This window comes from Panthera onca, chromosome B2 (assembly GCF_046562875.1).
Source record: "Panthera onca isolate mPanOnc1 chromosome B2, mPanOnc1 haplotype 2, whole genome shotgun sequence".
Taxonomy (NCBI): Eukaryota; Metazoa; Chordata; class Mammalia; order Carnivora; family Felidae; genus Panthera; species Panthera onca.
The window spans coordinates 41,051,393-41,192,708 of record NC_138343.1 but is presented as its reverse complement, the minus strand read 5'-3'; the positions used below and the strand labels follow the sequence as shown (position 1 = coordinate 41,192,708).

At 47.0% G+C, this 141,316-nt stretch overlaps 4 protein-coding genes and 1 non-coding gene across 15 annotated transcripts; 3 read left to right on the top strand and 2 right to left on the bottom strand.

Moving 5' to 3' along the window:
- The first annotated feature begins 1,016 nt into the window (after positions 1-1,016).
- On the top strand, positions 1,017-1,200 carry LOC132668143 (U11 spliceosomal RNA). Its single transcript, XR_009605502.3, has one exon. It is a non-coding gene; the product is annotated as a U11 spliceosomal RNA (small nuclear RNA).
- A 14,776-nt stretch (positions 1,201-15,976) lies between these two features.
- Positions 15,977-59,837, top strand: ZNF318 (zinc finger protein 318). Of its 4 annotated transcripts, XM_060615573.3 has the most exons (10): positions 15,989-16,763; positions 19,291-19,442; positions 25,726-26,365; positions 27,332-28,774; positions 30,437-30,536; positions 32,653-32,957; positions 37,838-38,041; positions 38,501-38,600; positions 39,555-39,673; positions 39,964-44,389. In XM_060615573.3, the coding sequence occupies exons 1-10, from the start codon at positions 16,308-16,310 to the stop codon at positions 43,270-43,272; spliced, it is 6,828 nt and encodes a 2,275-aa protein (XP_060471556.3). In that variant the 5' UTR covers positions 15,989-16,307; the 3' UTR covers positions 43,273-44,389. The 4 variants fall into 4 exon arrangements, with proteins under 4 accessions (XP_060471558.1, XP_081651868.1, XP_078303035.1 ...); XM_060615575.3 differs by lacking the exons at positions 39,555-39,673; positions 39,964-44,389 and adding an exon at positions 38,151-38,248 and having other exon boundaries at positions 15,977-16,763; XM_078446909.2 differs by lacking the exons at positions 38,501-38,600; positions 39,555-39,673; positions 39,964-44,389 and adding exons at positions 48,981-49,134; positions 59,725-59,837 and having other exon boundaries at positions 15,978-16,763.
- Positions 59,838-66,344: 6,507 nt separating this feature from the next.
- On the top strand, positions 66,345-70,687 carry CRIP3 (cysteine rich protein 3). 2 transcript variants are annotated; one of them, XM_060615582.3, is made up of 8 exons: positions 66,345-67,815; positions 68,067-68,161; positions 68,595-68,652; positions 68,749-68,880; positions 69,667-69,738; positions 69,863-69,966; positions 70,056-70,113; positions 70,288-70,687. In XM_060615582.3, the coding sequence occupies exons 1-8, from the start codon at positions 67,773-67,775 to the stop codon at positions 70,347-70,349; spliced, it is 624 nt and encodes a 207-aa protein (XP_060471565.1). In that variant the 5' UTR covers positions 66,345-67,772; the 3' UTR covers positions 70,350-70,687. The 2 variants fall into 2 exon arrangements, with proteins under 2 accessions (XP_060471565.1, XP_060471566.1); XM_060615583.3 differs by having other exon boundaries at positions 66,349-67,815; positions 69,863-69,957.
- Positions 70,688-70,713: 26 nt separating this feature from the next.
- SLC22A7 (solute carrier family 22 member 7) lies at positions 70,714-77,033 on the bottom strand. The gene is made up of 10 exons (XM_060615580.3): positions 76,492-77,033; positions 75,744-75,847; positions 75,456-75,610; positions 75,163-75,331; positions 74,237-74,360; positions 73,773-73,882; positions 73,093-73,307; positions 72,810-72,918; positions 71,900-72,103; positions 70,714-71,471 (listed from the first exon to the last, which is right to left on the bottom strand). Exons 1-10 carry the CDS (start codon positions 76,882-76,884, stop codon positions 71,417-71,419), a joined length of 1,638 nt encoding a protein of 545 aa, XP_060471563.3. The 5' UTR covers positions 76,885-77,033; the 3' UTR covers positions 70,714-71,416.
- Positions 77,034-84,965: 7,932 nt separating this feature from the next.
- On the bottom strand, positions 84,966-125,865 carry TTBK1 (tau tubulin kinase 1). 7 transcript variants are annotated; one of them, XR_013555632.2, is made up of 18 exons: positions 125,626-125,864; positions 122,359-122,520; positions 117,622-117,769; positions 117,310-117,383; positions 117,001-117,141; positions 115,680-115,784; positions 115,193-115,258; positions 114,683-114,775; positions 114,472-114,597; positions 112,715-112,869; positions 111,539-111,794; positions 111,132-111,310; positions 110,075-110,188; positions 107,862-108,423; positions 102,938-103,207; positions 88,958-90,549; positions 85,932-88,292; positions 84,966-85,570 (listed from the first exon to the last, which is right to left on the bottom strand). XR_013555632.2 is itself a non-coding variant. In XM_078446905.2 (17 exons), the coding sequence occupies exons 2-17, from the start codon at positions 122,464-122,466 to the stop codon at positions 87,902-87,904; spliced, it is 4,380 nt and encodes a 1,459-aa protein (XP_078303031.1). In that variant the 5' UTR covers positions 122,467-122,516; positions 125,626-125,865; the 3' UTR covers positions 84,966-87,901. The 7 variants fall into 7 exon arrangements, 6 of the variants coding, with proteins under 6 accessions (XP_078303031.1, XP_078303030.1, XP_078303032.1 ...); XM_078446905.2 differs by having other exon boundaries at positions 84,966-88,292; positions 122,359-122,516; positions 125,626-125,865; XM_078446904.2 differs by having other exon boundaries at positions 84,966-88,292.
- Positions 125,866-141,316: the final 15,451 nt, after the last annotated feature.

Below are 141,316 nucleotides of genomic sequence, written 5' to 3'. Positions count from 1 at the left end.
AGTTATGTAAGATAATGTCCTTACTTTAGGAAACACCTATTGAAGTACTCAGAAACAGTGGGGCAATAGGTAGCAATTTATTCTCAAACCATTCAAGAATAAAAAAAGCTCTGTAATTTGTGTAACTTGCAAGTTGTTTCCAAACCTCATGCCAGGAATGGGTTACAAGTGTGTCAAGAAATTATTCCTCTCAGTCCTGGGGCACCTGGGTGGCTCAGTCGGTTAAGCGTTCGACTCCAGCTCAGGTAATGATCTCACAGTTTGTGAGTTCCAGCCCTTCATCGGGCTCTGCACTGACAGCTCAGAGCCTGGAGTCTGCTTTGGATTCTGTGTCTCCCTCTATCTCTCTATCCCTCCCCTGCTTGCACTCTCTGTCTCTCAAAAGTAAATAAATAAACATTAAAAAAGAAAAGAAAAGAAATTATTCCCCTCAGTCCTGAGCAGGAATAGGTACAGACTGACTAGGTGAGTAGAGTGGACAGAGCCAAGGACAATGAAAAATGAAAATATCGGGAAGTCCCAGATAAAGGGTTCCCTCTGCCTAGAAGGCTTTACCCTCCACTTCTGCCTCCTTCTCATCTTCAGAACTCAACACCAACATCACTTATTTGGGAAGCCCTCTTTAACTTCTCTGGCCATGTCAGATCTCCTTACTATATGTTCTCAGACCATCCCATGCCTTTTATTTCATCATACTTATCATGGTTGTAATTTTATGTTTGTTTGTTTATTAATAAACATACGACTCTCATACAATTCATCTTGACCTTAAGTTATATGAAAGCAGGGACTGTGTCTTCATCTCCTCTTTGTAAACTTTTTGTTTATTTATTTGTTGGTTGGTTGATTTGTTTATTTAAAATTTATTTATTTTGTGAGAGATAGAGAGAGGGGGAGGGGCAGAGAGAGAGGGAGAGAGAGAATCCTCGCAGTCTCCTTGCTCAGTGTGTGAGAAGGGGCTCGATCCCATGACAGTGAGATCATGACCTCAGCTGATATTAAGAGTCAGATGCTTAAAAAAGGGCTTCTATTGTGAGTGGCACACATAGGGCAGCTCCATTGCTCTTTGTGCAGAATTGACATCAAGAGATTTCAGAAGCATAATTTTTTGTTACCCAGGCAGCTTGTGATCATTGGTCCTGAAAGAAAAAAAAAAAAAAAGAGTCAGATGCTTAACCGACTAGGCAACCAGGTGCCCCTTTTTACAAACTTTTAAAATCGAAACCTATACACAGAAAAGTGCACAAATCCTAACTGTTTAGCTTGATGAATTATCACAAAGTGAACACATCTTGGTCAAGAAATAGAACATTCTCAGGATTCCAGAAGCCCCCCTCATGTAACCATTGAACTTCAAACCTCATAATTTTGCCTGCTTTCTGAACCCAGTATAAATAAAATCATACAGTTTGTATTTTTTGTGTGTCTGGCTTCTTTGATGCAACATTGAATCTGTGAAATTCATATAGTTATTGCATATAACTACAGTCTATTTTTTGCTTTGCTATATGGTATTCCATTGTATGAATATACTACAATGTGTTCATTATACAGTTGAAATCTCGACTATTATAAATAATGCCATAAGAACGTTTTTGTATGTCATTTTTATTGTGGGAAAACATACATAATATTTAACTTTTAAACTATTTTTAAGTGTACAATTCAAAGGCATTAAGTATACTCACAATGTTGTGCAACTATCAACACTATCCATTTCCAGAATTTTTCTGTATGTGTCTTTTTTTTAAATGTTCATATATTTATTTTTGAGAGAGAGAGAGCATGTGTGTGAGCTGGGGAAGGGCAGAGAGAGAAAGAGAGAGAGAATCTTAAGCAGGTTCTGCACCGTCAGCACAGAGCCCAATGTGGGTCATGAACCCACAAACCATGAGATCGTGACATGAACTGAAATCAAGAGTTGGATGCTTAACCAACTGAGCCACCCAGGCACCCCTGTACATATATCTTTTTTGATGCATATATGTGCATATTTCTGGTGGGCATATGTTTAGGAAATGCTGGGTCATAGAGAATGTTCAATTTTAGTAAATACTGCCAAACAGTTTTCCCAGGTGGTTGTACCAATTTACATGCCCACCAGCCCTGTATGAGAGGGCTGTATTAATCCTTTAATTAACCTAATAAGTGTTTAGTACAGTGTATCTTTTCCCATTTCTCTGATAACTAAGACAGTTTAGCACCTTTTCGCATGCTTAATGGCCATCAGAGAGCTTCTTTTCTTAAATGACTATTTAAGTCCTTTGCCCATTTTTTATTGGATTGCCTATATATTTCTTATTGATGTGCAAGTTTTTTATACTAGTACAAGCTCTTTCTTGGATGTTTTGCAAATATTGTCCTTCATTCCATGACTTATGTTTTCACTCTCTTAATGGTGTCTTTTGAGCAACCAATGTTTCCACTTTTAATATAGTCTTATATACCAGTTGTTTCATTTACAGTTAGTGCTTTTTGTGTCCTATTTAAGAAATCTTTCTTTGCCTATTGAGAGTCATGAAGATATTCTCCTATGTCATTTTCTAGAAACTTAATTGTTTTACCTTTTACAATCTGAAATTTACATGTAGATAATATCAATCTGGAATTAACTTTTGTGTATGGTATTAGATAAAGGTCAAGATTCATTTTTTTCTCCTGTAGTTATATGCCCAGCAGACCCAGCCCACTAACTGAAAATATCTTCTGTTTCCCAGTGCACTGCAGTGACAAATTTGTCCTAAAACAAGCATGGATTTGTTTCTGGACTCTGAATTGTAGTCATTGATCTATTTGTCTCATTGTGCAAATATCATGCAATCTTAATTTGTAGCTTTCTGATAAATCTTTTTTTTTTTTAAGTAACCTTTACATCAAATATGGGGCTCTTACTCATGACCCCATATGCTCTACTAACTGAGCCAGCAAAGTGCCCCTGTAGATTTCTGATAAGTCTTAATATCTGGTAGTGTTCTTCTTGCAAAGTGCTTTTGCCATTCTTCAACTTTTGTGTTTCCATACATATTTTCAAATCAAGTTGTTGATTCCTACCAAAAAATATGTTAGGATTACATCGACTCTATCTATAGATCAATTTGGGAAGAGTTAATTAACATTTTTACAATATTGAGTCTTTCAGTCCACGAATATGGTATATCCCTCCAGTTATTTAGATCTTCTTTACTTACTTTTATTAATGTTGTATAGTTTTCTCTGAAGAGATTTTATACTTCACTTATTAGAAGTACTTGGAATTTTTTGAAGTTATTGAAAATAGGCCTGTTTTTCAAATTTTAGTTTCTTTCCATAGGTATATAGAAATACAATTGATTTTGGTGGCCCCTGGGTGGCTCAGTCGGTTAAGCTCCAGGTCTTGGTTTAGGATCAGGCCATGATCTTGTGATTCATGAGATTGAGCCCCATGTCTCACTCTGCATTGTCAGCTTGGAGCCTGCTTGGGATTCTCTCTCTCTCTCTCTCTCTCTCTCTCTCTCTCTCTCTCCCTCCCTCCCCCCCCAAAATGAATAAAATAAACTTTAACCAAAAAAAAAAAAAAAAAGAAGAATACCTTAGTATTACAGTTTCCTTAACATTAAAAGTCAACCTTAGGGGTGCCCAGCTGGCTCACTTGAAGAACATGCAACTCTTTTTTTTGTTTTTTTTTTTTGGTAGTAGGTTTTAAAAAAATGTTTACTCATTTTTTAAATGTTAATTTACTTATTTTGAGAGAGAGACAGAAAGCGCAAGAGGGAAAGGGGCAGAGAGAGAGGGAGAGAGAATCCCAAGCAGTCTCCACCAGAGAAGAGCCTGATGCAGGGCTCTATCCCGTGAACCATGAGATCTGCCGAAACCAAGAGTTGGAAACTCAACTGACTGAGCTACCCAGGTTCCCCAGTGTTTATTCATTTATTTATTTATTTAGAGAGCACACATGTGAGTGGGGGAGGGGCAGAGAGTGAGGGAGAAAGAGAATCTCAAGCAGGCTCCAAGCTGACAGCATGGAACCCAACATGGGGCTGGAGCCCACAAACCATGAGATCATGACTTGAGCCAAAAATCAAGAGTCTGATGCTTAACCAACTGAGTCACACAGGGGTCCCCCGCATGCAATTCTTGATCTTGGGGTTATGAGTTTGAGTCCCAGATTGAGAATAGAGATTATGTAAATAAATTAAATAAATAAATAAATAAATAAATAAATAAATAAATAAACTTTTAAAAAATCACCTTAACTTCTTTTTACTTTGCCTCCAATTTAGCAATATCTATGAAGATATAAATTTTATATGCAAGCCATTTTAAATTTATTATTTATTTATTTGAAAGAGAAAGTGCACAAGCAGGGCAGAGGGGCAGAGGGAGAGAGAGAGAGAGAGAGAGGGAGAATTTTAAGCAGGCTCCACTCTCAGTGCATAGCCCAATGTGGGGCTCAATCCCACAACCCTGGGATCATGACCTGAGCTGAAATCAAGAGTCTGACACTCACCTGACTGAGCCACTCAGATGCTTCAGCAAGCCATTAAAAAAAATTTTTTTAATGTTCTATTATTTATTTTTTTTGGGGGGGGGGGAAGGGCAGAGAAAGAGGGAGACACAGAATCCAAAGTGCAAACTCACAAGCTGTGAGATCGTGACATGAGCCAAAGTTGGATGCCCAACTGACTCAGTCACCCAGGCACCCCAGAAAGCCATTTTGCAATCAATTAAGCAAACACTTGTCTGTTAACATATAAAAGTTTGTTTTACATAAATCTCTAGAATTACTTCAGGTGTACATATTACACTTTGGGATACATTGCTGTAAATGTTAGCTGTTTCATAAACATTTGTGTTAGCTGTTCATATTGTTGCTAGTGTTTATTTTTTAAAAAGATTTTATTTATATATAATGTCTACACCCAATGTGGGACTCAGACTCACAACCCTGAGATCAAGAGTCATATGCTCCACAGACTGAGCCAGCCAGGTGCCCCTATTAATGTTAGTTTTTAAATTATTTTATAAGTTGTCATATTCTATTGGTCACACAGACCAAACCTACTGCCATATAGGAGGGGACTATACAAAGATGTGAATACCAGGAGACAGAGATCATGGGAGGCCATCTTGGAGGCTGGATACCACATCTGAGGAACATAAATTGCTTGCTAGCACAAAAATAATACCATCTGGACTTCAAATTTCATAGGCTACAGTTTTGTCTTCTCTCTTTAACCCTTTTATATTGTAAAAATTTTCATACTGTGCATAAAAGGTACGTAAAACATAAATGTGCAGTTTACTAAGTTATGAAAAAAACTGATATCTGTGGAAAAACAATCACCCAAGTAAAGATCTGGAACAATGCCAACACCCCAAAAGACCCCTCTCCATTCTCCTGAATCACAGTGCCTTCCACACTTTTGATGATCACCATGCTGATTCTTAGGGTTTTCAGTTTACTTTTCTTTATAATGTACCACCTAAGAATGCACTCCTATTCACTATAGTTTAATTTGCCAGTTTAGAAAATTTTTTACAAATGGAATCATGCAGTATGTAGTACTTTTGTATCTATTTTCTTTGGCTCAATATTGTTCTTAAGATTTATTTCTGAAAAAAAAAAGATTTATTTCTGTTATTGAATTAAGCAGTTCGTTCATTTTCGACTCAGTATAGTATGCCATTCTATAAACATACAAAGTGAATCCATTTTGCTGTTTAAGAATATGTGGACTGTTTGTCTATTACAAATAAAGCTTCTGTGAGGATTCTTTTTTTAAAAAAAATGTTTACTTACTTATTTTGAGAGAGAGGGAGGGAGAGAGAGAGCGAATGAATGTGAGTGGGGCAGGGGCAGAGAGAGGGGGAGAGAGAGAATCCCAAGCAGGCTCTGCACTGTTAGGAGACAGCTCACAACCAGAAGTTTACGACCTGAGCCTAAATCAAGAGTTGGACCCTTAACCAACTGAGTCACCCAGGCGCCCCTCTGTGAGCATTCTTACATCTTCCAGTATACCTGCACATGATTTTCTTAGGATATATACTTAGGAATAGAATTAAATAGTCATTTTCAACTTTAGCAGATAATGCCAAACTGTTCTTAAAGGGGCTGTGCCAACTTACACTCCCATCTGAAGTGTATGTGCATGTCCTTTGTTCTACCTCCTCACCAACATCTGGAATTTTAGCCCTGTTAGTAAGTGTAAAGTGTTATTTCATTATGGTTTTACTTTTCATTTTCATGATTATTTGTGAGGTTTTACATGTTTACTAGCCATTTGGATTTCCACTTTTGAGCACTTAAATATTTTGTCCATGTTTTGATCGAGGTGTCTGTCTTTTTCTTGTATTTTAACTGTTGTTTATATATTGTATATACGAGTCCTTTTTACGTGTACCATATCTTTTCCAACTCCATTCTCTTTTTTTAATTTATTTTTATTTTTTGTTTTTAATTGAAGTATAGTTGACATACAATATTAAATTAGTTTCAGGTGTACAACACAATGATTTAGCAGCTCACACATTTCCAAATTCTCACCACAGTAAATATATTACAAAATTATTGAATATAAATATGTATTTTTTACTATAAACCAGGTATTGTGCTACATGTAGATTTTACAAGTTTGAACAAAATGGACATGGCCATTACTCTCACAGAGCTGACAGAAATTAAACAAGCAATTATAATTATACTGGAGATATTATAAGGATGTCAGCAAGGGGACTCTATTACAGATGGTCAGTGAGGGCATCTCAGCAGAAGTAATATTAAATGCTTCTTTCCTTGTATTAAGTTTCTGTATATATCAGTGTATGATTTAGAGCCATACTGACTTTTTATTTATTTTTGTTTATTTATTTTTCACATTAGCAATGATTTTAATGAAAATGATCTAAATACACAAGTTAAAAGCCTGAGATTTTCAGGGTGGATTAAGAAAATTGTATTCAACCATGTTATGTGAATATGATTAATATTTTAGGAAGGAAAATTATATTAAGTAAAAAAAGTAAAAGTGATATACTATTCAAACAGCCAAAAAAAAAACTATAATGGGTATAAGGACAATATAGTCATTAGAACAAGGAAAATTATCATGAATAAAAAGGATATTAAAAAATGACAGAAAGGGTCAATTTTCCAAGATGATATAACAATTTTAAACATGTACACACCTATTTTTTGAAAGTATATATGTTTTCTAAATTTGATATATCATTTTATATTCCCACCAGTAATGTATGAGTGCCCCTGTTACTCTGTGTTCTCACCAGTAATTGAAATTTCATTTTTTTCTCCTTTCTAATAGTTTTCTAGTGCTATCTCATTGTACTATTACTTTACCTTTCCTGATGTTTGCACATTGTTTTATGCACATACTTGCAATCTGTACGTCTTCTTTTTTTTTTTTTAAACTTGTTTTATTTATTTTTTTAAATTCACATCCAAATTAGTTAGCATCTAGTGCAACAATGATTTCAGGAGTAGATTCCTTAGTGCCTCTTACCCATTTAGCCCATCCCCCCTCCCACAACCCCTCCCGTAACCCTCAGTTTGTTCTCTATATTTATGAGTCTCTTCTGTTTTGTCCTCCTCCCTGTTTTTATATTATTTTTGTTTCCCTTCCCTTATGTTCCTCTGTTTTGTCCCTTAAAGTCCTCATATGAGTGAAGTCATATAATTTTTGTCTTTCTCTAATTTCACTTAGCATTATACCCTCCAGTTCCATCCACGTAGTTGCAAATGGCAAGATTTCATTCTTTTTGATTGCCAAGTAATACTCCATTGTGTGTGTATATATATATATATATATATATATATATATATATATATATACCACATTTTCTTTATCCATTCATCCATCAATGGGCATTTGGCTCTTTCCATACTTTGACTATTGTTGATAGTGCTACTATAAACATGGGGGTACATGTGTCCCTTCGAAACAGCACACCTGTATCCTGTGGATAAATGCCTAGTAGTGCAATTGCTGGGTCATAGGGTAGTTCTATTTTTAGTTTTTTGAGGAACCTCCATACTGTTTTCCGGAGTGGCTGCACCAGCTTGCATTCCCTTCCAACTCCATTCTCTTAATGGTGCCATTTGATGAGCAGGAATTCTTCGTTGTGGTGAAGTCAAGTATATCATTCTTTTTGTTGTCATTTGTGTTAGCCTGGTTCCCCCTAAACCAGAGCCTCATTGTATTATTAGGGAGTCCAGGGTGCAGGTGTGAGGGACAAGGAGAGTGATGCAGGAAAGAAAGGAGAAACAACAGGAGGATGTTTCATCAGATACCTGGCGACCACTAAATGAAAGTGATTGCTGGATCTGGACACCGTGTCCTCAATAAACAAACTGCTTCTCAAAACCATCCTGGGAGAGGTGAGATAATGGAAGAAATGGAGATAAATTATTCACAGGCTCTTGTCTCCCACTGGTCAAAATTCCACACCATGGAGCATTATCTCCCTCACATTTACAGGTTGCATGTAAGAGTATGCACCTTAAAAAACAGACAAATGAAACATTTACTGTCATTTTAGAGGGGTTTAGGGACTTAATAGTGATAATGCATGGATTGAATCCACCATGTTTAACATAAAATCATATTTTCTAATTGGTTATTGCTAGCATATAGGAGCTGGTGATATAAAGGTACGGCCATTCCACTCACTGAACAGGCAGTGCCTAAGCTCAGTTCTCATCTAAAGACTCAAAACTTTGTTCTCCCGCTTACTTGGCACACAGCTTCCCATAAAGCTATAGCCCCAAGCAGAGGTTTGGCAATAGTTATGTTCAGGTTGCACATAGGGTTGGAGTGTCCTTGGCTTCAAGCTGAAAACCTGGCCCAGGTCCTCCACTTCCTGGGAGGCACTTACTTCTCCACACACAGGAGTGAAATCTCTGACGGCTACCCTTACTTCTATCTAAACTTATTTCAAAGCCTCGGAAGTTTGTGGATTTGCACATATTCACAGGGAAGGTGTATTGTGTCTTAAAGTCTAGGTCTCTTTTCCCTTTTCAGGTTTTATCTGTCATTGCTATACGTCTGCTGCAGTGTGTGTGTGTGTGTGTGTGTGTGTGTGTGTGTGTGTGTACCCATTTCACCATTTTCATTGGGGGTCTAGTAAGAGTTTCTTGAACTGGTGACAGACAGCAGTTGTGACAGGATGTTAATTAGATTCTCCCTGTTGTCTTTGGAGTTTCAGCAAAGGCCTCAAAAGCAGAAAGGAACACAATAGATGCCAGGCACCCCTTCCCCCACCATCCACCTCAAAGGGAGATGGGAAGAGATTGTGATCCAGTCGGCCAGCTTTACTAATGTTCTACAGTTTGTATATGAGAATGAGGATTGTGTTGGGAGTTACCTGTGGGCTCTGAATTTCCTCTTTGCCACTCTGGCGAGGGAGAAGGGTTGTTCCCTTCGCCTAAGGCCAAGTGACTTAGAGGCTTCCACTAGCACCTCTCAGAATGTTTGGCATATATCTCCTGGGGTCGGGAAGTCCATAGGGAATGATATCCTAACTCCCACCTGAGGAAGTTCAAAAGCAAGATGCCAGCTGACTGACATGGCAAGTAAGGTGTGTGGGATAGAGAGTGAACTGCACTGCCCTTGTTAGCAGGGCAAAGATGCATAAGTGGTCTGGTGGGCCAAGTGTCCCCACAAAGAAACCAACATGGAATCATTTTAAAAGGATCCTTCCCAATCCAATTAAAAAATGGGCAGAAGGAATGAACAGGCATTTCTCCAAAGAAGACATCCAGATGTCCAACAGACTCATTACCAGGGAAATACAAATCAAAACTACAATAAGATGTCACCTCACACTAGTCAGAATAGCTACAATCAACTATACAAGAAAAAACAGGTGTTGGTGAGGATGTGGAGAAAGGGGAACCCTTTTGCACTGTTGGTGGGAATGCAAACTGATGCAGCCACTCTGGAAAACAGTATGGAAGTTCCTCAAAAAGTTAAAAATAGAACTACCCTATGATCTAGCAATTGCACTGCTTGGTATTTGCCCAAGGAATACAAAAATACTAATTCAAAGGGACACATGCACCCCAATGTTTATAGCAATATTATCTATCACATCCAAATTTTGGAAACAGCCCAAATGTCCATCAACTGATAAATGGATAAAGAAGATATGGTGTATATATACAATGGAATATTAGTTATAAAAAAAGAATGAAATCATGCCATTTGCAATAACATGGATGGAGCTAGAGTATTATGCTAACCAAAATAAATCAGAGAAAGACAAATGCCACATGATTTCACTCATGTGGAATTTAAGAAATAAAACAAAGGAGGATAGGGAAAAAAGAGAGAGAAAGAGGCAAACCAAGAAACAGACACTTAACTATAGAGAGCAGACTGATGGTTATCAGAAAGGAGGCAGATGGGGTGACAGGGTAAATAGGTGATGGGGATTAAAGAGTGTACTTGTTGTGATGAGCACTGGGTATTGTATGTAAGTGTTGAATCTCTAGATTGTACACCTGTAATTAATATTACACTGTATGACAACTAACTGGAATTTAAATAAAAACTTAAAACAAACAAGCAAATAAATGAAAGGATCTTTCCCATGATGTGTGCCCAAAGAGGAAAGGGACCCCAGGAGAGTGAGTTTTATGTGGGATGAATCTCTATAAGGCCAGGGACTGTGGGGAGAAAAGTAACAGGCAGTCAACCAGAGAAGAGGCATCACTGAGGTCCCAACAGGAGAGCCATAAAAAAGCCCACAGACGTGACATACAAGAGAAAGAGCCAACATTTGTGAATCCTCCACGTGCATGGGAAACCAACTTTCAAAGATAACAGTACTCTGCACCACCCAGGAAAGACGGCCCTTTCCCCCTAATCCATTCTTTTCCTGCACCAAATGCTGGAGGAGGGCAGTTCAGAAACAGCAGCTGGCCAGTGGGAGAGGAGCAATAGACACTGAGGAGTAAAGGCAGGGATGTGGAGAAGCCTGGCATTCCTCCCTTCATCACAGCAAATTTCCCATCTGTAGCAGGCAAGAGCTGGGGAATGGGAGAACCTCATAAACTGAGGTGTAGAGTGGTACTTGTTACCCTGGACAAAACATTTTCACTACTGCAATGAGACTATTCTTGTGACTGAAAAATACTTAAAAAGTGAAGGAATCTGCAAGAGGTTTCATGCGGGACATGGAAAGAACTATGTGTAAGGCAGATGTGAAGGAGAAGCAGAAGAGTTTTGCAATTTTACACCATGGAGGCCAAATCCCTTGGTAAAAATAGCTATTCAGTATGGGAGAAGGATTGAAGAGGAGAATTTGATATAGAGTATAACTAACCCTGATTTATTTTGTTTTAATTTATCAATTTTTTAAAGTTTATTGATTTATTTTGAGAAAGAGAGTGTGTGGGCGTGAGTGGGGAAGCAGGAGGGGCAGAGAGAGAATCCCAAACTGTCAGCACAGAGCCTGACTTCGCCCACTGGATCCCATGAACCAAGAAGTCATGACCTGAGCTGAAATCAAGTGTCTGATGCCCAACCAACTGAGCCACGCAAGGTGCCCCTAACTAATCCTGATTTAAAAGGTATTGACTCCAGGGGCGTCTGGCTGGCTCAGTTGGTGGGGTGTGTGACTCTTAATCTTGGGATGTGAGTTTGAACCCCACGCTAAGTGTAGAGATCGCTTAAAAATAAAATCTTTAGGGGCGTCTGGGGGGCTCAGTCGGTTAAGCGACTGAGTTCAGCTCATGTCATGATCTCACAGTTAGTGAGTTTGGGCCCCTGTCGGGCTCTGTGCTGACTGCTCAGAGCTTAGAGCCTGCTTTGGATTCTGTGTCTCCCTCTCTGTCTGCCCTTCCCCCGCTCACACTCTGTTTCTCTCAAAAATAAACATTAAAAAAATAAGTAAATAAAATAAAATCTTTAGGGGCACCTGGGTGGCTCAGTCGGTTAAGCGTTGACTCTTGATTACGACTAAGGTCATGTTCTCCATATTTGTGAGTTTGAGCCCTGTCTTGGCCTCCACAATGACAGGGTGGAACCTGTTCAGGATTCTTTCTCTCCCTGTCTTCCTGCCCCTCATCTGCTCGCTCTCTCTCTCTCTCTCACTCAAAAATAAATAAATAAAAATAAAATAAAATCTTTATTATTTTTTTAAGTTTATTTATTTTGAGAAAGACCACATGCATGAAAGGGGGAGGGTCACAGAGATAGAGGGAGAGAGAGAGAGAGAGAGAGAATCCCAAGCAGGCTCAGCACCATCAGGGCAGAGCCTGATGCAGGGCTTGAACTCACAAACCACAAGATCATGACCTGAGCCGAAATTGGACACTTCACTGACTGAGCCACCTAAGCGTCCCTAAAATAAAATCTTAAAAAATATATAATAATAATTGTTTCTCAGCCTTTTGGCTAAGATCAAGTGTAAAAAAATAAATAAAATGTATTGACTCCAAGTGTCTGTGAACATCTTTTAACTTTTCTTCATGTTTATTTAGATCCCACCAAAAACATGAGTAACTGAAATTCATGTTTAGGCTAATAAAAAGACAGGGCACACCCCTCTGGCAGATTTTTAATTATTTTTTAAAACAATTTTATAGATTTTTAATTTTTATAAATTTTTAATTTTTAATTTATAGATTTTTAATTTTTAGAGTCAGACAATACAGATGCAAAACAAAACAACCAAAAAACCATTTTCATAATGGTCACATTTGTCAAGGTTGTACTGTGGTAGCAAATTATCCTTCAAAATCTCAGTGTTTTACATAACAAAGCTTCATTTCATGCTCATAGTGTATGTTCAACTCAGGGTTGGGGGTGGTACTCTGTTTTACACAGTCACTCAGGGACCTAGGCTGACAGGTTGTACCATCTGTAACATGTGGCTTCCTCATTTGCCACAGCAAAGGAGGAAAGAGCATGGAAATCTTATAACCATTCCTTCCTGATAGAGCCTGGAAGTGCTTCCATTCAGTCTATAGTGGATAGAAATAGTCACGTGACCCCCTTTCTGAAAGAAGGAAGGAAATGTCCTTTTCTTTGTGCCCTAAATGAGAGGAAACACAGATTATCAATAAGCCCTGCTAAAGTCTCCCAGATCTCTGAATCTCACCAACCCAGGGATGACTAAAATCATCTTCCCTGGACTATTTTATTTTTTTAAAGTAGGCTCCATGCCCAATATGGGGGCTTGAACTCACAAGTCTGAGATTGAGAGTCACGTGCTCTACTGACTGAGCCAGCAAGGCACCCCTTCTCTGGACTATTTTATATGGCAACTTAACTTATATAGACTGTCACCCTTCAGTTGTTACCTAACCAGTTCAGTTTGCCCTATGCACAGAAAGCCAATCACTGAGACCTGCAGATATGTGGCAGAGAAAGGAATTTATTCACAAGGCAGCCAAGCGTGGAGATGGAGAACAGGTCTCGTATCACCTTTCCTGAAAAAAAGGTCTCTTGAGTATTTATGGGATTTTAGGGACAGTGTGGGGGGATATGACTGGAAGCTAGAGAGGGTGAGATAAAGGTCAGGGAATTGTTGATCTATGCAGGCACAGTCCATCATCTTGCTTCTTCATATATCATATGCTCAAAGATGGGGTATTGACAAGATTAGGGGGTGGAGATTTCAGGCTCCTTGACATCAAAATGTCACCTATGGAGATTTGTGCGGGCCCAGTAGGAAGGTCTTGACCTGTCTGAACTGGATGAAAGTGGGCCTCTTAGTTCCTGGAAGACAACTTAAGCTTAAGTGTCTTGTGACTTGTACCTCAGAGACATTTCATACATAGAAGCAGTTATACATTCTTATGATATTTTACCTGGGCTGTCTGCTGTTCAGAGGCAGTTTTAAAGTTTATTGTTTTAAAAAACGGGCCTTAGCAATGAGAAAGAATGAAATATGGGCCTTTGTAGCAACGTGGATGGAACTGGAGAGTGTGATGCTAAGTGAAATAAGCCATACAGAGAAAGACAGATACCATATGTTTTCACTCTTATGTGGATCCTGAGAAACTTAACAGAAACCCATGGGGGAGGGGAAGGGAAAAAAAAAAAAGAGGTTAGAGTGGGATAGAGCCAAAGCATAAGAGACTCTTAAAAACTGAGAACAAACTGAGGGTTGATGGGGGGTGGGAGGGAGAGGAAGGTGGGTGATGGGTATTGAGGAGGGCACCTTTTGGGATGAGCACTGGGTGTTGTATGGAAACCAATTTGACAATAAATTTCATATATTGAAAAAAAAACGGGCCTTAGGTTATAGTTTGAGTAGGAATTTTCCCCATTTTCAACCTGACAAGTCTTTTATGCTACTTAGCTGGTATAATCAAATCTCTGAGTAGAGGTCTCTACTGCACAGCACACATTATGAAATATGTTCTAAACTGTACAAAAACCTTACATTCATGTATTATGGTTATAATATAATATAAGAATAATGAATAATATGAATTCATGAATAATAATGAATAATATGTGAAATATGAATAACGAATAATATATGAATAACTCATATATTCTGGTTAAGAGCCATTGCTTTCTCAGACTGCTTTACTTTCTTTTACTTCCATCATCAATACTGATATTTTGTTTTCTTTTCACAAGGAAATCCCATTAACAAAATCTCTTTACTGTTAAATTACACAACTAAAAGAAAACAAAATGGGCGGAGTCGTGGATGGTGAACACTTGGCAAGGTTCATTCATTAGCTGGGTAACTCACTCCCTCACTCTGACTTCCCACTATACAGGTAATCCCAACTCATGTTTTGAACAAAATTGGTTATCTGTGAAAAGTAATTTTAAATTTTAACTTAATGAATTGATTATGGGGGAATTCACACGTAAAATCCCAGATAAACTAAATATGGAAAACAAAATCGTTCAAGTGTTAAAAAATATGCGGAATACATTAATAACCTTGACATGATGAAGACCTTAAGCCATGAAACCCAAAAGTCAGGAATCAAAAATTCAAATGCCTATTGGGAGCAAGCTTGTAATGTTAAGGAGGGAACTAAGCTGAGTGCAAGAGAAATTAACTAGTAAAAAAGTTATTCTTACAGAGCTATGATATAAGCAAATGTCATGAAATTGGATATATTTTAAATTTAATGTTGTAATATATAAATTAGAAGATAGAAATCTTTTATGTTTAAAATTTTTGTTCTGCCTTTGCTTGGGAGTCAGAAGTCTAATTCTCATACCAATTTCACATTTTGTGTTTCTAGCTGATAGATGAAAACTGTCAAAGCGTTGTTTTGTTTGGAAGAGTTTGGTTAAGGTCAACTTTTTTTTCTGTTTTGACCATGGTTTTTCTTCTTTCATGTGTTGACTTCTTGACTTTTGTATCAAGTATGCAGGCCCTGAGCCTGGGGACTACTACAGTCAGGTGTCCAGGAAAATTCTGGTCATAGATTGGAGGATCTGAATCGCTCAAAAAACTCTCTAGTCTTCCTCTCATGATATGGACCCCTTGGCAATGAGACCTTCCCCATGACCGTAAGTATTTTGGTTGATAGAACAATTTAGTCTGATGTCTGCTTTGGGTTTGACTCTCGCCCCCCAAACCCGTCCCCATTCCGCATTTCTCCGTCCCCAACTTCAATCGACAGAGATCAGATAAAATGGAAGGTAAAATGATGCGTCTTCTGTGGGGTCCGGGGCGTTGGTGGTCACTACGTGCCATAACCTTCTCCATACCTAACGTTTTGGGTTTATTTACATTCCCATCACTTATAACCACTTATCGTCCCCACATAAAGTAACAGGGTTGGGGGACAGGAGAAGAGCGAAGATGCTACCAGATGTCACCCTACGCCTCGAGCAACCCCAGAAAAGCCAGTTCAGCTCCCTCTAATCCCCTCTTCCGCCCGGGCCTAACTGCGCGGAGGCTCCCGAAGTCACGTGGTCGCCGGGGGACGGGGAAGTGGGAGGCTCAGCCGCCGCCATCTTGCAGGTTCGGAGGCGGAGCGTGCGGGGCGCAGGTCGCGCGTCCGCTTCCCCTCCCCTCGCCCTGCCTCGCTCGGGCTTCTGCGCTCCTCCCCACTTCAGGCTCTTGTGGCCGCTCCCTGAGTGGAGGAGCGGGGAGCCCCGGAGGGCGGGGGGGGTGTGTCGGACGCGTGCTCGCGCTTCCAACCGCCAGCAGCGGCCGCGCGCTCGGCCGGCCCCAGCGGCGGCGCGGGGCCGAGGGGAGGGGGCGGCTCCGGCTGCGGGGGCGGCGCGTGGCGGCCGTGGCTGCAGCTGCGGCGGCGCGCTGGGGCCCCGCGTCCAGGGCGCCCCCCGGTCGGAGCTGCCGCCGTGGCTGCTGCTGCCGGAGCCATGTACCGCAGCGGCGCCCGCTCCTCCGTCTCTTCGCACCGGCCTAAAGAGAGCGGCGGGGGCGGCCCGCGCACCGGCCGCAGCTCCGGCTCCTCCTCAGGCCCGGCTCGCCGCACCTCGCCGCTGCCCTCCAGCTCCTCCTCGTCTCGGAACCCAGCTCGCCGTCCCCGCTCGCCCTCAGGGCACCGCGGCCGCCGGGCCTCGCCGTCCCCGCCGCGGGGTCGCCGTGGCTCCCCGTCCCCGCCCCGCGGCCGCCGGGCCTCGCCGTCCCCGCCGCGGGGTCGTCGCGTTTCCCCCTCCCCGCCGCGGGCGCGTCGCGGCTCCCCGTCGCCGCCGCGGGGCCGACGACTCTTCCCGCCGGGCCCGGCCGGTTTCCGAGGCAGCAGCCGCGGGGAGTCCCGCGCGGACTTCGCCCGGGACGGCCGTGGAGACCATCCAGGCGACAGCGGCAGCCGGGTAATCCCACCCCTCGACCGGGACTCCCTCTATACCCTAGCCCCCTCGCCCGGGCTTCCCGCTTTCAGAAACGCCCGCAGCACAGGCGCCCCAAGGCCTCCAGGCCAGAGTCCCAGGATCGAAGGCCCTCCACCCCCCCTCGGGCTCCCTCGGCGACGTCCGAACCTGGAGGTTCCCCCTCAGCCCTGGGAGCCGCTTTACACAATAACGGACTCGGGACCCAGACGGGCGCCTGGTTCGGGAGGCAGTGCATCATTTCAGGAATAGGCTGTTTGTCTCACTCTGGGGTGAGATGCGGAAAAGTTTGCCAGGGCGAGGGGAATGTCCTCCAAACTGTGTGCCTGGTACTTGTTCAGTAGTCGATGTTTCCCTCAGAGTTGCGTGGTTTGGTATCCCCTTAGACCTGAGCTGCCCCGTGGCATCTTTTCTTAGAAAAGAAGCTGAAATGTCTTTGTGGCCAGTTAGGGTTGCCTAAACCTCATCAGCGAAGACACCTAGAGTGTAAACTGTTAGCAAATTGGCGCTACTCCGAAATGAACTGTGCATACCCACAGTCATTAATAAGTACCACCACTTACTGAGTTATGTGGCAGGATTATGCTTCGACCTTCATTTACACATTCCCTTTGAACACTCACAACCCTTTGAGGCGAGGAAGTTAAAATTTTGCCTTATTGAATAGCTGAGGTATCCAGAGAGGTTTGAGCAACTTTAAAAAATGTCATACAACTAAGAAGGGTGTAGCTGTGATTCAGTCCATGCGTACCCGGTTCCCACCATCCATAATTTTAACAGTTACGTTTCCCTGCTAAAGGAATGGGACATGAGGTTAAGAAGTTCAGTTTAGGAGCACCTGGCTGGCTGGGTTTGTAGAGTAGGGCTCTTGATCTCAGGGTCATGAGTTCAAGTCCCACATTGGGTGGAGAGACTACTTTAAAAATAAAATCTTTTTTAAAAAAGATAGAAGGTTAGACATAATATTGACCTCTCACCGTAACTGCCTCTGGCCTGGGACTGGTGTTTTGGAATTTGTTTTTATTTTCAGTTCATCAATTTTTTTTTTAAAAACCTCATGACAAAGTTTCTGTTTTCTCTGCTTGCTCTCTAAGAGTATTGACGTGCTCTAGGTACTCTGGTCTTAGGTGAATTGACTTGTCACTATGTTAAGATTTTCACAGCTGAGCAGCTATAGTCTGAGGAAGCAAGAAGTTCTACAGAGGAAGCAAAGAAAATTGAATACTAGTTCCCACAGCCTCCCTTTTCTTCAATGCTCCAAGCTTTTCTTCTCAAGTCAGTGACATCACCCATTGCTCAGCCAGAAATAGTGATGGTTTCCCTTCTCCCAAGTCTAAGCTGTCAGATTCACTCCATGTGTCAACATGTCAGCTCTGCCTCCAAGATACATCCCCCAAACTGTCCACCTGCCATTAGTCTAAGCCCTATTGCCTTTTGAGTGGATTATTGCCTTAGTTTCCTTTACATTCCATTCTTGTTACCACCTAGTTTATTCTGTACCTAGCAATCAAGATAATTTTTGTTAATCTTCATTTTATACAATTGAGAAGTATTTATTCAACATCTACCATATTAGACACTGTTCTGGGCACTGGGGATACAACAGTGAACGGTCAAAAACCCCTGCCCTTACAGAGCTTATATTCTACCAGGGGGAGTCAGGCAATAAGAGAAGTAAAATATTTTGGCATATTAAATGGGATTAAGTACTAAGTAAAAACAAAAACAGAAAGGAATTCATCATTTTTAATAGGGTAGCCAAGGAAGGCTTGGGAAGGTGACTTCAATAAAGACTTGAATGAGATGAGAGTAGGAGCAATGCAAGCATCTGGAGGAAGAATGCAGTCAGATCATATCACTCTAATGCTTGAACTCCTTCTGTGGTTTATTACTACACTAAGAACAAAATCCAAATTTCCTGTCTTCTGTCACTTTGCTACAGTCACACTGGCTGTCTTTCTGTTACTCAGAACATGCTAAGCTCATTCCACAGCTTGTTCTTTTTGCCAGAAACATACTTCCATCTGTTTGCAAGGCTGACATCTCATCAGTCAAGGGTCAGGTTAAATAATATCACCTCAGAAAAAGCCATCTTTAACCATCCTATCTGAAGTAGTTCCTTTTCTCTAACCTCTTTCATATTATCACTTTTTAATGACTTTATAGCACTTACTGCTATCAGAAGTACTTTAAAAAACACACAAAACCTGTTATTTGCTTACTTCACCAGAAATGTATAGATTCTGAGAACAGACTCGATTTACTCTTTTAGTCCCATGCCCAGTACTAGTAAATGAAAGAATGAGAGGTCTCTGATTGGGAGGCTTGGAAGTGTGGTCTTTCATCTAAGAAAATGATAATTTTTAAAAATATGCTTTATTTTTGGATACTATCTTACCATAGTCATTTCTCTCCTTTTTGGGTGACAATTTTATGACCTCCGAGTAGTACATTTTTGGGTATAGGGATGTCTTGATCCTATAGAATATTACATTATCTTTTACTTTTGTAGAGACGCTCTCCTGGTCTGCGTTCTGACTCTTCTTTGGAACAGAGCTTAAGAATCACTGTTGGCAATGACCATTTCTGTGTTGGCATACCAGAACGGCGGCGGCTTAGTGATCGACTGGGGTCACCAGTGGATAATCTGGAGGACGTGGACAGGTAGGCTTCATTTGGGGTAGGGCACACTATAATAGTGCTTGAAGCTAGAAAAGTTGCTTTTTTCTGAATAATGTATTTGAAAGAGTGGTGCCAGCACTGAAGTTACACCCTGTGTCCAGTACAAAGTATAGCATTGGAAAAGGCTTTCTAAGTGGGAAGAGTGTATTGACGTAGACTCTGTTGCTGAAAGAATTACATAGAAGAAAAGACTTTAATTTAGAATGTCATCCTGGTCCATCTAGAAAGGGGAAGGTTGAGGGGACATAGACAGGACATAAACGTAAACAATTGAGATGGTAAGGATTCTAAAATACTGGAACTAGGATCCTTTCTACAAAAGAAAGTTCTGGACAAAATAGGAAATCTTTTTTAAATGGCGTTTTCAGCTTGGTCAGGCTGAAATATAGATTCAGAAAGGTTTTAGATAAATTCATATCTAACATGTATCTAAATTCAGTATAAAGTATATTAAGCGTTAGTAGAAAAGTTAAAGCTCTTTAAAAATGTTTAATTTCAGTTTTTACAACTATTGAATGCTGAGGGCAGACACATACACTCCACAGAGTATTAAATGTAGATCTTAGGTATTAGGAACCTCACCACGTGGGAAGTTAACTAATCACCTTAGGTGTTTTTCACCTCACAAAAGTAAATAAATAAGAATGGGAGTACAGGGAAAGTGCTTTCTGAGAGCTGGGAACCATGTCTGTTGTGGTATCTTCCCAGCATATTGGGAGTTTTCACAAATGATTAGCAGTAGCAACAAGTCAATGTAATATTCTTTCAAACTGAGACTGTCCATGTAGTGGTACACTGAGCATAGGCAGACAGGTGGGGGACAGCTGGGCAGGAAGTCTGAAGACCAGTGTTACTCTTTGGTGATATTTACTTCAAAGCTCCAGTGGCAATTTGATGTGGCAGACCAAGGCAGGAGAGTTGTGTGTCATATGACAGCAATTTCTGGGGCACCTGGGTGGCTCAGTAGGTTAAGCATCCGACTTGGGCTCAGGTCGTGATTTTGTGATTCACGAGTTTGAGTCCCCCGTCTGGCTCTGTGCTGACAGCTCAGAGCCTGGAGCCTGCTTCAGATTCTGTCTCCTCTCTCTATGCCCCTCCCCCACTCATGCTCTATCTCTCTCTCAAAAAAAACTAAAAACATTAAAAAATATATTAAAAAAAAGAAACTTCTGAACATCGGGCTTTAAGTTATGTGACTATATCCCTTAATTGAGGCAAAAGCCCTTGCCCTTCTGGCTACTTCTATTTTGGGAAATGATTGAGTAGGTGGTGCCAGGTGTGACTCTCTTTCTTCCTTGTTAAGGTTTTGAGATAACTATAGCATTTCCTCTTGTCACCTCCCCTTTCTATAAGCTTCGTTATGCACTTGTGCTTCAGATAGTGAATTGTCCGTTTTTAAGTTGTAAAAATTAAAAATTGCCTTTTAGGGAGTTTGGGATAGTAATTGTCTTCCCAGAATCATGTGTTTCAGAGAGACAAGTCTGTTTTAGAGAAAATGAGACTAAGGTTCTTTTTTTTTTTTTAAATTTTTTTTTTTTTCAACGTTTTTTATTTATTTTTGGGACAGAGAGAGACAGAGCATGAACGGGGGAGGGGCAGAGAGAGAGGGAGACACAGAATCGGAAACAGGCTCCAGGCTCCGAGCCATCAGCCCAGAGCCTGACGCGGGGCTCGAACTCACGGACCGTGAGATCGTGACCTGGCTGAAGTCGGACGCTTAACCGACTGCGCCACCCAGGCGCCCCGAGACTAAGGTTCTAAAAGGAGCTATCGGGGACGCCTCAGTTGGTAGAGCATGCAACTCTTGATCTTGGGGTCGTGAGTTCAAGCCCCACATTGGGCATAGAGATTACTTAAGGAAAAAAATAATAATAAAAGGAGGTAGCAATCCATTATTTATATTGTTTTGTCCCCTGTATTTTTTCTCTATATGGTTTGTGTGGATAATTACTGTCCAGTAATACCAGGCCATAGGACCACTGGCGTTCTCATGATGTCTCCTGACAGTGTATCCAGTTCAGCTAATGAAACAGGCCATTTCCATCCTTTGTATGTAGGTGCTTTACATTTTTTTCCTGGCGATACGTGGTTAGCTAAGTCACTAGGGCATGCCACTTTTATTCCCAGGGACTCTCGTTCCTGGGGGTGTTAAGTTCGAACCCCAGGTTGTGGGTGTAGAGATTACTTAAAATTTTTAAAAATAAACTTTTCCTGGGACCCTGATAATCTTTCTCTTCCCTTATTTTTTTTTTTTTTTTTTCTTGTAAAGTTTATTTATTTTGAGAGAGAGAGAGCACGTGCTCTAATTTAAGCTTCTAAAGACTTGTGGCTGTGAGTTCAGTTTACCCTGTTAACAAAGTAGTCTGCACGTTCCATTCACAAAATTCTTATCTTAACTCTTCCTTGCCCTGACTTAGGTTGAAGGAGCAGAATTTTTTCTTTCTGATTTGCCTTAGGGAAAAGACAGAAGCAAAGAGCTTTCTTCAGGCATTTTAGGGAATCAGCAGAAGAATGGGAAGTTTGGACTCTACAGGGTCTTTTTTCTTCTTCTTTTTCTTAATCATATACATTTTTTAACAGCTTTATTGAGCCATAATTCACATACCGTAAAATTCACCCATTTAAAGTGTATGGTTCAGGGGTGCCTGGATGGCTCAGTCTGTTAAGCACCCAACTGTTGATCTCAGCTCAGGTCTTGAGCTCAGGGTTGTGAGTTTAGGCCCTGCACTGGGCTCCATGCTGGGCATGGAACCTATTTAAAGAAAAAAAAAATGTGTGCAGTTCAGTGACTTTTAGTCACTGAGTTCACAGAGTTGTGTATCCACTACTATGATTAATTTTAGAAAAGTTTTATTACCTGCACTCTTAGCTATTAGTTACCCCCCCCCCCCCCCATGCGATAGTTACCGCTAATCTGTTTTCTGTCTAGATTTGCCTGTTCTGGACATTTCATATAAATAGAATCATACAATATATGGTCCTTTGTGACTAGCCTCTTTCACTTAGCATAATGTTTTCAAGATTCATTCATGTTGTAGCATATAATAGTACTTCATTTCTTTTTGTTACCAATAATATGTCATTGTATGTGTTTTGTTTATCCATTCATCAGAGATGATTGGATGGATAAATTTGGGTTGTTTCCACTATTTGGCTATTGTGAATAATGCTGCTGTGAACATTGGTGTACAAAGTTTTATGTGGGTATATGTTATATGTTCTTTTACTTGTTTAATGCATTCATAAATACAGAAGTACAGAGAGGGAGCTCCCATCTACTTGCTAGATGAGATGCTGACCAATGCATGAGTAGCTTAAAAAAAAAAAAAGTAGAATAATATAGTGAACCCCCATGTACCCATCCAGCAATCAAACAATCAATTACTTATTTATTTTTAAAGTTTATTTATTCATTTTTGAGTGAGAGAGAAAGTGAGAATCCCAGGCAGGCTATGCACTGTCAGTAGAGAGCCTGATGAGGGGCTCGAACTCACAAACCATGAGATCATGACCTGAGCCAAAGTCGGATGCTTAACTGGCTGAGCCACCTAGGCACCCTGTCAGTTTTTAAAATAGATAGACCTTATACACTATTTAAAACCTTAGAAAAGAGTGGGACTTAACTAAAACTTTCAGAGAGAGTCTGTCCCTGGACTATTCTAAGCTACAGAGGATGGGACCCTTTTTAGGGCTCACTTTTACCGTAGCCAGTTCTTTCTCTTATCCTTTGGGAGACCTGGGGAAGGAAGACATGAGCTTCTAATAAGCATCTTGATTTCTGCCTGTATAGAAATCAATGATTTCTGTATTGCATGATATGTATGCATGATATACATATGATAGTTTATTCTTTTAACTGTTAACATACCTTTTTTCATTGTGTTGTTTTTGCCTTCTTTTGCTGAAGGTTACAAGTCTGGATTGATACTGTCTGGGAGTCATCTCGTTATTTCTAGCTTCTTTATATTTAGTGCTAGATTAGATCTTGAGCTAGTATGCCATTTGGTGGTGATATGTAATAGTTCTAGTGGGGAGCTGAACATGGAAGTATGGATGAATTTGCCACTCCCCATGGAGCCTGTGTTTTTTCCTCTACACTAATACAGTCAGAGACTTTTTTATGGTAGATGGTGTTGTAGTAATAGAGTGGCTCATGGACATTTCCTCCCTGGAAATAGGCGTGTTCATGGCTGACAAACCTATAGAGTAAAATATATTACTCTAGTTATGTTTGACTTCAGAGATCATCCTTGGTTCATTCCAATTTTTTCCTATTTTATTTATTTCCTACTATATCGAGACCTCAAAATTCCCCAGATTCTTGGGGAGGAGGTGGGTAACAGGAACCTGGATTCTCATGGGTGGCATTCTTTTAGAGGAAGTGATAAAGTTTATCTATGATAGTCTTTCGTAAAATTATTTATAGCTGTTACCCAGGTCTACAACTTTGAACAAAGTTCTAGAAAAGGCAACTCTTTGATGTTCTGCTCAGTCCCAGAGAAAGCAACTAAAAAAAAAACAAAATCAAAGAAAAGTTATTTCTCAGAAACTCTACAAAACACAAAAGTACATACTAGAAACTAGAAAACACCAATGTGAGTGGAGTGTGAATGACACATAAATTTTTTAAAAATGTTTATTTTTGAGAGCACACGTGCAAGCAGGAGTTGGCGGGGGGTGGATGGTGAGAGAAAGCAAGACAGAGAATCCCAAGCAGGCTCTGCACTGTCAGCACAGTGCCCAATGCAGGGCTTGAGCTCATGAACTGTGAGACCATGACCTGAGCCGAAATCAAGAGTTGGATGCTTAACCAACTGAGCCACCCAGGTGCCATGACATGTAAATGTTTCATTCAGATTACTTAAAAGTTAGAGTGCTGGAGGATCTTTATTTCTATCTATGATTGAATCAGAAATTTTCTTTTTTGGACAGTAGAAACTCTGTGACCATAGTACCCAAAAAGATTAGGACTATTTTGTGTGATAAAGAGCTCTGAGCTGAAAGGACAGGTGTCCCATCCTATATTTTTATCTTTGTGCCACAAAGGTCCAAGACCATTTTATTTCTTTTTTTTTAAAGACCATTTTATTTCTATGAAAATAAAAATATATAGTGAGCCAAATCATTCCATACTCTTTCATAGACCCAGGATGAGCAGAGTGCTTGTGGATATCCAAGCAAAGTAGAAAAGAGAGAACAAAACAGGCTGTAAATGGATTTTATGGTTTTTAATATGTGACCTAGCAAAACAGAGCATTGGAGAATCTTCTAAAACTTGTGAGAAAATCGTGCCAATTAGGTAGCTCAGTAGTTTAAAAAAAAAATCTTCCCCACAGTGAAATACTTCTTTTCCAAATGGTATATTATACAGAACTTTACATTACAAACAGTAAAAGTTGGGGCCAGTATGATTTCAGTGAGGTGGAAGGCCCAGAGCCATGCAGGCTCTGCTTTCTTAGCATGTCCTTCCTTTAGGCATCTCCTAAGCACTCTTAAGAGTCTCTGTAGAACACAGCTTGAAAATTATTGACCTGGCCTGATATTTCTCACATTTCATTTATGGATTAATTTTTTTGAGAGGGGGTTGCAGAGGGAGAGGAAGAGAGAGAATCTTAAGCAGGCACCCCACCCAGCACCAGAGCCAGTGCAGGGCTTGATCTCACGAACCATGAGATCATGACCTGAGCCAAAATCAAGAGTTGGATGCTTAACTGACCTAGCCACCCAGCCAGGTGCTCCCATCTCTCACATTTAAAAGTGCATACAAATCATCTGAAGCTCTTGTTAAAATAATGCAGTTTCTGAATCAGTAGGCCTGGATGGAGCTTGAGATCCACATTTCTAAAAAGTTCCTAGGTAATACTCATGCTGCTAATTGAGACCACACTTTTGATAGCAAAGAGCTAGAATTTAAACTAGCGTGGAATTGTGTAACCCACACTTTTTGTAGTCTGGTAGCGATGTTTTCACATCTCCCAGACCCTCTCGTGATATTCTGCATCCCCAAAGTCTAGTCAAAGAGATTAGCCTAAAAGTTCTGTCTAGATAGATAGTAATAGTTCCCTTTGGTTAGAGATTGAAGCTGCTTGTGCCCAGGGGAAAGGGAGAAGAAATGTTCCATAGATTTGTTCTTGGATTTCATGATTTTTGTCTTTTGTCCTAAGCAATCTGTAGCCCCCTTGCTGAATGTCAGCCTCTTAGAGGCTTATTTGCTCTTGCTCTTTCCAAGTCCATTGTATTCACTGATGCTTGTCTCTTTCCTCAGGGATGACCTGACTGATGATTCAGTCTTCACTCGAAGTTCCCAGTGCTCTCGAGGTCTCGAACGATATATTTCTCGGGAGGAGGGACCTCTCAGTCCCTTCTTGGGACAACTTGATGAGGACTACCGGACAAGAGAAACTTTCTTGCATCGTTCTGATTATAGTCCCCATATCAGTTGTCATGATGAGCTGTTGCGGGGAACAGAGCGGAATAGAGATAAACTCAAAGGCTCCTACTCTGTACGACCTGAGGAAAGGAGCCGGGAGGCCAAACGGCCCCGTTATGATGACACAGAGAAGATACATGGCATGGGCGGTGATCACTCAGGTTTTTCATCAGGGACCCGCAACTATCGACAGCGTAGACGAAGCCCAAGCCCTAGGTTTCTAGATCCTGAGTTTCGAGAGCTGGACCTTGCCAGGCGAAAACGAGAAGAAGAGGAAGAACGAAGTAGGAGCTTGAGTCAGGAGCTAGTGGGAGTTGATGGTGGTGACACTAGCTGTTCTATTCCTGGACTATCAGGTGTCCTAACAACATCAGAGCCAGGGTATTCTTTACATCGCCCTGAGGAAGTATCCGCTATGCCCAAGAAGTCAATTCTGAAGAAACGGATTGAGGTGGACATGGAGCCTTCCATTCAGGTCTCTGCTGCATTTCTTCTAGAATCTCTTGCTAGTCCCTCTAATATCTTAAAACTCGGTTACTTTCCTGAGGGTTGTGTCCCTAATGGTATCTTTGTAATATAGTATCTTCCAAGATTCTCCAGAGTAAACTGTAGGCCTCATAATGCATCAGTAGAGGGCTTCTATTGTCATATATTAGGCTAAGTAAACATTTTGGAGAGTATTTATTGAAAGTTTTTTTCTCTAAATTGGATAGCCCTCAAGGAATCTTTGAATATGGGTTTCTTGGAAGTGAAGCTTGAAGGGCAAAGAGAGTAGACGATCTGAATTTTCCTCATTTCTCTTTAGAGAAAAGATTTATGAGTAGACACTAGGCACTAGACCAGAAACCAGGTGATTCTGATTCTGATTCCACTGCCACTACTTGCTGTGTGATTTTTAGACAAGTTACTGGGCCCTGATGTTTTTTCCTCATCTTTGAAAAGGTGGTCAAGCATGAACGCTAGTTTTTAGCTATTCTCCTAGGAGCTAAAAGTTTCTGAAGAAGTACCTAAGGGCATGTAAGGAAGCAAGGGGAGGTTGATCAGTTAGGTTTCAGAGTTTCCTAATCTCACTTCAAAGTGGCTCCACTTTTATATGTTTCCCCCCCTCCCCTTTGAGGGACCCATAGAAAAGAAACAAGCTAGAGTATATCTCTAAAATCCTTTTGAATTCGTATTGCTTGGTAAGGAGTACAAGAAATGGGCAAAAGTAAAGATTCATGCCAATCTACTTTATTTCCTGTTCCCCCTTGCTACAGCAGAAGCATCTGGACAGACGGAGACCCAAATCTTGAACCTGCCTAAGGATACTGTACCTCCCTTTCATTCATACTTAGCATCCCCCTATTTATTCAAGAAGAACCAACTATTTAAGTATTTGTCTCAATTACTAGTTTTCTGAGATTCTACATAGAGGCTAAATCAGTTGTGTCTGTCTTTACAGCTTGAGAGTTTTTCCAGCAATACCAGCCCCAGCCAGGATCACCCTGTCTACTCTGGTCACCCATCTCTTCCACTAAGTGGTGCTATTGCTGCTTTTGCCTCAGAGATTGAAAACAAGGGGACTATGGTAGAGACTACCTTGAAAGAACCTCAGGGCAACCTCTATCAGTGGGGTCCCCTCCCTGGGATGCCCAAAGACAACAGTCCTCTCACAGAGAAGTTTGGAAGTTTTCTGTGCCACAAGGAAAAATTGAATATGAAGCCTGAGGGGTCTGAACGACACACAGACTTCTTGCTGCCCCATGAGAGAGCTAGCCAGGATGGCAGTGGTTTTTCCCGCATTTTGAGCATGTTGGCAGATTCTACCAGTACACAGGAAAAAAGGCGCCGTAGTTTCCCTGACATTGAGGATGAGGAGAAATTTCTCTATGGGGACGAAGAAGAGGATTTAAAGGCAGAATCTCCACCAAAGCCCCTTGGGAGCTCTGAGAATGAAGTCATGAGACAGAAGGCAAGCTCCCTGCCCTCTTCAGCTCCAGCTGTAAAACTAGAATCAATAGAAGACACCAATCCAGAATATGCCAAGATTCATGACTTGCTCAAGACCATAGGGCTGGATATTGGGGTAGCCGAGATTAGTAAACTGGCCGCACGCACTCAGGAACGACTTCATGGCAAGAAACCATCACGTTCCTCTGCTGACCGCCGTCCATCAGTTGACCGGCACTTTTCAGCAGAACGCTGTTCCTCAGTTGACCACCATTTCTCAGCTGATCGGCATTCCGCAGAGCCTCACAGACTGGAGAGCAGAGAGGCACACCATAGCAATACCCACTCCCCAGAGGTGTCCCATCCACATCCAGTCTCCCCTGTAGACCCTTACCTGCTCACAAAAAACAGCCCCCCATTCCTAAAGTCTGACCATTCAGTGGGTCATATTGCAGGACCAGAGGTGGTTGGCAGTGGATTTCAGTCATCTGTGGCAGTCAGATGCATGTTACCATCAGCCCCATCTGCCCCAATTAGACTTCCACATCCTGCTTCTTTATCACAGTTTCATATGCCAAGGGCCTCTCAGTTTGCTGCAGCTCGGATACCTCCTAACTATCAGGGACCTGCCATTCCCCCTGCTTCCTTTGATGCCTATAGGCACTACATGGCATATGCAGCCTCCAGGTGGCCCATGTACCCTGCCTCTCAACCATCAAACCACTCTCTACCTGAACCACACAGGGTAATGCCAGTTACCAAACAGCCTACTCGTAGCCGTCCCAATCTCCGTGTGATCCCCACTGTGACTCCTGATGAGCCCAAGCAGGAGGAGTCAGTGCTAGGCTCAATTCCTACTGCTCAAGTGCCTGTCCAGGTGTCCATCCCATCACTCATAAGATATAATCCGGAGAAGATCTCTGATGAGAAGAACCGTGCTTCCCAGAAGCAGAAGGTGAATATTAGCTTTGGGCATCCTGTGCCTGAGTCTTCTATTTTAACATAAATTGGTATTTGCCTTTCAGAGGATGTAAGGCCCTTTTAAGTTTTTGGAGGCTGCTGTCCTCACTCTAAGTAATGTATATACTCCCTCTGTTTTTCTCACATTTTCTTATTAGGACTAAACTAAATTCTAGCCCTAGGTCCCACTGTGATTTCTTGACTTTTTTAAGTTTATTTCTCTATCAGAATTATTGGCCTTAGAATACTATGGGTAGGAGTTGAGAGCCTTGAAGTTTTCAATATGACCTCGTCAGGGTGTGAGGAACCAAAATTGGATTGGGTGAAGGACGATCGGTAAATGTGTTTTCATCTTAGTGAATTTTGGATCCATTTCCTGTAGTGATTATGTGGGTTAAAAGCTAATACCTGGTTGTTGCTTGGTAATTAAAAAATCAGCTTTGCTTTTTCTGGTTTGTTTTAGAGTCCAAGAATACAACATATTTTTTGACACTTAAAAAAAACAGTAGTTTTTATACTACAAAGTTCATTGGGTTTTCAGGTATAGGAAGGGAACTGGTTGGGGTAATGATGTAATAATTCTACATATTTTAAAACAGCAGGTAAAAATTAGGGATGAGGAATACAGAATAGCAGAATTTCAAGTGGAAAAATTAATGTGTGTTCTTAACGTAAAGGTCCTTAGTAACTAATGACTCACTTTGTTTAGGAGCGTAAAAATGTAATATATTAAATTTGGTTTGCTAATAAAGTAATTAAAACCTAAAGAAAAAGAAGGAAAGGAAAAATTAGAGGGTCAATTTTTTTCCAGTTTAAAAGAAATTTAGCTGATTCTTGAGAAAACAAAAATCACCTCTTAATTTTTTATTGCATTTAGATACTCTGAGCTTCAGTCTTTTGTTCTGTTGAAGTCTTTTGGAAAAGAGGAGGGAAAGGTTCAATATAGACAAAACCTGAGACTGTACAGACACTGTTTGGAGATTGAGTGCTTTCCTTTTACTTCCCCTTCAAGAACCTAGCACTTAAGTCAGGGCTGATAATATACAGGTTTTCCACACTAGTCCATTATATACAAACTATATTTGTTTTTTCCATCAACTAGTAGTAATACAGTTGAAATGTGTGCTTTAGGCTATATATACATGGATTTTATCTATCTATCTATCTATCTATCTAATATACCTGGATTTTAAATCTTCTTACTGTATGACCTTGGATATGTTACTTTATCTTTCACAACCTCAGTTTTCTTACTGTAAAACAAGGATAATGTCATGAGGATTAAATAAATTGATGTATGTAATGCAACTAACACAATGTGTCACCTGTAACACTCATTAGTTCACTTCTTGATGGTTCCCTTTGAGCTCAGAACCACTGTCTAATAGTTGCTGTCAGTGCCTTTAGGTTAACATTAATAGTACAGTGCTTCCTGCATAAAAATAATGCTTTCTGGGCAATGTAGTTCTGAAAAGGATAATTCTACTCTGGAATTTGGATCAGAATGAAATACCAACTTTGCTATAAAGTCAGAACTTCTCTGTGTAGACATTTGGGTCCTTGGATTCAGGTATCATCTGGCAGGAGGACTTACAGAAGAGAGTAGTAGAAAAAGGAGAATGATGGAGGCTGAAGGACACTATTATGTACTTTGCAGGTTATTGAAGAGAGGGAAAAGCTAAAGAGTGACCGGGAAGCTCGCCAAAAAAAGATGTACTACCTCAGGACTGAATTGGAGCGGCTTCATAAACAACAAGGTATCAGACATTCCTGTGCATAAGTGCCTTTTTGCAGTAACTTGAGTAGGAGACCCAAATGGAGAACTGTGGGGACTCTCAGATAAGTTCAGTGATCTGAAGCCTCACTTTTTAAAAAATTTGGCTTAGGGGCGCCTGGGTGGCTCAGTCGGTTGAGCGGCCGACTTCGGCTCGGGTCATGATCTCGCCGTCCGTGGGTTCGAGCCCCGCGTCGGGCTCTGTGCTGACAGCTCGGAGCCTGGAGCCTGTTTCAGATTCTGTGTCTCTCTCTCTCTCTGACCCTCCCCCGTTCATGCTCTGACTCTCTCTGTCTCAAAAATAAATAAACGTTAAAAAATTTGGCTTAATTAGACTCATAAAAAGTTGCAGTAATAGTTGAAAAATTCTCAGATATTCTCCATGATTATGAGCATTTTATCATATTTTCTATATCCTTTTTTTCCTCTCAATCTGTGTATGTGTGTGATTTTTCCTGAATTCTTTGTTTTATAAATGATACTCCTTTAACTCCTAAATACTTCATTGTGTATCTCCTAACAATAAAGCATTCATTTGTATAACCATAGTACACTTACCAAAATTAGGAAATTAACCATAGTGTACTACTAGTCTACTGATCTTATTTATATTTCACTAGCTGTCCTAATAATTCCCTAAAGCAAAAGAAAATGGAAAATTATACGTTGCATTCAGTTGTCATTTCTTTCACTCTTTTTTTTTTTTTTTCTTTCTATAACATTTCCTGGATCTTTATAGTTCATGACATTGACATTGTAGAAAAGAAGTCACATATTTATAGAATGTCCTTTAATTTTGGTTTGTCTGATGTTTCCTTATGATTAAATTTAGGTTATGCATTTTTGACAAGAGCATCACAGAAGTGATGCTGAGTTTGTATCATTATTAGTTTGTCCCATTACTGGTGATATCAACTTTGATCACTTGGTTAAGATGGTGTCTTCAGGAATTTCTTTGCTGCAAAGTTATTATTTTACCCTTTATAATTAGTAACTTATAGGAGAGATACTTCTAGACTGTGTAAATGTTTAGTCAGTCCTCAGATTTCCTCTCACTAGTTGAGCATTCATTGGTGATTCTTGCCTAAATCATTTGTTATGATGGTTGTTAAATAGTGATTTTCTAATCTCATTATTCCTTCTACCTTTATTAGTTGGCTTTCTACTAGGATGAAGAGCTTCCTACCCATCCCTCCTCTCCCATCTCTTGGTCATTTATATTGGTGTGAAGTCATGGATTCTTCATTTAACAAGTTATAATTATATATTGTCATTTATTTTCACGCCAAAATTGCCCCAGATTTGGCCAGTGGGAGCCCTTAAAGGGTCTCCTGTGTCCTTTGATATGTCTCCATCATTTTTTAAGTACTTCCTTATTTTTTGCACAAAAAGATGTTCCATGATGCCTCTTGATTCCATCTCTTCATCTGTGCCTTTAGGAATTCACATCACACTGAGGAAAGAACATAATAAGGCTTCTAAATATTACAGCTTGATGACAGCTTGGAATAATAGAGAGTGAGAGAAGATACACTTTCTTCTGTTTGGATTTGGACTGTTTATGGATAAGAAATTTAGTTATTAATCCTGTGAAGATTATTTCATGAGGACCTTCTGTTTGGAATAGGAGATAACATTAGGTGAACCTGAGGCAAAACCTAACACTCAGTGTAGGTACTGGTAAAGGGTCCTTAAATCAAATAAAGTCAAATATGTAACTGAATTCTTTTCGCCCTCTGAATAATTCCTTGGTTCTCTGAAGAAGACCGTCACTGGATTCATAGTTAACAACATAAAGACAAATGCACATAAACTTCTATATACCATTTTGGGGATTCATGGATCTCCTGAAGCCTGCTTGTAGATCCTTACCTAATAACTCCTACATAAGAGATAATGTAATCACTCATCGTTTACCTCCATAGAAGCTTCACCTAAACTAGCCCATGTGATAGGAGAGTCTTTCTTGCCTTTATAAAGGAAAGTTGTAAGGGAAAAGATTTTCTGACCATAGACTCTTGGGAAATTACTACTTGTGACAGAAAAATGACCTGTCTTACTTTCCTTGTGTTTCTTTCTTTTGACATTCGTCTGCTCAGGAGAAATGCTGCGCAAGAAACGAAGGGAGAAGGATGGCCACAAAGACCCACTCCTGGTGGAGGTGAGTCGGCTTCAGGATAACATCATGAAGGACATTGCAGAACTTCGACAAGAAGCAGAAGAGGCAGAAAAGAAGCAGTCTGAACTGGACAAAGTGGCTCAGATCTTGGGAATAAACATTTTGGATAAATCCCAAAAGTCTTCAAATGACAGTAAAGAGACTACAGAGAAGGCTGGGAAAGCAGAAAAATCTAAGAGCCCAGAAAAAGTGTCATCAACCTCAAGCTCCTCTTCAAATAGCAAGGTAACAATTCAACTTTTCCATTTCTTTAAAAAAAATTTTTTTTTAATTTTAAGTAGGCTCCATGCCCGGTGTGGGGCTCAGTCTCATAACAATGAGATCAAGAGTTGCATGATCTACTGACTGAGCCAGCCAGGTGCCCCTTTCTGTTTCTGTTATATCTTTTATTTCCATGGGCTCCTAAAGAAGCCTTCTAACCATTTTCTTAGATTCCTTTTCCAACCTGTTCTTACTCTTGTTGAAGTTATTTTTGTAAACCATAGGTCAGACAACGGGACTCTACTTCAGAATTTTAGCAGTTCTCATTGCCCACAGAATAGAATCCCAAATCCTCAGCATTCAGGGCCCCCCATGTTCTTGCTCTAGCCTTTATTGCTTAACCCACTCCAGCCTGGCTTCTAATCTTCTTGTAACTTATGTATACCATTTTGTGGGTTCATGGTTAGCAACAGGGTCACCACCATGCTGCATAGCCAGTGAATACATTTTAGTTCTCAAAGCAGTATTTAATACAGGGAAGCACTCTCTCTAAAAATGCTTTCTTCCCTTGGCTTCTGTCACATTTCTTTTCTTCCTAGTATGCTGGCTGCTGCTGCTGCTTAGTCTCCTTTGCTGCCTATTGTGTTTTGCCTGATATTTAAATATTTTAGTTCTTCAGGAATCAGTCATAGCCCAGTTCTCCAGAATTCTGCTTTTTCCCTAGGTCATTTCATCCAGGTCTATGCTGAAATACCATGCTGACAACTTCTAGTTTTATATTCTAACTCAAAGGAGTCTGGTGAGATCCAAACCTGAAGTCCAGTGGTTTACTCACCATTTCTACTTCGTTGTCTCATAGACACTTCAAAGTCAACATACCCTAAACTAAACTAAACAAACTAATGATGTGCTCAACCTCCCTCTTTTCTGCCTTCATTGTTAACCCATCTCAAGGGCCCCAGTGTCCAAGAGTTTTCATGCCAACAACCTGAAAAGCTTTCTTAGTGCTGCTTTTCCTTAACTGCTCCATACAAAATCAATGCCAGATTCTTTCAGTTCTCCCTGCAAAGTAAATCTCAGTTTCATCCATCTCACCATCTTTGTTTCCATCCAAGTTCAAGCCACCTTCAATTTTTGCTTATATGGCTATACTCTTAATCCTTTCTCCAAGTATAAGCCAGTGATTGTAATACTCCCTTACCTACCTCTTCAGCCTCATTTCATGCTTCTTTTTCCCCTTGCTCATTATAATTTCATACTGGCTGGGGCACCTGTGTGGCTCATTTGGTTGAGTGTCTGACTCTTGGTTTTAGATCAGGGCATGATCCTAGGGTTGTGGGATAGAGCCCTGTATTAGACCCCATGCTGACAGCACAGAGCCTGCTTGGGATTCTCTCTCTCTGCCCTTTCCCTGCTCACATGCACGCTCTCTCAAAATAAATAAACTTTTGGGGCACCTGGATGGCTCAGTCGGTTAAGCGGCTGTATCTTGGTTTCAGCTTAGGTCATGATCTCATGGTTTGTGAGTTTGAGCCATGCATCAGGCTCCATACTGACAGGGCAGAGCCTGCTTGGGATTCTCTGTCTCCCTCCCTCCCTCTCTCTCTCTCTCTCTGCCCCTTCCCTGTGTGCACACTCATGTTCTCTCTCGAAATAAATAAAATAAATAAACTTTTAAAAATTAGTTTATTGTTTAAAATGTTTAATCATTTTGAGAGCAAGAGAGAGTGAGCAAGGGAGGGGCAGAGAGAGGAGGAGACAGAGCGTGAGCAGGGGAGGGGCAGAAGGAAAGGGAGATACAGAATCTGAAGTAGGCTCCAGGCTCTAAGCTGTCAAGACAGAGCCTGACACAGGGCTTGAACCCATGAACCATGAAATCATGACCTGAGCCGAAATCGGACGTTTAACCAAGTGAACCACCCAGGTGCCTCACCCCACCCCTTCTTTAATATATTAACTATGTAGTGAGCTCTCTCATAATGTATTATGGTTACCGTATAAGATTTATTTCATTCTATCTTATTTAAAACTTAATTAAGATCATGTTTGTTCTCATGCCTGTCTCTTCCACTAAGTAAGAACTTCCTGAGAATAAAAGAGTAAAACTCATTTATCTTTGTGTTTCCCATGGTATCCACTTTGTCTAGGGCATAGTAGGTGCTCAGTTAATGTTGGGAAGGTAGAGAAGAGGATATTCTGTATCCTCTATCGTCCAAGCTCTAATTTTTCTATGCCTTCCTGGGAGAGTCCTCTTTTCAACCAGGTAGGACTATGCTCTTTTTTATACCAGGGTCATTGAGTTCAGGGCCTTTGATGGGAGAAGAACTTAAAAGTTCTGACCCTTTATAGTTGACTTATACATCGTTTGGGGTCCATTTATGCACCAGCCCCATGATGGCCTGTCATCTTGATTTGAATTTGGCTTCATTTTTACTGAAGCTAATATGGATATGTTACAAGTCAGTATTCATTTCAATAGTAAGGAATGTTGTTCCTTCCTCTGGTTGGTATTTTTTCTGTTTTTGCCTCACTTTAAAATGCATAGCTGGCTTGAGGTTTTCTTTCTATTCATTTCGTAAAAATAAACACACACACAAGTCCACGATTCATCTAGCTAGAGACAACTGTCATTAATACCTTGGTGTATATTATTCCAGCTATTCATTTTCTGTTTATAATTCGTTAAACAAATATTTATTGATCTCCCAAGAAAGTGACAGGTACTATTTTAGATAGAGGGAAGTATAGCAACGAACTATATAGACAAGGTCCTAACTCTCATGAAATAGAAAAAGATAATACAAAAGCAAGTACAGGTTAGGTAATGATAAATGCCTAAAAAAAAAAAAAAAAGAAAACTGGATAAAGGAATATGAGTAGTTACAGAAAGTTGTTTGGATAAGATGATATTAGACATTGTGTCCTATTTGCATAGCCTTTTTGATTATTCAAATGTATTTAGTTACTTGCTTTTTCAGTATATCATGAACATCTTGCCATGTTAATAAATAGATTTCTATAATTTATTTTTAAAATATTTTCTTACAGTTTATTTAATTGTGGAGAGGGGGGCAGAGAGAGAGGAAGAGAGAGAATCCTAAGCAGACTCCATGCTGTCAATGCAGAGCCCTGCACAGGGCTCGATCTCATGAACCATGAGATCATGACCCAAGCTGAAATCAAGAGTTGGACTCCTAAGTGACTGAGCCACCCAGGTGCCCTTATAATATTTTAAATGACCTTAATTTGAAATTATTGTATGGATACCAAAATTTATTTAACCAGTCAAATCACCTCCTGTTTGACAAAATCATTTACTTTGGATAAATGTCGAGTAGAATTGCTAGGTCAAAGGGTATGAAGAATTTTGAGATATGTAATATGTATTCCTAGATTATTTTTCAGAAAGATAGCGCCAGTCAGTACTTGCCAGCAGTGTATACACGAACCCATCCCTTACCTGCTGGGTGTGATTTCTTTAGTGACTCTTTTTTTAAAAAGTTTTTTAAATGTTCATTTATTTTTGAGAGAGAGAGAGAAAGAGAAACACAAGCAGGGGAGGTATAGAGAGAAGGGGACAGAAGATCTGAAGTGGGCTCTGCGCTGACAGCAGTGAGCCCAATGAGGGGCTTGAACCCACAAACCAGGAGATCATGACCTAAGTCAAAGTCAGATGCTTAACCAGCTGAGCCACCCAGGCACCCCTCTTTAGTGACTCTTGAATAAGACTCTAATAAGGAAAGATTCTCTTTGAAGTCCTAATTGTTTCTCTTTCTCCAGCCTATCTTCCTCTCCCTACTAACCCATGTGCCTAGTTCTCTGACCTTGTCTCCTCATTCATACTTACCCTCCCTGTGTTCCAAATTATTGTTTTCTGTGCCTCACTCCTCAACATTAACCAAGATTTCTCACTTCCTAAGTACCTTATTCCCAGCTTGCTGACACATGAATTCATATTAAAGTATTTATTACTGGTAACTTAATCTGGGGAGTTGATATGTTTTAAAAGAGGATTCACATTAACTCAAAGGTGTTAAATTCTAAAGATGGTATTTTAGGCAGTTTGAAATATTTTACCCAGATTCTTTTAAGTCATTCCATGTAGATGACTGTCTGCTTTATCTGTGCACAGTGCCCACCCTGCTGTCCAGTTTTGTGTCCCTGGATGTGACTTTGACTTGTTTTCTGCATTTGCTTAACCTGTCAGTTACCTTTTCCATATTGTTTTTTCTTTTCTTCGTAGTTGTCATTGTGATTTTTAAATTTAACATATTTAATTGCATAGAGAACACATTCAACATCTACCAAAGGGTATATAATAAAAAGATTCCTGTCCATCTTTTTTTAAAAAAAATTTTTTTTTTTCAACGTTTTTTTATTTATTTTTGGGACAGAGAGAGACAGAGCATGAACGGGGGAGGGGCAGAGAGAGGGAGACACAGAATCGGAAACAGGCTCCAGGCTCCGAGCCATCAGCCCAGATGCCTGACGCGGGGCTCGAACTCACAGACCGCGAGATCGTGACCTGGCTGAAGTCGGACGCTTAACCGACTGCGCCACCCAGGCGCCCCGATTCCTGTCCATCTTTGTTCTCTACTTCCTTCTCCAGAGGCAGCCAGTGTTTCCATAATATTGAGAATTTTTCTAAATATTTTGGGATACATAAGTAAATATATTGCCTTTATGATGTATTCTCCCTGGTAAGGCAGCACTATGGAGTCTAGTTCTGTTTGAGCCTTGCAGACAGATTTCTCGGGTTTTCCCCAGTTTATATAGATTTAGGCCCTGGAAATACGGTCATATGGCCCTGTATCTATTATAGTGGTAAGCTGCTTGCTTTTTCTGAGAGAAGACAGGTCTAGACTACCTTGAATTCCTTCTGAGTGCAGGTGTTTTCCCTCTAGGAATCCAAAATAAACAGTGAGAATTCCCATACTAAGAGCCCCAAGCCTGCTGAGAGCCTCCAGCCAGCTGCTAAGCATTCTGATCAGCCCATTGCTGCCTATGAGTATTATGATGCTGGCAATCACTGGTGCAAAGACTGCAACACCATCTGTGGGACCATGTTTGACTTCTTCACTCATATGCACAATAAGAAGCACACACAGGTAGGTATCATGCCCACTGTTCTTTCCATTCTCGCCCTCCTTCCCCTCAAACGTCTATACCCCCATCTGCATTACAAAGCTGGAAAATGAAACATTCTCATATGGGCAGGAGCCCCAATCTGAAGAGCCAAGAGATACCAACAAAGGAGACACCATCCCCAGGGCTCAGTCCAGGGGACCTGCCTGTAACTAAACACCATGACAAGTGTAAGTGAGGCTTCTGCCTCTTTTGATTCCTTGAGTACCTGATTATTTGTTTCATTTTATCTATTGCTAGTACTTGCTCTAACATGTGTTTACCTTTTCCACAGGTGATTTCCGTTTAAACAGTTCGCAGAGAGGGTGGGGGTGGGTACCTGGGGGCTTCTGGTCCCCCCTGGTGTGGGGGAGAAAAAGGAAAGAAAAGGGGTCATTGAGTTTTAGTGCTGTTATGTGAGCACCTCTGCCTCTTGCAAATAGACACTGGATCCCTACAACAGACCTTGGGCTTCAAAGACCCAGAGTGAGGCCAAGCAAGATGCTGTAAAACGTACTGACAAGATAACTGTTCCTGCAAAAGGTATGTTCCCCCCTGGCTCCATTTGTAGTTTCTTTACATTTAGCCAAAGAAGAGGTGTCCCTGAACTAGGTACTAGGAAGCAGCATAGGATGAGACATAACTGTTTTGTTAACAACGGTGTAAGAATGCCTTCTATGTGCAAAACAGTGTACTAGAGTCTAAAGAAATAGAGATCTGTAAGACAAGAATGCTCTCTACTCATATGGCCAAAATTCTAACACATGTTACATATACATACCACATACTACTGGCTCAGTCGGTAGAGCATGCAGCTCTTGATCTCAGGGTTATGCATTCAGTCCCCATGTTGGGCATGGAGCCTACTTAAAAAAATTTTTTTTTAATATATGTATACTTTTTTCGTCACTGATTTATGCACTAAAATCTCATTTATTTAGAGTCCACGTAAATAAAGAACAGTAAAAGGTATGGTAATTTAACTGCCTTTTCAACTAAGAACTAGAAAATATTTTTGAATAGTTGTTATTGGGGATAAGTTGAGAAGTAGAAAGTTTCTTTTGTCTTTTTACTTCTCAATTTCTTACCTTTGTAAGTAGTCAACGCTGCTCCGTCCTTTAGATCTATAGAAGGTAGATTCCTGAGTCATTAATACCAACATGAGAGATCCTCATACAAATGGTACTGAGCTAGCATCCTACAATGCTTAGTGGTAGTTGGAGTTTGAGGAGAGTCAACAACAGAAATGAGTCTGGCACAGAAAACTCCTGAATTAACCAGTTAGTGTTCCCAAGAGGTAGAAGGGCTAGAGGTCCTGAGTTGAAGCTTTAAATTGGGAAAACTGTGCCATTTGGATTCATCTAAATGCCACTTCTGACTGGAAAGTGGGTAAGGTCCTATATACCATTAACTTTTTTGCTGCGAAGGGAAGTGGGATTTCCTTTACTGACGTCCTGGGTGGAAATGACTTATTTTCTTGACTTCTACTTCTTCCAGGGTCTGAGTTTCTGATTCCCATCACTGGATATTATTGCCAGCTCTGTGAGGAATTTTTGGGGGATCCAATTTCCGGAGAGCAACATGTGAAGGGTCACCAACACAATGAGAAATACAAGGTTGGTCTTTGTAGTAGTTGTGGAGTTTCCTACTTTCTCCAGTAATCCTTTTGACTTTGTCAAACCACTTCAGAGCCAGAAAAAGTTGTTAATACTTCAAATTCCGTGTAATCTCTAGGAAGTTCTTGTCAGTCTTAATAAGAGATGCTGACCTGGTAGAACCATCTATATCCTTGAAGAAGATGACTCTAGGGGTTTCTACCAATTGAATTCCAGTAGTAGCAGGGCCAAGATTTTCTTTCTTATTGTATTTTGACCAGTTGTTGAGCCTTTATGTTTTCTCTTCCCAGAAATATGTGGTTGAAAACCCATTGTATGAGGAGCGGCGGAATCTAGACCGCCAAGCTGGCTTGGCTGTGGTCCTAGAGACAGAACGGCGACGGCAGAACGAGCTAAAGCGCAAACTTAGTGAGAAACCAAAGGAGGAGAAGAAAGAAAAAAAGGCAAAGGTCTTGAAGGAAGTAAAAGAGGATGACAGAGTCTCTGAGGAATTAGAGGACCAACTCTCTGAGGGTGGGAACTCCCCTGAAAAGGCTGAAAATAAAAGGAAGGGTAGCATCAAACTGCAATTAAAGGAAGAGGTAAAGAAAGAATCACCAACATCTTTTGGGAAATTCAGCTGGAAGAAGCCAGAAAAAGAGGAGGAAAAAAGTTCAATGGTCCCAAGTATTCCTAAGGAAGAGGTTGTGGAAAACAGTAAGGACAAAGAGGATGGGAAAGCTGAGGCTGGGAAGGCAAAGCCCATCAAAATCAAGCTCTCTGGGAAAACAGTTGTTGCACATACGAGCCCTTGGATGCCCGTTGTGACAACTTCAACCCAGACTAAGATCCGACCCAACCTGCCTATCCCATCCACAGTACTCCGCAAGTCAGGTTCAGCCACAGTGAGCAAGCCAGCTCCTCTTAACACCTTTCTGTCCATCAAGTCCTCTGGAACTACTGTTAAGCCTCTGCCAGTGGTTAAAGAGTCTTCAGCTGATCTTCTCTTGCCTCCTGATATCATCTCCAAAGCATTTGGTGGGGAAGAGGTGATTCTAAAAGGGTCTCCAGAGGAAAAAATGGTCCTGGCTGAAAAGAATGAACCATCCCATATACCTGAACAAGTGCTACCACCTCCTCCACCACCACCTCCGCCACCCCCTCCGCCACCCCCAGTTATACCTCATCTAGCTTCTCCATCTCCTGCTCAGACAAATGCTGTCTTGGCTCCAGTCAAATCAAACCCAGCTGTATCTCACACTCTCAGCCCTGGCTTCCTGGGTCCTAACATTTTGAATCCTGTGTTGCCAGTAGCCATCATGGCGTCGGCACAGCCAGCTGCCATTCCTTCCGATGAGACAGCTCCTGGGGTGAGTGAGAGTGACCGAGACCAGACCCTCTTCTCTGTGTTAGTGCGTCCTCCACCTCCCCTCTCAAGTGTGTTCAGTGAACAAGCCAAAAAATTGGAAAAGCGAAATTCATGCTTAGCCACAGCCAATGCTAAGGACCTATATGATATATTCTACAGTAGTGGTGGAAAGGGGGCCCCTGAGACTAAGCTGAGTGGCGGTCTATTGGCCAATGGGGAAAATAGCAATCTTTCTAGAGTCGAAAGTTCGGACACCTCTTCCACTTCCACTTTGAACAACAGTACATCCCAAGAGGGATTGCCTCCAGATAGAAGTTTGATCTCTGCTCCTGAAAAGCCCACTGCAAAAACTCTGGTGTCCCTAGGGAAATGGTCAGTTGTAGAACACACAGACTCAGAAAACAGAGGCAGTGGCTATGGATTCCTACAGCCTCTGACAAGGTTGTGCCAAAGCAGGCCTTACGAAACTATTACCCCAAAGACAGATACTTTGGCCATGTGGACTTCTAGCTCCTTCCAGAGTGATACTAATAGGGATATATCTCCAGGAGGAAAAATCGAGCTTGATCTCGGAGAACCAGGACCACCAGGTGTAGAGCCAGCCCCTCAGCTGTCAGATATGCACTGTCATATCATGGAATCTCAGAAGTTGGTAGAAACCCACCTTATAGACTCTGGTAACCAGGATGAGGAAATTCAAGAGCTCCACAGATCTAAGGATTGTGAGGAAAGTGAGGTAGAGGTAAACAATAAACTAAGAGAAAAGAGACCAAAGCTTTCTGAAGGGATGGTAGGAGAGGAAACAGGTATCAGTGCTGGGCCCAATAGCATAGAGGATTCTAATTTGAACCGTGGGGACAGATGTACATGGGAGGGAGAAATAGAACAGTCTGAGTTGCAAATGACTGACAAAAAGGCTGAACAGTCCAGGAAATTGATGACAGTGAGTGAAACTCAAAGTAAAGTAGTGAGTGACTTGAGTGCACAGGCTCTCTCTTCCACAAAGGCAAAAATAGACTCATTTCCACCAGAAGCTAGGTCTTTACTCCAGAACCCACAAGATATACCTGTGAAAGTTTCTGCTCCGGAATTGCTTCTCCAGTCCCCAGCCAGATCAGATATGTGTTTAACAGATAGTGCACAGGAACAAGGAGTTTCAACTGGTAATGAAGAGTGGCTAGAAAATTCAGCTCCAGAATCTTCTTCCAGGACAAGTTACAGAAGCCTCAAACTCCAGAGAGAAAGCTCAAAAGACTTGCAGGGTAAAATGATTTATGAACTGACTGTTTGGGATGAAAATAATAAGTCAGAGACCTGGGAGAGCCCAGAGAAACCAGAAACAGAAACCCTGGAGCTACAAGATGTCCATCCAGAATTAACAGTGACAATAGAAAGCAAGGCCTTAGAAGGCTTTGCAGTTACAGACTTAAAAGTAGAAGAGCTTGCTGTCCTGGGGAACCTGGGGGATATGGGTGTTGATTTCTGCAATACTCGGGTAGACCAAGCACATAGATCCCCAAATGCCCTGTCTCAGAAAGTGGGTGAAGAAAATTCTATGTCACCTATAGGATGTAATCCCTCCACTCTCCCTGACTTGGAACCAATCCCATCCTTTTCTGAGTTTCCATTAGATTCTCCCAAAACCCTGGTGCTTAACTTTGGAGCAGAAGGTGAACAAAACTCATCTAATCCCAGAAGTGGAAGGATCACCCCTAACATTTTGAAAACTGGACTTCCTATAGAAAATGTTAACCTTGGTTTGGGGAGCTTAGAGGGAACACACCAAGCACTTGACCTATTAGCAGGAGGAATGATGCCTGAAGAAGTGGAAGAAACTTCTCAATTAGAGAAACAAGATTCACTCAGATTGGAATCGGAAACAATTAATCCTGCAGGCCTTGGGCCATCTCCTTGCCTTCCAGACCTTGTTGAATTTGTCACACGGACATCTGGAGTTCAAAAAGAGAAGATATGTTCTCCTCTTTCTGAGCCAGGTGACCCTCCTAAGTGTAGTTCCCCGGAGACGGGACCACTACAGCTAGAAATACCGAAAGTATCCATCACACATCTAGCAATTCCTCAAATAGATGAGGACACTGACCACCCTTTGAATTTGGCAAAATCTCTGGCTTCAGGGTCTCCTACAAGGGAGCAAATAGTTGGAGGCAATATGGTCCCTCAGGAAATAACTGCACAAGAAGCTTCAGTTGCTGCCACCCAGGACCACACAGAATCCAGTGTTCATGACTAAAAGTACACATCCAGAGCTACTTGTGGATGAATCAAATTGGCTTCTAGAAACCAGGTGCCCAGATGATCCAGGACTAGTTGGCTATCTCATCTGGAACCTACACCAAGAGATGCAGTAAGCATCTTACAGTAAATGTTCATGGAAGCCAAAAGTTTACCTCTTTCCTTTTTTTTTCCTTTTTTCTTAAGATACCAGACAAATCAGTCATAACTTCTATACATATCTGTAAAAAAGTATTTTTCTGTTATTATTATTATTTTTATTTTTATTTTTTGCCAATTTGCTTTCTCCTACTTTGTCATTAAAATCAAATGTCTGTCTGGCTCACCACATAGTGTGCTTTGATTGATTGTATTTTGGCTTTGACTCTGCCATTTCTGGAATGTGGGGGAGGAGGGAGACCGAGAGCTGACTTCGATTGCTATGTTGTATTCCTACCCAATTTCCTGGGCAGCTGATGGATCTCTGGGAGAAACACCAGAAAGCCTGCTGAAATGGAAAACTACTAATGAAGGAAGGATTGTTCATCTCTTAGGCTTCCATTTGGATGGGCCTGCCTTAACATTGTTTGAAATGCAGCGTGAGTAGCTCTTTTGTTTACTGTTTACTTCCTTGTGCCATGTCAACCCCACACTTCCTTTATCCTGTTGCCTTTGCTTGAAATGATCCTGCTAACCCACAAACCTGTTTGGAGATAGCCTCAATAAAGGAAGAAAATCTAGCAGGTTCACTTTTGGAAGACGACAAATCGGTAAGGCTTATTCATGGCTCAATGCCAGGAGCAGATATGCTTTTTGGGTCACTTTTATTTTTGAAACAGCCTTTGTGTTCATTGTATTGTGATCCAGTAACATTTTGTGTTAAATTGTGTAGCAGCCATTTCTGTTCTGAAGAGGTAGAAGAGCTGAAACTTGTTTTGGGATTGGACTCATTCTCTGTTCCACAATCCATATGTGTTCTTTCCTCTACCTCTCCCTTTCCCAAGTTATTTCCACCATAGTGTGATGTTTGGGGTTGTACATTTTGTTCAAAAGATTAAAGAATTTATAAGTTGGCTTGGACAAGTTTAATTTTATTTTTAATGTGTTAATTACTTGGAATAAATGCATTAACCTCATGTTTCTTTCTGGATTTTGTTTTGAAAACCACACACATTTGAACTCCACAGGAAAACTAGAACAATGAACTCCTGCCGTCCTGTTGTCTATCTCCTCCCTTCCAGTTGTTTTTTCCCCCCATTTGTTAGGGCTGCTTCCGTCATGTCAGATTGTTAAATTATGTAGTCTGTGCCCAGTGCTGCCTGGGTGGGTAGTGAGTAGGCAATAGTGGTCTGGTTTTGGCATCTTCCTATTGTGAAGCTTTTCATAAACTCTTATATTGGCTCTCCCTGTGCTCTGGAAGCTGAGCTCCCCATAGAACATTCATGTTCTTGCTGAAGGTGCTCTTGGGGATCAGAAAGCTTAGTCCTCAGATTTTTTTCTTTTCTTTTCTTTTCTTTTCTTTTCTTTTCTTTTCTTTTTTTTAATGTTTATTTTTGAGAGAGACAGCGCATGAGCAAGGGAGGGGCAGAGAGAGAGAGGGAGACACAGAATCTGAAGCAGGCTCCAGGCTCCGAGCTGTCAGCACAGAGTCCAACACAGGGCTCGAACTCATGAGCCGTGAGATCATGACCTGAGCCAAAGTCGGGTGCTTAACCATCCCCCCAGCCCTCAGATTTTCTGATCTCTGTCCCAGTTTCCTCTTTACTTTCTTGTTGTCAGAAATTTATAACCTGGCTCAACAGAGGCTTCAGAGTCTTGTTTTCTACCCACACCCTCAAAAATAATGCAAAGTTGCTGATCTTTTTTCCTAGGAATTTTTTTCCCTGTTAACTTGTGTGCAGAGCTGCAGAATCCTAGGTTGAGTTTGGGGAGGCTATTTACTTTTTCTAAAGCCTTGACTAATGTCTACTTAGAAGATGTCCTGGCCTTTGTTGTTGTTCATGTTGTGGAAAGGGCACGTATTTGGGAGAGTTAAGTCCTTGAATGTTCCTCAGCCATTTGCCTTGCTGTGATATTGGACAAGTTACCACACCTCCCTGTGCCACAGGGATTTTTTTTTCCCCCTCCTTTAAGATGAGGATCATTATCTCCATTGCAGCACCAAATGTATCCAGGGTCATGCCATCCCTAGTAGTCTTCCTAGGCCTGCTTTTTAGGCTGAAGCTTGAGTTTAATGCACTTTCCTGGCCCAGAAACCATAGACTGACTCAGAAGGTGCCCTTTAGATGAACGTAAACCCAGGTGAGCTTCGGAGATGTATTTGTTTTTCTGGAGAACTACTCCTTCCCTATTCTGGCAGCCTATCTACAGGAATCAGAGAACCTAAGAGTTTAAAATGCCAGATATTACTTAGTTCATCTCCCTTTGGGGACAGATGGTTGGGTTTAGAGTGGAGAGGGGTTAATCCTGTCCATATCTCTTACCCTTATTCTATATCTGAGGGAGTCAGAATCTTCCTCTTTAGGTTAGGAGAGGGACACTGGAGAACGGTAGGGAAGAGAAAAGAGGCAAAATCTAGGCAGTACAGAACTAATTCAAGTAGCTGTGGCTGGAGTACTTTGAATTACTTTCTTGTACTTGATAACTTCAGGCTTTTTCTAGAATAGTGAGTGGATTCCTGCTTGTAAGAAACAATAGTATTCTTCGTATCTGCCTTGAACTAGCAGAAGGAGAGCCTTTAGGATTCTGTAGTCTGGGCAGGAAGTGTTGCTGGCTTTCTCTTTGATCAGTAGGATCTAGCTTTGAGCCCATCCAGAGAAGCCTTGTGATAGGAAAGGCAGAACTCTAACCCAGTTGCCAGCATCTAAAAGTAGGGCCTATTTTTATTCAGCACTATCACAGCACTGAATAAATGTTCACCTTAGGAGACAGGCACATGCAAGGAGTGGGCCCTAATCTTTATATGTCGCTTATGGTGTCAGAGATAACTATTTTAATATTCTGCAAACATCAGAAAGTTTTTATTGGAATCTCTCAACTGTGAAAACAAATTATCAGTAGTTAGGTTTAAATTTGGGCAAACCTAATTTTACCTAATTTGTGTAAATAACCCCCCCCAAATTCCACTTGGCTTTGTGAACGGAGACCTTTTGCTTCGTAAGCCATCTTCCTCCTATTCACAGGGCAAATAATACTCTTAGTCTTTGTGGTAAGTATTCCCATTTTACCTAATACAGCTTCATTTCTAAAAAAAATTAAAATCAAAAAGCTAGCTAATGCTTTGGTACCAAAGCATGCCAGGACATGTGTCCATTTATCAACTGCCAGATTCAGGGACTACGGAAGAATGGTGAGGGGTTGGGCAGCAGGGATGGTTGGACATACAAAAACAGGCATCCTATAGGGACATTAAGTATGTGATTAAAAAATAAAAAGTCAGAGGCATGTTCAGAGAGGAGACAGCCTATAATAGAAGTGAGATGGGTATTTTTTTTTTAATGATTATTTTTAAGAGAGAGAGCATAAGCAGGAGAGGGGCAAAGAGAGAGGGACAGAGGATCTGAAGCAGGCTCTGTGCTGACAGCAGCAAGCCTGATATGGTACTTGAACTCATGAGATCATGACCTGAGCCAAAATTGGATGCTCAACCAACTGAGCCATCGAAGCACCCTGTGAGATGGGTTTTTAAAAAATATACCTGAGGCACCTGGCTGGCTCAGTCAGTAGAGTATGCATCTCTTGATATCGGGGCCATGAGTTCAAGCCCTATGTTGGATCTAGAGCTTATGTAGAAAATAAATATCCCTAAACTTTGGTTCTCACCTTAACAAAACATACCTGCCAAGCTTGGGATAAGAGAGAACCTAAGCAAGGTCTTCATTTATTAACAATTTTGTGAGAACATGGACAAATGAAAATAGTTTGGGATTGTGAACACATTTCTTTAGAGTTTAATTTTGTAATAACGTTTATGGAATTTTTAATCAAAAAAGTTCTGTATATGGTAACTGTTCATTGATAAGCCAAGCGCTGGAACTGATAATGAAAATCTATCATTTAAAAAAAAAAATCACTCCCATCCTGGTTTGCCCTCAATGCTTATACACTTTCAGAGGACTCTGTATGTTTTCATTGTAGCAATTAATGTTTTAATTTTACATTTATGTGTTTATTTGATCAATATATGCCTTCCCCCACAACTAGATTATAAACTCTCCAAAGCAAGAAGTTTGTCTTTGCTTACAGTTTTTTCATGATTGTATTCCCAGTGCACAGTTGCCTGACCCACATAAGAGTGCTCAATAAAAATTCGTTAAAAGAATCAATGTGGTAATAGTAGCTATTTTTTGTTAACTGATTTTGAATACTCAGCAATTTATAAGTGGGTAAAAGCTGCAAACTGCTGATTGTATTTGTTGGGTACTTAGCACTCCAAAAGACTGCTTCTGTCCTGGATCTTTGTATACAAAGCACTGTCTATAACAGCAAATGCATATCAAGGCTGCCAGTGGCCTCTTCATTTGAACAGCATTCTGGCCAGGAGGGGGACACACTGCCCCTGAAGCTCCTAGAAGAAAAATTGAGGGTAGGAATGGGGATAAACTGACCTTAGAGTTACCAACAAAAGACTTTTGGACTCTAATTTTCAGATGGCTACCTTTCTCCTTCCAGCCAGATTTTATAGGCGCGTTGAAGTCAGTCAGTCAAACCCACATCTCTGATTTGGCGCAACATCCTCTTTGTCACCTCATAAAAACTAAGTCAAGCTGCCATTTGATTTCTGGAAGAAAACAAAAAAAAAAGCAAAAAGTTTGCTGTTGGTAGAAGGAGGAGGGATGCTTTCACTTCTTACTCTCTATTTTTGTTTCAACATCCTGACCATTTTATATAAAATATAAATATTTCACGCACATATAAAATAAGTACACACAAACACACACGTAAAATATGTAACTTTATGTCAGTAAGGGTTATCTGGTGCTGTGGAATTGTAGACCAGGTTTTTTTTTTTTTTTCCTTTGTGTATTTTTAAATATGTGTCTCTCTCACTCAGTGGATCCCTGTCTTCATTCCTCTTACCAGTTCTCTATAAATAGGTCCTGCTGCTTTTCCTTCAAGACTCCCTAAATTCCTGTATTCCCATCAAGGCTGGGCAATGTACATTCTTCAGCCTCCATTCTTGAAGAATATTATTCTTTTCTTGTTTCTCTTTTCCTCTTCCCTTTCTCTTGCTCCCGCCTCTGTTTAGCTGTTTATGTATTCCCAAGTATACAAACATTTGGTCATAAAATACTATAAATTGAGCTACTTGTCTTCACAAAGCTTACTTTAATGCAGGTACACAAAAGATACCACAAAGTCTTTGCTGCATTCAAGAGGATAAAAGTTAATTCATATCTAGATGTATTGATTAAAAGCTTTATAGGCTTTTGTCCATTCCACTGGTGGAAGATCAGGAGAGAAAGGTGTTTTGTAGAAAACAATGGAAATGAGCATGTTTAAGGGAAGTGAATAAGCAGGGTGAAAGTAGAGGCAGAGTTACACGATAGAGGATATGGAGAAAGAGGGCAAAGAGGTAAAGTCAAGCATATTGAGGTATTTTCTTTCATCTCCTCTGATACTCTGCCCCTGCTAAAGTTCCACCCAGCTCTCCAACAGCCTACCTACATAAGGATGATTATGAAGATGTTTACTGACTTTTGCCCGCCTCTCTTCCTTTCTTTTCAGGAGCAATTGCAGAAGTCTTCAGATTTCCAGAAGGAACGACTGCAGAAGACCTCTCTGCCTCAGGGAGGCAGGGATAGAAGCCACAGAGACCAAAGAAATGATGAGCGCCCTTGGGGCCAGTAGGTAGTCACCTCTAAGGTCTGACTTTCAGAAGGTGGGTATGACTGCTGGGGCAGGAATGGGTTGTGGAGAAGACCCTGTGTTTTTAACTGCCAGGAAGTGGTGAATTGGGTGAGCAAGTATGTATGTCTGTATTTTTGTAGCAGTAGAATAGGGACGAGATAAAGATAGGCATATAGATGTATATTTTAAACTTGCCACTCCTCATCTCCAATTATCTCCTAACTTCCATCTCTCATTTTGTGCCACACTTACGTTAAAGCTGTGGAGTTCAGATCTTCTCATCCGTCCTAGATCCAGGGGCCCCAGTGTTCCCAGCAAGTAGAACATCTACTGTCTCAGTTTCATTCTTGTCCATTTAAGAACCAAGGTAAAAATTCGGCATGTCCTTAGAGGAGTGGGGTATGAATGGACAAACGAGGCAGAGGGATGGGGAGACAATCACAAAAGGTAGTGTTTGAAAAATCCTGACTTCAGGATTTCTGACTTCAGGACCGCTGTCTACCAGTTGTCATTCAGACTTACTACCTCTCCTACACTCACTGAAACATCTAGTACACAGAAGCAGGCAAGCATCATTTCAAACTACCAGGGAAACCCCTTACTCTCTATCTAAAATGCTAGTAGGTACTTTATTTACTCCTTTTTGCACTTTGGGACTGTGGAGGAAGAAAACCAAAATCAAATAAAATTTTAGCTGACCTTTAAGTCCTTTAAACTCTGAGATTCATTTAAATCTGAGCTCCCCCGATCCAGATTTGCCCTTAAAACTCTTAGCCTACTTTTGTTCATGATTTGTAAATCCAGGCGTTTTTAGAGTCCCAGAGGTCTAATTTACTACCCAAATAAATCTGTGGTTTGGGTAAGTTTTGGGAATACTTGTAACACTACAAGTACAAAGAACTGCATAATATACAACCAAAGCCACCAAAGGAATAAGAAGTAAGGGGATAAGGGGTAAAAAGTATCTCAGGGCCTCTGGCTGTTGAGCTTCTGTCAGTTAAGGACTACTCATTCCTAAGGTATGACCCTGTGGATGAAGCAATGGAAAGCGTTCTGGTGCCAGGGCTGCCAACACTTTGTCACCACCACTTTCTACTTTCTCTCCCTTGCTTCAACCCAAGATCTGTTTCTCATCAGCTACCACCTTCCTCTGTTCAGGGACAATCAGGTGTTTGGTCACAGCTTTCATTCCTAACTGTTCCTGCTTGCATTCTCCAGTGGTATCTGAGGTCCACCTTTAAGATGTGCTGATCTGGGGGATGGGCAGGGGGAAAGGGAACATTTTTATTTATTTTATTTTACTATTTTTTTAATTTTTAATTTGTTAATGTTTATTTTTGAGAGAGAGAGAGAGAGAGAGAGAGAGAGAGAGAGACAGATGTGAGCAGGGGAGGGGCCGAGTGAAAGGGAGGCACAGAATCGAAGCAGGCTCCAGGCTCCGAGCTGTCAGCACAGAGCCTGACGCAGGGCTCAAACCCACAGACCACAAGATCGTGACCTGAGCCAAAGTTGGTCACTTAACCGACTGAGCCACCCAGGCACCCCTAGAAAGGGAACATTTTTAGAGTAATATTTTCCTTCTGAACTTTTATTTGATATGCTAGAGTTCACACATATTATAATGATAAGATACTTAAGGCCTTTTTGTTGAAATATATTTCATATAACGTTAAATTTTTTGTAACATAAGATTCACCATTTTAAAGTATACAGTCCAGGGGCGCCTGGGTGGCTCAGTCGGTTAAGCGTCCGACTTCAGCTCAGGTCACGATCTCACGGTCTGTGAGTTCAAGCCCCGCATCAGGCTCTGGGCTGATGGCTCAGAGCCTGGAACCTGCTTCCGATTCTGTGTCTCCCTCTCTCTCTGCCCCCTCTCTCTCTGCCTCTCCCCCGTTCATGCTCTGTCTCTCTCTGTCTCAAAAATAAATAAACGTTAAAAAAAAAAATTTAAAAAAAAAAAAGATTCTCTTTAAAAAAAAATATATATATACAGTCCAGTAGTTTTTAATATATTCAGGGTTGTGCAACTATCACCACTATCTAATTCCAGAACATTTGTACCACCCCCCCTAAAAAAAAATACCCATTAGCAGACGCTCCCAATTATTCCCTACCCCAAAGCTGCTGGCAGTCACCAATTTGCTTTCCATCTCAGTGGCTTTACCTATTCTGGGTAGTTTGTATAAATGGAGTCATACAATGTGTGGTCTTTTGTGTCTGGCTTCTTTCATTTAACATGTTTTCAAACTTCATTCACGTTGTCCCGTGTGTCAGTACTTCATTGTATTTTGTGGTTGAAAAATACACTACTTCGTCGATATACCACATTTTGTTTATCCACCAATTGACGGGATTTGGGGTTATTTCTGTTTTTTGGCTAATATGATTAATGCTGCCATGAACATTTGTATGCGTGTGTTTGCGGACACAAGTTTTTCAGTTCCCTTGAGTATATCCTGGGTCCTATGGCCAACTCTCTAACATTTTAAAAATGAAGTTTTATATTAAAGTATAAGGTGCATATAGAAAACAGAAGCACACACATCACAAGTGTTAAGCTCAAAAATTTTTATGGAATGAACGCACCTAGGTAACCAACAACCAAATCAAAAGATAGAATATAACCAACACCCCTGAAGCCCCTCTCATGTCCTCATCCAGTTACTACACTTTCAAAAGTGTAACCACTGTTCATTCAAGCCTGCATTGGGCTCTGCATTGACAATGTGGAGCCTGCTTGGGATTCTCTCCCTCCCTATCTCTCTTCCCTCCCTTGCTTGCACTCTCTCTCAAAATAAATAAATAAATAAACATTATACACACACACACATTTTAGAAATGTAACCACTTTTCTTGACTGCTATCTGAGGTATTGTTTTGTTTTTGTTTTATGGAGGTGAGATAAACAAGTGACATTTAGCACATTCACAATGTTGTAAACCATCACCTCTGTCTAGTTCCAATACATTCTCATCACCCCAAAATAAAACCTTGTGTCTATTAAGCAGTTAGTTCTCATTCCTACCTCCCTTCAGCTCCTGGCAATTACCAATCTGCTTTCTGTCCCTATGGATTTACATATTCTGGTTATTTCACATAGATGGAGTCATAGGATATGTGACCTTTTCTGTCTGGTTTCTTTCACTTAGCATAATGTTTTTGAGGTTCATCCATTTTGTAGCACGTATCAGTCTCTCATTACTTTGTATAGCTGGATAATATTCCATTGTATGTGTATACCACAGTTTGTCCATTCATTCATTGATGGGCATTTGAGTTATTTCTACCTTTTAGCTATTGTGAATTGTACTGCTGTGAACATTCATGAATAAGTATGTGTTTGAGTACCTGTTTTCACTATTTTTCAGTATATAACTAGAAATGGAATTGCTGGGTGATTATTTTTATGTTTAACTTTTTGAGGAACTGCCAAACTTTTCCACAGCACCTGAATCATTTTACATCCCTTTCAGCAATATACAATGGTTCCAATTTCTCCATATTCATAACACTTGTTAATTTCCTTTTTTATATATATTATAGCCATCCTAGTGTTTCATTGTGGTTTTGATTTACCTTTCCTTGATAACTAATGATATTTAACATCTTTTCATATACTATTTGGCCATTTATATATCTTCTTTAGAGAAATGTCTACTCGAGCCCTTTGCTCATTTTTTAATTGGGTTGTTTGTCTCTGTTGTAGAATGGTATGTATGTATGTATGTGTGTATGTATTTTAGAGAGGGAGCACAAGTGGGGGAGAGGGGCGGGGTGGGGGGAGAGAGAGAGAGAGAGAGGGAGAGAAGGAGAGAGGGAGGTGGGGGGGAATCTTAAACAGGCTCCACACTCAGTGCAGAGCCCAACGCGGGGCTTCATCTCACAACTTTGTGGTCATGACCTGAGCCGAAATCAAGAGTTGGATGCTCAACTGACTGAGCCACCCAGGCACCCTTTTGTTGTAGAATTTTAAGGATTCTTTATATGTTCTGGATACTAGACCTTTATCAGATACATGATTTGCAGATATTTTCTCCCATGCTGTATGCTGTCTTTTCACTTTGTTCTTTTGATGCACAAAAGATTTTAATTTTTTTTAAGTCCAATGTATCCATTTTTTCTTTTATTGTTGGTTTGGTGTAATATTTAAGAATCATTGCCAAATCCAAGACCATGAAGATTTACCCATCAATTTTTTCTATGAATTTTTTAGTTTTAACTCTTATGTTTAGGTTGTTGATCTACTTTAATTTTTATATATAGTGTGGGGTAGGGGTCCAGCTGCATTCTTTTGTATGTGAATATACAGTTGTTCCAGCACCATTTATTGAAGAAACTGTTTTTTCTACATTGAATGGTCTTGACATTCTTGTTGAAATTGATTGGCTGTAGATATATGGTTATTTCTGGACTCTCAGTTCTATTCCAGTGGTTTATATGTCTGTCCTGATGCCAGTGCTACTCTATTTTGATCGCTGTAGCTTTGTAGTAAGTTTTGAAATTGAGAAGTATGAGTCTTCCAACTTTGTTCTTCAAGATTGTTTTGCTGTTCGGGCCCTCTTGCAGTTTCATATGAATTTGAAGATTGGCTTTTCATTTCTGCAAAAAGGGTCATTGGAATTTTGATAGGAATTGTTTTAAATCTGTAGATCACTTTGGATAGCATTGCTATTTTGACAATATTAAATTTTCCAATCCATGAACATAGATAGGATGCCTTTTTGTTTATTGAGGTCTTTTTTAATATCTTTCAGCAATATTTTATAGTTTTTTGTGTATGTCTTTCACGTCCTTGGCTAAATTTGATTCTCTGTATTTTTTTTTTTTAATTTTTTTTTTTCAACGTTTTTTATTTATTTTTGGGACAGAGAGAGACAGAGCATGAACGGGGGAGGGGCAGAGAGAGAGGGAGACACAGAATCTGAAACAGGCTCCAGGCTCCGAGCCATCAGCCCAGAGCCTGACGCAGGGCTCGAACTCACGGACCGCGAGATCGTGACCTGGCTGAAGTCGGACGCTTAACCGACTGCGCCACCCAGGCGCCCCGATTCTCTGTATTTTTTTATTTAATATATATTTTTAAATTTTTTTAATGTTTATTTTTGAGAGAGAAAGAGAGAGACAGAGACAGAGTGTGAGTGGGGGAGGGGCAGAGAGAGAGACACAGAATCTGAAGCAGGCTCTGGGCTCTGACTGAGCTGTCAGCACAGAGCCCAACGTGGGGCTGGAACCCACAAACCACGAGATCATGACTTAAGCCGAAGTCAGATGCTCAACCAACTTAGCCACCAAGGCGCCCCTGTTCCTCTGTGTTTTATTCTTTTGTATGCTGTTGTAAGTGGAATTGTTTCTTAATTTCCTTTTGGACTATTTATTGCAGCTATAGAAACACAAATGACTTTTATATGTTGATCTTATACCCTGAAACTTGACTGAATGTGTGTGTGGACTCTTTATAGTATTAATATTAAAAAATAAATACATATTATTAATATAGTATAATATATATTATATATACATAAGATCATGTTATCTGAGAATAGAGATAGTTTTACTGTTTCCTTTCTAATTTGGATATCTTTTATTTCTTTTTCTTGCCTAATCGCTCTAGCTAGAACTTCTAGTACAATGTTTAAAAGCAATGGTAAAAGTGACATCCTTGTCTGTTTCCTAATTTTAGGGGGAAAAGTTTCAGCTTTTTACCATTGTGATGTTAGCTCTAGGTTTTTCATAAATGACCTTTATCATATTGAAGGAATTCCTTTTTGTTTCTAATGTTCTGAGAGTTTTTATCATGACAAGGTGTTGAATTGTGTTAAATACTTTTTATGTTTTAATTTAGATGATTATGAGTGGGGTTTCTTCTTTCATTATATTAATGTTGTGTATTGCATTGATTGATTTTCTTATGTTTTACCACCCTTACATTCCTGGGATAAATCCTACTTAATTACACAGCTGTTCATAGGGTTATCTTCTAATACCTTCTTATTTCTGGGAGGTCAGCAGTAATGTCCCACTTTCATTTCTGATTTTATATTTTTTTTAATTTTTTGTCCAACTACATATCAGTTTTAGTAAAGCCATTATTCTTTTTGGGGGTGGGGGAGGAACAGAGGGAGAGAGAGAGAGAATCTTAAGCAGGCTCTATGCCCAGCATGGAGTCCAACGTGGGGCTCGATCTCACAACCATGAGATCATGACCTGACCCAACATCAAGAGTCAGACGCTTAACCTATTGAGCCACCCAGGTCCCTCATTTCTGATTTTAGTTATCTGCATCTTCTCTCTTTTTTTCTAAGTAAATTTAGCTAAAGTTTTGCCAATTTTGTCAGTCTTTTCAAAATACCAACTCTTGATTGATTGCATTGATTCTCTATTGTTTTTCTGTTCCCTATATCATTTATCTCTGCTCTAATCATTATTATTTCTTTCTTCCTACTGTCTTTTAGTTTTAGTTGTCTCTTTTTTTTTTCCTGTTTCCCCAAGCTGTAAAGTTGGGTTATTGATTTAAGATCTTTTTTAAAACATTTCACAGCTATAATTTACCTCTTGGCACTGTTTTCACTGCATCCCATGAGTTTTGGTATGTTGTATTTTTATTTTCATTCATCAAAGCATTTTGATGAATTCATCAAAGTATTTTATTATTTTCTTGTGAGTTCTTCTTTGACCTATTGGTTACTGTATAGAGTGTGTTGTTTAATTTCCATTTTTGTGAATTTTCCAGTTTTCCTTCAGTTATTTTTAGCTTCATTGTATTATGATTGGAGAAGATACTTTGTATGATTTCAGTATTTTTAAATGTATTGAGTTTTATTTTTTAGATATGTTGTGGACTAACATATCTATTCTGGAGAGTGTTTCATGTGCACTTGAGAAGAATGTATATTCTGTTTTTGGATAAAGTATTCTGTATGTTAGGACTACTTAGTTCAGTGTTGTTCAAATGTTTATGCATTTGCCTTTTATTTAAAAAATTTTTTAATGTTTATTTTAGATGGTGGGGGGGGGGCGGGGGCAAGGGGCAGAGAGAAAGGGAGACAGAGAATCCCAAGCAGGCTCCACAACTGTCAGCACAGAGTCTGATGCGGGGCTCGAGCTCACAAACAGTGAGATCATGACCTGAGCTCAAACCAAGAGTTGGTCACTTAACCAACTGAGCCACTGAGACACCCCTGGGCATTGGCCTTTTAAATCATATGAGAAACTAAAGGGGAGTTACAAACCACATATAGAATAATACTGGATTTTATATTTACCTATGTGTTTTCTTTGACTGGATTTCTTTCTTTGGATGGTTTTGAGTTATTGTCCTAGTGCCCTTTCATTTCAGCCTAAAGGACTCCCTTTAGCATTTCATGTAAGGCAGGTCTGCTAGTGATGAACTCCTTCAGCTTTTGTTTCTCTGTAAAGGTCTTAATTTCCCCTTTGTTTTGAAGGATATTTTTGTTGGATATAGAATATTGGTTGAGAGTCTTTTATTCTTCTACTCAGAATAATTTCAATAGTCCATCTTCAAGTTCACTCATTTTTTTCTTCTGCTAGCTTGAATCTGCTGTTGAATCCCTGTAGTGAGTTTTCCATTTCAGCTACTATACATTTTAGCTCTAGAATTTTATTTAGTTCTTATATAATATTATGATAATAAATGTATATTAAAATAATATAAATTTAAATAATTTCTCTTTATTAATATTCTTTATTCATTTGTTCATTCTCCTAGTTTCCTTTAATGTTTTTGTCTATTGTTATTTGTTTTGTTTTGTTTTGGGGGGGAGAGTGAAAGTGTGAGCAAGGGGCAGAGAGAGAGAAAATCCCAGGAAGGGTAGAGGGAGGTGGGGGGAGAGAGAGAGAGGGAGAGAGAGAGAGAGAGAAGCAGGGCTCACCTGAAGCAGGGCTTATGTTTTACCTGAATTGGGGCTTGTGTTCACCAGATGTGGGGCTCGAGATCACCCAATGTGGGACTCCCAACTCATGAACTGGAAGAATATGACCTGAACCGAAGTCAGATGCTTAACAACTGAGCCACCCAGGTGGCCCTGCCAATTTTTTTCTTTAGCTCTTTGAGCATATTGAAAACCTTGATTTAAAATATTTGCCTAGTTAAGTCCAACATCTGAACTTCCTTGGTGAGATGGCTTCTATAAACTTTTTTTCTGTGAATGAATCATACTTTATTCTTTTTATACCTTGTGATTTTTTTGTTTAAAACAACATTTTGAATATTACAGTGTGTCAGTCTGGGAATCAGATCGCCTTCCCAGGGTTTGCTGCTGTTGATTATTGAAGACTGTTGTCATCCATTTGTTTATTAACTTTTCCAAACTCTTTTTGCTAAGACTGTATTTCTTGTTGTGTGTGACTACTGAAACTGTTTCATTATCTCAGTAGTCAGCCAGTGACCTGACAGAAATTTCCTTAAATGCCTGGAGTGAAAACACCACCACCACCAGCTTTTTGTAGTTTGGCTCTGAGCTGGGGCACTAGTTCAGTGCTAAACCAACTTGTCTGAAACTCTGCCTTAGCCTTCACCTCCTGATTGCATGGAGCCCAAAGATCATCCAAAGGTGCAAGTCTAGGGTCCTCTCAGTTCTTTTCTGAACATGCACTTTCATGCTGGGTTTCCCCAATCACATGATAACCCTTCAGAGTCCTTATTTTCCCATGTAGCTTTCTCCTCATGCTCCTACTTGTCAGGCTTTTAAATCCATCTGCTGCTTATTCCATTCTCCATCTCTTGCTTTAGGTAACCACCAGTAGTATATATGTCTTTAAATACTTTCAACAGATGCTACTTGGAAATCTGCTTCAACCTGAGCGGGCAAAACAAGAGGTCAGACTCAGCATGGGTCCCCTGGGGAACCACTAGACAGGGCAGAATTTACAGCCACAATCTTTTGAGAACAAGGATGCATATATCCTCCCCTGGCACTAACAAGCCACACTAGGAATGTGGGCCACTGTCCCACAGCCACCACCAAACTGGGGAAGAGGGGATGGTAGACAGGTAAACAAAAATGCCACGTTTTGTTACTGATATTTAATAGCTGCTTCCTTCATTAAGCATCCCACTGGTTAGACTCCATTTTAAGTTTTATTAGACTCCCGAGTTCTGAAAAAGTTGCTTCTTTCAGTTTTTGCCAGCTTAATGACAGCTTCGGTGGAGGACTGATTCTTGTAACTCTCTACCATGCCATTTCTGTGACATCACAATATATTTAACTTTCTGAGGAACTGTTGAACTGCTTTCCATAGCAGCTGCACCACTTTGTACTCCCACCAGAAGTGGGAGGGTTTTATTTTTTCCACATCTTTCCCAATGCTTGTTATTTTCTGTTATTGTTCTTTGATTACAGCCATCCCAGTGGATGTAAAAGGATATATCCTTATGGGTTTTTTTTGCATTTCTTTAATAACTAAAGATGTCAAGCATCTTTTCATGTGCTTATTGGCCATTTGTATATATTCTTTGGAAAGCTTTCCAAATCCTTTGCCCATTTTTTAATTGGCTAACTTGTCTAAGATCCATTTTTTAATATATCAGTCTAGTCTTTTTTCTTACACGGTTATCCTAAAAATCATGTATTAAGAAAACATGTATATAAAGGTATCTACAGTGTCAGAACTTTATACAACATGACGTAATTCTTAAGTACAAGAAGAGGTACTTCTACCTGTGTAAAGATGCATGTTGTATTAATTAGGACTCTTGGTTATAACAGAAATCTAACTCAAACAAGCTTAAGAAAAAAATGGATAGGGGATAATTTATTTGGTAACTGGAAAACTGGGGCAGCGTTATATCCAGGAGATCAGAGATGTCATTAGGACCCTCTCTTCCCCTTTCCCTCAGCTTTGCTTAGCCTCATTCTCTCTTCACTCAGGGGCAGGATAGTCCCTACAGTCTCAAGCTGCCATGGTCCTTATAGGTTTCTATCTAGAAAATGAAAAATGTATTTTTCCTAATAACACCAAAAATCTCTGGGATGAAGACAAGTGTGACTTGGTCCACATTCCTATCCCTGAACAGTTACTATGGCCAGGTGGATGAAGTACTCACACCAGGCCCTGCTCATAAGCTCACCATGGAAAGGCAGGCTCTACCCTATAGAACAATCTAGACTAAGTTGAATTCATGTGGAATGGGGGAAGGTGAGATTCCTCAAAGGAGATGCTTCTCTTTTTTTTTAAGCTTTCTTTTTTTTAAATGTTTACCAATTTATTTTTGAGGGGGGGGTGTGCAGAGACAGAGGGAGAGAGAGAATCCCAAGCAGGCTCCGCGCTGTCAGTGCAGAGCCCAATATGAGGCTCGAACCCACAAATCGTGAGATCATGACCTGACGTGAAAATCAACAGTTGGATGCTTAACTGACTGAGCCACCTAGGCACCCCCAAAGGAAATACTTCTAAATAGAAAATAAAATGTCCTCAGTAGAGCTGCAAAGATTCAGTGCTGCCTTTACGTTTGTAACCTTTCTCTTGGTGACTTTTAATCACAATACGGATGCTCAAGTTCTTGTCCCCACAAGATATGATAATTATTGCCCTGTCCTTGGTGGAGGGTGGTGGTGGTAAGAGATTATGAATAAAGATGTTCTAGCTCTGCCTCTTCCAAAAGTCCCAGAGAAGAAGGGGAAAAGCCAATCATTTTGGAGTGGGAAGAGCCTGGAATTTGACTCCTGATTCTCTGATTTTGAGTTTCATAGAGGAACTGAGAAACTCCTCTATAAAAAGGTAAGCATTTGCATTTTTCTGAATTCATAAGATTAAACTATTTTAGTTTCATTAACATGGTCTCATGACCTGGAAGGACTGTTCTTATATATTGTAAAAAATTACCCACCACACCTTAGATGAGGAAGTTGCCGATGAATATCAGGTCTATAGCAGGCTGACCACCAAGTTTCACTCCTTTTGTTTTCTTCTCAGTTTCCAGCATATAAATAAATTTTTCATGCTGCAAATTATTTGGATATAGTTATTTTTATATACTTTGAGATGAAATATACATTTCGAAGTGATATTTGAGAAACCAAATTCATCTTTTTATGGAAAACCACCATTTGAAGCTGTTGTTGATTTCTTCATGAGCATAAGTTGAAGGCAACTGTGGTAAAGGATCAGAGGGTCCTTTCCTACAATCTTCATTCTGAATTAGCGCACAGCTGATGCCACTGAATCACAAAATCTAGCCCACTTAATAACCCTAAGCAGCTAACCACAAGTAGCTGTATACAGGGGGCTCTCCAGGTTCGTGTAATGACAAGTGGAAAACAAAGGAAAAGGTCAGACTTGCTGGTGTGTTTTTAAGAAAGCATTTCAGTCTGTTTTTGTTTTGTGTATATGTTTCTATTTTTTTAAAGTAATATAAATGACAAAGTTTACTGGTTGGAGGGGATATTCAGAATATGGAGAACACAGGTTATGGGAAATAAAGGTTAAGAAACACAATGAGGGGCGCCTGGGTGGCGCAGTCGGTTGAGCGTCCGACTTCAGCCAGGTCACGATCTCGCGGTCCGTGAGTTCGAGCCCCGCGTCAGGCTCTGGGCTGATGGCTCGGAGCCTGGAGCCTGTTTCTGATTCTGTGTCTCCCTCTCTCTCTGCCCCTCCCCCGTTCATGCTCTGTCTCTCTCTGTCCCAAAAATAAATAAAAAATGTTGAAAAAAAAAAAAATTTAAAAAAAAAAAAAAAAAAAAAAGAAACACAATGATCAAGAGGTAAGACTAATTTTTCATTAACATGCCAGAACTGAATGAAACCTTTCAAGAGTCATCTAGGAACAAAGTTTTTGATAATGCCTTAAAAGTCAAGCATGTGCTCATATACTTGAACAAATCTACAAAGATATAAAGTAAGTGGACTTTATAGTTGTAATCAAAACCCACTGCAATGCTAACCTGACATATGGCAGCCAAGTTTGTATGGTGCTTTACAGTTTACATAACACTTCCCCACATTCTCTCATTTGCCATATATTTAATGATAGACATAATTGTGCTACATACTAATTAAGTTTAATTAGTAAGTTCTTGTGAATGACTGTAATTAGTGGAACTGGTTTGCTGCCAAAGCAAATTTTCAGTTCTCATTTTATTAGTTACCTAGTATTTATAATCAGGATCAGCTTAAATCATATTCTGGTTTGTATCATACATGCTGATCCTCATGAATATCAAGAGAGAAACTCCTGAGTTCTTACTCCTCGGCACTTAAGCTTCCCTTGCTCCAGGGCTTTTGTTGTACCAAAACTTTCAACTCCTACCAGTCCCCTCCTAACTCCACATCTCTTCACTAGACCTCATCTACCCATTTTTTGAGGGAGACTTGTATATAACATTTAACATTCTTTCACCAATAAATATTTATTGAGCACTGTGTATCAGAGATTGAGCGAGGTATTGGAAACATACACAGTGGTTGACAAAGCATTCCTGGTCCAGCCCTTATGGAGCTCACAGACTAATGGGTAGACAAAGCCTAGACTGGAGTGGGGAAGGTGGGCAGGAAGTTGTCAGACCTGTTTTACTCTCCCACTAAGCTACCAATGTAGACTTTATCATGAGTCTCCATTTGTCTTTTTTTCCTTGTGTGGTTGAACTCTCAAGCAAGGAAAACACAGTTATCATCAATTGTACCCCCTGGACCCTCCAGCACAGGATATTGTAGGAGAGAGTGCCGGGGGCCAGTAGCCTGGTATTGAGTAGGTGAGGGGAACCTAAAGTTAGGCAGGAATTAGTGAGGAATTAGTGATCTTAAGGAGGCAAGTTCTCAGAAAAGAAATAGCATTTGCAAAGGTCGTGAGGCAGGAAGGAATTTGGCAGGTTTAAGAAGCTCATTTAGTATGGTTGGAGAGAGAAACAGGAGAAATGGCTAGAATTGGAAAGGTGTAGGGCCTTAGAGCCAAGTTAAAAACTTTATCTTGAGGGTACTGAGAAGCCATGGAAAAGTTTCAGTGACATTTTCCTGTCTCTTGTAACCCATTATTTACCTGGATAGGTCCTCTTATCTTTACAGAGGTGGTGTGCAGACAGGTGTAGTATCTTTTCAGACTGAAACACACGGGCAGCATAGCAGAAACCATGCTTAGAAGCAGGGGGTGGAAAGAGCTTGAGAGCTTGAGAGTCTTGGGTCTGTATGATTTGAACAAATCTTTTAACCTCTCCAGGCCACTTTCCTTTTATGTACAATTGATAATGTAGCATTTAAACCCTTCATCAGGCTGTTGTAGGGTCAGGAATAACAGGTACAGTGCCTATGACTGGTACTCCATAGGTGATAGCTGTCTCTATTTTAACAGTGTTCTCTTGCTAACACAAATTTTACACTCTTCTTTGGGAATAGAATCACAAAATCATATACTGTACTGTCAAATTGTGAAGAAACCCCAAAGGTCTGCCTGTGTATGATGCTTGCATCCCTTCTGCAACGCTGGCGATCAGTTGGTTTGTTGTCCAGCATTATTTATAACATCCAGGGACAGGAAGCTTACTACTGTCTGAAACATCCACTCATGTTTGGGTTCTGCAAAAGGGTTCTTTTCTTGGACAGAATCCAAATCTGCTTCCCTGTGACCTGTCTCCAGGGGTCTCAGTAGTGCCCCTAATGCCTTGTCCATGTGACAGCCCTTAGTGTTTGAGGCCATTATCTTCGCCACCACCTAGAGTTGAAGAGCTTATTTCTTCAGCTTCACAACAACAATAAAAGGGTCAATTCAGGGGCAGCTGGGTGACTCAGTCATTTAAGCATCCGACTTTGGCTCAGGTCATGATCTCATGGTTCGTGAGTTCGAGCCCTGCTGTGCTGACAGCTCAGAGTCTGGAGCCTGCTTCAGGTTCTGTGTCTCCCTCTCTCTCTGACTCTACCCTTCTCTCTCTCTCTCTCTCTCTCTCTCTCAAAAATAAATAAACATTAAAAAAAAATTTTAAAGGGTCAATTTATCAAGAAAGACAACAATCCTAAAGCATACATGTACCTAACAATAGACCTTGAAAACATGAAGTAAAAAGTGTTAGCGATAGATTTTAATAAAAATAAAAGGGGCATCTGGCTGGCTCAGTCAGTGGAGCATGCAGTTCTTGATCTCAAGGTTGTGTGTAGACATTACTTAAAAATCTTAAAAAATAATAATAGTAGCTATCATTTACTGAGCATCCACACTATACTTGGTACTATAGATAAACAGATGAGTCTCAGTCACAAGTAAATAAGTGTAACACAAGTATACAGATACTGTGACCGGTCTGTGCAGGAAAAAAAGTAGGGTGTAATGGTGGAGCACCAAGGGAACAATCATCTTTATGAAAGAGGAACCTGCCTCTTAGATGACACAAACTCTACCCTGACAACTGAATGGGTAATACCTACACTCAACTGGACTTAGCCACGTGTGGTATTTGTTAAAATATCACTTTAGAGGCTTTAGTCACACAAAGTATTCATAACAGCCACTGTCAGTAAAACAAGGGCATTTCTACAAGAAGTGTTCATTTTCCCTGTTAACATTCTTTATAAAGCCTCTTTTAAAAGAGACAGAATAATAGCAGCCAGGCAAGGAAGAAGAGTGGAATACTGTGATTTACTGTATGTACAAATGGATGGCCAATATTTAGGAAGAGCTTCAGCTAGTCTTTCCTAAGCACTGACATAGAAAAGACAAGGCATACTGTGTTTGTTACAGCCATACAGTACAGGAAGGCCACAGAAGAGAGGAGGAGCAAAGCACTTGCCCCACTAACTCAGTGCAAGTTGTGTGAAAGCAGCATGGTGCTCACACTGCAACACTGGCTTCTTTGTGTAGGGCCCTGTGCTGGATGCAAGGGTAAAGATGACCTCTCTAGGAGGCTGAGGCATGTGTCCAAGGTGATCCAGCACAAAGAGCTACAGGGCCTTGGGAAAGGATTGCTCTGGAAATTCAAAGGATAGATCCTTGGACAAATGAAGCTAACCTTCCTAAAGGAGAATACATACAATGTCTAAGAATAACTACAACTAAGTCCTCCCAGCCTCCTGAAGTGGGACCTCCATGAGAACCATAGAGAACAAAAAGCAATGAATCTCAAGCTGCCTTCTTTAAGAAGAAATGAATGAGAGGGGCAGAAACACAAGAGTAAATATTGGTGGAGACTAAAACTAATATTTTGCAAATTTGTAAAAGGAAGCCCATCAAGAAAGTTACAAAACTCTAGGGGTGCCTGGGTGGCTCCCCTACCCATCCAACTTCAGCTCAGGTCATGATCTCACGGTTCATGAGTTTTGACCCCCACATCAGGCTCTGTGCTGACAGCCTGGAGTCTGCTTTGGATTCTGTCTCTCCCTCTCTCTCTGCCCTTCCCCCCATGTGTACTCTGTCTTTCTCTTAAAAATAAACATTAAAAACAACAACAACAACAACAACAACTAAGGATCTTGAAATAGTTCCCAAAACAAGAAACAATGAAAATGTATAGAAAAGTTTGTTTCACGGTGTGCAGCCTTGCACCTTTATAATTCAACAAGGAGGATAACACAAGTGTTATAAGCAAAAAGTACTGATGGAGACAAGTGAAGAAACGGGAGTGTTAAGTGGAAGTTCATAGACACCAGTCCCATTCCATTGCCCAGTTGAGGGAACTCAAGTCCAGAGAGGGTTCTCTGACTCCTGAGACACAGACTCCTCTTACCCAGCAGAGCAGAGCACTGCAGCTGAAGGATAACGTTAGCACAAAGTCCCCTTCGGCTGTTTCTGAGCTGACTTGACAAAACAAAGAAGCTTACTCCAGAAAAGTCTTAATTTTACCACCTAATACTTCATCGAGGTATTCTTTTCACTGCTGGGGCACTGGCACACAGTAATCAGCTCTCTTTCCTGCCCCTCACTTGCTGAGCTACCTTTTTTTTTTTTTTTTTTTTTTTTTTTTTAATATTTTATGTTCATTCATTTTTGAGAGAGAGCACAGCAGGGGAGAGGCAGAGAGACAGGGAGACACAGAATCTGAAGCAGGCTCCAGGCTCCGAGCTGTCAGTACAAAACCCGATGCAGAGCTCAAACTCAAGAACCGTGAAATCATGATCCAAGCCGAAGTCGGACGTTTAATTGAGCCACCCAGGTGACCCTCTGAGCTACCTTTTTAAAAAAATAAGTTCTCTTCAAGCATTGTCATTAAGAAATTGCTCACACACCATAAAGTTCACCCTTCTAATGTATACAATTCATTGATTTTTAGTATATTCATGAGGTTGTGCACCTATCACCACCAATTCCAGATCATTTTTATCTCCCCATAAGATCTCATACCCATTAGCAGATATGCCCAACTGTTCCACCCCAAACCACTAGCAACCACTAATCCACTTTCCATCTTTATGGGTTTTCCTATTCTGGACATTTTATACAAATAGAATCATACAACATGTGGTGTTATGTGTCTGGCTTCTTTAGCATGTTTTTACGGTTCATCCATGTTGTAGCGTGCATCAATACTTCATTCCTTTTTATGGCTGAATCATATTCTATCACAGATATACCACATTGTTTATCCATTTATCAACTGATGGACTTTTGGCTATTGTGAACAGCAGTACAATGAACATTCATGTACAAGTTTTTGTGCGGACATGTGCTTTGCTTTCATTTATCTTGGGCATATACCTAGGATTGCAGTTGCTGAGTCATATGGTAATTGTCTAACCTTTTGAGGAATTGTCAGAATGTTTCTCATAAGGCTGCACTATTTTACATTCTCATCAACAGCATATGAGGAATCCAATTCTGACACATCCTCCCTAACACTTGTTATTACTCCTCTTTTTTATTATAGCCATTCTAATAGGTCTAAAATGATATTTCATTGTGATCCTGATTTTCATTTCCCTAATGACTAATGATGTTGAGCATCTTTTCGTGTGCTTGTTGGCCATTTGTGTATCTTCTTTAGAAAAATATCTATTCAAATTCTTTGCCCATTTTAAAATTGGGTTGTCTCCTTTTTTTATTTTTTATTTATTTTTTATTTATTTTTTAACGTTTATTTATTTTTGAGACAGAGAGAGACAGAGCATGAACAGGGGAGGGGCAGAGAGAGAGGGAGACACAGAATCCGAAACAGGCTCCAAGGCTCTGAGCTGTCAGCACAGAGCCCGACGCGGGGCTCGAACTCACGGACCGCGAGACCATGACCTGAGCCGAAGTTGGACGCTTAACCGACCAAGCCACCCAGGCGCCCTTGTCTCTTTTTTTTTTAATTTATTTATTTAGAGGGAGAGTATGAGCAGGGGAGGGGCACAGAGAGAGGGAAAGAGAAAATCCCAAGCAGGCTCCGCGCTGTCAGCACAGAGCCCTATGCAGGGCTCGAATTCACAAATCACAAGATCATGACCTGAGCCAAAACCAAGAGTCAGACACTCAACTGACTGAGGCACCCAGGCACCCCAAATCAGGTTGTCTTTTTATTGCTGAGTTGTGAGAGTCCTTTATATATTCTGATTATTAGATCATTATCAGATACATGTTTGCAAATATTTACTCCCATTCTCTGTGGATTTTCTTGAAGTGTCCTTTGAGGTGCTGCTGGGCTACTTTTAACAAATACTAAAACACCTCAAAACAAAATTAGGAATATGTAATTAGTGTCTGAATTATAGCTTTAAATTTAGAAGCATTATAAAGCCCAACTGGCTCAGTAGGAAGAGCATGCAACTTTTGATCTTGGGATTGTGAGTTAGAGCCCCACATTAGCTGTAGAGATTACTTTAAAATCTTAAAAATAAGCATTATAATGTCATAAGCAAAAGTTGTTGTTTTTAAGTTTATTTAGAGAGTGTGAGCAGGGGAGGGGCAGAGAGAAAGGGAGAGAGAGAATCCCAAGGAGGTTCCTCACTGTCAGTGCAGAGCCCAATGCAGGGCTCCGTCTCACCACCCTGGGATAATGACCTGAGCTGAAATCAAGAGTCAGTCGTTTGACCGACTTAGCCACCCAGGTGCCCCTCACAAGCAAGCTATTGTATCCATACCAGTTTTGAGGCTTCCAAAGAATCTTGAGTTCATTATGAGATCCATCATAATGATAGCTATCACTTTTATAGCAGTTATGTGCTAAGCACTGTTTGGGCACTTTCCATGTATTAACCTACTTAAGTTTCCACAACAATCCTATGAGGTAGAGATTTGTCATTATACTCATTGTACAAATAAAACGGATGCAGAAGGAGCTTAAGTAATTTGCCTGAAGCCAGAGAGTAAATAGCAGAGATGCTCCCCAGATTCCGTTGCTCTTAACCAACCACCTGAGAGACTGTCAAGGCTGAATTAAAACATTTCAAAGAATGCCTGACCCCTCACTTTAAGGAAATAATAGTGTTTTCATGGCGTCTACACTCTGGATAGTTTTCCTCTTGTACCAAGCCAAAAACTAGTGCCACCCTTCCAGGCGTCTTCATTTCTATCTTCCTTTCCAGTCTGGTTTCACGTCCCTCTATTTTCTCCACCGGCCGGAGGCTTTAGTTCTGGAAGTAACCGTCTCCCAGGTGGAGTTGTTCTAAATTTCTGACGGCCAATAGGCGCCGAGGCGCCTCGGATCCAGCCCAATGAGGCTCAAAGCTGAGCCATGGGAGGGGCCAGCGAAGGGGGCGGGAACGGAGCCCCCCTAGGTGGTGCCTACTGTGTGCGGCGCCAGCTTCCTGCGTGGAGCCATGAGCTGGACCTGCCCGCGTTGCCAGCAACCCGTTTTCTTCGGTGAGGTCCGGGCTGAGGAGGGAGGAGGAGATGGGACGTCCCCTGAGAATGCGAGGAACTGGCGACCGTGTGGTCTCAGACCCCCTTTCCACCTCTCGGGAGCAGGGCACTCGGGCGGGTTGGAACTGGCCTCCCGGGGACACTCCTCGTAGTCTCTAGGAAGCAGGGCGGGCGGGGCTGAGGAGGGGAATGGGGGCGCCCGCTGCTAGGCCTGGCTCCCCCACAGCCCGGTTCCACCTTGTCCCCCACAGCGGAGAAGGTGAGCTCCCTGGGCAAGAACTGGCATCGCTTCTGCCTGAAATGTGAGCGCTGCCACAGCGTCCTGTCCCCAGGAGGGCATGCAGAGGTGAGGCCTGGCCAGGGCGCACAGCCCTCTGTCTGTCCCTGTTCTCCAAGCACCAGTCCCCAGTTTCCGCTCAGGAAGCTCACCGAAGGCAACCTCAGCAGTCAGCTAGCAAGACCATCTACCCGGAGGGCCCCACACCAGCCAGGACTTGGGACGCCTGAGTTGTGCTGGTGGACCCGGTGCCTTTTGATGGGGAGGGGAGAGAAGCAATGCTGTTTTCTGGCCTGCTCTTGCCCTTTCTCCTGTCCACAGTGGCAATTCTAGCATGCCAGCTTACCCTCCACCCCTCCCAGCCTCACCAGCCCCACCAGGCAAGTGGACAGATACACCTGGCAACTGGACTTGAGGGAAGGCCTGTAGGACACAGTAGAACCGCCCCCCCCCCCCCCCCCCCTTAGCCCTGAGCAACCCTCTTTCCTCTGCTTGTGCCTAGCACAACGGGAGGCCGTATTGCCACAAGCCATGCTATGGGGCTCTCTTCGGACCCAGGGGTAAGTACCAGCCTAGAAGAGGCCAGGGGACAGCAGGACCTTCCTTGTGGCTGGGAGCTGGAGACTCAAGGCTGACTGCCCCTGTTTTCTCTGCAGGGGTGAACATTGGTGGTGTGGGCTCCTACCTCTACAACTCCCCCACTCCCACCCCTGCCAGCACCACTCCCCTCAGCCCCAGCAGCTTTAGCCCCCCCAGGCCCAGGACTGGCCTCCCCCAGGGCAAGAAAAGTAAGTGAAGTTGGGCCCCAGCTACTCCTCATCCTTAGGCTGGAACAAAGGGTAGGACCAGGTGGCAGTCTCCCACCTAGTCCTCTGCTTCACATTCCTACAACTTTGTGGCAAAGTCTTCTTTTGTCCATGGCACTTTGGCGGGGGAGAGAGGGGTTCCCTTATGTCAGCTGCTGAGTTAAGAGGTAAATTGGGTAGATGGCATTATCATCCCCATTTTACAGGTAAGGAAAACAAAGTGTGTAGAGAGCAAAGTGTGTGGCTTGTGCAGTCACACACAGCTAGTCAGAGGCAAACCTGACCTGGAATTCGGGCCTCTCTCAGGCCAAGGCCATAGAAAGGATGACCTAGGAGCAAGGGGTCATTGAGACAGGGCCAGCCCCTCATATTCTTCCACTTCTCCCCTCCCCCTGTTCCTCCCTCCCATCCCCTAGAGTGGGCAATGACACCATGCTCCCCAACACCTGACACCCATGCCCTGGCCAGCTCCTGTATCAGCTCAGGTTTCCTGAGGATTGAGTTGCTGACAGGGTTGGAATGGTGGGCACCTGAGCCCCTGGGAGGAGAAGGAAGTAGGTGGTCCCTCCTGCAGATAGGGATGGGGCAGGACGAGGGGCCACAGGAAACTGAGCTCTGTCCAAGAAATCAGACTCATGGCCACCTGGGTGGGGGGCTCTGGGATGAGCATGGCTTTTGGAAGAAGCCATGTGCGCGAGCCAGTGCTGGTGGGCCCTGCTTAGGCATGGCCCCCACCTCAGCCCTAGCCAGGGCCTCTTCCCCTTAAAGGCCATCCCCACATGAAGACATTCACTGGAGAGACTTCACTGTGCCCTGGCTGCGAAGAACCTGTCTATTTTGGTAAGCGATAATGGAAAGCTTGGGGAGGGGGGCAGAGGATGGGCATCAAAGTGTAGGGAGGTGGTGCAAAGTAGGCAGGTCTCCCTGCCATGCCCCTAGAACTACCAAATGTCTCCACCACCAGCTGAGAAGGTGATGTCTTTGGGCAGAAATTGGCACCGACCCTGTCTGAGGTGCCAGCGCTGCCGGAAGACCCTCACTGCTGGGAGTCATGCTGAGGTGAACAGGGTAGGGATGGGTGGTTGTGTGGGGAGGAGGGAGGCTGGAGATGGGAAGAGAGCCAAGCTGAGATGGCTCTCTTTCTCTTTATGTCCCAGCATGACGGCGTCCCCTACTGCCACATCCCCTGCTACGGCTACCTGTTTGGCCCCAAAGGTGGGTAGCCACACCCCAGACAGTGGGCCTAAAGTATGGCATGTGGGTCTGTGGGGATGTGTGGGCAAATTTCCCTGTGGTCAAACACACCCCAGACCCCTCCCAATTCCTTTCATCCCTCAGCCCAACACCCCCCAGCACCAGGACCCTTGGTAATGGGGCTCTCTCTCTCAGGTGTGAACATTGGTGATGTGGGCTGCTACATCTATGACCCCGTGGAGATAAAATCCAAATGAGATGCTCACAGGAGAGGTCACTCTAACGTGGACCTCACCCATTCCCTCCGTGGTCCTACTGGAAGCTACAGAATTCTTCAGTCCCACAGGGGGAAGGTGGGCTTCAGGTGGCCTGGGCCTAGGCTCTACGGTAGACCGGGGGGTCTAGACATTCTCTGCCAATTCCTGCCTTTCCCATTTCTATCTGGTCAGGGGAACTAGGCTACCACATTTTAAAGGGTAGCCTCCTGGCCTTCCCAATCCCTTTCCCTAGCAAATTCTATAACTTCAAGGTACTTATAAAATGTGTTGATTTTGGCTTCTCCAATAAAATGTTGGCTCCCATGCCTTCAACTCTTCTTTGGGCATGAGGCCTAATCAATGGGTTGGAGGATAGGAAGTGTAGGGAGGGGGGATGCATTACCCTGCAAACTACCTGGGAGGTATAGGGCCGGCCATGGGAACAAAGAGCTCTGTTCTCCTGGAACCCTGGTCCTGGACAGTTCCCAGCACCATGCAGTGAGTGGACAGCATGCCCACCAGCTCTGTTGGTGCCAGAAGTTATCATAGGGCAATTCCTTCTTTAGCACCATCTGTAGGAGAAACACATTATTCAACATCTCATTTGAGCATGACAACAGACAGATCCTGTGGTGAGGTCTGCTAAGAGGCTTCATTATCCGTTTGAGAGATGAACAGACTGAAGCCCAGAGAGGGAAACCCACATGCCCAAGGTCACACAGCAAATCAGTGGCAAAGTTGGGATTAGAACCCAGGGCCAGACTCTGGCTTCCCATCCAGGGCTCATCCCACAGCTCCTCACTGCTGCCCCAAACCCACGGGACACCTTTATTTACAGAATAAGAGGGGTACCAGAATTGTCCAGCAGCCCACTGCATTCTAGGAAGTTGCCCAGTTGCTGGAGGCTAAACAGTCAAGGCTGGATGAGCACAGAGAAGGGGGAGCTGGTGGCAACTCCAGCCCTGGGCAGGGGACCTGATGCCCGTAGCCCCAGCCACAGGGCTTGCCCTTCTAATCTTCCAGCCCCTGCTGCAGAACTTCTGTAGAGAGCTTGCCCCTGATACCACTCAGTTCTGGATCTGCTTCATGGGCATCTCTTCCTCCTGAAGCCTAGACAGGGCACTGGGGAAGAAGGAGTCATGAGCAATGGTGGGATTTAGCCCCTGGGCCTACCACCCAAGCCTGCCTCATCACGGCTGGCCTATGCCTCTCCCCAGCTGCTGGTAAACAAACATGTATACTTCTGCCAGTGACTCGCACACATGCTTGTATGCATCTCTGATGTGCAGGCATACGTGAAGGGGTGCACACATCCACCTCTTCCTGGACAATCTTGGACATCTGTGTACACACACATATATGGACTTGTGTACTTTTACACATGCAGTTTGCATACCTCAGGCCATACACCCATGCACGCTTGCACATATGCACCAAATACACAATGTGCACACAGATCTTCTCTGAATCCTACCTAAGGTGTCAGGTACCTGGGCACCCATTCCCACATGCATGTGCTCACACAGACACAAATAGTTCTGTGCACACACCTCCTCTCCACATCCTGGATGGTCTCTGGCAGCTGTGCTTGCTTCGTCTCTGGTAGCAGGAGGGCAGTGCAGGCAGCCAGCAAGGCGATCCCCCCATAAGTGAGCATGGGTAGTGACAGCCATACTCCATCCAGCAAGGCTACCAGTGGAGCCAAAGAGCCCCCCAGCCGGCCCACCAGTGCAGTCAGCCCCATTCCTGTCTGTCTGTTCAGAAAGAGGATAGGGGAAGGTAGGTGTTCACACCTACTTAGGGTCATGCCTCACAGGGCTCCCCCATCCTGGGCTGGCAAGCCCTGGTGTCCCCTTCTCTCCAGACGGCTAAGAAAGCTAAGGCTTCTTTCAGGTGGTCTTCCCACCTGTCCCCAGGCCAGGGACCCTCATTCTGAGAGTAGGGTGATGTGGAAGGAAGAGGGACAGCAGCTCCTACAGACCCTGTCATGTTGGTAGAGGAGGAGCAAGGCTTTCTAAGCATACCCAGATGCCAACAAGTCTCCCCACCTGCCAATAGCTAGCTGAAAGGGCCCCAGGCATTACTTTCAGAGACAACCCCATAGGGCAGCTCTGCCTGGGCTGTGGTAAATGGGAGGGAGGTACAGATGGTGCCTTTTGTGACTGTTTTATTTTAAAGGAGCCCCAGAGAAGTGTGACCTCACTCAGGGTCACTTAGTAAAGATAAAATGTTCTGCCTTCTCCCAGACTTAAGCAAACGCAGACGGCTCTGATTAGCTCTGTATTCTGGGTGTGGTATAAGGAATGGGTGGGAGGAACTGGGCTGTAGTGTGTGTGTGTGTGTGTGTGTGTGTGTGTGCGCGCGCGTGCGCGCGCGCGCGCGTGGCGGGGAAGGGGGGGTTGGTAAAGAGACGTGATTACAAGCCCTCCCCCCCCCGATGGGTTGTCAGGCTCCCCTCACCTGAGCACTGTAGGGTACAACTCCGATGTGAACAGATAGGCTGTGGTGAAGGCAGCTTCACAAAAACCTTTTCCCATCACTGCTAAGGCGGTCCTCCAAGACCCCATCTCTAGAGGAAAAGGGGTTCAGGCAGTGAGCGGGTCTTGTGCGAGATGGAGAACTCCCAGGGTGGGAGGTTGCCCAAATGGAGGGCTTTGAGTGGGGGCCTCCGGGAAAGGGCAGGAGCTCTGGGCCAGGAGGCGGGGCCTCCGATGAGTGGGCGGGGCCTCCGGGTGAGGCTCACCCGAGGTCACCAGCAGTCTGGCACCAAAAGTAAGGGCGGCACCCAGCAGCATTCCTGCTTGCGTGAGACGGCGTCCTGCGTAGCGCACCGACAGGTAGACCAGCAGCTTGGAGGGCACCTCCACGGCCCCGAACAGCAGCTGCGTTTGGTACACGTTCAGCCCCAGCCCCGACACGTCCAGGCTCAGGCCATAATAGGAGAAGTTTACTCCAAACCTGAAAGGGGTCGCAATGCACTCAGGGACCCTCCTCTTCATCCCCCTTGTCCTGTCTTCCTAGGGAGCCTTGGCCTTTTAGAGGGACCACCTCCCCCGCCTCCAGAGCCTACTGCCCACCACCATCCCTGTCCTCATAATCCCCACGGAGTATGCAGCACGTGCCAGTGGCCAAAGCGTCTTTACCTAATCTTCACAGCAACCTTGTGAGGTAGGAACTAACAGCGTCCTGTTTTGCAGAAGGGGCTCTGAGGCTTGGGGTTAAGTGACCTGTCCAAGATCTCACAGGAAGTGGCAGCACCTGAATTTGAGCCCTGCTTCTGATGCCTGCTCCATCTTGTGATCTTCCAGTGTCCCATCTCCCCAGAGGCTGGTCCTCCTGCCCTGCACGGTTACAGTCCCTCCAACTCACACTCAGCATCATTCTGGAGTCTGCCTCTCTGTCCACCCATCCCCCGCTCCTCACCACATCACCATGCAGCATAGCGAGATATGTCGGAGCCTTGGGGTCCGGAATAGGTCTAGGTACGAGGGTCTGCGGACCACTTGCTCTCTGGCGGCCACTTTGCTCAGGGCCTGGTGGGAGAGGAGGAGAATTTGTGACATCAGAGTTGGCTGTGGGCCTTAGCTAGGCACACTGATCTCTCTGGGTCTCTGTTCCTCCTCCCTTCTCCAATAGTGGGGGTGGGGGTGCACGTGTAGGCTGAGTCGGGTGGGCTCCAAGTCAAGGGTGTGGCCCACCAGAGCCAGGTAGGACATCCCAATGAGTTTGGAAACTCTCCACTGGGGGTCAGGAGCTTTTCCTGCACATACCGTGGGCCCCAGGAAGGGGACGCTTGACACAGGACGGCCACACACACACACACATACACGTGCGCGTCCCCACACACATGGACTTGTATGTGCTCACACACACACATTCACTCTCACCTCCTGGCTCAGGCTGTCCTCACCCACAGGCCGCCCATTGATCCTGGCACAGCGGAGTAGGTACCTGTGGGCCTCCTCCACACGGCCCTGGGTCAGAAGCCAGCGTGCAGACTCAGGCACCCACCTGGGGGACAGCAGGAGGCCCTTCAGGCAGAGTCAGCACCCACAGTCACATCTCCCTCCTGGACACACCACAGCCTGTCAGCCTCCAGGCTCTTGCTCATGCAGTCCCCTCAACCTGGAATGTGCTCTCCTTCTCAAACCCTCCTCACCTGACAAACTTTTATTCATCCTTTAAAGCCCAACTTAAAATCCACCCTGCCACACTTCCTTGCCCAGGCTTAGTTCCTCCACAGCCTGGGATTCCCTTCTCTGTTCAACTGGATTGGTCTCATTCTCATTCCCCAGCGTCAGCCACCCACTTCTCCCATAAGTGACAGGAGGGCATAGGATGAAGGAGAGACCGGCATACAGAAATCCCCAAGGGGCATCAAAAGCCAATTCATTTTTGGAAGACAATGAAATGCCCACCCTGCCTGGCTTCCTATTGTCCTGCTTGGACTCCCTACCCCTATGCTGGCCCTGTCTCTCCATCCCTGTCTCTCTTGTGACCCCCATGTCCATCTCTATCTGTCCCCCTGAATCTGCCCCTCAGTCCTGGTCTCTGCCACTTGCTATCTCTCACTGATTCTGTTTCTGTCTCTCCACTGTCTCTCAATATGTTACTGTGTGTTTCTCTGCTTCTCATGCCCACTGCCATCTTCTTTGTACTGATCTGTCTCTCTTTCTCTCTTTTTCTGTTTCTCGGTCACTGACTTTTTCTTTCTTTTCATATCTCAGTCACTCTGTATTCTAATCTCAGCCTCTGATTAACTCTATCTCTGGCTTCCTCTATCTCCCGCTCCCAAGCTGCCCACAGTCCTCACCAGAGGCTGAGGATCCCTGGGGCACAAGGCAGAGTGACAGCCAGCAGAAGCCATCGCCAGTCCCGTATCAGGTACCCGACCAGTGCCAACAGCGTCACACCCCCTGTCCAGAAGGTGCTGCTCAGGACACCTGCCACGGTGCGGTGTTCCACGTCCAGCCATTCCAGTTCTGGGCCCAGGGCAGGGGCCAGAGACAGGAAGACAGTTAGCAAGGGCCAGATGAGTTCAGTCTCACCCTTGGCAACTGCCTCCCTCCAGTCTTCTGGGCCCTGCCCGTCCTTTGCCTGCCTCACCCAGTGGCATCACGATGATGGTGAAGCCAGCCAGAGCTGTGCCAGTGAGGGTGCGGGTGATGACAAACATGATGTAATTGACTGAGGCTGCAGACACCAGGCCTAGCACCAGGGAACTCACATAGGCCACCAGCAGTAGACGGCGCCGCCCAAACCTGCACAGGGGTCATGCAGAGTCAGTTCCCTGTAGAGGGGAGGTCCCACGACAGAGGTAGGCTAGGCCCATACCCCAACCAGTGGGAGAGGGTGCCCCAGCCCGCTCCCTTATTGGCCCCCACTGCACCCCACCTGTCAGACAGGTATCCGAAGGCCACAGCCCCCACAAGCACACCAGCAAAGAAGAAGGTGGACGTGGCTTTGTTCAGGCCTTTCTGCTCACACACGAGGTCCCACTGCAGGGACAGACAGGGAGGGGCCTCTCATGGGCACAGGCCCTCTCTAGGTAGCACCAACCCCCCCCACCTCCAGACTCTCGGCCTCCTGAGGTCAACTGTCCCATCTTGGTACCTCCGTGTCAGATAATAAACCCTCAACTATTCACTCCAATTTGAGGGGTAAGAGACTTTGCCCTTCCCCAATTCTGTAGCCTCAACTTCTTTCCGTGGAGGGTCTTGACCTTGACAACAGGTCCGCTCCTCTCTAGAGAGACTCTGCCCCATCTGCACTCACCTCTAGGTGGATTATGTAAATCCCAGACCTGGGGCCAAAAAGAAGGGAAAGAAGGAGGCCTCTATTGTGTCTCCTTCTCCTACTGCAGAACACCTTTCTCAACTCTCCCCCAACTCCCTAGAGCCATCTTAGCCCTTACCTGCCTTAATCACCTCCTAATTAATAATAGCAGCTCTGGTGTATGGGCTCCTTACTACAAGCCAGGAACTAAGCTCAGTACTTTAAATTCATAGACCCCATCTACAGATAGGTAAACTGAGATTAGGTAAGGTAAGGTAACAGGTCTAATGCCCACACAGTAATTAATCACCCAGGGCAGTGGCAGGCCCATCCCATTCACGTGTCCCCCAATCTCCTGCTCAGGTACCTCGGTTGCAATGGTGGAGGAGAACTCCGAGCGGTCGTACTCCCAGCCCTGAGGACAGGGCATTGTGGAAGGCTCACCCTCCAGCTGCCCAGGGCTCTGCCCCGCTCCCCATAATGTGGTGTTGGGGAGGGCCTGGGAGTGATTGAAGTAGAGGCAGGAGCTGAGGGTGCCATCAGGCTCCCGGGGCAGGTGGGCCTCCAGCCAAGCGTCCTGGTGGCTGAAGTTGGCAGGGGCACCAGGCAGGGCACAGCGGTGGGCAGGTACGGCAGCCAGGAAGATGGGCAGGAGAAAGTTCATGGGCAGCAGCACTCGGGGCAGGGCCAGCAGTGCCACATTCCACAGTTGGAAAGGCCCAAAGCCTCCCACCTGATCTAGCAGCTCTTCAAATCTCATGCCGCCCACCCACCCACTGACCGGTCTCGGTGCGGGCTTCCTCTGTAGCGTTCAGTGCAGCACAGTCCACCCACCACTTGGACCTTTGGACTCTGGAGGCGGGAGCAAGTAGACTGATGAGCAGAAGCTTACTGTCAGAATCCAGCCCTCAGGGGCTGGGCCAGGACTGAGCCCTCCCTGGTCACCAGGTCTCCAGGGATCCCTGCCTGTTTGGCCCAGTTGCCTGGGTGAGGGGCCTTCCATTCAGAGGTCACCAACTCCATGGCTCTGGGACTTACATATTGGTGCTCAGGGGTAGCCTCCAGTTGCCATGATGGGGTAGCTAGGTGTGCAGGAAGTGAGCCCCTAGCCCCAGGATCAACTGAGTTCCAAGAGTCCTTAAGAGGAGGAGTCCCCTGGGGCCTGATGGCAACTCTCCAGGAATGCCCTTTGTCCTGTGAAGATTTAGGTCAGCCTTATGTATTGAAGCCACAGCTTGGCTGGACCCTCAGGATTCAAGACTGAGAGCTAGGCCCTAACCAGGCTGAAGAGTTGTTTCTGCTGAGCCACAAAGCCTCCCTATACCCCAAGGTCCCCACTCGGAGCTTATGCCCTGGCCTGAGACACACCTGGAACTGCACTGGGCAGCCTGGTCAATCTGGAGGATCCCAGACCTATCACCGTCCCACTTCCCATACACATAGTCCCTCCTGCCTTCCCCCTGCCCCTCTTTTCAGGAGCTTCCCCTTGGGGGACTGAGTGGGCAGAGAGAGCGGTTTGCCAAGGTCCCACCATAGGTAGCTGCAATGCCTAAGACTCAGGATTTGTCTGACTCCCCACTCAGTTCCCATTCATGGCCCCTGCAGCAAAAGCACAGCAGAGGCCAGCAATATCAGCTTTATTCTCATCTGCTTCTCCAAACTCAGGGTTGGCAGAGCTGGGAGGTTGTCAAATTTGTTTTCCCCAGGGCTCCAGATTTCTAAGCAAATAGGCTTCTAAAAGGCCCAACCTAAAAAAAAAAAAGAAAAAATTTGAAAACCGCTAATTTAATGTAGCCCTCATTTTGAACAGCTAAGGAAACAGTGATGGGGGGGTGGGGCGGGGGCATTGCTGAGGCCACACAGTGACTCAGCAGCAGAACTGGAAAGAGAACCAAGATCCCTGCCTCTGCCCAGGCCTTTGACCTACTGCTGCACTGAGGATGTTCCGTGTGCACTAGGCTGGGCTCCCCGAGAAAGCTCTGGGAGAGGAACTAACCCACTGACATGATGTGTGGTAAGGGTGGTGCTAATAACGTGGAAGCATGAGAGGAGGACAGTGATCTAATGGCCATGACAGGAGGTGATAACAGTAAGATAACCTAAGCATTCTGCAGAGTACAAAGATGCCTGTCACAGCCCCTGCCCTCAGGGAGCACACAGTCTCGCAAGAGGGTTAGAACAAGCTGAACAAGGCTTCCTGCCTCCAGTCTCACCCCTCTCACCCCTCTCACCTCTGCACACCTGCCCCAGTGGACATTTAGAAACACAAAGCCGACAGGGCAGCGTCCCAGGGCAAAGCTCCCACTGCTGGAGGGTGAAAGTCCAGTTTCTCCATTTGACCTACGTGATTCCTCCCCTCCCCCCTCCAGAATTGCCCCTCTCCCTTAGCCCCATGCTGGCCCTTCCCTACCATGTCCCCTTCCCTCCAGTTCCCCCAATACACCAGCCTGTTGGCACCTCACACCTCCTTGCAGTCCCCTGGGCAGGACTGGCCTCGCTTTTATTCACTTGGTAGATGCCCAAGCTGCCCTGGAGACCAGCTTACAAGTGACACAGCCCTGCCCCTCTTGCTCTCACTTACATGTGACTTCTACCCTGTTGGTTCCTCCCTCATAATCATATTATTTATATAAAAATATAAAATATCGAGGCACCTGGCTGAGTCAGTTGGTAGAGCATGCAACTCTTGATCTCAGGATCGTGAGGGCACGGAGCCTACTTTAAAAACAAACAAACAAACACATACATACATACATACATACATACATACATACATACAAACAAATAAATAACCACAACCATTTGCAGCTCCAAGAGCTAAGTTTTGCAGGCATCTCACCCCCGTGGTTCATAGGAAATACTCTGAAGTTTTCATAGCCAAAGGAAACAGCCAATGAGGCCAAGTCTGGGCATGGCTGTGGTGCCTTTTTTTTTTTTTTTTTTTTTCTCTTCTCCACCATGGGAATTTCTCTCCTGCCTTAATATGAGAAAGAGCTGATAGTCGGATAGTGGTTACCTTCCCCTCTTTGCACTGACTCCTAGGAAACTCAGATCTAAATATGCAGCCACTTTCTACAGAGAATGATTTGGTATTAATTGTACTCCTGTCTTCATTTTATTTCCTGCTTCCACCCTGTATGGCAACTCTCCTCTCTCATGTCATCAAGGAGTGGTGGTGACAGTGACCATGATGTTTGGAGGCAGATGATGGAAATAGACAGGCAGGGTTTGAAATGCCAAGGGTCTAACCAGAGGGCAGATCAGCTCTAAACCACTAGTTAAGAGCTGGTTTTGATTAAATTTTTAACCATTCTCATCCCTCTCCAACCTGGGAATCCAAACTTGAGCTCAGAGGCCAAGATGGAGGAAACATTCATTTATACCAAACTAGAGGAGAAGGAGCCTTGTGCACTGGAAAAATAGCAACTCCTTTGTTGAAATTATTGCTAGAACTGTTAGAGGATTTGGGGAAGAATAAGTTCCCATTTGGGATTGCTTGCAATACAGATTTCTTACACTTTAAGACTTATTACTCTTTTCCCCTCTCTACATTGAGTGACCTCAGATGACCTTCCCTTCTTAGTTGGGGTTTCCCTTAAAGCATTATTAAAGCACCATTAAACTGCAACCCATGTAATTATTTCCTACATTGATGATGGTGATAATGACGGTGGAATTCCAACTGATGGAATCCCAATTTAGTGATAAGTATGGTAATGGGATGGGAATACTGATGGTAAAATGGTGGTGATGGGTCTGGTTGGAGTAGGGGGTGAGGGGTATGGGGCTAGGATAATAGTAATACTGATGTGGTTATGAAGGCAGTGGTGGTTACAAGGGTTATATTGTAGATGATACTGATGGTGGTGGTGGTGGTGGTGGTATTAATGGTGGAGGAGGTGATGGTGGGCGTGGCTATGGTGATGGTATTGTGGTGGTGAAAGTGGTGGTGGTGGTCATGATGAAGACGTACAGGATCCCTGAGAGCAAGAATCTTATCTCTCTTGTTAATCATTCTGTCATCAAAGGCTGGTAATGTTGACGGCAATGGTGGTGACGGAGCCTAGTTTGGGAGAAGGGTATCTGTGATTTGAGTAATGATGGGGCTGGTAATAGAGTTAGAGGTGGGTAATGGAGATAGAGGTATTAATTGTGGTAAATTTGATGGTGGTGGTAATGGGTAATGTTATGCCACTTTGGGTTTAATGGTACATGGGATGAGAAGGAATGCAGAAAATGCCACCTGGAGTGATGGACATGAACTTGTGTCATGTGTCCCTTTTAACCTATAGCCACATTCCTATGACCATGTAGCCTCCCCTCCCCATCACCTCATCACCATGAGCAATGACATCTTCTGAGGACTCAGAAGGTTATCCTGACCGTCCTTCAGTCTTGGCTTGGCCTTGACTCCTGAGTAGCCAGTGGGAAAGTCTCAGCAGGCCCCAGTGTCTGATGATCAGAGGCATGGCACCACCCACCCTACTCCTACCCTGTCTCTTTTCTCCAGGTATACCCAAGGGACCTCTCTCTACTAACAAATGTACCTCCAATGTCCTTGATCTTATCGCCCCTCTCTAGCCCCTGACTGAACAGCCTCCATGAAGCCACTTATTTCTCTGTGCCCATGTCCTCAGAGCTCTCATAGCTCCTCACCCATGGAGCATCATGTAGGCTGTGGCAGTCATGTTGGGCCTCAGGAGGTGAGTGTGCCCAGCAGATCTCAGGCTTGGAGAATGGGGAAAGCAGGGATTCTCTACAACCCTATAAAGCTGTCCTCCTTGGCACAGTCCCACCACCTTTCACTCCTCTCTCTATCCCTCAGTTCACACCTATAACCACCACACTGAATGACATGTAGTTCTCACTCCTCCACAACTGGCCCATGCTACTCCCTCTGCCAGGAATGTCCTTTCCTCGTCATCTGGCCAACTTCAGTTTGTCCTTCAAAATTCAGTCTAAGAATCATATCCATCTGAGGCCCTGTCTGGGCTAGGAGTCTGGGCTAGGAGTCTCTGCCTGAGTGCACATAGCACATGTCAAATGAAAGTTAATTTACAACCACCTTCTTGAGAGCCCACTATGCTTTGCCTCAATTCTCAGACAATGTCCCATGTCTGGCATAGCTTCTGGTACATGTGGAGCTCAGCAATGGCCTGAAGAATTAGTTGAATGAATGAATGAATGATTGAAAGAATGTTAAATAATGAACGAGTAATCATGGCATTCCTTCCTTCCTTCTCAGTAATAGTAAGAGAAATAAAAAATTGGAAAAGATACCATTTTTCATCTATTTGATTATTCTGGGAATTTTTCCTAGCACTAGACTTGCAGAGATAAGCAAAGATTGGAGCCAGTATGTTAACTTTGATACTACTTGAAAGAGTGAAAAGTTAGAGAGAATCTAATGAAAAATCAACAAGGAGTAGGTTAAATAGATTATGGATCATTCATGCCATGGACTACTATGTAGCCATTAAAAAGAACATCCTCATATATTACTGGTAGGAATGTAAAATGGTGCAATATTTGGTAATTCCTCAAAATGTTAAAGATAGAATTGCCAGGGGCACCTGGGTGGCTCAGTTGGTTAAGCATCTGACTCTTCGTTTTGGATCAGGTCATGATCTCATGGTTCATAAAGTCCAGCCCTGTGTCAGGCTCTGCACTGACAGCATGGAGCCTGCTTGGGATTCCCTCTCTCTCTCTCTCTCTCTCTCTCTCTCTCTCTCTCTCTCTGACCCTCCCCTGCTTGTACTCTCTCTCACACACAATAAATAAACATTTAAAAAAATTGATTTAAAAAACAACATAGAATTACCAGATGACCCAGCAACTCTACTTCTAGGCATATACCCAAGAGAAATGAAAACATATGTCCACACAAACACTTGTAAACAAATATTAATAGCAGCATTATTCACAGCAGCCAAAAGGTAGAAACAACCCAAAGCCCATCAACTGATAAATGGATACACAAAATATGGTCTATTCACAGAATGGAATATCATTCAGCCATGAAATGGATGAACCTCGAAAACAATGCTAAGTGAAAGAAGGAAGTCACAAAGAGCCACATATTGTATGAAATGTATTTCAGGGGCGCCTGGGTGGCGCAGTCGGTTAAGCGTCCGACTTCAGCCAGGTCACGATCTCGCGGTCTGTGAGTTCGAGCCCCGCGTCAGGCTCTGGGCTGATGGCTCGGAGCCTGGAGCCTGTTTCCGATTCTGTGTCTCCCTCTCTCTCTGCCCCTCCCCCGTTCGTGCTCTGTCTCTCTCTGTCCCAAAAATAAATAAAAAAACGTTGAAAAAAAAAAAAAGAAATGTATTTCATGTATTATAGGAAATGTTCAAAATAGGCAAATCTATACAGAAACAGAAAGTAGATGGGGCGCCTGGGTGGCGCAGTCGGTTGGGCGTCCAACTTCAGCCAGGTCACGATCTCGCGGTCCGTGAGTTCGAGCCCCGCGTCAGGCTCTGGGCTGATGGCTCAGAGCCTGGAGCCTGTTTCCGATTCTGTGTCTCCCTCTCTCTCTGCCCCTCCCCCGTTCATGCTCTGTCTCTCTCTGTCCCAAAAATAAATAAATGTTGAAAAAAAAAAAAATTTCTAGAAAGTAGATTAGTGGTTGCCTAAGAGCTGGAGGTGTTGGGGAGATTTGGGAGTGACTGTTAATGGATAAGGAGTTTCTTTTTGAGGTGATCAAAATGTTCTAAAATTGTGGTGATGGTTGCACGACTCTGTGAATACACTAAAAACTGTATTTTAAGATATCGCTGGGCATAAAAATCATTTCAGAATAGCAAGTATAATATGCTCTTCTATTTATGAGGGGGGAGAGAGAGGGAGACAGGGAGAGGAAGGGAGAGAGTTATTATAAACATAAAGAAAAAGCCATTGGGGCACCTGGGTGGCTCAGTGGTTAGAGCATGTGACTCTCGATCTTGGGATTGTGAATTTGAGCCCCATGTTGGGTGTAGAAATTAACAAAAAAAATTTTTTTTAAATAATCCATTGGGTGCCTGGGTGGTTCAGTGGGTCGAGTGTCCAACTTCGGCTTTGGTTCAGGTCGTGATCTTGCGGTTCTTGAGTTCGACCTCTCATCGGGCTCACTGTTGTCAGCACCAAAGCTGTCAGCACAGAGCTCACTTGGTATGATCTGTCCCGTTCTCTCTCTGCCTCTCTCTCTCTCTCTCTCTCTCTCTCTCTCTCACACACACACACACACACACACACACACACACGAACATTTAAAAAAATCCATTTATAGGAGTTACCTCTAGATGATCAGATTCATGGACAGGGGGCTTTCCTGTTTTATTCTATATGCTGATAACATTCGCTTTTATACTACAAATATGACCTGCTTTTGACATGTTTAAACAAGAAGGAAGGTGAAAGCATGTGGGGGCCCCACTGAAGTCTGGTAAATTAGGACCTAGAGCCCCCTGGCATGCACGTCAGAGGAAAGGGGATCCCAGGAGGCAAGGGTGGGGAATAGGAAATGGTTACACAGGTTTTGGAATGTCAGAGCTGCATCTGAGTTGTAAAGTAGAACTTCAGAACCTGTCTCTTTTACCACTGATCCCAGGCACAGCCAGAAGCCTGTCCTGAGACAGAAATTGTTTATGTATTGCCTAGGGGAAATTTTTACACCTGGTGAACACAGGGTCCAAACTACAAAAGGTACCGCAAGTACACTGCAGTGAAGCCTCCCTTTCTCCACAGCCTTCCTCCCTGAAGCAACCAGAGATCCCTCACTCATCTATAAATAGCTGTACCTCATACACATGGTTCTTTTACCTATTCTTAGTCTTGGAGACCAGTCCTTAAGTGTATACAAAGTGTCTACACCTCCTTCACTGTAGAGCCTCACAGTACACTGTGATAGGGTCCCCATCATATGGCTGTCCATGCTGTACTGATCAGCCCCAACTAGTGGACATTTAGATTGCCTCTGAACTTTTGCTTTTACAAGTCCACAGTCTCTTATCCAAACCATTGGGATGAGAATTCTTTTGGAATTCGAATTTTAAAAATTATATATGTGTGTGTGTGTGTGTGTGTGTGTGTGTGTGTGTATATACACACATACATACTTAGTGCGTATTCCATATATTATGAAATACCCTAATAGGATCAAACACCTTGATATTTCCATTGCAAACATGTATGATAAGTGGAATTAATGAAGACTATAAACGGTCTTGTCAAGTTTTGATACCACATGAGTTTGTGTGAATCTAATGAAAAAACTCCCATTTCCAGAATGTTTTGAGTGTGAGATAGCAGATGAGGTTTGGGGAGCTCCATGGAAAATGCTGCAGTGAGTAACTTTGGACACATGGAATTTCACAAGTTTACGAGTCCATAATACGATTCTGTCAGTGGCAATGCTAGGTCATAGGCTGCATTCATTTCTAATTTCCATAGATTTTTCTAGAATAATGACCATTGTTTCTCCTTGCCTGTGAGCTTTTTAGCTTTATGGTTTTCCAAACTCACTTGTGTCTGTTAACTTTGGGGCAATGCAAATTCTTCCTCCCTTCCTCCCTGCACAAAGCTAGACTCTGAGTCTCCTTGGAGAGACAACCAGGGGAGCTGAGAGAGCAGAGGCTTTGCTATCAGAGACAGAGAGTAGCCCTCTTCCACCTGTGTGACCCTTTATCTGTTCCTGTCCTGAGCGTCTGTTTCCATCTCCATAGAGACAATCTAATCTGCCTCCATGGCAGTCCACTCCCACTTGCCCACCAACTTGCACTCTTCTCCCCTGCCCATTCCCAGCCACAGTGCCTAGGCTTTTCCCTCTTCCCCAAAGGAAGAAGAGTCCAGGCCAACAGAACGAAAGGTCCACAGGCTTTTTAATGGTGTGATGGCTACTTCCCTTCCAAGACCCGATCTAATCATGACAGCGGCTTCCAGGGTGTTGGGGTGGGGGTGGACAGGTGCAGGGTGGGCAGAGGCCATGCAGTGACTGGGAAGAGGTGGGGGAGGGTGTTACATTCTGTTTGGCATGTAAACATTCTTCAGTGGCTTCCCTGGGGGAGGGGGAGGGCACCTCCCTGCCCCCCACTCCATGCCCACCAGGGCTGATCCCCGGAGCTGAGAAGACTGAGCCAGGCCCCCGTGAGGAGCCCGGAAGGGGGGTGCCCACATGAATGGGACATGGCCCTTCTCCTGCACCCGCTTCGTGCACAGTGTGGGTTGGGAGGGGAGGCATGTTCTGGGGTGAACAGACCTGTGTCTGAGCCAATGACACAGGTTTGTCATGATGGGAAAGTGCTTGAGGGGTGAGGTGGTGGTAGCGGTGGTGGTGGTGTGGCACTCTTATAGAGAAAGGGCTCAGGCCCAGGAGGGCTTGGTGGAGGGGATGGATGCTCAAGGGGGAAGAGGCTGCAGCTGGGGGTGGGGACACTGGGAGGTGTGGTGTCCTCTGCCCTGGATCCTTCCTGGGGAGAAGAGCAGAGTCAGTTCCCTAGTCCCCTCCCACACTCACCCCTACCCCTCCTCCCCAACCTTGGTGACATTCCATGACGCAGAGGCCTGAGGTCAGTTGGGAGCCCTAGGGAGGTCTGGAATCCCGAGAGCAGACAGGGTTTTGCGTCTCTGCCCAGCTCCAGTGCTGGGTGAAGCTAGGGGTCAGATGGGCCTGGGGCTCTCTCAGGCCGCCCCCTTTTCTTCCCAACACCAAACCAGGGTGTTGTTGGTCCTGGGGCAGAGGTGAAGCTGGGGGCCCTACATTCACGGTTCGGTTGGTGGCAAGGAGCAGGCCCAGGACCTGGGCACCGGGGGTCATGCCCTGGTCCCCACCTGGCACGAGCTGATTGTCATTCGGAGAAGCTCTAGGTGGCAGGGAGTGGCCCCTCTTCCACCCCCTCTGTTGGACCCAGAGGGCAGTAGAGGCCTTGGGAGGGTCTTGGGTTGACAAAGAGGGCTCTGTCCGGAGAGGTTTCCTGAGTGTTCTGGGAGATTCTGCGTCAGCATGGGATGGACCTCAAAGGCCGTCCACCCTGGAGTCCTCCCCTGGGCTGGTTTGCAGAGAAGCCACCACCTTGGTGTGGAAACAGCTGCCCAAGCCTGCTGACTCTCCAAGAGGGGCTTCAGCTGGCACCACCAGGCTGCTTCCAGGGCCAACTTCCTCATGGGCATCCTTCTAAGCGATGGTGGCTGGATGCTGCCAGACCACTGGGGCTTGCTGGGGCCTTTCTTCCTCTTCCCCTGGTTGCCTAGCCTTGTTCTCTGTGACTCACAGAAGAACAGAGGGGCCAGGCCAGGGGACAGAGGCTGAGGGTGCTGAGGATGGAGAAGGCCTGCAGGGGACCTGTCCCAGATAGACAGGGTCGGCTGTCCCTTCTGCAGCCCGTGTGCTGCTTGGCCAAGATGTAGGCAGTTGAGGCTCATGAGGTGGGATGAGCTATGCAGGAGCCAGACCCAGGAGGAAGCCCCATATCCATTCATGGAGCAGCACAGCCCTCACCCTCTGCAGGGACAGCTCAGCTGCTTGGGTTGGGGTTAAGACAAGAGGAGACAGGCTGAAAGGTTAGCTGGGGGAGGAGGAGACTTAGGCTGGACCCATCACACAAGCATACCATCTGGACTTAGAAGGGCCTTTCTGTCTTGAGTCCAGGGGCCAGCTGTCAGGCCAGATGATGGTCTGATCCAGCCCACTCTCCACCCCAGGAGGACAGACAGGGTGACCCGGCCAGAACTGAGTCCATGAATCTCTAAAGGGCCAGTGCAGAGAAGATGAAAAACAGCCATTCTCCACCTCCACTGAACTCAGGAGAGAGGGAAGTTGGCTGAAACTGCAGCAGGCAGGATTGAGGTTAGATGGCAAGAAGGAGTTCCTGATGGTGAGGGGTCCTGAGCACTAGATCAGGAGGCCAAGGGAGGGGGTGAAACCTTTTTTAAAGCCCCCCTCCAACTTCCCATTGGGAAACATGTGCCCAGGAAGGCAGCCCACACACACTCTCTGGTTCCCATTGAGGACCCACCCAAATTTATGGGGAGAAGGACTTTGCACCCTAGGGGTGCAGAAGAGCAGCCCCCCCCCCCCAATCACCTGCCCACCATCTTCCACAGGGGTGTCCAGAATGGAGCGGACTTTGGGGCTGGTCAGATCTGCCCCCTCACACCTGAGTAGACCAATGGCCCCTGGATCCCAGCTCCCCAACCCCAGCCTAGCAGCTGAGAAGAGGAGGCCTTTTGGACCACCACAGCTTCCAGGAGATTGTGGTATTGGTCCCTGGTGGGGAGGCTGGAACTTCCACTTCCGGAACTTGAGTCTGCCTTTCTCAAAGTGGAGGTGGGTGGGCTTGGGCTGGAAGAAGGCCGGGAGGAGGAAAAGGCGCCGCAGGAGGTGTAAGCAGAGGTCCCTGTGGGAGCACGAAGAGCAGCAGAGGCCTGGCAGGTGAGGGGGCGTCCCCATTTGTGGAGTCCTCAGTGAAAAAGTGGCTGAGCCTTCCCCGGGGCGGAGGGTGAGCCTGCCCCACCCGAAGGGCGGCAGGGGGATGGCAGGGGTCACGGGGAGGGGGCGGAGTACCGGGAGGCTGGCGCTCCCCCCCCTCCCCCACCCCGCGGCGAGGCGTCCCCCTCCGGCCGGGCCGGCGGGCGGGCGTGGCGAATGCTGGCGCGCGTCCTCGCGGGTGCAGGCGGGAAGCTGGGGCCGCGGGTGGCGCGCGTCAGGCGCGTAAGGCTGTGCTGGGAGCTGTTTCAGTGTGGCCGGCTGCGGATGGGGGGCCGGGGTGAGGGTGGGGGGCCGCGGAGAGCCTCGCGCGTCATTATCTGGCCCCGGCCCGGCCCTCCGCGACCCCCGCCCGGCCTTTGGTTGCTGCGCGCTGAGTCTGGAGTTTCCCTCTGGGTCCTTTCTTGGGGCCCCCCGGGGAGGGGGTACCATCAGGCTGGGCCCGGGCCTGCGGGGCGCCCCGGGGCGGGGGGCCTGCGGGCCGGGCCTGGTGCGAGGGAGAGGAGCTCTCTTTGCGGGACAGGGACTGGCTCCGGGGGGACGCGCTGGGCTGGCGTGGCGCGGCAGAGGTGGAGGGGCCTGGACTTCGCGGGGCGGGGGGCCTGGTGCCGGCTGGGGCTCGCCCTGGGCCCGGGCCACGGCCGGGGGGCTGTTTGGGGCGGAGGTCAGCAGCAACGGCCGACCCTGGGGGCTTCTGCAGCTGGAGCCTGCGGGAGGAGGGGGACGGAGGGGTGCAAAAGGCAAGAGAAAAGAAGAAGGCAAAGAAACAAAAAAGGAGAGACATTTTCAGAATCTCTGGGCACTGAGCCCTAGAGTCCTGCGTCTTCAGAGCTGGATGAGCCTGAGATCATGGCACAGGTGAATAAACTGAGGCCTGGTGCTTCATCCTCCAGGGCGGGACCTCTAGAGTCCACCCTCTCCCAGGCTGCTCCCCAAGAGCTTGCTGCAGGCTTTCTTGGACGTCACTGTTTCATCTCTGAAATTCTCATGGATTTTACGTTCTGCTCTATAATGTACCCGTGTTTACATTGATATGAATCGTGTTTTTTCCCAACTACTCTGCCCTTTATCCTTTGGGTTCAAATGCCTCATGACATACCTGAGGCTGTGATGTGAGCTCCACTGGCCCCTATTAACCTTTCCCAAGCTTGGCCTCCTTGGCACCCCTCTAGACATGTTCACTGTAGCCCCTCCCTTGAGCCCAGTGACAGGGCTGGGACCTGAGTCAGAAGAGACACTTAATGGGGAAGGTGGTGAACAGGTGTAGCTGCATCCTCACTAGGCCCTGACCTTGGCTCTGGGGAGGCCCCTGCTGGTGGAGGCCTTCTGTGGTCACCCTCTGCCCACCCTGGGGCTGGCAGCGGTTTCTCACCTGCTGGTGATGGCTGTGTCAGATGCGGGGGCAGCGCTGTGGGGTCTGCCAGGGGACTGCTGGGCTGCAGCAGGCGTGGGCATGCGGATGCTGATGGGGCGGGGAATCCGGCTCCGGGTGGTAGCTGCCCGCCCTGCCTTCCTGGGGGCGGCAGGCTCCGAGGCAGGTGTGTCCTCCTCTGAGCCCGTGCCTGAGAGCGTCTCAGAGGCACGGCGCTGCTCCTCACTGGAGGAGGACGAGGCCCCAGAGGCCAGCCGCAGCAGCAGGCGGCCCTGCCTCTTCTCCATCACCAGCCGTGCCAGGTCCTGCTGTGGTCGGGCCCTCTTGCCCCACCGCTCTTTGGCCGACAGTGAGCCCGAGGGCTCCGAACCTGTGTCCTCCTCAGACAGCAGGACAGGGATCCGGCTCCTGGGACGAGGGCCTGGCATGGCATGGCGGCTGGGGGAGACAGTGGCCAGTTTCTCTGGGCCTGGCTCCAGCGGGGATGCTGGAGCTGGCCCATTAACAAGGGCTGGGCCATTGGGCAGTGAGTCTGTGGCCACCTCCAAGGGACTATCCGTCGGGGGTCCAGACAGAACATAGCTCTCCAGCCCTGACTGGGCGATGCCATTCTCCAGGGGCATGGAGGCCCCCTCCTCCACAACCCTCCCGTCAGAAGGTGCCTCCAGGCCCGGCTCACCCCCAGCACCCAGCTCCTCAGACCGGGAGGCTTGTCCACCGGAAGACATGACATTGAGGTGGGTTTTCTCTGCAATGTGCACAAAGGTCCTCTCAACTTTGGTGAAGGGTGAGGAGGTGACTGCCACTCCTCCTGCCCCTGTGGTCACTGCCCCAGCCCCTGGCCCTGTTCCCGGCCCAGGGGGCTTGGGCTCAGACTTGAGGACAGAGGACAGGGTGCCTGGCTCAGACACATCCAGCTGGCTGCCGGTGGGCTGGGGCCGCTCTTGCTGAGGAGTGAGGGCAGCCAGAGTGCCCAGGTCAGGGTCAGGGGCCAGGTCGGCAGTGACGGGCGACTTCTTCATGTCGCCAGGGGAGACGAGCACCAGCGTTTTGGAGCCCTCTTCAGGCTCCAGATCCCCGTCGGCCATGGAGGCCCGGCCCCTGGACTCCTTCTGGTCATCAGCCAGCAGCGTGGAAGGGGCACCCTCTTGGCTCCGGTCAGTGCTCCTCTCACTCCCATCACTGCTGGAGCCACTGCGAGGCCCCAGCACCTCCCCTAGAGCCACTGCCTCCTCCTCCTCTTCCTCCTCCTCGTCCTCCTCCTCCTCCTCTTCCTCCTCCTCCTCCTCTTCCTCCTCCTCCTCCTCTTCTTCCTCCTCCTCCTCTTCCTCCTCCTCTTCCTCCTCTTCCTCCTCCTCCTCTTCCTCCTCCTCCTCCTCCTCCTTCCCATTAGCTTGAGGCTGAACAGGAGCCAGTGGGACCTGGGAGGTGGTGAGCAGCATGTGGGAGAATCCCACCCTCCGGACCCTGTTGAGCAACCGAGCCCGTTCTCGGTAATCAGAGAGGTCTTTCTTGAAGTCCTGGTAGGGCAGGCTCAGAGGCACAGCTCGTGGGAGACCATTGACCTCAAACGGGGACGCCACGGAGAACACCTGCAAGAGGCACATACAGGGACTGGCTGAGGTCACCCACCCTGCCGGGCCCAAGGAGACCTGGGCTGTGCCCACAAGCTAGGAGGCCCACGTGCCCACCCATGTGCACCAGAGTGTGTGCTCCATGAGGGTAGGCACTGGGTCTGTTTTGTTCATTGCTCTGTCCCCCAAGGCCTAGAATGGTCCCTGGCACCTAGTAAGTGCTCAGTAAATCTCTGATGAAGGATTGTGTGCATGCTCCAGTTCCCCTGAGGACCCCTGGCCCTGATCCTGGCAGTTTCTCTGTCTCCCATATTCCATCTCCCTCACTCTTCTCCCTGCCTCCAAAACCCAGGGCCAGCTCTGGTTCAGTCAGTAGAAGACAATGACAGCTGCAAGGCATCGTAGCCGCCATGTAGATCAACCCTCCCTTTGACAGATGAGGAAATCAGGTCTGGAGGGGGGCGGCAAGTGTCTGGGTCAGCCCTCACTGCCTCCTTGTAGGGCACAGTTTCTCTGCAGCCAGGGAGCTGGCCACTAGGGCCATCAGAGCTGTGGAGGACAAGGGCAAAGTTCGGCGGTCTTCCACACCCCAAAATGCAGGCTGGGCCCCTGGAGCTCCAGCCCCCCTACCCTCCTGTCAGTCAAGACTTTCCAGCCCTCTACAGGTGTGTTTTGAGTCCATACTTCCTTCGGGAATTCACAGCCAGCTTACGAAGGGCAGTTTCTTTCCAGTTGATTACGTTTTCCCTTTTGAAGCTTTGTCCAGCTTGGCAATGTGATGGCCTGTTCTTGGTTTTCTAGGCTCTTGCCACATCTCCCCTTAGCCTCCTCCCTTCTGGACTGGAAAGCCCTGACCACCTTCTCAGGACTTCAGCAGCTGCAGAGCACATGGGCACATCTGCCTGGTGGTTCCCCAGCCGGTGGCCTGTTTTGTCCCTCCCGCACTGCCCACCCATCCTTCTGACAGCTGCTACAGTAATCTTCCTGAAACTTGAATCTGATCCTCTCTCTCTCCACTTCAAACCTGCAGAAACCTACAGGAGCCCCCACAGTCCTCAGAAAACAGTTCCAGTTCTTGGCTTGGCACATGACAATCCTGTTTCTCACTCCTTGGTCTGGCTCCTACCTTCAGTTCTAGCCTCACTTCCATCAGTGCCCTCTGATCCCCGCCTTGTGCTCCAGCCATGCTGATGCCACCAGAAGTTCCCCAAATGTATCATGGTTCTCACACTGCTGTCTTTCCCTCTGGCAGTTCCCTCTGCCTGAGTCCCTGTCACTTCCTCTGGGCACATGACAAATTCTTCCTCCAGGACTGAGCTTAAAACAACCTTCCAAAACACCTTCCTGTCCACCCACCAAGCAGGCATCATCACCCTCCCTTCTACTTGTTTTCCCTGAGGGTTTTTCTCTTCTTCCTCCCTCCCTTCCTTCCTTCCTCCCTCCCTCCCCCCTCCTTTCTTCCTCCCTTCCTCCCTTCCTCCCTTCTTCCCTTCCTGCCTCCCCCCTCCTTCCTCCTTTCCTTCCTCCCTTCTTCCCTTCCTCCCTTCCTTCCTTCAAGAAGAAGTCCTAGAATGTCTGTTGTCCTGGCCACCATGTTAGAGCCTATGCATCTGTGCATCAGGTATTGAACGAGATAGATATGGTCCTTGTTTTCACAGAGTGTGCAATCTCTCTATTAGGAAATGAAATTGGGATAATGCATACTCCACAGAGATTGTGATCATAAATGAGATCAGATAAGCAATGGGTCTGGCGTATAGCAGTTGCTCAATAAATATCAGCTCCCTCCCACCCCCACCTCCTGCCCCCTGCCCTGCTTCTCTGGTTTGGAGATCACTGCCTCCCTCTGTAAGCCCAGAAATGCCTGGATGCCACACCTATGGGAGATAGGGTGGTGAGAAAAGGAGGGCCTCTCCCAGCTGAGGTTTCTGCAAATAGCAAAGGCTGGTGGAGGGGAAGGTGGGAATCCCCAAGTCTGAGGATCTGCCCAAGGCTGTGACTTTTCCTCTCCTCAACTGCCATAATCTTTCGCATGATCAGACCATCCATGAGGATGTAATGAGGGTTGGGGGCATGCAAGATGGGGTAGCATCCGACCCCAGGCAGGACCCCTGCACACCCTGTCTGAGCCAGGCACCAGATGGCCTTAGAGCTTTTTCTCCTTCACATCCAGGCTGGAAGTCCTCAGCAATTGTTTTCTTTTTCTACACTATTCTCATTCATTCATTCATTCATTCAGCAAATATTAAGCCCTAGTTCTGTGCCAGGCCTTGTGCTGGGGGCCCTTTGTCATGTTTAGTTACCAACAGTAAGGCTAAAGACTGGGCAGAGGTGAGGGGGATGCTGTGAGACCCTGGGTGAGTTGCCACCGTGGTGTAGATGCTCGTACTGAGTGCTAGGTACCTATAGACAGACACGGAGCTCTGATCATGTCTCCCTACTGTCTAGCTCAGAACTCACCCACCCAGCAGAACCTCTGCCTATTTTCCCTGTCCCATCTTTGACACTTTGAGCGTCCGTGGCACAACTACCTTTCCCTCTACCCTTTAGAAAAGCCCCATCCATAGGACAGACCCTCTGTTCACAGTGTCCATGTTAGATGATCACAGGTGGAACCTTCTCCTTCCATCTCAAAGCCTTCCCCTTCTGTTACATGGGAGGGAGGAGGGATGAGAACTGAAATCAGGCATCAGTGACAATGTCAGATTGGGAAACTGAGGCCTGGAGAGAGGCACTGGCAAGCCCACTTCACAAAGCACATCAACCAACTTGGCCCAGAACCCCAAACTCTTTCCATCGCCTCACTGGCCTCCCACCCTCCCATGCAGGGAAACCTGGGACCTTCTGCCCTTTAGCAGGAAGAACCTTAACCTCAGAACGGGGACAGACTTGCCCTAAGGATCACTGACAAGCCCACCCAGGGCCTGAGCATACTGGATTTTCCATTTCAGAGTCCCTCCACCTCTCCCCATCTGGCTCCATGTTGGGAAGGACAGGCCTGGGCTCAAGTTCCTCCTTCCTCAGAGAGTGGGAGGTCCCCTTCACCCTCCCCCACCCTCTCCTGAATGCCTGAGCCCAGTGAATATTCATCCACTTGCCCATGCCATCCTGTGCTCATTCATTCAGCCAGAGTTCACTAGACAGCCTCTGTGTGCTTGGCCCTGTAGATTTGTGGATACCGTGGGAGGGGGACAGCAGTGACACTCTCCCATTCCAGCTCAGAGGGCAGCAAGTGTGCTGGGTGTCAGCAAGGGCAACTCAGCATCTGGAAGGACTCACACCTTCCTACTCCCTTCCTAGGTCAGCGACCCTTTATGATTCCAATTTATTTATTGTGGCTCTCCAGACTGGCTTGGCGCTGGAGTCTCTCGGGGTGCTTTTTAAACCTAAAGAGCCCTGAGTCCTATTCCCTACCCCCCACCCCTAGTCTGTAGGTCAGAGACGAGGCCCAGAAATCTCTCTATTTTAAATCTCCCTGGTGGTTCTGATGGAGTTTGGCAAAAGGCTGCTACTGTAAGGGTGAATCGTGGAGAAGGTGAGGCAGGCCACTGGAGCTAAGACCCGCAGAGAGAATGAAAGTCCCAGCCCTCCCCTTGCTGGGGTCTGAGCCCAGACCCCAAGACTGTGGCCTCCCCAGCTTCAGAGTCCAGCCCTAATCCATATTTACTCCAGTCAACAGGAAAAGTGGAGGGATGGACCAGCCTCTGATCTTTCCCTGCTGCTGAGGCTCTCCTCAGCCTTTGACACTAGTGACCCCCCACGCCGGGGACTGGATGGGTTACATACCTCCATTACCTAGATGGAGTGCAGAGAGCAGCTCTGCCTGGACCCTGGCCAAGCCCAGACATTGCACACTGCACTTCAGCCCACAGTCCCAAGGTCAAAGAAGGGGGGCTGGTGAGTGACCAAAGCTGTAGGATGGACCGGGACATCCCACCCCTCCCCCACAAGGCTGGCGCACACCTCCCATCTCTCATCCTCCTGGGGAGCCCCCATTGCCATAATTGCCCCGCATCTCTCGTCCTCCCAGGGAGCCCCCATTGCCGTAACTCCCCCACCTGGAACCAGAGATGAGAAGTGGGCAGTGTAGCACTCTGACCACCGTTGCCCTTCCCAGACCTTTCAGCTACCTATCCGAGTTTCCACTCTCAAACCACACCTGCCAAGCCACGGCCCTCCCTGCACTCCTCCACCCCAGGGCCACCCACCTGGGCACACTGGCCATTGATGCTCATCTGGGGGCGGGGAGGGGTAAGAAGACCTGAGAAGGTGGCTGTCTACCCTGGGTCTAAGCAGATCCTCGCACACTTGAATCCCAGGTCTCAGTGCTCCCAACCCATCCTTGCCTGCCCCGGAGCTCACAGCATGAGGACATTCTAAATGCTTCAGGGGCAAGAAATGCAGCTCTAGCTTACCCTTCTGCCCTCACACTTGGTTTAGGCCCCAAGGAGTGAAGTGTGGCACTGTGACAGCAGACCTGCAGGAGCCGGGTGCAGGAAGACGGAAGGAGAGCCTCCCCTCTTACACGCACTCTCTCTCTCTCTCTCTCTGCGGCAATCCTCCTTCTTCCAGTCCCACTCCTCTCATGGACCTGGTCTTCCCTCAACCCACATTCTATCCGTCAGCCTCCCACCCCCGCCCCAGGCTCTGCACAATCCACTCTTTCACTGATCCCCCTGGACAGACCATTCTCCCCCAGGCCAGGGCCATCTCAGATCCCCCATCAGAGCAGAGGGGCAGGGGAAGGCTCCTATGGCCCCTTCACAGAGCTCGCTGGCTTCCTGGCCTCCTTCCCACTGCAGGCAGGCACATACGCTTGGCCTCAATAGTCTGATCCACAGAGAACAGATTTAGGTGCCCACCCACCTACTTCCCATCCCTCTTCCTGTAAATTGGCAATTTGGTTTCAGGCCCCAGAGACCAGGGTCCATCCCCAAACCACTCCTCCAGATGAAAGAAGACAGGGTGAGGGTTGCTAGAGTCCAACTAGGCCCCAAACCTCCTGGGGTCCCCCTCCCCCTCTCCATTGGTCCTCGTCTTAGGGGCAGCTGAGGTAGAGGTGGGGCTGGATCCCTTGATCTGGAATTTGCCCCCACCCAATCCCAGAATCAGCAAGATCAGCTCCTGCCCTCTGCTCAGCCAGGCACCCCCGGAGTTGGGGTCTGCATCGAGGGGTGGGTTAGGAAGGAGAAGTATCAAAGAAAGCAAGCGAGGCGCAGGTTCCTGGAAGGCGTCTTTAATCAGTTTTGGTAGTACACAAGCTCTCCGGATTGTCTGCATTAACATACAGGGACTTAAAAAGGCACAAGATCCCTCGCACAGCGACGCGTGACGGCGGGGCGCCCCCCACCCCCGCCCTTGCGCGGCCGTGTGCGCGTGGGTGCGTGTCCGTGTCCCACCCCCGTGGCGGCGCCGCGCGTGTGCGTGTCGGTTTCAAGTGTTGGATTTGTACAGTACTCGCAGTCTAGGGGCGGGGGCTCAGTGCATGCTTTTCCACCCGGGCCCGGGGCCCCCCCGACGCCGCTATGTACACTGAGGACGCACCCCGGAGAGAAAGAGGAAGAAAAAAAAAAGCGTCCCATCTTCGTGTGTGTGTGTGTGTGTGTGTGTGTGTGTGTGGTCTTGAGTTTCTCGTGCATGCTTACGCGGCTAGGGTTGGGGAACAGTGCAAGCTTATAATACAGTATTATTGCAGTACAAAAGGGGGGGGATGTGATGGGAGGGGGGAGGCTTAGGAATAAACTGGCTGGAATTCGGGACCTCCGGAAGGGTCCTCTCCCCAACCCCCTTCCCATCCCTCACTCCCCTCCCCACCACGATTAGGAAGCAGCTCCCAACGCTGGGAGGGGATCCTTGGGTCCCTGGAAGGAAGGGGCTCAGCTGGGCCCGGGGCTGAACTTCCCCATCCCACCAGTCCCACCTCTCAGGGGGCAGGGGCCAGCCCTCTCCTTGCTAAATACTGGCAAACATTAGGGCCCCGAACCCCGCCTGCTCCCCCACGGAAGCCCCTCCAAGTGTGGGTGAGGGGAGGGGTCGACAGAGCAAGTGCAAAGGAAGCAGATGTTGGTCCCTGAGTTTTATTTTCGGGGGTGGGGAGGGAGAAGAGCTGGAAGTGGGGGCATGTTTGGGGACCCCCAGGGCCCGCAGTGTGGAGTGGGGTGGGGCAGGAGACACAGACGTGGAGGCGTGGGTAAAAAGGGGGTGTTGGGTGGCTCTGAGAGACCTAGGCTCAAAGCTTGTCTCCCCCTCAACTCTGGGCTCTTTGGCATCCAATTGCAAGGCCAATTATAGGGGGGGGGGGGGGGGGGTGGCTGTGGGCAGTTGAGGTAACAGGAATCTGGGGTGGGGCGACGGGGGCCCTTCGAGCCGGGAGAACTGGCCAGCTCCCCCTCCCATGCCTTCGTCTGCACCCCAGCCCTGGAAGCACTGAGGGGCGAGCCCCCGCCCCAGGGTCGGGGACCCAGTGGCCACGAGCCGGCGGAGGGGAAAGCAAACACAAACTTGGCGCGAGGGCGGGGCGGCGGGGAGGGCTAACCCCCGAGAAGGGGTATTTAGCAGCAGGCAGCTCGGCGGGGGGCTAGGGGGTCGAAGGTCCCGAGGGCGCGCGCGGAGGCGGGGCGACGTGGAAGGCGGGGCTGGGGGGGTGGTGTCGGGCGGTACCCTGGTCGCGCGCGTAGCAGCTAAAAAGACGGACCATACATTCGTGGCGCGCTGGCCGCGGGAACGGGAGTGTGGGGGCGGGTCCCGGGGGCGGGGACAGAGTGGAAGTGGTGGTTGGGGTCCCGTTACAGTAGTTATAAACCTGCGAGGGGTGCCCGGAAACGCGATCTTTGTGCTCTCCCGGCCGGGGCTACTAGTTTGCTGTCCGGAGAGTGGATGAAATGTGCGCGCAGCAATGGAGTGTGCGTGTGTGTGCGGGCCAGTTAGTTGTGGCAAGGTGAACCCCACCCCCCGCACCCGCAAAGCCCGTGCAGGTAGAAGGGACGGTACGTTACGGGACTGACGGCGGAGCCAAGTGAAAGGAGAGGTCTAGAAAGGTTCCCATAGTCCTCTGGGCTTCATTGCCTCTCCTCCCCTACTGCTTCTTAACTCTTTACATGGGGGGAAGGGGTCCACTCAGGCTCCGGGGCGCCCTGAGCTAGGAAGCCCACTGGATGGTATGGGGAGCCATTGGGGATATTTGAGGGATGTGGTCCTCAGGCTGGGAGCCTCTCCCTTAGGGAGAAGGATGCTTTAAAATTTTCAGAGGCTGACCCACAAGTCCCAGGAGGCACCTCTGTACCTAATAGGAATAATGCAAACTTTGGGGACATGCCCTCCAACTTAAGGAGAGTGATTTGCAGGGCGCCTGGATGGCTCAGTCGGTTAAGCATCCGACTTTGGCTCAGGTCATGAACTCGAGGTTGGTGGGATAGAGCCCCATGGTGGGCTCTGTGCTGTGAGCACAGAGCCCACTTGGGATCCTCCTCTGTCCCCCTCTCTCTCTGCCCTGTCCCTGCTCACACTCTTATCTCTTTCAAAAGTAAACATAAAAGAAAAAGGAGAGTGATTTGCCACACTCCTTGTTACCAAGGACTGCCTATGGCAGTGGGCAGATTCCTGCCCTTTGGGTCGGAATCTTAGAGGAGTTTGGGGTAGGGTGGGGTGGTGTTCAGGCTCTCCTTAGGGGTCCATTCTCAGGTATCCAATCAACCCAAAGAGAACAGAGGATACTGCATTCTCCCACAGCCAGGGGCCCCCACACACTCCCTAAGCATGGTCTTCCCTGGCCATCCAATATAGACACATTTGCCACGTTCCTCTGCCATCCAGTGGCCCAGGCTCCCCATCACCACTAGCTGGGCAGACAACACCACCCCCTCCTCAGAAAAAGGGATCTAGGCAGGGCAGAGGAGAGAAAAGGAGGGTCCCGGGACCCTCTACAGAGAGGACCCCTACTTTTTCCTGGGATTGGAGGGGTCTACCCAACCCCCTTGGCTGGGGAAGCAAGGGTTAATGTACACGCATGGCTCAAAGGTCCCATCATTCCCCCACATGCTGGGCACGGCTATGCCCATTTCCCCCCAAACTGGAAAATGCAGAGGGAGATTGATGGATTCAGGATGCTAGTGGTTGGGATGAATGATCAGTGGTTATTGCTGTGACCCAAGCTGCCTTGAGTGTGTGGGGGTGTTTACTCATTACTGAGAATTTACTAGAGTATTTTTCACTGACCTCGGGTCCTGTGCCATCAGAGAAAATACTGGTCCTATCCGGAGGACCCCACTTACCCCAACAAGCCCACTGGACCACACACACATTCAGGCACACACACCATGAGGTCACCGACATGCACACACAGCACACGCCACACATCCCCCACTGGTCGGCCGTGAGCTGCCTCCTTTTAGAAGCCCACTTGATTTTTGAGTTCCTGGGAGGAACATCATCCCCCTTGAAGTGCTGCAGCCTTGGACAGAAGAGGAGGGTAGGGAGTCCTCAGGCTCACAGAGGATGCAAATTGTGTTCAGAGTCTCTGCCCTTAAGCCAGTTTTGTTTGGCTCACAGTGATTTTTCTTTAAAAAGTTGTTTGTTTTTTTTTTTTAAATGAGATGCCAATAATTAAAAGTTGGGAGATTTCACACACAAAAAAACTGGAAGATAGTGGCAACAATTGGCTGAGCTGAGGATGGGGGGGATGGTTCTCCCATTTATCACAGTCCCCAAACCTGCCCTCTCTCTGACACTGCTTGGCTCCTGTTGAGGTGTGAGTTGGTGACAGCTCAAATCCCCATGGCCAGTGCTAACCAATGCCAGTACCTCCCCTGTGAGCCTGAAGCCCAGGAACACCCCCCCCACCCCACCCCAGTCCAAAATACTACAAGGTCATGGTTCTGAGTACCTGCCTTCTCACTGTAGCTCTTACTCCACCCTCTGAATCTCCAGAGCTGCTTTGGGATGCCTGGGGTTGTGGGATGGAGAGGGTGGGGTCTCTGGAGAGATAGGGTCGGCCACTGCAACCGACCCTGGTACTCTGGAGTGATCCCCACCTGGACACCATCCCACACCGAAGTGGGAATGGAGAAGGGAGGAGAGTCTGGCTTCTAGACAACTCCCTGCCTCTTAGGTAGAGCAAGGAGGAGCCAAGCAGAAAGGACAGTAAATAGACCACTACACAGACTAAAATGCTCTAAAATGCCTATCAAACAAGACCTCAGTTATTCGGCATTGGTTAGTGTTTTAATGTTTGGTAACTTAAATATTCTGATTAATCTAGTAAATGCAGGTAATACTGGGATCTACCTCCTAGGCTATTATGAGGATTCAATGAGTTAATTTTGTGAACTGCTTCAATCACTGCCTGGCACATAATAAAGTACTATGTGCCACTGGTCATTAAATAAAATTTAAAAATAATAATTGGAAGCCATCACTATATGCAGGGTGTGACTATAAAGTACAAAGACACCATTTTGGAAGTACAGCAAAGAATGCTGCCTCTTTTCAAAGCTGCCCCTGGGGAAGCTGTGTGTGACCTCCTCTTTGGGAAACCCTGCAGAAAAAGAGCCCAACAACACCGCAGACTCACAACTTCCCTACCCAGCCTGGGCCCTTACAGACAAGCGACTATACTCGTGCACGCAAAGCATGCATGGCTCTACCGAGCTGCGCATAAACTTGACCCAATACACGTAGTTCCAAATGGCCTTCGCTCTTTCCAGAAATCAGAGCCACCCTCAAAAGATAATAATGTTATCAGGATCACCTCCTGTTGGCTCAGAGCATTATGGCTTACAAAATACTCTCCCCATCACCACAGAGGGTATGCAAAAGGATGTCCCCTAAAGGACAGAATGTTTGAATCACGATCTTACTTTAAAGGACACATCCTCTCCCACAGGTATCAGTTTGGGAGGGGAGGGGTGTCTGTGAAAATTCAGCCACCTTTGGAATGCTTAACAGGATTCCCCACCTCCAAAAGCTTTGGAAACAGAAATATGTATTTAATGCTAAAACAGAGGCTGAAGCTAGTGCCATCATCTTTGATAAGTCACAAGGCACTTTGGGATCTTAGAGTACCTCAGGGTTCTGGTCACCGAGTGGGAGCTGTGCTCAGGGTCAGGTAGCAGAACCCTCTGGAAGGGAATGCCGGATAACAGAGTGCTTGGTTTCATCTAACCCCCGATTGCAGGGGCCCTGCCCCCACCGCTGCTGACTTTCAGAGCTGCTGGTGGACAGACTCCCCTTCATTTCACCCTCTGCCACTAGCTAGGGAAGATGGGAAGAGAGCCAGAGGGTAGGGGGAAGGGAAGGGGGCAGTGCCAGAATGTGGAAGGCGGGAGTGGGGCTACTGTCCATCCCACCCCCTAACCTTTGTGCTTTGTGTTCTCTGTCCTTTCTCTTCAAAGGGTCTACCCTGCCGCTCCTCTCCCCTCTGCCACAGCAGGATGTAGAGCCACCCAAAACACACTGGAGGGCAACAGAGGCTTGAACTTGGGGAGGTTCAAAAGTAAGCAGCTGGGATGAGGTGGGAGTGGGGCACAAGTACTAGGGCAGGAGTCTGGCTTTCATTCCTAGATTAGGAAGGTGCTCTTGGCCCAGACATCCTCAGATAAGAACAGATTTTGGAGAAAAGAATGTAGTGAGTGTGGGTATAGCTCATGTGAATGAGCTATACACAGTGCCAGCCAGCCGTGAGGACATTTCAGCCAAACAGCACTGCCCACCCACTTATGACACCCCCAAGTTGGGGCAAGGATGCTGAGGCCTCTACTCCAACCAGAGATAGCTGGGGAGTTGAAGGGAGTTGACCTGGGAAGGAAGAAGAGTCAAGGGGAAAAGGGGGTAGAGAGAGGAGCCAGGATGAGAGTAGGTACATAGGAAACTATCAAGGACTGCACAAATATTTTTCTGACTCCCTAACACACACACGTGCACACTCACACACACCCACACACATAGGGCTGCCACACTGCAAATTCAGTGGGTGTCATTCACATTAGGATCTATGTAAATGGTACTCCCTGGAATTCTGCAGTGCACAGCCTCAGCACCTGTCCATGGCAGCCTTGCCACATGCCCAAATATTCATATATAAGCACACTCACACTCACAAGTGTACATGCATGCACACAAGCATATACACCAACACAGTCTCACTGCAATAAATATTTTGCAAACCTTCAGGCCTCAACCCTCCCTTCCCTTTCTAAATAGGCATAGGCACTACCCTTCCTGGCACCCTCCCCACCACTACTCCATTACCCAGAGAAACAGAGGTGCTGGCTGACAGGGGCAGGAATGAGGAAAGGGAACCTTGGGGGTCCCTGCAGTGACAGGTTGGGGGCTGAGAAATGAGCGGAAAGGGCATAGCAATCTGGCACCCATCTCCAGATCCCCGTGTGATCTGCCTACCCTGTGCTCCCTCTTCACCATGGTCCCTGGGGGCCAACTGGCTTGGCTGAGCACTTACAGGAAGTAGTCATCCTCTAAAAGGGACACTCGTGGGGCTACTGCTGTCTGGGATTTGTCCTGAGCTCACAGGTGCCGCCTCATCCTTAACAACCACCCTCTCTGCCACTGCTTCTAGATTGAGCCCCCTCACCCTAGGCTCCAGCTCCCTCTGAGGGGCAGACGCCAGGCCCCCATTCGTCCATCCTCAGCTCCTAACGAGCTGGGCAACCAGTCCCGCCAGGGGGTGATGGCACATATGCCCTGGGCCAAGGGCAGCCTACAGGGGACTGAGCTTCAGGCCTCCTGGGTCAGATGTGGGAGGTAGGGGCTCTGTCCTCTGTGACAAGGGCATGGGAAAGACTCGCTGGATCACAAGCCTGCTTTCCCTTCACATCACTGAGTACAGAGGCACTCTCTACCGAGCCCCAAATCTGGCCGACTAGGCCCCCAGCTCATACACAGGGCCACATGCCTTGCCCCACACAGATAAACAGACACATTACAGGAGAGGGTCTCAATCTTCTGCCCCCTCCCCCAGGGCTGAACCGGCCCCGCCATGCCAAGAAGTCACCGATTAAACAGAATGAACTCCATGCCAGACCGACTCTGACCCAGCATGCCTTTTCTCCCTGACACCTTGCTTTCCACCGGACTCTGGACCCACTAGTGGCTCCAGCCCAGTGCTTCTGTCCTGTCCCTGAAGGCGCACCGACAGCCCCACCCCTCCCTGCACCATTTGGCTGGCACCAAGCAAAGGGAGACGTTGGGGGGTGGGGGTGGGCATTACAGTACCTTGGGCCAACGTTATATGGGGCTGTATTGCATGATGGGGATGGGATGGGGTGTGTGAGTGTGTGATTATTGCGACCTGGGAAGGAACCATGGTCTCTGCCTGCTCCCCACCCCCCCCACCTGCCCCCTCCAGGAGGGGGGGGGGCCCAGCCTAGGTCTTGTGGGTGAAGCGGGCCCACACCTGCTGCAGCTGGGACCGCGAGATGCGGAGCACCGAGGGCACGAGTCTGTGGTTGCCGGCGGCGAGGGGCGCATGGCGCCGGTGGGGCGCCCGCACGGGGCTGCTCTCCGCCGAGCGGCTGCGCTGAATGAGGGAACCGGAGGAGCCGCCGCCGCCAGGGTGAGGGTAATGCTCGGTCTCCAGCGTGGAGGAGGAGAACACGGAGGACGCCAGTCGTCGCAGAGGGCTGTACCGCGGGAGGGAGTGCCCCGAGAGTCTGTCCTCCTCCAACTGAAAGAGACCAAGAGAGTGGAGGGAAAAGAGGCGTCAGGCACAGACTCGACAGCTCCGTCTCGGGGGCCACCCACCGCTCACAGCCCCTGCGGCGCTGGCGTCCCGGGCAGGGCAGGGGGCAGGGTCGGCCAGGTGGAGGGGTGCACACTGCCCCGTCCAACCTCAGAACCTAGCCTCTGGCCTCCAACTCCCTTCCCAGTCCTCCTCCTCTCTGGCACTTCTCACACCTCGGTCTCCTTGCCGAGACCTTGGTCACTCACCTCCCCTGGGCAGCCTTCTTCCTGCCTTAGCCTGTGGGAGCTCAGAGTTCCCTCTGGGCTTGAGGAGTCCTCCGCCCTCCCCCCCCAGGAAGGCCCCTCTGCAACTGTTACCTGCCATCTGTCTCCCCAGCTGTACTCCTTACTCCTCATGACGTGGTCCAGAGAACATTCCTTGCACACCCTCTGCCTGTACCACAGCGGGATGCCAGGGTCTCAGTGAACAAAATGTAGCAGAATGGTAGGACTCTGGAGTCCGGCTATCCACGTTTGAATCCCAGCTCTACCACTCACTACCTGGGTGACCTCAAGCAAGCTACTTCACTTCTCCTGCCTCAGCTTCCTCACCTGTAAATGGGAGTAATAATGGTTCCCACCTCATAGGGTTGTTATAAGGATTAGGTGTTTATAATATGCACAGCACTTAGGACTGCCTTGGAGTAAATGCTGTGTCATGTGAGCTGTTCCATTATCCTTTAAGTCACTCTTGAGAATGAGGAAAGGAATAGAGGACTGGTAGGAGAGGCAAACAGAAACCATTTCTCCAAAGTGGCTTTTCCCCCAGTCCTCTCCAAGGCGGAGCCACAAGGCAGCCGGTGGGAGGGGGTTGGCCACCTCACAGATATCTGGAAGAATCCTGTTTGTGCCCTCTTGGCCTCATACCCTGAGAAGGAAAAGGGAAAGTGGGCCTGTGCATCCCAGGCCTGTGGGGATGGAAATGGTGACTGGGGTGTCACCAGACCTTTCCCATCCTGACCCCTAGCTCTTCCTGTGACTGAAGTCAGTTTAAATAGCTTTTGGTGGGTCCTGAGGACTGGGCTGGGCCAGCTGCCAGAAAGCTGAAGGAGTGGTGGGGTGGGGTAGGCCAGGACACTCAGTTCCAGTGCCCCCTTATAGATGTCAAATGGGGACGCAGGGACCCACCATGGAGCCTCCATCAGAGAGAGGGAGAGACAGAAGATTCTGATAGGATTGTCTTTGGCCCCACCCTGCTTTTCCTTCCAGCTCCTTCTGAGCTGGCGGTCCTGGCTGCACTGAGGGTTAGGGGTCCGAGGCCCTCCATCCAAGCGATAGAGACACCAGCCCACAGCTCCCCTCGCAGCACACGTGCGCAGTCTGAGTTTAACACCCCAGCCAGAGTGTGGCAGCTTCCGGAAGGACTTAATCCCAGCGTGCTCCTGCCCTTCACTTGCCTTCCATGCCCGGTTGAAGTGCCACCTTTGCGAGACCACCCAGCTTCCCAGGCAGGCCCCCCCTTCTAGCAAAGAAGAGTTCTCTGCTCTCCACTTTATGGCCCTTGCCAATAAACACCCATGTCCACACCTTTGCATCCCCACCCACGCCTGAGAACTGCAGGCTCTGAAAGAGCAGAACTGTGAAGCCTTATTCATCTTTGTCCCCAGCCCCCAGCACGCTGCCTGGCACGTGGCAGAGAAATGCTCTAGTGGCGGCCAAGCAAATGTCCATGCACTCAGAGAATGCTGGCCTGCTGTGTTATCAGCCAGAGACAACCGGCAAAGGATGGTAAACATCTCTCCCCCAAATCACACACACTCTGCTGCCTTCCCCTCGGCCTTAGCTTTCCAGCCACTACTAATTTGCACCTTAAATTCCCTGCAGAAGAAAGCAGTGTGTGTGTGTAAAGAGAAAGTTTAACATATCATGGCATTCACACCAAGGAACAATAGATGCTCTAAAATTGCGCCTGGTTCCACATTATCCTCATCCCTGCTCCCCACAGTGTTGCAGGTGTTTGTATCTTTAAGGATTACTGTTATGAGGAAGTTCACACATCAGATGCTGAGCAGAGCAAGCTAGATCTAGGAGGGGAGTCCCTGCAGAAAGGTGGCAGGGTGGTTCCAGTGTGCAGCCAGTCTTGGGAACCCCCCCCATAGCCTGGACTCAGGACTCCTTTCAGACCAAAGAAAGAAGGAACAAATGTGCCAGTCCACTTCTCCGTCTTCCTCTGCCCTTGACAAGGAGGGTCTCTGCCTCCTTCACCTGGACTGTGCTGTACTGAAATACTCGGTAAAACATGTCACACCCCGTGTGCTCACACATAGCCGCACACACACACACACACACAGGCCACCGTGCACACTGCTGTGCCCAAGGCACACCTGCTGATGTGGCCCAGCCAGCGGGTGAACACATACACGTGCATTCACACACATAAGTACTCCGGTTCTCTCTGACCCTACACGATGCTGCTCTCTCTGGCCTGTGTTTGCTCCTCTCCTAAACTCACAGGCCTCAGACAGCGCTCACCCAGCTCTACCTCTTGCCCCCCTGGTGATCTTGGGCTAAAGGCTTAGCCCCTCCCAGCCTTGGTTTCCTTACCTTTTGAAGCGCGGGGCGGCGGGGGGGGGGGGGGGGGGGGGGGGTCCTCCTTATTTGCATTAATTGTTGTGAGGAAGACACACGTGAAATACGGAGGCATTAAGAGCAATGCATCTCTGGTCACTGTCACCAGAATTTTTGCTCTGATGATTATCAGCCCTCCAGCTTTGCTATCTCGGCTCCCAGGGTTCCCTGCGCTCTTGCAGACCCGCTGCATGCTCCACAGATGCACCACTGTGTGTGCACACCCACACCCATGTGCGCTCCTGAGCTGAGCTGATACAGAAATGCACACACACAGCCAAAGAATGCCAACCAACTTCGCTGTCGTGCACTATGGGGAAACCAAGTCCCCAAACACTTAACGCCCCCTCCAGACACATACAACTCACTGCCTGTCCACAGCAAGCAGGACCTGAGCCCAAGGCTGAGACTGAACAAGTCCCCTGCGCCCGCTTCCCCAACTCTTTCTCCTTACCCCCTTGGCTGGAATTCCCCAAAGCAAGGGTGTTTCCCAGGACCTGGAAGGAATCTGAAGGTGAGAAAAACCTCCCAGATAGCTCAGCTCCCTCTCTGAGACCCAACTGGCCTGCAGTCACCAGGAGGGGACCAGCAGAGAGCCCAGGTCCAGAATCTAGGCCTCCTGACTTGGATTCTGGGCTCTCTCTACCCTCTACCACCACTGTCAGTCTCCCCTCCTAGACTCTGCACTTCCTGTGGGTGCAAATGACCTCTGGTGCCTCTGGGACCTGCCACAGGCTACATGCTCAGCAAGGGTGGAATGACTGGGTATTGAACAAATGAATGAATGCAGGAAAAAATGAGAGGGGAGCGACGTGGAATCGCAAACCGATCTTGCTTCTTCTGCTTACCCAGTGCTGGCCTGGTGGGCACAATGTCTAGGTCAACAACAGTCATGCTAGCCCGTACTCTGCCCTGGCTGAGCCTCCAATTTAGGTTGGCTAGGACCTCTCTCACAGTTCCCACTTTTTGAGTCCCCAGTTTTCCAGAATCCAGGGCACAGCTAAGACGCACACCCCTCGGGATCTCAGCTCAGAGGCCCTCTCTTCTAGACGTGGGGATGGGGCCTGAACATAGCCCTGCCTGGAGCTGCCCTTCTCCAGGGCACCCACGTGCTCCCAGGCCGGGCCTCCCAATCTGAGCACACAGCAGAACTGACCCCAGCCCTGGGCCCTGCTCCTTGGATTTCCCAGAGCCACCTGGTGCACACCCCTAACATGGGGCGACTGAGTGGAACGCGGCACAGTCCCAGAGCCCTCCAGCATCACCTCCTTGGCCCTCCTCAGCCCGTCAGAGGAGACATGCTCCTTTCAAAACCACCAGTGACAGCACTGCTGTCCATCCAGAACTCAGCCGGGAACCCTCTGCTCACAGCCCCCTCAGTTCTTTCCCCAACACCTCTTGGTTCTGTCCACCTTGCCCCACGTCCAGAGCGCCCACCCTGGTCCAAGCCACCAGGGCACTCTCTTGCTGGCACCTGCTGTGTGGCCTTCCTACTGGCAGTTCTGTACCTTTTAATCCGTTTTCACACAGCAGCCGGAGGGATCATTCAAGAGGACCAAGGTAAACATATGTCACACCCCTGTTTAAAAGCCTCGGGTGGCTCACCGAGTCCTCAGAATCAAGCTCTAATCCTTTAGCTCAGCCCCAAGGCCCTCCAGGATGGAGCCAGGGACCTACCCCTCAGCCTCATCTGCTGCAACATGCAATCAGCGCAGTGCTTTCTGACTGCCACCTCCGGACCTTTGTACACACTGTCTGCTTGGCCTGGGAGGCCTTTCTCCTGCTTTGTCACCTGGCTGACACTGCTCATAATGCAAAACTCAACTCAGAACATTGAGGGTGCCTTCTCTGGAAGCTTTGTCCCCCAAGCATGGTTTTGGACCCTGAAACCTGTCTACCTTCATCACAGCCTGCAACTGTTGGGTGCTATTCAATAACCCCCATAGAGCACACAAGGAGCACATCAAGAGCGCTCCAGGCAAAAACTATGGGCATCCAGGGGTGGGGAGTGGGTGCAAGCCCAACCTTACCTGTCTCTGCGGGCCTGTGGGATCGGACTCTCTCCGTCGAGGCCGGGGTCCCGAGTGCAGGGGCGAGTGGGAAGGGCTGCCGGGCGTGGGGGGCTGCGACATCTCTGACCGGCCATCAGCTTGGCTCAGCTGGGGTGGTAGGGGCTGGGTTGGAATCTGCCGAGGGTCCTCCTCAGCCAGCGTCTGCATGCCTCGTCCCCGGGGCCTGACGGCGGGCTCTGCCCCTGGCCGCCGCCGCTCCTCGCCCTCCTCGGGCAGCGGCCGCAGCTCCTCGGGCTCCTCGTCCGTGGTGCCCGATGTGCTGGGCTCGGCCCCCGGGGGGAAGTCCTTGAGCTCTGTCTCCTTGTCAATGATGACCCACTCCTTGCTGTCAAAGTCCTCCTCCTCGGCCAGCGGCACTGAGCGGAAGGCATTGCTAAGGGCCTCCTGCTCCACGGAGGCTGACACGTCCATGCGGCCGCTGGCCTGCCGATCGGCGTGGCCTGTGTCCACTGAGAGCATCTGGGCCGGCTGCGAAGAGCAGGCTTGGCGCGAGGGTGAGCCGGGCAGATCCATTCGTGACCTGCAAAGCCAGCCCACAGGAGGCTCAGTGCCAAGCCTCTCCAGATCTCCAAGGAACTCGAGTAGGTGGCCAGGTGCAATGTGACCCCTAGAACCTACTGACCACAGCATCTCTCCCACCCTGGGCCAGGCCCGGTCACCTCCTAGATTACCACCCCCGAACCTCACTCCCCACAAAGATTTCATTCATCCATTCATGCATTCATTCCCTTCAACACATGTATTTGAATGCTTACTGTGTTCCAGGAATACAAACATGCAGAAAATAAAACCTGGTTCCTGTGCCCAAGGAACGCTCCCTTCTGGACCAGCCAGGAAACTTAATCTCCCTAAGGCCCACTTTATGCTTGCTGGTCCAGTGCTCACACTCCGTCAGAGGCTGCCTCCAGGGCAAACACATCCATCTGGCCCTTGAGTTTGCAGATGAGCTTTCCAGCTTCTTCTACCACCACCTCCAGGTCTGGCTGGCTGGTTTCACCACCCCTAGCAAACTCCAGTGGCTCCCAGCCCCGAGGACAAAGTCTATGTTGCTTAGCTTGGCACTCAGGCAGCCAGACTAAGGCCCAGTATCACCATTCTCCCAGCCGGACCCATGTCAGAGTCACTGGCTTTTCCCCAAATTGCGCATGTGCTCATATTTCTGTGCCATTACACACGTCACTCTCTCCACATGGCCTGACCTTCCACCCTTTGCTGTCCCAAGCAGCTTGGATGTCACCTCCTGTGGGGGGAGCCTTTCCATCCTGCCTGGGGGGCTACTTTGCCTTCCCAGCACTGTCTGTGCGCCCCTGTCCTCACAGAGTGGAGCACGTGTGTTTACATACCTGTCTCCCCACGAGGCTGTGAGCCCTGCCAGCCAGGGACTGGGTCCCATCTCACTCTGGGGCAGTGATCCTACCTTGGGACACCTCTTCCGTTGTTACCTTACACTGTGCTGTGAACCTCACATTACTTCCAGAGGTTCTCAACTGGAGGGGAGGGTACAGTGCCAAGGTGAAGATTTTGCTGCCTTCAGGAAGCTACACAAAGGCCAGGGTGCCCCCACCGAGGACCATGGAGGCTTAGCTCCCCTGGGGTTGTGCACACCCTCATGCTCAGGCTGTGGGCAGGGGGCTGACTTTTTTTTCTCCCGCAGCCTTGAGCCTGTGAGACAGAGGGGTGCAGTTCAGAGCCACTGTGGGTCTTTCTCAACACCCCCCTGCCCTGGTCTGTGGGACCTACCAACTCCTCCCTCTCCACAAGATTTGTTTTGATTTAATAAGGCTTTAAATACAAACATCCCTGAGGTGGGCCACCCAGGGTCCTACACTGATGCTCCCATGCGAATGGCTGGTGTTGCTTCCTTTCCTGAGAGCATGGTTTGTTTTGATGGACACAAAGGAGAGAGGGGCTGAAGGGGAAAAGGGGGGGCGAGAAAAGGGGAGAAGGAGGAGAAGGAGAATCCAAATCCCATCTGCTTCATACTTTTTCCTGCCTCCCAGGTATCCCAGAGCCCACCCAAACCCTCTGCCCTGCCTACGAGATCCTGAACCTTCCCTTCCAGAAAATCTCTCCTCAGCCATCTCCTCTTCCCATCATCCCTGAAACAAGGTGTTCATTCTGAATCAAACCAGTTTGCTCTTCAGGACTGTCTTTGTTCGGGGCATTCCCACCTCTCTTCTCCACTGATATCCCTTCCAAACTGCCGTTCCTCAGTTCTCCTTGTTTCCTGAACCCTCTGGGCTACCATGGATGAAAATGTGGTCTTCAGTCCCAGGGAGGCCAACCTGTGTGAGTGTGAGTGTATGTGTGAGGGCTGTTGGCCACCTGAGCACAGGGCCCACATCCCTCTGTCCTGGGGGTGCCATGGGGACTGGTGTAGGGCTCCCCTGTCTTGAGTACTGCCATGCTCCAAAGGGGCGCCGTGCCCCATCCCAGAGGCAGAGTGCAGTCTGGAGCACAAGCCAGAGGAGGGGCCATGAATGAGATGGGGATGAGGCACACTGGGCCCTCCTAGGCTGGGCCTTGGGAAAAGACCCCTTTCCTGGTGCGGAGAAGACCTCAGCCCTGCTGTGAGGTCAAGCCCCGCCCAGAGCCAAGCGAGGGTGGGGACATCTCTCACAGGCCTCTCCCACCTGAGCTGTCCCACCCACTGGACAGCTCATCCAGGCTTCTGACTCTGGTCCCTGATGGCCATGGACCACCCTTACATTCGCACCCCCCCTCCTCCATCCTGAAGGATCGTTTTGGCTCTAAACTCTCCTCCCACCAACCAGGTCCCCCCTGTGACATTCAGATCCCTGAGCCCTGACCCCCAAAACCTGAGCCACCACTCTTGGAGTTGAGCACTCCCTGGGCTCTCCTCCCAGGGCCCTCCCCCACAGCTGAAGGGAGCCTAGTCAGCTGCTCTGAGGCACCTGTAATTAGTCTCTAGGGAGAGGTTCTGGAAGCACACCCACATACCACCTCACCCCCTGGCCTCCTCCGGGGCCAAGGGACCCAGCTTCCCACTCGTATGGCATGCCTCCACCCTACATCCCTTTGTGGCATGAGCTGGGGCCTCTGTATCTGCCCCCCTCCAACCAACCGAGTCTGACCCCAGGCCCTAGTATAACCCTCTCAACACTCCTGGGGCCCCCCAACCTTGCATCTAATCTTTCCTACAGACCAGCCACGTGAAGGCTGAGGGGGCCAGAAGGCCCTTGGCCGTCCTCCTAGCCCCAGACCTACCTCCTCTCATGCAGTTCCACCCGCCCATCCGCTGTGGAAAGCCTCTCAGACTCAGGGCTGTTGACCCTCCGGTAGCGAAGAGAACGGACTGGGGTTGTCGGTGAGTCTGGAGGGGCACGCACCGGGGAGCTGGGCACCCCCACACCTCGGCTCTGCTCCTCTTCCACCACACAAGGGGTCTGCAGGAGAGGGGAGTGCCATGAACTGGGGCTGACAGGGCGGCTGCGGGTCAAGTGGTTTTCCCAGGGTGAAGGAGATTGAGGGAGGTCGACGCTGGTGATCCTGACATGGGGCAAGGCCACGGAGACAGGGCAGGTGGGCACATGGCTGGGGAGAGGGCACACAGGAGGAGCGGGAGGGGGGCCATGGGTTGGGAACCAGGGTGGGAGCGGGGGAAGGCCACCCACGTCCTTCTCTCTGGCTGCAGTTACTTTGCCGATGTTGATCCGGAGTTTGTTCCGGTTGACATCCGTCTCCTCCCAGACTTCAGCCTCAGGACCCCCGGGGTGGGGGGCAAGGTGGGGGCTGGGACCCAGCCCCTCAGGGGGCCGCCCAGGCAAGATTGGGGGTGCGTTCTCCTGGTCACTCAGGTGCTCGCCCTGCAGCACGTCCTCGGTGTTCTCCCGGAGCAGGTCCCCGGGCACTGGCGTCACGTTGACCACCCTGGAGAGGCCAGGAGGGGCCATGGGCAAGGCTGGCAGGGGTTCTCTCTCCTCCCAGCACAGGCCCTGGAGATCACTGCCACCCATGGGAGTAGGCACGGTAGAGGCCTTGGCAGGGGTGGGGATGTCCCTAGGCCCATCCCCATCCCTGGCTCACAAAGCCTGCAACTAGACTGTCCTTAGTCCAGCAAAGGGCTGCAAGGAGATGTGACTGCCCGGGACGGGCACGGCACCACCTCATCCTGTTAATTTAAGAGGCCCATTGCTTTCCAGGCCCAGCCAGATTTCCATCGCAGTTCACTGGCTGACCTCATTTAGACCAGGAATGGGTGTAAAGAGGAGTCACTTTGGAACTCCTTGAGCGGTATCTTTACAGTACGGGTCTCTCTCCTGGAGCCCCTACCCTTGTCTCTCCCTGGCTGCCCCCGCGGCAGGGTGGGGTGTCCCTCCTCACTCTGGCCCCTCCCCAGGTGCCTCTGTCTTTGTGCTTGTCACAGGGTTCTGGAATCGCTGACCCATCCGTTACAAATATCCCAGACCCAACCAAGAGCACTCTGAGGGCGGGGGCTGCAACTTTCTTCTCTGAGCCCCCACAGGCCCCAGTGCTGGGGCTCGAGACATGTTCACTAAATGGATGCATGTGAGCAACAGAAACAGACGGTGGGGCTCAGGTATTTTCACCCCACTCCCCCGTAAAGTCAAAAACTCCAAATGAGGATGTGCACCCTGTCCCCAGATTGAAGGTGGAGATGGGGCAGGACCGCCTGGGGTCTGAGAACCCCACTGTTGAGCACCTTGGATGGGAAAGACAGCCAGATGTGTCCAGGTGAGAAGAGGAGGAGAGGGCTGGCTTTTTGGGTGACAGCACTAGGCAGAGGTCACCTGGCCCCCCACTGGGCCGTCATCCCTCCCAAGACTCACCCGAACATGGCTGCCGTCTGCCGCGTGTTCTGCTGGGGTGGAGTGGAGGTGCTTGTGGACAGGAGGGCATCGGTGCCCGCCTTCTCCCAGTCAAAGGCCTCATTCTCAGCGATGCCCCGTTCCTTCATGCTGTTCTCAAACACCGACATGATCAACTGCAGGGGTGGGGGTGGCGGGAGGACAGAGAGGTGACCCTGGGGCTAGCCAGGAGGAAAGGACAGTTGCCGGGATTGCAGAGGGAAGAGAGGGGCCTTCCAGGACAGGGATAGGCCGAGAAGGGGCACTGGAAGGAGAAGGGCACATTGATTTTAAATGAAAACATGCACATGATATGCAAATCAGTACGCAAATTACTATCTTGGTTTGAGCCCCGCTGGCTGGACACAAGCCCTCTGAGATCTGTCCCCTGCTCACCATCCCCAGCCTGCTCTGCCATTTCCACCATCTGGGGGGGGGAGTGCGGGGGAGGGGGGGAAGCCTCCGCAGCCTGGAAGCACCAGTCATTTCCCAAAACCACCACCTGGGGTCATGCCTCTGCACAGGTTGCTTCCTCCGCCCACACCGCCTTTACCACCAATCCTCTCTGCTCAGCAAGCCTTCCCTGATTCCCCCACCCACACATTTCCTGATCTGCAGCTCGACATTCCTCAGCAGCCAGCACAGGGCCGCACACCATGTGCTCGCTCACTCGCAGCTGTCTGGTCTGGGGAACCCCAGGAGGCTGAGGATTGGGCGAGGGGAGGGGGGCAGGGCCTTCTATTGCCCAAGTGAGGCATCTCTGTCCACAACCTCTAGGCTCTAGGCTCTGGAGGCGGTGGGCACCTGTAGAACACCAGAGGCCCCCAGACCATTCCACTTTCTTTAAAAAAATTGTTTTAATGTTTATTTATTCTTGAGAGAGAGAGGGAGAGACAGACAGAGCGCAAGCAGGGGAGAGACAGAAAGAGACGGAGACACAGAATCCGAAGCAGGCTCCAGGCTCTGAGCTGTCAGCACAGAGCCTGATGCGGGGCTCGAACCCATGAACTGTGAAATCATGACCTGAGCCAAAGTTGAATGCTTAACCGACTGAGCCATCCAGGCACCCCGGACCATTCCACTTCTGACTTAACTCTCTCCAGAATATAGGGCAGGTTCTCTCTGCTGGCAGGACCCACTTCACTGAGGGCCCACTGTGTGCCCGATGCTATGCTCCCTGTGGTGTGCAGACTTGTGCCTGGCACATAGTGGGTCCTGGGCAGAACACTGCTGATGTATCCTCATTCTCCTGTCGGGGTCAGTGGGTCCCCTAGGGGTGTGGTGGTGGCACCTTGGAAAAAGCACTGGACTTGGAGTCAGAAGAGGTGCCTGAGCCCAGCCCTGCTCGCGGCCTTGCTATCGGGCTTTCGTTTCCTCATCTATGAAATGGGGACAATGCAGAGTTTCGGTGAAAAGTACTCGAAAGCACTTGACTTCATTAACCGTTAAGTGTTAGAATAGTAACATAAGGAACACGCATTATCACCGAAGGCTCGTTTTGAAGCTTAAATGAGTTAATGCATGAAAGGCACTGAGAACAGAGTAAGCTGTTAAGAAATATTAGCCATGAAGACTGTTCGCAGGAGCACAAAACAGTTTCATGCAGTTGGAAGACCGGGGGGGAGATACACGAGGCTAAGCCAACAGGGGAGTGGGGCCTCAGCAGTATGGGTGCTGCTGGGGATGGTCACCCCCAGAGAGATGTCTGGGGGTGCAGGGACCAGGTGGCAGGCTCCCACCTGGTAATCGGGCTTCGTGAAGTAGTCGAGGCTGGCAATGTGGTCCAGAAAGAGGTGGAACTCGGAGGGCATGTGCTTCAGCAGCATCCGGTGCTCATACTTCTCCTTGATCATCCCTACCTGCTCCTGGAGGCAACAGGGCACAGGGTAATGGAGCCCCAGCGACCCCACGCCCCCTCCACCTCCTCAGCCCCACCTGCACAGGGCTCACCTTGTCCTTGATCTTTCTCCAGGGCAGCTGCCCCACTGCAAACTCCACCAGCATGTAGAAAAGGGACCACAGGTCATCGTGGCGGCCCATCTCCTGGGGGGGGGGGGTGGCGACAGGGGGGTCACCCACACCTTTCAGGTCCTTCCTGGGAGTGTGGGCTGATCCTTCACAAGGAGGGGACCCTTCAGGGAGGCCTGACAGCCAAACCTTGGCTCTATCCCTGACCCTCCAACACACATCAAGTATGAGTCTCAAAACTTGTATCCACACAGATTGATGGTGGGAGCAGAGAGGAGGGAATCCCAATAAACAAGGAAGAAGGTAAAGTCATGGAGAAATGGCCGCAAAATCTTGTTCCACTCATGGCCTCTGGCGTGGCAGCTTCCGGCCCCTGCCCCATACTTCTCTCCCCACCTCAACAGCTGCCCACCCGACCCTCTTCCCCTTCCTCTGTCCCTGACCTGGGCCCTGCTGCCCCCGCATCCTCAGGCCCACAGCTCTGCCACTCACCCGGTTCTTGTGGGCATTGACTGAGGCATAACGAACAGTCCCTCGAAACCCGGCCACATTCCGAGGCTGTAGAAGGGAGAACACAGCAGGACACTCACCTGCTGCCCCTGATTTGGGCCACATCTCAGCCCTGCTAACTGAGCCTAACTGCCTACTTTAACCCTGACTGTTTTCCCTCTCCACCAACCCCCATGCTGGCCTGGTCAGGGGCAAGCCTGACACACCAACCCCAGTCCTGCACCTGCCTCCTGACCTTGCTCCCTGCCCCTGTATCCATCTCTGACCAAGGTAGGCAGCCAGATCACAAGGTGTGGATGTGGCATCCACCAAGAGCCCAGGGAGCCAGGAGACGGGCCAAGCGTAGACTGAGCTGGGTGACACTCATATTGAACACGGGCCGGGCTTGCTTAGGCAGCTGCAGGAAAAATTAGTGAAGGTCAGGGGCCGGGTGAGGGGGCCAGGGATACCCACGAACAGCGATACTCACGGGCCGAACATCCCCCGTGGTGTTGGTGTACTGCCGGGCCAGCCCGAAGTCCAACATGTAGCACTTTCTGTAGGTGGAGGGCAGCCTGCCCATGGCAAAGTTTGACTGGGAAAGACAGTGGCTGTGACCGTGGGGCTTCAACCCCACTTGACCCACCTCAAGGGGTGCCAAGAAACGTGTTTAAGAGTAAGCTTTGGGGAGCCTGGGTAGCTCAGTGGGTTAAGCGTCTGACTTAAGCTCAGGTCATGATCTCACAGTTCACAGAGTTCAAGTCCTTCTTTGGGCTCTCTGCTGTCAGCACAGAGCCCACATCAGATCCTCTGTCCCCTTCTCTCTCTCTGCCTCCCCTCCCCCTCCCCCGTGCTCTCTCTGTCTCTCTCAAAAATAAACATAAAGAGAAAACATCAACATGCGCCATAGGCCACGGCATCCCATCTGAGAGGCAGGTGGGAGCACCCTCATTTTACAGATGAGGATACTGAATGCCAAAGAGCTTATGGGGCTTCTCCAAGATCACAAAGCAAAATGACAACCCAGCTGGGGGTTCCAATCCTTAGAACTCCCCAGCAGAGCAGTGTGGCTTAGGGTCACTGTCCTGCTGTAAGGCAACAGGAGACCTGCATTGTTCTTGCTGTCTGACCTTGGGTCATTCAACCAATCTTTCTGGGCCTCAGTTTTCACCCCTTATTAAATTGGAGGTTTTTACAACACCGGGATCCAAGATGCCACAAAATCAGCTACTTGGAATTTCTTACCAAGCCCAGCCCCTCCATTCCTTTTTTAAAAAGAAAAAAATTTTAATGTTTATTCATTCTTGAGAGACAGGGAGAGACAGAGCATGAGCAAGGGAGGGGCAAAGAGAGAGGGAGACAGAGAATCAGAAGCAGGCTCCAGACTCTGAGCTGTCAGCACAGAGCCCCACGCAGGGCTTGAACCCACGGACCGTGAGATCATGACCCGAGCCGAAGTGGGACACTAAACCGAGGGAGCCACCTGGGAGCCCCATCCCTCCACCCCTTTTGATCAATTCCTCTGTACTTCCCCAACCCCTGCACCTTTTGAGGTTCAAGGACTAATCAGGGCATGGGTAAGGGAGAAGACAAGAACAGAGGAGAGACATGGGCAAGGGGCAGGCAGGGGTGTGTTCTCCTGGCAGGTGAGGAGAAGGGGCTTGGGGTGGAAAGCAGGAGGAAAGGACAGGTAGGAGAGGCTGCTCCTGCCCAAACCACTGTTCTGGAGGAGAAACCATGGGACCCACAGAGGGAGAGGGTTGGCGGGGGGGGTGTGCTTTGGAAGAGGGGGCAGGTGGGGCAGCCCTCACCGGCTTGATGTCACGGTGCAGGAAGCCCACCGAGTGGATGGCCTCAATGGACTCCAGGATCTGCTTGCCCAGCCGCAGCGTGGTGCTCAGCGTGAAGGTGCCTCGCGGCTGGCTGCGGCGCAGGTCGGCCAGATTCCGGCCCTGAGGGTGGGGGGAGGGGGGAGGTCCAGGCTCAGCTGTCATGCCAACTGGCACCACCGTGACACTCTGCCCAGCCTCGTCCCCAAAGGCTTGTGCCCACTCCTCACCCCAGGGGTCACAACCCAAGCTTTGGGGGGTAAGTGGAGGGAGGATCCCACAGGGACTCACCTGGAGCTGCATCACCACATAATTAAATTTCTCATTCCGGCCACAGCCAATGAACCTGCACACGTGGCTTTTCCCTGTGGGGGCACAGACAGGGGTCTCCCAACTCCCACTCCTTCTTCCTCACTTCCGATCCCAAGGTGTCTCTGGTGCCCTCTTGATTCCTGGTCCCATGACCACTTCCGCCACCACCTCCCCATGCCCCTCTCCCCATCACCGCCCTTAGACTCTGGTTCCATCTCACCATCCCCATCAGCTCTCCCTTAGCCCCTGGCTCCACCTCCTCCCTCCCATCCTCCTGCCCAGGGCCCGCACCTTGCAGCTTTTTGAGCACAGCCACCTCCATCTTGAGGACCTGCTTGGGCTGCTGGGCTGACTCCACCTTGAGGGCCACATTCTCCCTGGTCAGCAGGTCCATGGCCTCGTAGATCTCACCAAAGCCCCCGCCCCCGATCTTTTTCAGCTACAGAGATGGAAGAGGGGGATAGGAAACCCAGGGATCAGGCTGAGCAGCTCCTCATCCCACACACTGCTGGGTCATACCCTTCGTTGGTGGGGGTAGGGCTAGTTTTGAAGGGGGGGACCCTATGTCTGCCTTCCTTGCCCCACCCACCTGTGTCCCCACTTCCCCTCCTAGTGCCAGAGACAGCTCAGCCCATGCATGCATGTGCGTGCACACACAGGGCTAGGTGTCAGGCTGGGAGGTGGGAGAGGGTATGTGACCTCTGACCCCATGTAGATATGGAGACGAGCCTGTGTAGGATTCTGAAGACATCATGGGCCACCATAAATCTTTTTCTTTTTCTGGAAGGATAAGAAATATTACACTCTCCCCATCCCCCAAACTAGATTGAACAACCACCATCCAGAAGGAAAACTAATTTCCAGAACCTCCCAGCTTCAGGGTGGATCCTCCAGGGAAGCTGGCCCTTCCTGGGGTTGGCAATGTCCTGACAGGTGTCATTAGAGGGAGAGAGTAATGCGGGGGAGAAGTATTTGGGGGAGAGGACTCAGCAAAGGGTATTCAATGCCCATCCTGCTGCTGAAGCTCACAGCACTCCCTAGACCCCTGGTCAAATGCCTCAAATCAGGGTGAGCCTCCCCTGGGGGTAGGGGGCACTGTGGGACCATGGTGGGAATGGAGGTTTGGAGAGTCTGTCTATCCCCCCAGGGGACGGGGCAGTACAGACCTGACCCTCTAGGCCCTCCTCCTCCAGCATCCCTGGGCAGGCAGTGAGAAAAGGCAGAGGGGAGAATTGTGTTGGAGGAAGAGTTCGCAAGGGTGGATGAGCAAAGCTGAGCTATGGGAAGGGATTAAAATCACTTCAAGCCAGAGGCCCCGGGGTCCCTGGAGTGTGCTACTGGCAATGATAAAGGACAAGGAGAAGGTGCAGACTTCTAAGTCGGGACCTGTTTGGTTTAAAAAAGATGTACAGCTCACCTCATGGGTGGCCCGCCCTCGCTGAACCCTCACTTGCCTCCGGTTGGCTTGTTAACTCACCAGCACAGCTGGGCTTGCTAGTGATTGGGCGGAGGCTGCTCTGACCAGCCAGCCTGTAAACGGACTCTGAGCCTCTAGCATCTCCAAGCCCTCCCCTTAGCATTTATTCAGCACTCAGACCCCATTAAATGTTTAATGGTGGCTGAAGCAAGGGGACGGAGTGGGGGATGGGCGCAGGGCTGAGCCAAGGACTGGGAGTTCCCAGCAGGTTACAGTTGAAACAACTCTAGGAAGAGAGAGAAGGAAGAAGGGAAGATTCAGAAAAGAAGTGGAAGTCTGGCTGCATCTTGAAGGCTCTCGTGCTCAGAAAGGACGCAGGAAAAGGGAAAGGGGGAAGAACAGTCTGAAACCAGAATCTCTCTCTACTTGAGATGAAAGTCAGACTCATCGAAGAATTTCAGAATAAGGAGGGGACAGATACAGACTCAAGGAAAGCAGCGTCATGTCTTCCCCTGGGGAACTTTAAAATCAGGGGAGATGATAGTATCTTCTAGAATCCTTTATGGTTTGCTGTACGTGAACATGGAAGACGGGGAGGGGAGGGAACAATAATCACATCTCAGGCTTTGTGCTCCCGACCCACAGAGATCATCTCAGCTCATCCCCTGGGGTTCCTGACAACACGTGGGGAAGGTCATAAGAGTCACCATTTTGCACAGAAGGAAAACTAAGGCACAGAGAGTTAAGTACTCTGCCCCAGGTCACACTGCTAGTAAGTAGCAAAGCCAGGTCTCATTTGAACCCAGGCAATCTGATGCAGAACCCACGCTCTTAACCACGATATCATAGGAAACTGTTGACAGCACAGGGATTAAAAGTGTGAGTGCTGGGATTCAAGCCCAGATCTGCCAGACTCCAAAATCCTCACTGGAGGTGGTAAGGAGGGCTCGGGGCAGCCAAGACATTTCTGGTACCTGCTCCCCAATTTCCAAGGATGGCCAATAGTATTTCTCTACCGTCTTCATTTCCAAAGAGGCTATTTCTTCTCCTCCCTTGGTCCCTTCCTTGCCCCCCGGCCCATTACAGAACCTCCCAGGGAGGCAAGCTGGGTATCTGCACCCACCCATTCACCTAACACCCCTCCTCCCCAGGCCCTACAGTCTGGGCCCACTTAACCGTCGGGCACAGCAGGCACAGTGGCCCATAATACTTACAGGAAGCCATAAAAACATTTCAATATTTCAAATCAGAAGGTCAAAAAATTGTAGCATATAATATTAATTCATTCCTCTGTATACCAGTGCACTCATAAAATATGATTTTTACTACTTTATTATAGAGAAAGGGGTCCATGAAGGCAGAAGGGCCCAGGGCCCATGAAAGTCATAATGTAGCCCTGCCCAAGCCTGCTAACAGAAATATTTTCTTAATCTCCCTTTGCCAGACCCTATTCCTCCTCTCCTAGTTGTTTTCATGATCCCCTCCCCTGTCAAAGGAACTCTCTAAACTGGAAGGCCAATACGACACAGTAGGACCAACATTTACTTAGGAAAAAGGAAATCTGGTTTCTTGGCCTAGCTCTGGGTCACCTGGAGTGAGTTTCTTAAATTCTGTGCCTCCACTTTTCCTCCTCTGTAAAATGAAAGAGTTGTTCTAGAACGGGTCTGAAAGACTCCTTCATCTCCGTGCTCCTGATTCTTGGGTGGGCTAATTCCTGAGAAGCAGTATGGCTTAGTGGCTGCTGACCCAGCAGTCAGACAGACCTGGTTCCACCCAGTCTTAAGAACTTGGCAGGTTAGCTAATCCCTACCCCTGTTTCCACGCCTGTGAAAAGGGGGTAATAACAATATCTACTCCATCGTTTGTTGAGATAATGCACCGTGTCTGGTGACAGTGGGGGCTCAAAACAAATGCTGCTTTTATCATTTATTATTATTATTATTTGTTATTCTGATTCTGAGAAGCACCCCTCAAGAAGAGTGAACCATTATTATTTGCAAATACTCCACCTAGTGCCACTGACCCTCAATTTCCCCTAGCCAGCTCATTTTTCTCTTCAGGGAGCTTGTTCTTGGTTCCTGAGCTCTACCTCATGCCCATGTCCCACCCCTCACAAGGAGACGGCTGAGGGGAGCCATCTAGCACCCCACCCTCCCTAGTTCTTCGGGAGTCAGCCTGGCAGCTGACCTGGAGAGGTCAGCCTGGCAAAGATTGTGGGCTTGCCCCTCCCCCCCAACTCCCTCTTGCCATTTCTCTCCCCACTCATCTCCCATCCCCTCCCTCAAAAAGTACAACAAAGTTCTAATCCAAACTCAGTATGGTGTGAACACCATCTTTTTCTCACCTCTTCAGTGCAAATGTCCTTCTGCCTCCAATCTGTCAGAAACTAGGCTCTCATGTTAGGGGACCGAAGGGTTGTTGGAGAAATACTCCTCAGTTGGCCAGACCCTCATTCCCTTGATTACTGCCCTGGCTCCTCCTCCCCCAATTTCGGTCCTGTCACTCTCCCTCTCAGGAAGTCCTCCTCTGGGACCTAGGCAGGCCTTCCCTCAGCTCTCCTGGCCCTCCCCAGTCCCAGAGACTTCTGAGACAATGACAACGCTGCCACCTTTGCTCCTATCCCTGGGACTCTAGGGGATGTGCCCGAAGCGTGGTTGTTGCCATGGAAACCGGCCAGCACCCAGGCCCCACTCTCCTCTCAGCCTGACAGCTCAGGTGAGCTGAGCCTCCTCCTTCCACTCCCACACACCCCCACATAGAGGCTCAGTGTAGGCCTGTCTGTTCTCCCTCCCTTCCTCCAGGCTCCCCACTCTGCCACGCAGACCCACAAGATCACACACCATCGCCCCGCAATCCACCCTACACCATCCTGCCCCCACAATAAGAGGACCCCAGAGCAATCTCAAGCGACGGAAAGAAAGAGGGGGGTGGGTGGGACAGGGATTGATTTACAGTAGGTCCCGCTCCCCAGACACTGCTTTTCCCCAAGCCCCTCACATGTCCCCCTCCCATCCAGGCCCAAACCCGGAGGAGGCTCGGACTACAACTCCCAGCAGGCCGAACAGCCTGAAGTCCTGGGCTGGAGGAGCAAGGCACGCTGGGAGATGGAGTCTCGGCGTGTTGCACCTGCCGCAGGAACCAGTGAGGGGAGGAGGGTGGAAGGAGAAGATGGAGTGCGGCTGCGGTGGGAGCAGCCCGCAGGGCCTCTTTCCCTGAAGCCAGGCCTCTCTGTCCTCTGCGGAAGCTGAGGGACACATGCTCACTCACTGCCCTTCTCCAAGGTCCGGCAACGAAAGAGCCCCCTCCCCCACCCCGCCCGCCTCCCCCACTAAGCTCTGCAGCTCCTGCTCCGACGTCCAGCCAAGAGTTGTTCCAGGCTGGGCAGGAGCAACGTGACCTAGCGGGGAAGGGGGTGAGAGAGGGCTCTGGGAGAAAGCGATTGTCCACCAGCGTACGCCAAAATAGTGACTGCAAGCAGTATGCAAATGAGCTCAGGGGCACCTCCCTCTTAGGGTAGAAGAGTTGGGGGCAACTGTTTTAACACGTCTCCAGGTCCTCTCCTCCCCTCCTCTCCCTACCCCTCCCTTGGCCCCGTCGGGTCACTCACTCACCACCTTCCAGCGATCCTTGACCACGTAGTTGGCCGGCAGTATGTCGGCCTGCTCCCCTCCCCCACTCATGTTGGTTTCGTCCTTAAGAGCGGCCGCTAGGCACTGCATCCGCCAGCCGGAGGGAGGGGTGTCCGCAGGGCCTGCCCTGGGGGGGCCATCTACCTGGGGGAGTGGGGAGGGACTGTGAGTGGGGCAGGCTACGGACCAGGACCACCTTGCAGATATGGAGGAGGGCAGCTCCATTCTCCTGGCCAGCATCTTTCCTCGGCCCAGTGGGCAGATGCTCTAGGGGTTACTGGGGGAAGCATTGTGTAAACACCCAGGTGGAGGTCAGAGGAGAAGACAGAAATACTATCCACAGGAAGGGAGATACAAACTACAAACTGGAGGTGTGAAAAACAGCAGCAGAACACACATGTTGAAAAAAGGAGAGGAAAATGCCATGTGAACAGGCTATGGAGAAAGCGTTTCCCAAAGAGAGATATGCTAACTAATGTGGAGGAAACTTGCTGACCCCGAGGGTGGGGGGCGGGCATGGGGGGATGGGGTGCATACTAGTCTAGGACCCATGCTTGTGTAGGGGACACCTAGGCTGAGAAGGACCAGTCTGAGTGACTTGATCTGAGACCCCGGCACCCACACTTTCCCTGTGCCACCAAATGCCCATGGAGCTGTGCGTCTGAAAGGGGAGAACTGCTGACCAAGGGGTGACCCATGGGAGACACACACCAGAGTGATGGAGACCTGCTAATCAACCATGGCATGGGATAATCAAGAAAATAAGATACACGAAAGCCCCTTGAGGATGATGCTAATGCTAGTGAAGAGGATGCAGCTGTGAGAAAGACACCTTTCTCAGGGGAGAGTCCAACCCACTGACAGCTAATGGTTCCAAAGCAAGGATATGAGCTGTGTGGTGAACATAAGGTGATGAACTCATGACATGGATTTTAGAGGGACTGCAGCCCTGCAGCTACTCCAAGGGAGAGAGACAGGCTGAATTGGGGAAGTGGGGGGGGGGGCTTGGGGACCACAGGGAGTGGGATGGGTCTAACAGGAGGCAGGAGGAATGACAGGGAGCAGCAGGTCTGGGTGGGCATGTGATGAGAGAGCTCTGACCACACCTTTCTGTGTCTGCTCAGGAACAACAAGAAGGAAGACAGCTCTGGTTGCATTGGCAAAGGTAGAAGTTGAATATCAAGGAGAGCATCCCAACTGTGAGCGAGGGCTGGGAAAGCCAGCCAGTGTTATCTTGGGAAATGTAAGTGTGTGCACGCATACGTGTCTGCACGTGAATCTGTGCATGTGTCCCTCTGTGAACACGTATATGTCTTTGTGTGTCTTTCTGTGTGTCTGTGCCTGTACCTCTGTCTGCATGTGCTTATGTGTTTTTGTGTCTGTCTTTGATGTGCATGTGTATAGGCAGGGGGCCACTTTTTGAGATTTCTGGCAACCCAGTACAGGATTGGAACCGGGATCTTTTCTTCTCCCCCCCTCCCCTCCCTCCCACTTATATACACTTTGTATAAGCACATTGCTCTACGCTCACAATGATCCTGGAGAGTCACAGACTGAAGGCAGTTACTCCAGCTGGGGACAGGGTGAGGTGGAAGGGAGGTGGAGAGGAGGAAAATGCCTAAGGTATCTATGGATGGGGCAGAAACTCCATAAACCAATCTTTCCTTGGGACAGGATACTTCCCAAGGCTCCTGTGTCTAGCCATCCTGCTACAGGGGGCAGTGTGGGATAGTAAAGGCACAGAAACAACCTTCAACAGGTCATGGTGTACCGTGAGGGACATGTAGAAAAGAGGAGTGACACTGTCACTCTTTTCCTATCTTGTTCAAGTGACTCAGCTGACTCTTTCCTCCCATCCACCCAACTTCAGAGTATCAGAGCTGTGGGGATGTCAAATAGGCCTCTGCCCACCTTTTGCCAAAGTGGCATGTGGGGCATCAGGAGTTCAGAGGGCAGTGAGGGCAATGGCAGGATAAAGGGAGAAGGAGGGGATGGGGGGTTCTGGAATAAAGGTAAAGACAGGTTGAGGACAAGACTGAAGAAGCAATTGAACCCGTAGGGAGGGAGCCTTGAGCGATTGAACTGTGACCTCTGGTGGGTCTTCCATCCTGTAATGGTGGATTCTATAGGTTGATGAGAAAATTTTGGGTGCAGCTCCCAGTTTATAGATGGGCAGCCTAGAAGGAACAGGTGAGATGGGAAAAGGGAGAATGGAGACCAGAGGATAAATGAGGTTTCCCTGCCTCTCCCTGTCCACCATCCTCACTCTGCCTCAAAGGACTACGTTCATGTCAGACTAGGTTGGACAACAGGCCACGAGGAACTTGGCTGCCCCGTTACTGCCCCCTCAGGACCTTTTGGGTGTGTGGAGGCATGGGTGTGTCGTGTGAGAGGGCTTGTGGAAGAGGTTTTTATGAATATCTGTCAGACAGTGTGAGGCCAACTGTGTGTGTGGGTGTGGGTGTGGGTATGTGTGTGGGGGTGTGGGTGTGGGGTGGGGAGACAGGGAAGGAGAGACATCCAGGGAGGGTGGGAGAGAGAGGGAGCTCATCATGGTGTGTGAGTAGAGGTGTTGATGTGTAACTACGCAAGGTGTGAGCCAGGTGTATGTGGGGATCTGGGAGCGCAGGTAAGGAGAGGTGAAGGAGCCCAGTGAGGGGTGGTGGATACAGGTGAAAAGAGGTGTGAAGGAAGGCAGAGAAAAAGGGAAGGGTCGGGGGGGGGGGGGGGGGGATGACAGGATCGGAGGAGGGGGTTGGGTAAGACAGAGGCAGGTGAACGATCCTAATGACTGGTGAGGAAGCGGCAGGACCCTGGGAGAGGCTTCTGGGCACCGCCGAAGGGGTAAGGAGGTTGGGAAGGCAGCTAGCGGCAGGCAGGGAGGCACGCAGGGACTGAGGACAAGGGGGAGAGGTAATGGAGGCAGCTGGGAAGGGCTTGTCAGGGTGACAGCCGAGTGAAGCCGCGGGGACGGGGACAGGGGTGAGAAGCGAGGGGCTGAGGCTCTGGGGGGCCGGCTGGCGAAGGCAGGCGCGTATGCTGGGGGGCAGGGAGCCGTTCCAGGCCTTGGGATGCGGCCCAGGCTGTGTAGGCCAGCGGCGGGCGTCCCGGCTCGGGCGGACACGGCGCGGGGAGGGGGAGCTGGGGAAGGCTGCGCTGGGAGGCGAGCCGGGCCCGAGGCCCGCGGAGCCCGCAGGAGAGCCCCCGCCCCGACCCCGCCGGCCCGCCGCCGGCCCCGCCCCGCCTCACCTGCTCTGTGCCCGCTGCGGCTGCGGCTGCGGCGGCGGAGGCAGCGGCTCGGGGCGGCGCATCCCCCGGGGCCGGGGCGGGGCGGGGGCGGGGGCGGCTCAGTGCGGCGCGGGGCGGCCCGCTCCCTCCGGCGGCGGCGGCGGCGGTGGCGGCCTCCCGCCCGGGATCATCCCCGCCCGGCCCGGCCCGGCCCCGATCCTCCTCGGGCGACGGCGGAGGCAGCGGCGGAGCGGGGAGCTGCCCACAATGCACTGCGCCGCCAGCATCAGCACCAGCCCTGACATCACCACCCCACCGCCCGGCTCTTACATCACCGCCCTCTCTCTGACATCACATTCCACTCCGCTCTTCTCGCCACGCCGGCAGCCTTAGAGCTCTCCTTCGGATGGTCCCGCTTCAGCTCTTCGGTTCTCCTCACTGGTTATTGCCATTTACTTGACCGCCACCCCGCCCCCCACCCCTGCAGTGCCCCATCACTCCTTACTTGTCCCCGTAAAACTCACCTGTCTCCATCACCCCTTATCTTTTCCCCTCCCAGTCGCTCCTTGCCTGTCCCTATCAGCCTCAACTGATTTCCGCACTGCATCTTCCATGTGTTCATATTACCTGCTTCTAAACTCCGCCCCCCTCACCTGTATCCATCCTCCCACAGTCCCCGTCCGCCATTTCTTCTCACACGTCCCTTGTCTGGAACTCACCACTCCACACATAGGCCTTACCTCCTGGCTCAACCTGTCCCTCTCTGTCTTTGGCCCTCTCTCCCATCTGTTGACAAATTCTGTCAAGCAAATTTCTTATTGCTTACAAATTGGATGCACACTCTTTACCATGACATTAGTCTTCCCAACATGGGTAATAATACCGTATAGAGATTATTACCACCCTTCTGACAAATTTGATTGCTCAGCCTTCCCTGAACATACTTTGCACTTTGTCTCTCTCAGGTCCTTCCTTCCATCCTTTGTGCCTTCAACAAATGCATACTGAGTGCCTTCACTAACAACAACAATAATAATAGCAGCAACTATCTACTCCTGCCAGACATTGTTCTAACTTACACATATTAACTCATAGAATCCTCATAATAACCCAATGACATCGCAGTACTAATGTTATACCCATTTTATAGATGAGGAAACTGAGACACAGATAGGTTGAGTAATTTGCCTTAGGTTACAGACTCACCTTGAATACAGCAGAGCTGGTATTCAAACCCTGGCTTCAGAGTCCATGCTCCTAACCACGATGGAAGGACCATTGAGTCAACAAGGCCATTCAGAGGAGGCTTCTTGGAAGAGGTGTGTTCGACTGAAATTTGAAGGATTAGTTATTTTCCAACAGGTAAGTGGGGCAAGGCAGAGGGTGGGAGAGGCTCCCAGGCTGAGAAGAGGGCATGAGATGAGCTGGGGGTGGGCCTGTACAAGATCATGAAGGGCACTGTGCACTATGCTAAGAAGACTGGATTTTCTCCACTTAGTTTTTGAAAATATAGTGGATAATGTCACAAGCCATCCAAATCCCCCTTCAGAATCTAGGTACTCATTCCTCCGCCTGCCTGGGATGCTGTAGTCTGAGCACTCTAAGCTGACTCTTTTTTCTGGAAATTGCCCCTGGCCAAGGGAGCTGCCTCAACTCAAGATCATGAACCCTTTCTGGGGCAACCCATATCTGATTGATGATCAACCTGTGAGGACAAGGCCTGGCGCCCTCACCCCAACTCCAGACAGCTCTGAAGGGACATCCACTTTCAAAACTGCTGAGAGGGTCACCCGAAGCTTTATTGAGGCTGCACTGAAGCTCCGCCCAGCCCTGCTTTCTTTACTCCACAGATGTTGATCCCCAGAGTCCCTCCCTATCAACCTCCTGCGTGATCCTCTTGGTCTCAGAGTCAATGTCCAGGGGAATTGGACCTTCACACAGGAAATCACTGAAGATCAAGTCTGATCCAAGTATTGAGTTAGGATTCTAGGTGGACAGTCTTATCCCCAGTCCTATAAAAATGTCACTCTCCTCTCCTCTAGCTTGCATTGTTTCTGTTGGGAAATCTACACTTATCCTTGTCTTTGTTTCCCTGTATGTAATGTCTGTTACTCTTCTGGCCACATTTAAGATTTTCTCTTTATCACTGTTTTTAGAGCTATTTGATTATAATGTGACCTGCCATAGTTTTTGTTTTGTTTTCATGTTTCTTGTGCTTGGGGTTTGTATCTGTGAATTTATAGTTTTCATCAGGTTTGGGAAAATTTCAGCCATTATTTTCTCAAATATTTTTTCTGCCTTCTCTTTTTTCCCAGAGACTCCAATGAGCCTGTTTATGAGGCCACTTGAGTTTTCCATAGCTCACTGATGCTTTGTTCATTTTTCCCCGGTCTTTTTTTCTCACTGTGTTTTGTGTGTGTGTGTGTGTGTGTGTTTGTTTTTAAGATTTTATTTTTAAGTAATCCCTACACCCAACATGGGGCTCGAACTTACAACCCTGAGATCAAGAGCCACATGCTGTACCAACTGAGCCAGCCAGGCACCCCTGTTTTGCATAGTTTCTGCTTCTGTGTATTCAAGTTCATTAATCTTACCTTTTGCAGGTGGTATTAATCCCATTGGATGTATTTTTCATTCTAGTATACATCTCTAGAAATTCAATCTGGGTCTTTAAAAAATCTTTCATGTTCAATTTTCCTTCTAATTTCTTAAGCATATGGAATAGTTATAATAACTATTTTAATGTACTTGCCTATGAATTTTATTATCTGAATGATTTCTGGACCAGTTTCAGTTGATTTTTCTTCTCACTCTTGTTTTTCTGCTTCTTTCCATACACTAATTTTTTATTGGATGCCAAATAGTGTGAGTTTTACTTTGTTGGGTTTGGGATTTTTTTTTAAAATTTTTTAGTGTTTATTTATTTTTGAGAGAGAGAGAGAGCACAAGTGGGGGAGAGGCAGAGAGAGAGGGAAACACAGAATCTGAAGCAGGCTCCAGGCTCTGAGCTGTCAGCACAGAGCCCGATGTGGGGCTCGAACTCACAAACCATGAGATTACGACCTGAGCCAAAGTCAAATGCTTAACCAACTGGGCCACCCAGGCGCCCCTGGACATTTTTGTATTTCAGTAAATACTCTTGAGTTTTGCTCCAGGATGCAGCTCATTTACTTAGAAACAGTTTGATCCACTAAGGCTTACTTTTTAAGCTTTATTAGGTGGGACCTAAACAGCTTCTAGACCAGGGATAATTTTCCCCAGTACTGAGGCACAAGCCTTCAGCATAATTTACCTCATGCCCCATGCATGATGAGGTTTTTCCACCTCGGCTGGAGGGAACAGGCACTTTTTCCACTGCTGTGTGAGCTCTGGAGATTCACTTTGCTACTTTCAGGTGGTTCTTTTCCTGCCTCAGAGAATTTCCTCACACACATGTGCTGATCTGTCACGGAGTGCCCTCTGAACATTCCAGAGCTCTCTCTTGGATCCTATGCTCTGTTCTACAAACCAGCTGCCTTGGCCTCCGTGGACTCCCCACTCGGCCTCCTCAGCTCAAGGAGACTGCTGGGCTCAGCTTGGTTCCTCCTCTCTGAAGCCCGGAAGCCCTGCAGGCAACATGGGGGGGGGGGGGGGGGGACACACAGCTCACCTGGCTGTTTTCAGGTGAGCTGTTTTCCTCTTTGCCGTCCTACACTGCCTGATGGCCAATGTTCAAACATCATTGTTTCATATATCCTGTCCAGTTGTTTTGCTTGTTAAACATGGGAGGTTATACAGCAAAGGAAACCATCAATAAAATGAAAAGGCAATTTATGGAAAGGGAGAAAATGATTGCAAATCATATTGGTAGGGGTGCCTGGGTGACTCAGGTCATGATCTCATGGTTTGTGAGTTCGAGCCCCACATCAGGCTCTGTGCTGACAGTTCAGAGCCTGGAGCCTGCTTCGGATTCTGTGTTTCCCTCTCTCTGCCTCTCCCCCACTTGTGCTCTCTCTCTCTCTCTCTCAAAAATAAATAAAAGGGGCGCCTGGGTGGCGCAGTCGGTTAAGCGTCCGACTTCAGCCAGGTCACGATCTCGCGGTCTGTGAGTTCGAGCCCCGCGTCAGGCTCTGGGCTGATGGCTCGGAGCCTGGAGCCTGTTTCCGATTCTGTGTCTCCCTCTCTCTCTGCCCCTCCCCCGTTCATGCTCTGTCTCTCTCTGTCCCAAAAATAAATAAAAAACGTTGAAAAAAAAAAAATAAATAAATAAATAAATAAATAAATAAAATGTAAAAAAAAATTTTGTCTGGGGCGCCTGGGTGGCGCAGTCGGTTAAGCCTCCGACTTCAGCCAGGTCATGATCTCGCGGTCTGTGAGTTCGAGCCCCGCGTCAGGCTCTGGGCCGATGGCTCGGAGCCTGGAGCCTGTTTCCGATTCTGTGTCTCCCTCTCTCTCTGCCCCTCCCCCGTTCATGCTCTGTCTCTCTCTGTCCCAAAAATAAATAAAAAAACGTTGAAAAAAAAAAATTAAAAAAAAAAAATTTTTGTCTTAAATCATATATCTGGTAAAGGGTTAATATCTGAAATATATAAAGAACTCATACAATTCAATAGGGGGGAAGAAAGGACAATCCACTTTAAAAATGGGCAGGGTGCCTGGATGGCTCAGTCATTAAGCATCTGACTTTGGCTCAGGTCATGATCTCTCGATTTGTGAGTTCAAATCCCACATCAGGTGAGCTCAAGCCCTGCTTTGGGTGATCCCCGCTTTGGGTGAGCCCTGCTTCTCTTTCTCTCTCTCTCTCTCTGTCTCTCTTTCCCCCCTGGGATTCTGTGTCCGCTCCTTGCTCACTTGTGCCCCCCCCCCTCAAAAAAAATGGGCAGAGCATCTAAATAGACATTTTTCCAAAAAAGACATGCACTAGCCAATGGGTACATGAAAATGTACCATACTACCCAAAGCCATCTGTAGATTGAAAGCAATCCCTATCAAGAATCCAATGACATGGGGCGCCTGGGTGGCGCAGTCGGTTAAGCGTCCGACTTCAGCCAGGTCACGATCTCGCGGTCCGTGAGTTCGAGCCCCGCGTCAGGCTCTGGGCTGATGGCTCGGAGCCTGGAGCCTGTTTCTGATTCTGTGTCTCCCTCTCTCTCTGCCCCTCCCCCGTTCATGCTCTGTCTCTCTCTGTCCCAAAAATAAATAAAAAAAAACGTTGAGGGGCGCCTGGGTGGCGCAGTCGGTTAAGCGTCCGACTTCAGCCAGGTCACGATCTCGCGGTCTGTGAGTTCGAGCCCCGCGTCGGGCTCTGGGCTGATGGCTCGGAGCCTGGAGCCTGTTTCCGATTCTGTGTCTCCCTCTCTCTCTGCCCCTCCCCCGTTCATGCTCTGTCTCTCTCTGTCCCAAAAATAAATAAAAAACGTTGAAAAAAAAAAAATTAAAAAAAAAAAAAAAACGTTGAAAAAAAAATTAAAAAAAAAAAAAAAAAAAAAAGAATCCAATGACATTTTTTACAGAAGTAGAAAAAACAATCTTAAAAGTTATACAGAACCAGAAAAGACCCTGAATAACTAAGGTAGTCCTGAGAAAGAAGAATAAAGTGGGAGGCATCCCATCTTCTGATTTCAAGCTACATTACAAAGCTACAAAATCAAAAGAGTAAGGTACCAGCATAAAGACAGACACATAACCAATGGAACAGAACTGAGAGCCCAGAAATAAGCCCATGCATATATGGCCAACTACTATTTGACAAGGGAGCCAAGAATAGTCAGTGAAGAAAAGACAGTCTCTTCCATACATGTGGCCAACAGACACACGAAAAGATACTTAACATCACTAATCATCAGGGAAATGAAAATCAAAACCACAGTGAGGCATCCCCTTACACCTCAGAATGGCTACTATCAAAAAGATAAGAAATAACAAGTGTTGGCAAGGATGTGGAGAAAAGGGAACACTCATGCATTGTTGGTGGGAGTGTAAATGGGTGCAGTCACGGTGGAAAACAGTAGGGAGGTTCCTCAAAAAACTAAAAATAGGGGCACCTGGATGGCTCAGTCGGTAGAATATGCGACTCTGGATCTCAGGGTTGTGAGTTCAAGCCCCATGTGGGTGTAGACATTACTTAAAAATAAAATCTTTAGGGGCACCTGGGTGGCAGTTGGTTAAGCCTCCGACTTCATCTCAGGTCATGGTCTCATGGTTCACGAGTTCAAGCCCCATGTCGGGCTCTGCGCTGACAATGCAGAACCTACTTGGGATTCTCTGTCTCTCCCTCTCTGTCTGTCTGTCTGTCTTGCTTTCAAAATAAATAAATAAATTTTAAAAACTTCAGGGGTGCCTGGGTGGCTCAGTCAGTTAAGCATTTGACTCTTGATTTGGCTCAGGTCATGATCTCATGATCAGGAGGTTTGAGCCCCATGTTGTGCTGTGTGGAGCCTGCTTGGGATTCTCTCTCTCTCTCTCTCTCTCTCTCTCTCTGCCCCTCTCCTGCTCCTGTTTGCACACTCTCTCTCTCAAAATAAACTTTTATTTTTATTTTTTTATTTTTTTTTTTAACGTTTATTTATTTTTGAGACAGAGAGAGACAGAGCATGAACGGGGGAGGGTCACAGAGAGAGGGAGACACAGAATCCGAAACAGGCTCCAGGCTCTGAGCTGTCAGCAACAGAGCCCGACGCGGGGCTCGAACCCACGGACCGTGAGATCGTGACCTGAGCCGAAGTCGGACGCTTAACCGACCGAGCCACCCAGGCGCCCCTCAAAATAAACTTTTAAAACAAAATCGTTAAAAAGAATGAAATCTTGCCATTTGCAACAATGTGGATGGAGCTAGAGTATTATGCTAAGTGAAATAAGTCAGTCAGAGAAAGACAAATACCATCTGATTTCCCTCATATGCATAATTTAAGTAACAAAACAAAGGAACATAGGTGGGGTGAAAAAGAGAGGAAAATCGAGAAACAGACTCTTAACTGTAGAGAACAAACTGATGGTTACCAGGGGGGAAGGAGGTGGAGGGATGTGGGAAATAGAAGATGAGGATTAAGGAGGGCACTTGTGATGAGCACCGGGTGTTGTATGCAAGTGTTGAATCACTAAATTTTACACCTGAAACTAATATTACATTGTATGTTAACTGACTGGAATTAAATAAAAACTTGGGGAAAAAAATCATAAAAAAAAAAAAATAGAAGTACCACATGATCCAGTAACTCCATTTCTGGGTATTTATCTGAAGAAACTGAAAAATGAAAACACTATTTTATTTATTTATTTAATGTTTATTTTTGAGAGAGAGACAGAGGGTGAGCAGGGGAGGGGCAAAGAGAGAGGGAGACTCGGAATCCGAAGCGGGCTCCAGGCTCTGAGCTGTTAGCACAGAGCCTGACGCAGGGCTTGAACTCATAAACCGTGAGCTCATGACCTGAGCCTAAGTCAGACATTTAACTGAGCCACACAGGCACCCCTGAAAACACTACTTTAAAAAGATATGTGCACCCCTTAGTTCACTGCAGCATTATTTACAATAGCCATTATATGGAAGCAACCTAAGTGCTCATCGATACATGAATGGATAAAGAAGATGTGGTATATGTAGATGGTGGAATATTACTCAGCCATAAAAAAGAATAAGATCTTGCCATTTGTGACAACATGGATGGACACAGAGGACATCACGCTAAGTGGAATATGTCAGACAGAGAGAGACACTGTGATTTCACTTACATGTGGAATCTAAAACAAACAAAAAGCAATAACAACAAAAGAGACACAGACTCCTAAATATAGAGAACAAACATGGTGTCCAGAGGGGGAGGTGGTGGGAGAATGGACAAAATGGGTGACAGGAAGTGGGAGATACAGGCTTCTAGTTATGGAATAAGTCATGGGGAACATAGTCAATGGTACTGTAATAGTGTTGTATGGTGTCAGATGGGAGCTACACTTGTGGTGAATATATGTCTAGACTTGTCAAGCTACTATGTGGTACACCTGAAACATTGTGTGTCAACTCTCCTTCAATTAAAAAAAAAAATTGTTTTTGGACAAGACAATCTCTCCAATAAATGGTGCTGGGAAAACTGATATTCACATGTGGAAGAATGAAACGAGGGGCTCCTGGGTGGCTCAGTCGGTTAAGTATCTGACTCTTGATTTCAGCTTAGGTCACGATCTCACGGTTCATGGGTTTGAGCCCTACTTCGGGCTCTGTGCGGACAGCTGGGAACCTGCTTGGGATTCTCTGTCTCCTTCTCTCTGTCTGCCCCTCCCCCGTGTGTGTGCATGTTCTCTCTCTCTCTTTCTCTCTCAAAAATAAATAAATAAACTTTAAAAAAAGAATGAAACTAAACCCCTATTTTATACCACTCACAAAAAATTAACTCGAGTTGGATTAAAGACTTAAATGTAAGACCTGAAACCATATAACTCCTAGAAGAAGACATAGGGAAAAAGCTATTTTGCATGGGTATTGGCACTGGGCTTTTCTTGATATGACACCTAAAGTATAAGCAACAACAAAAATAAATAGACAAGTGGGACTACATCAAACTAAAAAGCTTCTGCATGGCAAGAAAACAAAAACAAAAACAAAACCCACTCCTCCCCCCCCAAAAAAAGCCAGAAAAATGAAAAGACAACATATGGAATGGGACAAAATATTTACAAACAATATATCTGATAAAGGGTTAATATCCAAAATATATAAAGAATTCACAAAACTCAATAGCACAAAAAAATGATCTAATTAAAAATGGCCAAAGGGCCTGAACAGATACTTTTCAAAAGAAGGCATACAAATGGCCAACAGGAACATGAAAATGTGCTTAACATCACTAATCATTGGGGAAATGCAAATCAAAACCACAACGATAGGGGTGCCTGGCTGGCTCAGTTGGTGAAGCATGCAATTCTTGATATCAGGGTTATAAGTTGGTGTAGAAATTACTTAAAAATACACATTGGGTGTAGAGATTACTTAAAAATAAAATCTTTGTGATGCCTGGCTGGCTCAGTCGGTAGAGCGTACAACTCTTGATCTCAGGGTCGTAGGTTCAAGCCCCATGTTGGGTGTACAGATTACTTTTTTAAAAAATCCAAACACAATGATACGTCACCTTAGGCTTGTTAGAATGGCTATGATCCATCTTGAACCAACAACAAAAACAAATTCATAGATACAGAGAACAAATTGGTGGTTACCAGAGTCAGGGGAGGTGGGACATTGAGTCAAGTGGAAGAAGGTGATCAAAAGATATAAACTTCCAGTTATAAGACAAATAAGTCCTGGGTAAGTAAGGTACAGCATGGTGACTACAGTTAATAATACTGCATTGTATATTTGAGGGTTGCTAAGAGAGTACATCATAAAAGTTCTCATCACAAGAAAAAGCATTTATAACTATGTGTGGTAATAAATGTTAATTAACCCTATTGTGGTGAACACTTCACAGTATGTGTATATATATATATATATATATATCAGCTCACTATGTTGTACATCTAAAACTAATGCAGTGACAAAAAATTTTTTTAATCACAGAAAAGAAAGCATGACATACAACAAAAGGAGCAAGGAAAAGCATGGTAAATATAAAGCACAAAAGAGGATAAGAGGAAAAAATCCAAATATTAATCACAATAAATATAAATGGAAGAAATTCATTGATTAATAGAGCACCAGTTTCTTAAAAATGCAAATATAAACTGCTTAATAGAGACACATTGGATTAAAAAAAGGTTAAAACTGAAGATGTAAAAATATGCAAGTCCAAAGGATTTATCAGGAAAAAAGTGGGTCACATCATGAGGACAAAAAGTATACCACCAAGAACATATAAAAAGTCTAAACTTGCACTCACCTAATAATAGTTTCAGAAAACAGAGTAAAAATAGGTAAAATTACATGGAAAAAAATGTAAATCCACTGTCAAAGGGATATTTTAACAAAATTACCTCAGTAATTGATAAATCAAATGGGCCAAAAAAAAAAAAAAGTAAAGCTATAGAATATTTGAAAAATAAAAATATAGGGGCACCTGGGTGGCTCAGTAAGTTAAGCGTCCAACTTTGGTTCAGGTCATGATCTTGTGGTTCATGAGTTTGAGCCCCACATCAGGCTCTGTGCTGACAGCTCAGAGCCTGGAGCCTGCTTCAGATTCTGTGTCTCCCTGTTTCTCTGCCCCTCGCCTGCTGGCACTCTATCTCTCTCAGTCTCTGTCTCTCTTTCTCTCAAAAATAAATAAACAATTAAAAAGAGAAAAATAATGAAAAATAAAAATATAACCAAGTTTGATCTAGTGTACATGTGTATAGACGATTATATGCAGGTAATATATTATCTATTATCCATTATCTATCTATTTTAGATATATTATCTGTTATATATGTAAATATCTATTGTACCTAGATTTTATATACATACATATCTATTCTATACATAACAGATAATATTTATAATACATATTATAATATATATAATACATAGATAGATCTGAAATAGATATAACAAAATTTTAAGATTTGAAAAACCTGAGTAGTGGATACTAGGATATTTGATATACCATTCTCCAAACTTCACTCATACTTGAAATATTTTGTAATAAAATTTTAAATTAATAATTATTCACAAAAAAAAAATCTAAAATTGAGCACTAAGGCTGAACTCCCTGTTTTGGCCTCTACAGATGCCTAACACGGAAGAGTGGAGTATGAGTCTAGGTATTCCCTCCTTGCACAAAATTCCCATCATAAGTGATGCCACTAGCAAGAAAACATCCTAGCAATTGATATGGTGAGGAAGACTCCAGGGGGCACCTGGTTGGCTCAGTCAGTAGAGCATGCACATCTTTTTTTTTTAATTATTTTTTAATGTTTATTTAATTTTGAGAGAGACAGACTGCAAGCAGGGGAGGGGCAGAGAGAGGGAGACAGAATCTGAAGCAGGCTCCAGGCTCTGAGCTGTCAGCACAGAGCCTGACACAGGGTAGAGCACGCAAATCTTAATCTCAGGGTCTTGAGTTCAAGCCCCATGTTGGGTGGAGACTTTGCATTAAAAAAAAAAAAAAAAAAAAAAAAAAAAAAAAAAAAAAAAGAGGGATGCCTGGGTGGTTCAGTCAATTAAGCGTTTGACTCTTGGTTTCGTTTCAGGTCATGACCTCATGGTTCATGAGTTCAAGCTCCGCTAAAAGCGGATAATATACACACACACACTATATATAGAGAGAGAGATCCTCAACCCTGCTTTCTCTACAACGTATCTGAGAAAGGAACATCATCACATTTGAAAAACAAACAAATGATGGGGCGGGCGCCTGGATGGCTCAGTCGGTTAAGCGACCGACTTTGGCTCAGGTCATGATCTCACGGTTTGTGAGTTTGAGCCCCGCGTTGGGCTCTGTGCTCGGAGCCTCCGAGCCTCGGAGCCTGGAGCCTGCTTCAGATTCTGTGTCTCCCTCTCTCTCTGCCCCCCCCACCACATGCTCTGTCTCTCTCTGTCTCAGAAATAAATAAACATTAAAAAAAAAAAAATGAGCACAAAATGAACAATGGGAGGGTAAATCTGGTCCCTGCTATTCCTTCTTGGTGGGAAGCAGGTGTTTGTTTGATCTGGGTGTTAACCAGCAGAAGTGGGAGGATACATTGGAAGGTACATTCCATGTGCTTGATCTCTGCTTTCCTGGAACTGTTCAACCCTTTGCACATTGCTGCTTGGCATTAAGCTGACCTCTATTCTTTTTTTTTTTATTATTTAAAAAGAAATTTTTTTTAACGTTTATTTATTTTTGAGGGACAGATCATGAGCAGGAGAAGGGCAGAGACAGAGAGAGAGACACAGAATCCGAAGCAGTCTCCAGGCTCTGAGCTGTCAGCACAGAGCCTGACGTGGGGCTCAAACTCATGAACTGTGAGATCCTGACCTGAGCCAAAGTCAGATGCTTAACCGCCTGAGCCACCCAGAGGCCCCTAGTTGACGTCTATTCTTGAGCCAAGGCTGGCCCTTCCCCAGACCAGAGTCTAAAGTTTCAGACTGTACTCTTTTTTTTGTAGTTCCTTGAGTGCCCACTGAGTGTCTCACACAAAACAAATACCTCAAAAAAAAAAAAAAAAAAAATGTATCTTCAAAGCTGTAGATTAAAAGAGACTTTAAAAACATATTAAAAATGAGTCCATTTAAACCATAGGACTAGGGATGCACGTTTGGGTGATAAAACCATAAAGAAGCATAAGGAAGTTTACTTATGCCCTTTTTTGGTCCTTACTGTAAAAAGTAAGGGCAGTGGCTACTTTTGGAGGGAATAAAGAGGCTGTCACTGGGATAGGACACATGGAAACTTCTGGGAGGCTAAAGATCTATTTCTTGATGTGAATGGTGGTTACGAGAGTGTTTGTTTTATAATAATTAATTTGCTTTAAGGTAGTTTGCTGCAGGTGGATTTTATCTTATAATAAAAAATTTTTATTGGTATGTCCCAGGAATGAATGAATGAATGAATGAATGATGAATGAAGGGATGAATCAGGACATTGAGCATCCTTGGCTACTAACATCAAAAGAGGGACATCCAGACGCTATGTGCCCCACGATGGGAGTACACCTGTGAAATAGTCTTGCCCAAAATTATGAATCTGATCAAGCTTCCACATCCAATTCCAATTTATAGGACAGAGGAACACTTTAAATGACACCACAGGGATATAATCAGTAAGGTCCAGACTGTAGGAAACTGCAGGACAAATGAGGGGGCTGGGAGGCGACGATATGGAGAGGCAACATATTGGTTAAAATTGTCTTAAAAGACATATCAGCCAATCACAACATGTGGATTTTAGGTGGCTTCTGCTTTTAAACAAACTGTACACAAACATTTATAACATTTTTAAGACAACTGGAGATTTGAACAGTGGTAGAATATTTGATGACTTTAAAAAATCTTGTCAAATATTTTAGCTGGGATAATGATATTTTGGTTATATGTTTTTAAAAAAGAGTATCTTTTAGAAGTACATATTAATATATTTACAACCAAAATAATGTAATCTTGAATTTGCAGCAAAACAGTAGAGCAAGGAAATTGGACATGGGCATATATAGATAAAACCAGATTGGCCACAAATCGATAATTGCTGAGTCTCATTATATTATTTCTTATTTCCCATACTTTAGTTTTACTTTTTATTTATTTATTTATTTATTAAAATTTTTTTAAAATGTTTTCATTTATTTTTGAGATGGAGAGAAAGCTTGAGCTGAGGAGGGGCAGAGAGAGAGGGAAACAGGATCCCAAGCAGGCTCTGTGCTGACAGCAGTGAGCCCAACACAGGGCTTGAACCCCGAACCACAAGATCATGAACTGAGCTGAAGTTGCACATTTAACCGACTGAGCCACCCAAGTGCCCCTATTTATTATTTTTTAAGTTTTACTTATTTTATTTAAAAATTTTTTTAACATTTTTTTTTTTTTTGAGACAGACAGAGCATGAGTGGGGGAGGGGCAGAGAGAGAGGGAGACACAGAATCCAAAGCAGGCTTCAGGCTCTGAGCGCTCAGCACAGAGCCTAACACAGGGCTCGAACTCATGGACTGCCAGATCATGACCTAAGCCAAAGTCGGACACTCAACCCACTGAGCCACCTAGGTACCCCTAGTTTTACTTATTTTTTTTAGAAAGAAAGCATGAGTGATGGCAGTAGGGAGGGAGAGAATCTTGAGCAGGCTCCATGCTCAGCATGGAGCCCAATGTGGAGCCCAATCCCATGAATGTGGGATCATGATCTGAGCCTAAATCAAGAGTCGGATGCTTAACCAACTGAGCCACCCAGGTGCCCCTAGTTTTGCTTTTAAAAGACAGCTTTATGAAGTATAATTTACACATCAATACATTCTATCGATTATAAGTGTACAATTTAGTAATCCTTTGTGAAAATTATTAAATGAGTCCATGTAAATGACATGTTCAGAAAAACCCTATTTAGAGAGACAGCACGCAGATCATTTAAATGGAATTATGCACTATATACTCTTCCACTCTTCTCTCTACTAGGATATAAGTTTGACATTGTCTGTAATGGAAACAGTTTTGTTGAACTGAACAATGACTTAGATTTGTAGAGCATTTGTGTTTTGTAAAGTGCTCTCATATACTTCAGGGGAATTGCATCATACTCAAAATGCATAAGTAAAGGCAGCATAACGTTTCCTACTTAGAGATGAGGAAACTGAAGCTCAGAGGGCTTAAGGGATGTGCTCAAGGTCACAGAGCTCGCCAGAAACTGAATTAGGACTTGATTCTGGCCTCCTGTCATGTGGTGAGATACTGTCCTCCATCGGGCTGTCTCACTAGAGTGCCCCCCTCCCCCGGCCCCCCATCCACCACTTAGTGCCCCCTCCCTCCACCTCAGGCCTCCTTGCACTGAGCTGGAGGGTCTGAGCTGCAAGCCACAGCTGGGTCTGCGTCCTCACCCATCTGACAGTGGATATAGAACCAATTTCAGGGCTTTGTTTTACCATTTGGAGAAACACAAAATATTCCTTCTACTCTTTCGCCTTCAGCCTGAGGTCGAACGGGGAATGGCAGCCACATCACAGGTGTGACCCTAAGGAGAGAGAGGCTGGTTTATTTTCTTTAAGACATAGAGGCAGAGACAGGATGCTTTGTGTGTACGTGTGTACGTGGGTTCCTCTCCTATGGGAAAGTGTGGCAAGAATCAGGAGGGGAAAGGAGATTGCCCATCAAGTTATCTGGCACATGAAGCTTCCTTTTTTTTTAATGTTTATTTTTGAGAGAGAGAGAGAGAGCGCGCACACGTGCGCGTGCAAGTGGGGGAGGGGCAGAGAGAGAGGGTGACAGGATCCAAAGCTGGCTCTGAGCTGACAGCAGAGAGCTGGCACACGAAGCTTCTTTCCTAGAGGTGTATGTGAATGTGTATGAGAGAGAGCCTGGGGCCCTAATGCATGGCTCCACATACATGTTTGCCCCACGGTCCGGCTATCTGTGACCGTGCCCATGGAGGACAGAGATATACTAAAATCTCTTTGCCTTCTCTTTGTGTCTTTGCATTTTTTAAAAAAGTGTTTATTTATTCACTTATCTTGAGACAGAGAGTGCATGTGCATGCACGCAAGTGGGGGAGACACAGAGAGAAAGGGAGAGAGAGCATCCCAAGAGAGAATCTCATCAACCCTGAGATGGTGACCTGAGCCAACATCAAGAGTTGGATGCTTAACGGACTGAGCCACCCAGGCGCCCCTGCATTTCTTGTTTGGTTATTTATTTATTTAAGTACTCTCTACACCCAATGTGGGGCTTGAACTCACAACCCCGAGGTCAAGAGTCACACGCTCTTCCAACTGAGCCAGCCAGGCACCCTTGTGTCTTTTGCATTTTTAAAAATTATGTCAGCTCTGTAACCCATACTTAGGTATTTTACAGTTATCATTCAGGAAGAATTCAGAAGGAAGCAGGACAGTGCTTTTCTCTAGGGAATGGGATTGGGGTCTCAGGACTCACTTTCCACCAGGTACTCTCTTGTTCCGTTTGATTTTTTGGTCCTATATTTGTGTTATTTTCATAGTAAAATGAGGGGGAGACCATTGTTACCACCAGTGAATAATGGTGTGTTTGCCAGCCTCCCTGGAGCTCCTGCTTCTGTCAGCCTACAACAGGGCGGAGCAGATTACAACGTGCTGCAAATATAACTTCTCATTTGAATCCACTCATGCATTAACAAAT

What these genes read in the sequence shown, in the direction of transcription:
- CRIP3 (XM_060615582.3), top strand. Translation starts at nt 67,773, where the DNA reads ATGAGCTGGACCTGCCCGCGTTGCCAGCAACCCGTTTTCTTCG. An exon ending in CCTCCCCCAGGGCAAGAAAA is followed by an intron (nt 68,881 to 69,666) that starts GTAAGTGAAGTT and finishes TTCCCCTTAAAG; the next exon opens with GCCATCCCCACATGAAGACA. An exon ending in CGAAGAACCTGTCTATTTTG is followed by an intron (nt 69,739 to 69,862) that starts GTAAGCGATAAT and finishes CTCCACCACCAG; the next exon opens with CTGAGAAGGTGATGTCTTTG.
- TTBK1 (XM_078446905.2), bottom strand. Translation starts at nt 122,466, where the DNA reads ATGCAGTGCCTAGCGGCCGCTCTTAAGGACGAAACCAACATGAGTGGG. An exon ending in CCACGGGGGATGTTCGGCCC is followed by an intron (nt 115,259 to 115,679) that starts GTGAGTATCGCT and finishes TCCCTTCTACAG; the next exon opens with CCTCGGAATGTGGCCGGGTT. An exon ending in CTGCAGCCAGAGAGAAGGAC is followed by an intron (nt 111,311 to 111,538) that starts GTGGGTGGCCTT and finishes CCTCTCCTGCAG; the next exon opens with ACCCCTTGTGTGGTGGAAGA.
- SLC22A7 (XM_060615580.3), bottom strand. Translation starts at nt 76,884, where the DNA reads ATGAGATTTGAAGAGCTGCTAGATCAGGTGGGAGGCTTTGGGCCTTTC. An exon ending in CCTCCACCATTGCAACCGAG is followed by an intron (nt 75,848 to 76,491) that starts GTACCTGAGCAG and finishes CTGTCCCTGCAG; the next exon opens with TGGGACCTCGTGTGTGAGCA. An exon ending in CATCATCGTGATGCCACTGG is followed by an intron (nt 75,332 to 75,455) that starts GTGAGGCAGGCA and finishes CCCTGGGCCCAG; the next exon opens with AACTGGAATGGCTGGACGTG.
- ZNF318 (XM_060615573.3), top strand. Translation starts at nt 16,308, where the DNA reads ATGTACCGCAGCGGCGCCCGCTCCTCCGTCTCTTCGCACCGGCCTAAA. An exon ending in GTGCTTCCCAGAAGCAGAAG is followed by an intron (nt 28,775 to 30,436) that starts GTGAATATTAGC and finishes TGTACTTTGCAG; the next exon opens with GTTATTGAAGAGAGGGAAAA. An exon ending in GATAACTGTTCCTGCAAAAG is followed by an intron (nt 38,601 to 39,554) that starts GTATGTTCCCCC and finishes TACTTCTTCCAG; the next exon opens with GGTCTGAGTTTCTGATTCCC.